Source organism: Bos mutus, chromosome 28 (genome assembly GCF_027580195.1).
Source record: "Bos mutus isolate GX-2022 chromosome 28, NWIPB_WYAK_1.1, whole genome shotgun sequence".
Classification (NCBI taxonomy): domain Eukaryota; kingdom Metazoa; phylum Chordata; class Mammalia; order Artiodactyla; family Bovidae; genus Bos; species Bos mutus.
Window position 1 is genome coordinate 21,388,246 of NC_091644.1, and position 102,761 is coordinate 21,491,006.

A 102,761-nucleotide genomic window follows, 5' to 3' on the forward strand; every position below is an offset into this window, starting at 1 on the left:
CACCTCCTAGAGTAACAGAAATAAAAACAAAAATAAGCAAGAGGGACCTGATTAAACTTAATAGCTTTTGCACAGGAAAGGAAACTATAAGCAAGGTGAAAAGACAACCCTTGGAATGGGAGAAAATAATAGCAAATGAAACAACTGACAAAGGATTAATTTCCAAAATATACAAGTAGCTCATACAACTCAATGCCAGGAAAACAAACAACCCAATCCAAAAGTGGGAAAAAGACCTGAACAGACATTTCTCCAAAGAAGACATACAGATGGCTAAGAAACACATGAAAAGATGCTCAACATCACTCATTGTTCAGTTCAGTTCAATTCAGTTGCTCAGTCGTGTCCGACTCTTTGCGACCCCATGAATTGCAGCATGCCAGGCCTCCCTGTCCAACACCAACTCCCGGAGTTCACCCAAACTCATGTCCATCGAGTCAGTGATTAGAGAAATGAAAATCAAAACCACAATGAGATATCACCTCACACTGGTCAGAATGGCCATCATCCAAAAGTCTACAAACAATAAATGTTGGAAAGGGTGTGGAGAAAAGGGAACACTCTTGCACTGTTGGTGGGAATGTAAATTGATACAGCCACTATGGAAGAGGTTATGGAGATTCCTTAAAAAACTTGGAATAAAACCACCATATGACCCAGCAATCCCATTCCTAGGCATATACTCTGAGGAAACCAGGGTTGAAAAAGACACCTGTATTCCACTGTTCACTGCAGCACTATTTGCAATAGCTAGAACATGGAAGCAATCTAGATGCCCATCAACAGATGAATGGATAAAGAAGTTGTGGTACATATACACTATGGAATATTACTCAGACATAAAGAGGAACACATTTGAGTCAGTTCTGATGAGGTGGATGAACCTAGAACCTATTATACAGAGTGAAGTGAATCAGAAAGAGAAAGATAAATATCGTATTCTAATGCACATATACAGAATCCAGAAAAATGGTTCTGAAGAATTTATTTACAGGGCAGCAATGGAGAAACAGACATAGAGAATAGACTTATGGACATGGGGAGAGGGGAAGAGAGGGTGAGAAGTATGGAAAGAGTAACATGTAAACTTACATTACCATATGTAAAATAGATAGCCAATGGAAATTTGCTATATAGCTCAGGAAACTCAAACAGGGTACTGTGTCAACCTAGAGGGGTGAGATGGGCAGGAGGTTCCAAAGGGAGGGGATATATGTATACCTATGGCTGATTCATGCTGAAGTTTGACAGAAAACAACTAAATTCTGTAAAGAAATTATCCTTCAATAAAAAAATTAAGAAATGCAGTACATATATTTTGCAGTACATAGCTTGACTATAGTACTGAGTGGATATATTCAGCCTAAAATGCAGGGACCAAGACTCAACAGTATGGGTTTACTTCATCTCTTGATTGGTTTGCTACAGGTTTGTTGGGAATAACCAGAAATAATTATTAAAAGAATTAAAAAATGGCTTCAACTGGAGGGGGGAGCAGCTGTCAGAAGGCTGGCAAACCTTGCATATGCACGTGTTTCATGAGGTAATTTATTTTTAAAGGAGATAGAAAGCAATAATTATTCACTTAGTATGAATTTTTACATGTGCAGTTTTAATCTAAATTCAGAGTGAAATGTCAGTAGGAAAACACATTTAAGAAAAAGTTTTATTAAAAAAGTCTATTCTAAATAATAATTTTTTCAAAATAATTTTTCTAAAAAAAGAAACAGTTTGCCTATTAGCCACTGAGAGCTTCAAATGCAATACCTACCAAAACATAATTATTTTTATAATTCACCTATAATAAAATTAATTCCCCAAGTTATGTATACAGGCCTATTGTTTCATAGTTGTTGATGATTTCCATGTTTTTTCCGTTAAGGCATTTAGAAAGAAAATTAAAATTGTTACAAACTGTAATTTCTAAAAATCTGAAGGGAAAACAACTTTTCCTCATTATAATAATTGTTTGTCAAAAATGCATCATTGTTTAGGAGGTGGGGGAGGGAAGGATTGGGAGTTTGGGATTAGCAGATGCAAATTTTTTATATACAGGATGGATAAACAGTAAGGTCCTACTGTATAGCACAGGAAACAATATTCATTTCAGTTCAGTCGCTCCGTGGTGTCTGACTATTTTCGACTCCATGGACTGCAGCATGCCAGGCCTCCCTGTCCATCACTAACTCCCAGAGTTTACTCAAACTCCTGTCCATTGAGTCGGTGATGCAATCCAACTGTCTCATCCTCTGTCGTCTCTTCTCCTCCCGCCTTCAATCTTCCCCAGCATCAGGGTCTTTTCCAATGAGTCCATTCTTCGCATCAGGTGGCCAAAGTATTGGAGTTTCAGCTTCAGTATCAGTACTTCCAATGAATATTCAGGACTGACTTCCTTTAGGATTGACAGGTTGGATCTCCTTGCTGTCCAAGGGACTCTCAAGAGTCTTCTCCAACACCACAGTTCAAAAGCATCAATTCTTCGGCGCTCAGCTTTCTTTACAGTCCAGTTCTCACATCCATACACGACTACTGGAAAAACCATAGCTCTGACTAAACGGACCTTTGTTGGTAAAGTAATGTCTCTGCTTTTTAATATGCTGTCTAGGTTGGTCCTTTTCTTTCAAGGAACAAATGTCTTTTAATTTCATGGCTGCAGTCACCATCTGCAGTGATTTTGGAGCCCCCCAAAATAAAGTCTGTCACTGTTTCCATTGTTTCCCCATTTATTTGCCATGAAGTGATGGGACCAGTTGCCATGATCTTAGTTTTCTGAATCTTGAGTTTTACTCCAACTTTTTTACTCTCCTCTTTTACTTTCATCAAGAGACTCTTTAGTTCTTCCTTGCTTTCTGCCATATGTGTGGTGTCATCTGCATATCTGAGGTTATTGATATTTCTCCCAGCAATCTTGATTCCAGCTTGTGCTTTATCCAGCCCAGCGTTTCTCATGATGTACTCTGCATATAAGTTAAATAAGCAGGGTGACAATATACAGCTTTGACATACTCCTTTCCCGATTTGGAACCAGTCTGTTGTTCCATGTCCAGTTCTAACTGTTGCTTCTTGACCTGCATACAGATTTCTCAGGAGGCAGGTCAGGTAGTCTGGTATTCCTGTCTCTTTCAAAATTTTCTACAGTTTATTGTGATCCACATAGTCAGAGGCTTTGGCATAGTCAATAAAGCAGAAGTAGATGTTTTTCTGGATCTCTCTTGCTTTTTTGATGATCCAACAGATGTTGGCAATTTGATCTCTGGTTCCTCTGCCTTTTCTAAATCCAGCTTGAACATCAGGAAGTTCACGGTTCACCTATTGCTGAAGCCTGGCTTGGAGAATTTTGAGCATTACTTTACTAGCATGTGAGATGAGTGCAATTGTGCGGTAGTTTGAGCATTCTTTGGCATTGCCTTTCTTTGGGATTGGAATGAAAACTGACCTTTTCCAGTCCTGTGGCCACTGCTGAGTTTTCCAAATTTGCTGGCATACTGAGGGCAGCACTTTCACAGCATCATCTTTCAGGATTAGAAATAGCTCAACTGGAATTCCATCATCTCCACTAGTTTTGTTCTTAGTGATGCTTTCTAAGGCCCACTTGACTTCACATTCCAGGATGTCTGGCTCTAGGTCAGTGATCACACCATTGTGATTATCTGGGTCATGAAGATCTTTTTTGTACAGTTCTTCTGTGTATTCTTGCCACCTTGTCTTGATATCTTCTGCTTCTGTTAGGTCCATAGCATTTCTGTGTTTTATTGAGCCCATCTTTGCATGAAATGTTCCCTTGGTATCTCTAATTTTCTTGAAGAGATCTCTAGTCTTTCCCATTCTGTTGTTTTCCTCTATTTCTTTGCATTGGTGGCTGAGGAAGGCTTTCTTATCTCTTCTTGCTATTCTTTGGAACTCTGCATTCAGATGTTTATATCTTTCCTTTTCTCCTTTGCTTTTCGCTTCTCTTCTCTTCTCTTCACAGCTATTTGCAAGGCCTCCCCAGACAGCCATTTTGCTTTTTTGCATTTCTTTTCCATGGGGATGGTCTTGATCCCTGTGTCCTGTACAATGTCACGAACCTCATTCCATAGTTCATCAGGCACTCTATCTATCAGATCTAGGCCCTCAAATCTATTTCTCACTTCCACTGTATAATCATAAGGGATTTGATATTGGCTTACTAATTTTCTAAAAATTATTGCTAACTTAATAGTGATGGGTTTTCCAACATAATTTTGAAAGTTAGCAGATTTCAGAATAATTCCATATAAATTTAGAGTCCTGGGATGATTCATTTTACACTGTTTTGATGAGTCTATATAACTGAGTTAAACTTCTTTATTGAGGACATATATAATTGAATTTTAAGAGGTCATTTTTTTTTTTTTTAATAAAATGTGTCTGGGCATTTTCCTTCATTATTCAGTGTGATTCCATTAACCTCCAGGTTGATCCTTTGGAAGATGAACAAAATTATAATTGACATCCTCTATCTGTATTCACGGAGAAGGCAATGGCAACCCACTCCAGTGTTCTTGCCTGGAGAATCCCAGGGACAGGGGAGACTGATGGGCTGCCATCTCTGGGTTCACACAGAGTCGGACACGACTGAAGGGACTTAGTAGCAACAGTAGCAGCAGCAGCAGCGTCTGTATTCAAGCAGGCTGCAAACCCGATCCTCAGCTCTTGCTTACCAAAGGGAAATTTAAAATGTTTAGCTGAGTGAGAACGAGATTAAATATTGTTGCATTTCATTCTTTGAATGACATTTTTAGCTCTTTATGGGACAATATATTAGGGTTATTGATTAATTGTAAACAAAGCTAGTTGACCATTAAGACTGGGTAGAATTTGTCTTTTGTTGGTGAGCATTATTTGGGATGTAAAACCATGGACTAATTTTTACCATTACTTCAGAAGATTACTATAAAGTACTTAGAAAGATGCGTGTCACATTAAAAAAAATCAGATTGCTAATCATTTCTGATATTATGTTATTTTAGGTACTCAGAAACGCTTTCACTTTGGATCAAAAATAATTCATTCCTTTTCAGAAGCTCTTTTAAAGTGTGTTTAGGTAATTGAGTCCTAGAAACATGTTCTTTTCCACTCAGCAAAGACAGATTGCTAGATAATAGGTAATAGATAGACAGATAATATCATGTGCAAAGAGATAGTTTAATTAAGGTTATTCAGTGATAGAAACATACCATTCCCTTTTCTCAAAGCCAGACCAAGGGATAAATCTGAGGCACAAAAATGTATTTAATGCTATGTGAAATGTTGTGTATTGGAGTAATATATTAATTCAACAAAACAAGTATTTTAACTGGCCCAAATAGCACAATAAGATGTAAGACATGTGAATAAAGAGATAATATAGATGGTTAAGAGAATACACAGGAAACAGACTAGTAAGACTGCAATTTTAGTTCTGCTTGTCTTAGTTATATGACAACAGGCAAGACTCTCAGTATTTCTGCCTGTAAGTTTGCTCACCTGAAAAATGGAAAGAACTGTCTACCTCATCAGGTTTTTCTGGAGAATTAAGTGAGTTTTCAAAAAACAGAATGCCCCAAAACATTGCTTGGCATGTAGAATACACAATATATATGCTTTTATTTCATGTGTGCCATGCTTCTCTGTCTGGGTAGGCAAGACCTCTTAAAGACCTCTTAAATGTCACATAAGACCATTTATGTGACATTTAAAAATTAATAAATGGCAAGTATATATGTATGTCAGTTTTTATTCCAATCCCTAAAAAGGCAATCCCAAAGAATGCTTGAACTATAGCACAATTGTAGTCATCTCACATGCTAGCAGGGTAATGCTCAAAATTCTCCAAGCCAGGCTTCAGCAATACGTGAACCGTGAACTTCCAGTTGTTCAAGCTGGTTTTAGAAAAGGCAGAGGAACCAGAGATCAAATTGCCAACATCTGCTGGATCATGGAAAAAGCTAGAGAGTTCCAGAAAAACATCTATTTCTGCTTTATTGACTATCCCAAAGCCTTTGACTGCGTGGAACACAATAAACTGTGGAAAATTCTGAAAGAGAAGGGAATGCCAGACTACCTGACCTGCCTCTTGAAAAATCTATATACAGGTCAGAAAGCAACAGTTAGAACTGGACATGGAATAACAGACTGGTTCCAAATCCAGAAAGGAGTATGTCAAGGCTGTATATTGTCACCCTGCTTATTTAACTTATATGCAGAGTACATCATGAGAAACGCTGGGCTGGATGAAGCAAAGCTGGAATCAAGATTGCTGGGAGAAATATCAATAACCTCAGATATACAGATGACACCATCCTTATGGCAGGAAGTGAAGAGGAACTAAAAAGCCTCTTGATGAAAGTGAAAGAGGAAAGTGAAAAAGTTGGCTTAAAGCTCAACATTCAAAAAAAAAAAAAAAAAAGAGAGAAAAAAAAACAAATGAAAAAAAAAAAAAACAAACCAAAAAGCTCAACATTCAGAAAACAAAGATCATGGCATCTGGTCCCATCACTTCATGGGAAATAGATGGGGAAACAATGGAAACAGTGGCTGACTTTATTTTTTGGGGCTCCTAAATCACTGCAGATGGTGACTGCAGCCATGAAATTAAAAGATGCTTACTCCTTGGAAGGAAAGTTATGACCAACCTAGACAGCATATTAAAAAACAGAGACATTACTTTGTCAACAAAGGTCTGTCTAGTCAAGACTATGGTTTTTCCAGTGGACATGTATGGATGTGAGAGTTGGACTGTAAAGAAAGCTGAGCACTGAAGAATTGAGGCTTTTGAACAGAAGACTCTTGAGAGTCCCTTGGACTGCAAGGAGATCCAACCAGTCCATCCTAAAGCAGATCAGTCTTGGGTGTTCATTTTAAGGACTGATGTTGAAGCTGAAACTCCAATACTTTGGCCACCTGATGCAAAGAGTTGACTCATTTGAAAAGACCTTGATGCTGGGAAAGATTGAGGGCAGGCGGAGAAGGGGACAACAGAGGATGAGATGGTTGGATGGCATCACTGACTCAGTAGACATGGGTTTGGGTGGACTCTGGGAGTTGGTGATGGACAGGGAGGCCTGGTGTGCTGCAGTCCATGGGATCGCAAAGAGTCAGACATGACTGAGCGACTAAACTGAACTGATATATGTATGTATATATAAATGAATCACTTTGCTATATATATATATATATTTACACACACACAGATATATTATTTTCTAGATTCTTTTTCATTACTCCTCATTATAAAATATTGAGTATAGTTCCATGTGATATACAGTAGGTCCTTGTTGATTATCTATTTTATAGACAGTTGTGTAGATATTTTAATCCCAGGCTAATTTATCCCCTTCCGCCCCACTTTTGTAACAATGTTTGTTTTCTATGTCTGTGATGCTATTTCTGTTGTGTAAAAAGTCCATTTGTATCATTTTCTTCTTGTGGTTTTCATTCTGTTGGCCCTCTGATGGATAAGGTTACGAAGCTTATGGAAGCTTCCTGATGGGAGAGACTGACTGAGGGGGAAACTGGGTCTTGTTCTGATGGGCGGGGCCATGCTCAGTAAATCTTTAATCCAATTTTCTGTTGATGGGTGGGTCTGTGTTCCCTCCCTGTTGTTTGATCTGAGGCCAAACTATGGTGGAGGTAATGAAATAATGGCAATCTCCTTGAAAAGGTTCCATGTATACACTGCTGCACTGAGTGCCCCACCCTGCAGCAAGCCAGGACCCACACCTCTGCCACAGACTCCTGGACACTCAGGGGCAAGTCCAGGTCAGCCTTTTTTGGGGTCACTGCTCCTTTCTCCTGGGTCCCAGTGACACAAAGTTTTGTTTGTGCCCTCCAAGAGTCTGCTTCCCCAGTCTTGTGTAAGTTCTGGCGGTTCTATGGTGGGGTTAATGGTGACCTCCTCCAAGAGGGCTCATGCCATACCCAGGTCTGCTGCACCCAGAGCCCTTGCCCCTGTAGCAGGCCACTGCTGACCCGTACCTCAACAGGAGACACTCAAACATAGTTCTGGCTCAGTCTCTGTGGGGTCGCTGGGTTCTGGTGTGCACAAGGTTTGTTTGGGCCCTCCGAGTGTCTCTGGTGGGTATGGGGTTTGATTCTAAATGTGATTTTGACCCTCCTACCATCTTTCTGGGGCTTCTCCTTTGCCCTTGGACGTGGGGTATCTTTTTTGTGGGATCCAACATTTTCCTGTTGATGGCTGTTCAGCAGTGAGCTGTAATTTTGGCGTTCTCTCAGGAGAAGATGAGCGCATGTCTTTCTACTCTGCCATCTTGCTCCGCCATACCTAGATATATTTGTTTTTATTTACTTGGCTGCACCAGGTCTCAGTTGCAGCATGCAGGATCTAGTTCCCAGATGAGGAATGGAACTAGGCCCCCAGCATTGGGAGTGTGGAGTCTTAGCCAGTGGACCACCAGGAAAGTCCCCACTGTACTTTTAACATACATGATTGTTTATCTGTTTTTACTTTCCTAAAATATGGGGATACCATTTACATTTTTTATATTTGTCTTTTTAAACTTAACCGTATAGTTGTGCATTTCTTCCATCTGCACATGTGAATGTAATTGTTCTTAGGTGTGCAGTATTCTATTAATTGGCTAAGCCAGAATTTATTTAGCCAGTCTGCTGTTGAAGAACATTTGGGCCATTTCTAGTCTTCCTCTATGATGCCACCATGAAATTCTCTTTCTACAGTGATGCATCAGCCAGAGTCTGAATATATAGGATTAATTTTAAGAAGTAGAAGCACTGCCTAACAGAACATGTACCTTGTAGCATTGACAAGTCTTACCTAATTGCTCACTGAAGTGGCCTCCCGATTTCCTCCCAACCCATCTCAGGAGAGACCTCAGCTGCGTCCTGTCTCCTTCCCCCTCTAACCCCCGCCTCCATCCTTGCCTCTCACTGCCAGTCTTTTGCACATTATTATCACTGCTGCTGCCCTAGGAAACCAGATGCAGTGTGAAGTTATTTTCTCAGTTATGCTTCTTAAGAATGAAGGTGAGATAGAATTCATCCTTTTAATGTATACATATGAGTCAAGGGTTTTCTTTTCTACTATTAAAAAATGTGGGGGTTTGATGCTGAAGTGATAACCACAATCTATGTTAGAACACTGCAGTTGTCCCTAAAATTGAACAGGGCCCATCAGTAGTCACTCCTTCTCCTCACCCAGCCTCCAGCTTCAGTTCAGTTCAGTCACTCAGTTGTGTCCAACTCTTTGTGACCCCATGGACTGCAGCATGCCAGGCTTCCCTGTCCATCACTAACTCCCAGAGCTTGCTCAAACTCATGTCCATAGAGTCAGTGATGCCATCCAACCATCTCATCCTCTGTCACCCCCTTCTCCTCCTGCCCCCAATCCCTCCCAGCATCAGGGTTGTTTCCATTGAGTCCGTTCTTTGCATCAGGTGGCCAAAGTATTGGAGCTTCTGCATCAGCATCAGTCCTTCCAATGAATATTCAGGACTGATTTCCTTTAGGATGGACAGGTTGGATCTCCTTGCTGTCCAAAGGACTCTCAAGAGTCTTCTCCAACACCACAATTCCAAAGCCTCTTTCTTCAGTGCTCAGCTTTCTTTATACTCCAACTCTCACATCCATACATGACTACTTGAAAAACCATAGCTTTGACTAGATGGACCTTTGTTGGTAAAGTAATGTCTCTTCTTTTTAATATGCTGTCTAGATTGATCATAACTTTTCTTCCAAGGAGCAAGCGTCTTTTCTTTATTTGTACAGATTTGGCTGCTCTGGATATTCCATATAAATACAATCATTCAATATGTGTTTTTTAGTGAATAGCTTCTTGTATTTAGCATAATGTTTTCAAGATAATATTTTATTGTATGGATGCACACACTTTGTTGATCTCTTCACTAGTTGATGGACATTAGGGTTGTTTCCACATTTGGACAATTGGGAATAATGCTGGTATAAACATTCATGTACAGATTTATGTGTGAACCTATGTTTTTTAGTTCTGTTGCCCATATATGTTGGAGTGGAATTGCTGAACCTTGTGGTAGATCATGTTTCAATTACCTGATGAACGACTGCCAGGCTGTTTCCTACAGCAGCCTTACCATCATTACTTCCCATCGACACAGTATGAGTGTTCCAATTTCTGCATATCTTTGCCTCCACTTGTCTTCTTGTCCCTATGGTCTGAGCCACCCCAGAAGGAATGAAGTGGTTTTGATTTGTGTTTCCCTAATGATTAATGATGTTGAACATTTTTTCAATGAACGTCTTTTCATTGAACATCATTTATTTCCTTGTTGGTCATTTTTATGTCTTTGGAGAAATGTGTATTCAAACTGGTTGCCAGTGTTTTAGTTAGGTATTTGCCTACATACTATTTAGCCATAAGGGTTTACATATTCTAGATACAATTTTCTGAGTAGATACATGCTTTGCACTTTCTCCCATTCTGATTGGGGAGGGGGTGGGGGGAAGTGGCTTCAATTTTCTCAGTATTTACTTATTTTTAATTATATGTTTGGCTGCACTGGGTCTTAGTTGTGCCATGTGGGATCTAGTTCCCTGACCAGGGATCAAACCTTGGCCCCCACTGGAGCACGGAGTCTTAGCCACTGGACCGCCAGGGAAGTCCTGGGGGCTTCGATTTGAATGGAAAAACCAATTTACTTTCGTTTCTTATGCAAGTTTTGCATTAGAGTTGCCTTTCAAACTAACTTGATTTAGTATCCGTTTAAAGATAATCACTTTTTTTCAGTTTATCTACTGACTACAGACAATTAAGAGGTTTATTTTTATCCATAAAAATAGAGTGTAGCCATAACTCTGAAAAGAATGTTGTTGAAGCATTACTTACATGTAGACTTTTCTCATTAGTTGAATGGGAGACTTGCTTGTGATTCAAACTATTTTGTGAGGCAAACTGTTTTTCCTGACAATAAGCTCATCATCACAAGAAGAAATATTGCTTGTCAAAGCAAGCTCTTATTTTGTTAGATTACAAAGAATTGGGGCTGTGCAAAGAAAATTAAAAGAAATTAAAAGATGCTTGCTCCTGGGAAGAAAAGCAATGACCAACCTAGACAGCATGTTAAAAAGCAGAGACATTATTTCACCAACAAAGGTCCATCTAGTCAAAGCTATGGTTTTTCCAGTAGTCATGTATGGATGTGACAGTTGGACTATAAAGAAAGCTGAGCACCAAAGAATTGATGCTTTTGAACTGTGGTGCTGGATAAGACTCTTGAGAGTCCCTTGGACAGCAAGGAGATCCAACCTGTCCATCCTAAAGGAAATCAGTCCTGAATATTCATTGGAAGGACTGATGCTGAAGCTGAAACGCCAATACTTTGGCCACCTGATGTGAAGAACGGACTCACTGGAAAAGATTCCGATGCTGGGAAAGATTAAAGGCGGGAGGAGAAGGGGACAACAGAAGATGAGATGGTTGGATGGCATCAGCGATGGGAAGGACATGAGTGAGTAGTCTCCAGGAGTGGGTGATGGACAGGGAAGCCTGGCATGCTGCAGTCCATGGGGTCGCAAAGAGTCGGACATGCCTGACCGACTGGTCTGAACTGAACTGACTAAACTGAAAAATAAAGTCTCTCACTGTTTCCATTGTTTCCCCATTTGCCATGGCAAATACCATGAAGTGATGGGACCGGATGCCACGATCTTAGTTTTCTGAATGTTGAGTTTTAAGCCAACTTTTTCACTTTCCTCTTTCACTTTCATCAAGAGGCTCTTTGCTGTAAGGGTGGTGTCATCTGCATATCTGAGGTTATTGATGTTTCTCCTGGCAATCTTGATTCCAGCTTGTGCTTTATCCAGCCTGACATTTTGCATGATATACTCTTCATGTAAGTTAAATAAGCAGGGTGACAGTATACAGCCTTGATGTACTCCTTTCCCAATTTGGAACCAGCCTGTTGTTCCATGTCCAGTTCTAACTGTTGCTTCTTGACCTGCATACAGATTTCTCAGGAGTCAGGTCAGGTAGTCTGGTATTCCCATCTCTTGAAGAATTTTCCACAGTTTTTGTGATCCACACAGTCAAAGGCTTTGGCATAGTCAATAAAGCTGAAGTAGATGTTTTTTCTGGAACTCTCTTGCTTTTTCAATGACAGAATATGGGCTTCTTTTTGAAGTGATGCAAATGTGCTAAAATTGACCTTGATGATGTTTGCACCTCTGTGCAACTGCATCAATACTTGTGAGTATAATAAAAAAATCCAACTGTACACTTTGAATGAGTGAATTATATGGAATGTGAACTACATATCAATAAATCTATTTTAAAAATATGAAAAGATATTCAACTTCACTCATACGTAGAGAAATGAAAGTTAAAAACAACAGTAGCAACCATTTTTCATCCATCAGATTTGCAAATATTTTCAAGCCTATAATATTTAGGACTCGGTGAGGGTGTGGAGAAGCTGTGCTCTTGTACTGTGGTGGGAGTAGAAATTGAGGCAACCTTCTTGGAAGGAAATCTGGTAAGATCTTTCATGATTTAATATATATATAGATCTTTTGATTTAGTCATTCCACTCCCAGGAATTTATTCCTCTGTACAGTTATCAAGTATAAAAATGATTACTGAAACATCAATTACAATAATAAAATTAAGAAACAACCAAAAGTAAATTAATAAAGAACTAAGCAAAATAAATTATAGATCCATATAAATTATGAATACCATGAAGCATTAGAAGAATAAAAGTGTAGAACCTTATACATATATATTATGCTTCTGTTTTATACAAAAAAGGGAAGAAAATAAGAATAAAAAATACACATATGTGTGTTTGACATAAAGAAGGATACACAATAAACTAATATAAATGTTTACCTGGTTGACTGGGGACTAAGTACATGGTAGATAGAAGCGCATGTGATATTTTTCATTGACTACCTTTCTACATTGTTCTACTTTTGAGGTTTTTGAATATTTAACTTAAAAGAAATTGAATTAAAAATTAAGACTGTGACTGAAATAAAAGAATAAGGCTTATCTACAACAAGTAAATTACAACTTGTACAAGATATGTTAAGTGACAAAAAAGTCGCAGAATAATATGTACAACACTCTTTTCATTTATTTATTTAATTAACAAATACTTTTGGGTCCCTAACTTATGTTCTAGATCCTAGTGATATGGAAGTACATCAGGCAGCCAAAGTTCCTGTTATCATGGAGGTTACATTTTAGTAGTGCATAGACCCTCACAGATGGCTCAATTCTGAAGAATCCACCTGCCAATGCAGGAGACGGGTGTGACCCCTGGGTCTGGAAGATCCCCTGGAGAAGGAAATGGCAGTCCACTCCAGTATTCTTACCTGGGAAATCCTATGGACTGAGAAGCCTGGTGGGCTACAGTCCATGGGGTCACAAAGAGTCTGACATGCCTGAGTAACTAAACAACAATACAGTAGGCAAACATTTAAATAAACAAGGTTAATTTCAAACAGTGATAGAAGCAGAAAGTAAAACTAATGTTGACAGAGAGTGACATGGGCTGGGGAATAGTTACTTGATGGGTATCACAAAGACTGAGAGTCATTTCCTAGGCAGGTTGATAAGGAGTCTAGGGGTCCCCAAGGAGAGAGGGGTCTGGAATTCTCAAGGAGGAAGAAAGGACAAACTTTTTTTCTTTCTCCACATTCCTTAGGATTATATAACAATAATGTATCCTGCTTAAGGACAGTCTTTGGATTCAACCTTCTGTTATCTTAAAATGTAAATTATGGGAGTAGACCTGGTCTTTACAAGGATGTATCCTGCCTGAAGACAGTGTGGTGGATTCATTTTGATATTTGGCAAAACTAATACAATTTGTAAAGTTTAAAAATAAAATTAAATTAAAAAAAATGTAAATTATGGGAGTAGGTCTGATGAGGTCTTTACAACCTCCAGACATTCTTTGGATTCATTGGAGAGTATATAACTTCATTGCTAACACTAGCAAGTGGGTACTCTTTCTGCCCCCTTCTGATGCCTATGTCAGAAGCTTTCTCTATCTCCTTTATACTTTAATAAAACTTTATTACACAAAAGCTCTGAGCGATCAAGCCTCGTCTCTGGCCCCGGATTGAATTCTTCTCCTCCGGGGGCCAAGAATCCCGGTGTCTTCGCGTGATTCAACAACAACCTTTCAAGACCTCTCTGAGGAAATGACATATGAACTGAGTCCTGAGTGAGGATAACCTGGGAGAAGTAAGCGGTTCAAAATGATAATGTAGTGAGTGCAAAGGTCCTGGAGCAGATTGGCAAGTTTGAAGATCTAGAATATTGTCTGTACAGCAGGCAGAGCATGGTAGGGGGTGAAATCAAAGTGCTAGTCAGGGGACAAATCATGGGTTTAAATAAAAGAATAATACATATGTTTGTATACAAACTGAAAACATCTGGAAAGAGACACAAAATCTTATTAACATTATTAAGTGGCTATTTTGTGGGGATAATGGTTAGTAGGATTCTAATTTTCTATACCACAGCAGGATCTGGATTTTTTTAAGGGGGAGATGGTATTCTAGCTTTTTAATTTACCCCCTTTTACAGAGAACAAAGTAGAAGAGATAATACAGGAGAATCTGGATTTTTAAAAGTATTTTAAAGTGCAAAAAAAGAATATGTTTCAAGGGAAAAAAATGTTAATAGAGTATTGAGTAAGAATCTAGGAAGGTGAAAATTGTACCCAGAAGCTTGATGATTCCTTTGGTTCTAGTCCCTCTAGCGGCAAGCATGGGGCAGTCCTGGTGACTGATACAAAGCACAAACATTCCATTTTCAGCTAACGTATCTTTAACAGAACTCTGAAACACTCAGACGTTTGAATTCTTGAAAGCCTTGCCAAAGGATGAGTGGGAAAGATCCCAAAATCTCTACAGTGATTGTTACAGTCATCTACTGTATATCCTAAAGCAATGGACAAGTAGTCTTTAGAGTTCAAAAGTAAACCATGAGGAAAACGCTCCAGTGCAGCAGTCTTACAATGGGTGTGGCTTAAATATTCAGGCCCTGATCACCATCTCTTCCGAGCCTCTGCTCAGGCCTATCTTGCTTTGTCTGTTCTCCATGTGAACAATCTATATCTTCCACCCATCTTGGTCAGCTCATCCTTCTACAAAGGTTCCCCGACAACTCACCTTGTGTGTGTGTTAATTGCTTAGTCGTGTCTGAATTTGTGACCCCGTGGACTATAGCCTGCCAAGCTTGTCTGTCCGTGGGATTTTCCAGGCAAGAGTAGTAAAGTGGGTTGCCATTTCCTTCTGTGCCCCATCTTTAACTCATCCCTTGGCATTTCCTAACATAAAAATAACTGATGTTTAGGGAGTTGTCACTGGGTACCAGATATCATGTTAATTAATGTTACCCTGTTCAACCCTCAAATCAACCCTGGGAGGTGGTGCTATGAGCGATTCCCTTGTACAGATGGAGAAGGTAGACCTGAGGCATTGGGCCATACGCCTACGTATGGCTGGTAAATGGTAGCTTGGAAATGAATCCCTGTCTGACTCAAGACCACAAACATTTAGCTAGTACTTGAATATACCTGAATATAGTTATTTATTTGGATACCGAACATATAATCAGTGTAGATCATGAGGCATAAACTCAGATATGTATAGGGACCAGGATGTGAAATACGGGGCCTTCTTGCTCTATTTTTTGTTGCTCTACATTTGAAAAATGGGGATCAAAAATATTTCACTTTCCTCTTAACTTTATGATAAAAATATGCGATAACGCCTGGCAACTGATTATTAACTTCAGTATCAGAAAGCAACAGAGAGTATGGAGACTGTGGCAAACTCAGCAGCATGGATCTCACATAAAGGAGGTATTTATTCCCAGCTCAGCTTCAGAAAAATGCTGCCATTGGGAGTGGCAAGTGAGGTGAAAGTCACTCAGTTGTGTCTGACTCTTTGTGACCCCATGGACTACATAGTCCATGGAATTCTCCAGCCTAGAGTGGGTAGCTTTTCCCTTCTCCAGGGAATCTTCTCAACCCAGAGATCAAACCCAGGTCTCCCGCATTGCAGGCAGATTCTTTACCATCTGAGCTATGAGGGAAGCCCAAGAATACTGGAGTGGGTAGCCTATCCCTTCTCCAGCAGATCTTCTGATCCAGGAATTGAACTGGGGTCTCCTGCTTTGCAGGTGGATTCTTAACTAGTTGAGCTACCAGGGACACAAGTGAATCCCAAGTCATCAGATCTTCTGATTTTTTAAGAGAAGATAGGACCCTGGAGTTTTATGCAAAATCTCCCAATTTTAAAATGTTGGCAATGAATTCACAACATTTTAAGAACATGGTTTGGCAGACTGATTTGATCAGTGGGTGACAAGTTCATTCTTGTGTCTTTAATTGCAATGCAAGTTCCTTGTGAGAAACTGCAAAACAGATTTCTTTTCTGTCTCTCACAGTGGTAGGCACCAGCCAAATACTCAAAAGATTTTTGCTGAGCTTTGAAACTGTTCATGAGTATTATTCTATATTTAGATTTCAGTTCCTTTTGGCAAACATACACTGTACTGTGAATTTATCAGAGCCAATGGATTCTTTGAATTTACTAAAGAGGATGATAGGGCCTATGACACGAAGTATTCATTAGAAGTTTCTTGTTTTTATTCCATTTGTACTTGGAATAATCCTGGTATCAGATTGATATCCTTGGTCTAGGTCATACCTTGATGCACATTTTAATCTCTGGTGATAGCCTTAAAAAAAAATACCCATGCCTCAACCCCAGGAAGTCCATTTTAATTGCTCTAAAGAAGGGTCTTGGCACTGTTGTGTATGTAAATGTATATACACATATGTGTATAAATATGTGTGTGTATATATATATATATATTCACCAAGTGATTATTTTTGGCCAGGTCACATGGCTTATGGGATTGAACCCGGGCCCCCTGCAGTGGAAGCCCAGAATCCTAACCACTGGATCACCAGGAACTTCCCCACCAAGTGATTTTAATGTGCAGCCAGACTAGAGAGGGTCACTGGTCTGGTATCTGGGAATCAGAACTCATAAGACCAGATAATCTTGATCTTACTGCCAGAAGTTATCTCATGAGTTATTTGTCCCAGTTTCATGCCCTTAAGTCACTATTTTCCTAAAATTGCCGTTATATCTTATTTGACTACTATACTGCTAATATGGCTTCCCTTGTGGCTCAGACAGTAAAGAATCTGCCTGCAATGCAGGAGACCTTGGTTCCATCCCTGGGTCAGGAAGATCCTCTGGAGAAGGGAATGGTTGCCCACTCCAGTATTCTTACCTGGAGAATTCCATGTACATAGAGACTGGCAGGCTATAAGTCCATGGGGTTGCAAGAGTTGGACACAACTAAGAGACTAACACTTTCACTTTACCAATATATTTGTCTGTAGTTCTATTTGAGAAGAGGAGGAAAAAGCTGAAACCTCAGGGAGATATTTTAGTGCTTGTTTCCCAAACATAATTGAGTGATTGTTCATGGAATTTCTTTCTGTTTAAAAGAAATCTGTGATAATAACAGGAGGTCTAAACTAAAAACCTGGTGATTTCTGCCTCACTAACAAGTGACATGTTAAGCCATTTTTCAATAATTAAAAATGAATTATTTTTTAAAAAGAGAAAGCACACACATAGTGAAATTACGAAAGTTATAGAAGTATAACGTTTACCTTCCATTCCTGTATTTGGATCATCAAGTCTGCTTCCCTGAAGGTAAGTACTCTTATGGGTTTCTTGTGTATCTTTCCAGAGACACTATAGTCTACAGTTATTTTTAATTTTCACATTTTGGCTTCAGATAGGAATCTGTACTTCAGTCATTCTCCTTTTAAACATATCTTTCCATATTTCCTTAAGAGCAAAGGTGCTAAGATTAGAGTGGGAAAGAATGATCCATGCTGAGTGTTAGAATTTAAAAGAATCTCAGAGGTCATCCTGTCCTTTGCTACTCCTGGATTAACAGGGACTTCAGCTGGGGGCGTGTCAGAAATGCAGAATCTCAGACCTCTCCCAGACATCCTGAAGCAGAAGTTGCATCTTCACCAAATCCACGTGATTCATGTGCACTTTTAAGTTTGAGAATCATTGCTCTGGTCTTGAATTCTCCTTCACAAATCGAGGTGGTGTGGCTCAACAAGGAGCCAGTGGAGAGCTGATACTAGAAATCAGGTTTCCTAACAGCCTTGTCAAGTGCATTTTCTGAAATGCTGAAATTCTGGCCAAATAATCTGATGCAGTACTTTTATGCATTATGTTCACTAAGAGCTTTAGAGTCGGACACAGCACAGTTCAATTGCTAGCTTTATTCATGGCATACAGTAGGAGCTCAATAATGGTGATTATTCTTCCTGTTGTTACTGTTATTTTATTTTTAAAATTAATAAGTAACTTTGAAGAGCAGTTTTAGGTTCACAGCCAAATTAAGCAGAGTTCCCTTTTATCCTCTGTCCCTCACTATCGATATCTGCACACATTAACAAGAGGATTACTAGCATTTGTCACTGCACTTTGCACTTGACTGAAGCTTCAAAGCAATGTTTCAACAGCCTTAAACGAATCATTTACAGATTCTATTTTATGTCTGATTTAACAGAAATACTTTTTCTTTTCTTTTTAAAAAAAAACATATCCTGTTCCTGTCTCAGAATGTTCTTTTGCTCTGGCAACCAGGCCTGAAAGAGCGAGGTTAAGGTCTTGGCAGGTTCCGTTTTCTTTCCACTGAATATTATTACACTGGAACGGAGCAGCAGATTCTGAAGAAAAGACATTGAGAGGTAGGAGCTAGATAAAAAATGAGATTACGTTTTTAATCAGAGCGCTCAGCTGATGTCCAAACCCCAGCTTGAGAAGGGAGCAGGGGCCCGTGTTGTGGGAAATCAGAACGAATGATTGCAGGCTCTTTCTGGAACTTGGGCTTTGGCGTCTTGGAAGTTCGGGGTCGGAAAGACCGCAAGGGCAAGGTGCCGATTTCATTCTGCATAGCAGAACTTGGCGCTAGACTGGAAGGAAAACGGAGTAGCTGCTAGGAAAGCTGCTAGTCTGAGAACGACTCAGAGTTGTCCGCGTGGAGCCCACCTAATTTCTATGGGCTCCCTAATTTCTGTTCTCGCTCTGAGCTCCTAGGGCTTGGAAACTTTTCTAGACTTTCCGTTTGAGCTCTTATATAGCTTTTTTTTTTTTCCCTCACTTAAAAGCCTCTGAAATCTGTTTTTTTTTTTTTTTAAATGCACTTCCGGAGGGACATTTACGGGAGGCCGGAAGTAACTGGGCTTTCCTTTGTCACTCCTTTTACACGCCAATTTCCGCGATGTCTTGTGGGAGCTGTAGTCCTGGGACGGCGATTGCCGCCTGGGTTGTAGGAGACTGGGCGGTTTTTCTGGTTCCGAGGCTGGGCCTCTCACGGGCCACATGCGAAGAGCTTTCGCTAAGTTAAAAATCTCTGTGTGATTTCTATATTTGGTATATGTATTTTTTTTAAGTTAATTTTTTTTTCTTTTTAATCAGCTTGTGTAAATTAAATTGTATTTGTTCTTTTAAAAAGCATCCCAAGGGAATTCCCTGAGGGTGCAGTCGGGTGGGGATCCCTGCTTCCACTGTAGGCGGCCTGGGTTCCATTCCTGGTGGGGGAACTAAGATCTCGAAAGCCGGGCCAGCAAGGAGATAGACACAAATTATTAAATAGAATAAAAAGCATACAGAAAACAAAAGTGGTAGGATGACTATATTGACTTCACACTAACAGTTCTGAGAGATGTAAACTGAAATTAAAGGCTTTCTGTACCTGCTCAGCACCCTCCCTTAAAAGGAATCCGTAATTTGATTTTTAAAGAAAAAAATCAGGTGCAAATGTACATATAGTTGACCCTTGAACAAAATGGTCTTTGAAATGCAGGGATCCACTTATACAGGGAATTTTTTTTTTTTTTGGTCAATAAATATATGAATTATGAAAAACTGTGCAAAAGAGGTAATGACATCATACTCTTCTTAAACTTTCTTTTTCATTTGATAATTCATCTTAGAGATCTTTCCATACTGCACAAAAAGAGCTATCTTACTCTTTTTTAAATGCTTGCATGGTATTTCATAACAAAAATACCATAATTTATTCATCCATTGGTCTCTTCTTCACCATCCCATTGAGGGACATTTTGATTATTTCCAACTTTTTTCTGTTGAAAACAATTTTGCAATGACTGCCTGGAACATATTTTGGTGTAAATCCACAGGATAAATTTGTAGAGAAAAATTATCGAGCCAAGGAGATATATGCTTTATAAAAGTTTACAAATATCACCAAATTGCTAAACTGTACCAGTTTACACTGGAATTTCCAGGTGGCTCAGTGGTAAAGAATTCACCTGCCTGTCCGCCATGCAGTGGACACGAGTTCGATCTCTGGGTCAGGAAGATTCCCTGGAGGAGGGCATGGTAAGCCACTACAGTATTCTTGCCTGGGAAATCCCAGGGACAGAGATGCCTGTTGGGCTACAGTTTGTAGGGTTGCAAAGTCAGACACAACTGAGCACGCACACACACACCGATTTATAGTATCCGGCAATGTATGAAGGTGTTTGCTTCCTCCCTTCTATTCTAGCACTGGGTATTATCAACTTTAGAAATTTTGCCTCTCTGAGAAGTAAACAATGTATCTTCTTTGAATGATTAGCAGTTTCATAATTATGAATGAGGCTGCACTTTTCTTGATCCATTTAATGGCTATTTATATTTCTGAAAGTAATCATATCCTTAATCCAGTTTTCTCTTGGGTTGTTAATCTTTTTCTTACTGATTTTTTGGTACTTTTTGTAAAGTAGGGAACTCAGCCTTTTGTCTGTTATGGGAATTGTGAAATTTTTTTCCTTGTACATTATTTACCTACCTTCTGATTTTACATTTGTATTTTTTTTTTTTTGCCACTACACATCTGCATAAATTTTGTTACAGTCATGTTTATTAATTTTATCCTATGGCTTCTGGGTTATTTGGTTATCTGTAACTTACTTTGGTGTACGGAGGAATGGCTCTACCATCATCATTTTTTCAAAATACTAGCCAATGGCCCCAACATGATTTTTATTACCTTTATCATTAGAGAGAAAAACCCAGTGAACATGAAAAATATACCCTACCATAAGATGCTGCAGCAAGTTTAGAGGTTAGTTTTGGGGAAAAGAGTGGAAATAAATAAGTGGTACTCTACTTTTCTCCAAATACATACTTACCTTATATTATTGCTTTTTCAAACAATACCCCAAAAAGGTTGCTATTATGTTTATACTATATTTATATAAAGTATTATTTATTTAATATTTATTAAAGTAATGAAGATTTATAATCATTATACAACCTGAAAAATAAAAAATATGAAAATGATTTTTAAAATTATGAATGATTGAAGTAGAATTCCCCAATTGAGAGAGGGTTATGTATGTTCAAATATAAAGGAAACTTTTCCCCCAAATCATCCTTTAGAAGAAAATGTAGATACCTTATACTTGTAACCTTACAGAGTTTCTCATACAGGGAGAACAGCACTATTCTTAATACAGTTTTTCATAATATAGTATTTTAAATATATAGGTTTAAGTAAATTTAAAAAGCTGAATATTATAGGTCATTGGATCATTTTACATATAGCTAAATAATGAAAATTAAGTATTACATGTAAGCATTTGACTATTTTATATAAATGTAGACACTATATTGGAGAAGGAAATGGCAACCTACTATAGTACTCTTGCCTGGGAAATCCCATGGATGGAGGAGCCTGGGGGGCTACAGTTCATGGGGTCTAAAGAGCCGTCACAACTGAGCAACTAAGCCACCACCACTACCATATATACTACATTCACATGTAATATATACAAATATGACCCCAAAGTCAACCTTTTGGGGGGGGGCAGATTGTCTCACTGGTGAGACTTAGGCTTTTATTCAGGCCTGGATAATGTATTCTTGTCATTTTGCTATTGTCTGATCAAGACTTTAGTGTGGATACAGTGGTGCAATATGTTGAACTTAAAAGAAATTCTGAAGTGTAAACATCATTTAAAAACATGGTGAAAAATACAAGAAGAAATAGCTAAATGTTTTACCATATTTGCCTCTAGGCAGAGGGAGATACGAGGCAAGTCTTCTGTTTTCTGTTAAAACCTTAGAATATTATGTCCTGAGGCATGTGGGCTCAATAGTTGGATTCTCAGGCTCTAGAGCACAGGCTCAATTGTTGTGGTGCATGGGTTTAGTGCTCTGCGGCACGTGGGAACTTCCCAGACCACAGGTCAGACCCGTGTCTCCTGCACTGGCAAGCAGGTAGTTTACCACTGAGCCACCAGGGAAGCCCATTTTTATAATAAGAAAAACATGAGGATGTATGGTTGGGCACTTCCTTTTAAGATTTTCTTTTTCTCTGATTATAAAATCACATTGTATTCATTTTCATCAAGACTTATCAAACTCAACATTTTATGTAAAAATAGGAAAAGGAGTACATCAAGGCTGTATATTGTCACCCTGCTTATTTAACTTATATGCAGAGTACATCATGAGAAATGCTGGGCTGGAAGAAGCACAAGCTGGAATCAAGATTGCTGGGAGAAATATCAATACCTCAGATATGCAGATGACACCACCCTTATGGCAGAAAGTGATGAGGAACTAAAAAGCCTCTTGATGAAGTTAGTGAAAGAGGAGAGTGAAAAAGTTGGCTTAAAACTCAACATTCAGAAAACGAAGATCATGGCATCTGGTCCCACCACTTCATGGGAAATAGATGGGGAAACAGTGGAAAGAGTGTCAGACTTTTATTTTTTGGGGCTCCAAAATCACTGCAGATGGTGATTGCAGCCATGAAATTAAAAGACGCCTACTCCTTGGAAGAAAAGTTATGACCAACCTAGATAGCATACTGAAAAGCAAAGACATTACTTTACCAACAAAGGTCCGTCTAGTCAAGGCTATGGTTTTTCCAGTGGTCGTGTATGAATGTGAGAGTTGGACTGTGAAGAAAGCTGAGCGCCGGAGAATTGATGCTTTTGAACTGTGGTGTTGAAGAAGACTCTTGAGAGTCCCTTGGACTGCAAGGAGATCCAACCAGTCCATTCTGAAGGAGATCAGCCCTGGGATTTCTTTGGAAGGAATGATGCTAAAGCTGAAACTCCAGTACTTTGGCCACCTTATGCGAAGAGTTGACTCATTGGAAAAGACTCTGATGCTGGGAGGGATTGGGGGCAGGAGGAGAAGGGGACGCCAGAGGATGAGATGGCTGGATGGCATCACTGACTCGATGGACGTGAGTCTGGGTGAACTCCGGGAGATGGTGATGGACAGGGAGGCCTGGCGTGCTGCGACTCATGGGGTCGCAAAGAGTCGGACACGACTGAGGGACTGAACTGAACTGAATATAGGTGGCGCTAGTGGTAAAGAAACTCTCTGCCAATGCAGGAGACATAAGAGACCAGGGTTTGATCCCTGGGTCAGGAAGATTCCCTGGAGGAGTGTATGGCAACCCACTCCAATATTCTTGCCTGCGGAATTCCATGGACAAAGGAACCTGGTGGGCTACAGTCCACGGGTCACCAACAGTTGGACACGACTGAAGCAACTAAGAACACATATAAATATACTAATATATATTTAAATATATACAACTAAGTTATTTTACTAATATATATTTAAATATACAGTAAATTATTTGTGACATGCAGTGATATTTAGTTTCAAGTGTACAACATAGTGATTTGACTTTTTTTTTTTTACCATACTGTGTGGTTTGTGGCATCTCAGTTCCCCAATCAGGACTGAACCTGGGCCAAGGCAGGGAAAGCACCGAATTCTAACCGCTAGACCACCCGGGAACTCCCATGATTTAATATTTTTATATAATCACCACAGTAAGTCTGCTGCTGCTGCTGCTGCTAAGTCGTTTCAGTCGTGTCCGACTCTGTGCGACCCCAGAGACGGCAGCCCACCAGGCTCTGCCATCCCTGGGATTCTCCAGGCAAGAACACTGGAGTGGGTTGCCATTTCCTTCTCCACAGTAAGTCTAGTTACCATCTATTGCCATGCAAAGTTGTTACAATCAATATTTTTATTTTTGGGATATGATCTTGTAACCAAGTCATTCAGTACTATTATTAATAAAAATAACAAAACCTCAGAGGCTTAAGACAAGATGGGAAGGAGCTTTTCACTGAATTCTGACAGTGAAAATAAATGTGGAAATATAAAAATGAGGAAAATAACCAGTACAGCCATGTAAAACTGTAACCTCACAACATAAAGGACACCTTCAGCTGGGTACTTATTGAATTATGAGCTCTTTTTAATCCTTACCTTTATCCTAAGGGGTGCTGTGAGTTGAGGGCACTAAGGAGGGAACCATTCAGAGCCAAGGTGGCAAACATGTAGGCCACAGTTTAGTAAATAATATGATAAATAACACAATATGATGCAGATGTATTCTATTTGTGCTGCTGCTACTGCTAAGTCGCTTCAGTCGTGTCCGTCTCTGTGAGACCCCATAGATGGCAGCCCACCAGGCTCCCCCGTTCCTGGGATTCTCCAGGCAAGAACACTGGAGTGGGTTGCCATTTCCTTCTCCAATGCATGAAGGTGAAAAATGAAAGTGAAGTCGCTCAGTCGTGTCCGACTCTTCGTGACCCCATGGGACTGCAGCCTACCAGGCTCCTCCATCCATGGGATTTTCCAGGCAAGAGTACTGGAGTGGGGTGCCATTGCCTTCTCCGGTGTTCTATTTGTAGAACTGCTTAATTTTAGGTGATTAAAGAAAGGAATGAAAACCTTTAGTTGATTTTATTCTGCCACATACATTATGCTTACATGAAATAAAAATATTGATAAAACTCAGCTATAGGATGTAGGGAGAATAAAAGAAATTATCAGAGTTCTTTGGAAAAAAAAAAGCGCAAAACTACAGGTACTGTATAAGTGTATAGACAATAGGCTCTCAGTAAATCCCTACTGACTTACATATATGTCAGCTTTCTTTTCTAAAAGATGTGCAAACAAGAGTGAAAGAATCTAAGAACAAGAGTATTCAGTGCAGTATTTTTTATTAGAGCTGAAGATTTGAAGTGTCTGACACTAAGGAATTGAGATTAAAAAAATACATATATACATACACACACACACACACACACACATATATTTACCAAAATGCATATAATGAATGCAAAAACGAGACATTGTTGGCAGTGGTTATCTTGGTTACCTCCAGGGAATAAAACTGGTGGCTGGAAGACCCAAGGAGGGAGGGACACTTACCTTTCATGCCTACCCTTTTATAGCTTTAAAACTTTGTTGTATGTGCATGTAGTGCCCATTAAGATCTTCCCAAGTGCCTCAGTGGTAAAGAATCTGCCTGCCAAGCAAAAGACGTGGGTTCAATCCCTGGGTCAAAAAGATCCCCTGGAGAAAGGAAATAGCAACCTGCTCCAGTATTCTTGCCTGGGAGGTCCCATGGACAGAGGAGCCTGGTGGGCTACAGTCCATAGCGTCTCAAAAGAGCTGGACACAGTTTAGAGACTAAATATCAAACAGCAGTGCCCATTAAAAATATAAAATTTAATTAAAATTAAATTTAAATTCAAAGTGATGGTTAAGTCATATTTGTCAATGTTTTCCGGTTTTCCTTCCTCCAAATGCACACAGCCACCAGATTAATCTTAAACCTTCATTTTTAACATGTCACATGCTTAAGAAGCTACAGCAGTTCCCTGTTGCCTCCACACTTGTTCCTCTGCCTGATCCTCAAGGCTCTCCATGTTCTGGCCCTCATCTTCAGTACTGGTCTCAAATGTTATTTTCTTCAACACACTCTGCTGTAAAGTTGTTTTCTTCACTTTTCCCTGAATATTTTTCCTACAACAGCTTATGCATTTTGTTCCTTCCTCCTTCTCTCCATTTATTCTGTAAATGCTTCTGTGGATTTCTTTTAAATTTTCCCTCTAAACCGTACAGTTTAACATTTGATTAGGTAATATGCTGGGCTTCCTTGTGGCTCAACTGATAAAGAATCCGCTTGCAATGTGGGAGACCTGGGCTCGATCCGTGGGTTGGGAAGATCCCCTGGAGAAGGGAAAGGCTACCCACTCCAGTATTCTGGTCTGGAGAATTCCATGGGCTGTATAGTCCATGGGGTCGCAAAGAGTCGGACACGACTGAGTGACTTTTACCTCACAGGTAACATGCTAAAGCTTAGTTTGAGTTAATCTTGCATTCTCAGCTAAATTAATTTTCTGATATGTCAGGTGTAATTAGAGCATAGTTCTATTCAAGGAGTAAGGAGCAGGGTTCAGCAATGTCTTCATTGCCCTGTGACTCCTACAAGATCATAGGAAAGGATCACTCAAGACAACAGTTGACCTACAGTGAGCAAGACACACATGAGGGGGGAGTTCTCTGATGGCCGGATTAATTTCCTTCTTTGTCCAACTGCAGCACCGTGTAGGGTGCTTCAAGGGTGAATTGTTCTTGTTGTTTTAGTTTCTGGTTGTGTCTGACTCTTTTACGACCCCATGGACTGTAGCCCACCAGGCTCCTCTGTCCATGGGGTTTCCAGACAAGAATACTAGAGTGAGTTGCCATTTCTTTCTCCAGGGAAACTTCCCGATCCAGGGATCAAACCTGGGTCTCCTGCATTGGCAGGTAGATTCATTACCATTGAGCCACCAGGGAAGCCCTCTTGAAGAGTGAATAAATTGGCTTACAACATGCAGTAGAGCATGCAACAAACCGAACCAACTGAAAAACAAATTCTTGAATAGGGCCCTCTGAATTGTCACCCCTTCTAAATCAGTAAATAATAGCTATGTGATACTTGGCATTTTGCAGTTTTTACTGACTTGTTTTTTGTTGCTTTCTTCTTATTACTAGAATAATATATGTTTATCTTAGAAACTGTAGATGAGGAAAAAGAATAAAAAATCACCTGTGACTCCAAAACCTGGTGTATATGGTTTTGCATGTTTCATAAATATACATACCATATACAGATGGTCCCTAATATACAATAGTTCAATTTAGGATTTTTCAATTTTATGATAGTGCAAAAGAAATATAGTACAATAAAAATGGTACTCTAAATTCTCAGTTTGGATCTTTTCCTGGGCCAGGGACATGTGGTATGATATTCAGGTATTTAATAAATTATATGAAATATTCAACACTTCATTATTAAGTAGGCTTGTGTTAGATGCTGTTTCCCGCTTGTAGGCTAATGTAAGTGTTTTGAGCACATTTAAGCTAGGCTAGGCTAAATTATGATATTCAGTAGGATAGTTAGGTTAAATGCATTTTTGATTTAGGATTAGTTTATGGTGTCAAAACCCCATGCTAAATTGAGGAAGAGCTGTATATTTATAAAACAGGAATCATACCATACTTCTAAAACTTAAAATTTGTATTTTTTCCTTTTTAAATTGAGATATAACTTATGCCCAGTAATTTGCATAAATCTCAATGCTCAGTGAATGTTTACATAATTGCTTGTTACCTTTTTTTCACCTAACAATGTGTGAACATTTCCCAGGTATTAAATATGTTTCTACATTTGAAAAGACCCTGATGCTGGGAAAGATTGAAGGCAGGAGAAGGGGACGACAGAGGATGAGATGTTTGGATGGCATCACCGACTCAATGGACACCGGTTTGGGTGGACTCCGAGAGTTGGTGATGGACAGGGAGGCCTGGTGTGCTGCGGTTGATCGGGTTGCAAAGAGTCGGACACGACTGTGCAACTGAACTCAACTGAACTACATCTTTTAAAATGACTACATGATATACTACTGTATGTGGATCATTATTTAAATGATTGTTGGACAGTTAATTTTTCTACAAAACTTTCATTATTGTTAATTGGTAATGATAACTATCATTATTGCTGTATCTTTATACACATTCTTTTTTTTGGCTCCACCATGCAGTATGTGGGATCTTAGTTTCTGGAGCAGGGATCAAACTCTCTTCCCCTGCATTGGAAGTGCAGTCTTAACCACTGGACTGCCAGGGAAGTCCCACAAGTCACTGTTTTAAATAATCCTGTTTGTGTCTTGTCTGCCTCTCTCCGTTGCACTGTAAGCTCCCTAAGAACTGTTTACCACATCTTTTTCTACAATCATGCTGAGCACAAAATAGGTCCTCAATAAATATTTGTTGAATGAATAGATTATCAAATGAATTATCAAATGATCTCTTAGTCTATTTCTTTCTACTCTCGTGTATGTTAATTGCTTAATCGTGTCTGATTCTTTGTGACTCCATGGACTGTAGCTCTCTAGGCTCCTCTGTCCATGGGATTTTCCAGGCAAGAATACTGGAATGGATTGCTATTTCCTTCTCCAGGGGATCTTCCCGACTCAAGGATTGAACCCCATCTCCTGCATTGCAGGCAGATTCTTTACTGTCTGAGCCACCATGGAAGTCTGTCTACTCTTAAGCTGTTTTAAAAATTATGAAATATTCTTAACACTCAGGAAAGTGCTCACTACTCATATTTAACAAATGCTAAGATTTTACCATAATGCTTCAAATTTTTTTCTATTCCTTAAAAAAAAAAAAGAGGTAAAAATATATCAGAGGTGAAAAAATGGCCAATTTGAGGAGTATGTAAAAATGGATATTGTTTATCAACTTCTAAAAGAAATGGTTCATTTACATCACTTACATAAACTCAAACTACAGATCCCAGCCGGCACTGCAACAGTTCCGCATGTGGGCTATTCTTTTCTCTTGTATAAACAGCCAATGAAAACTAGAGTTTACAAAGGTCTAGGATGACAGCTGGTGTGTTGACTGTGGCCAGCCTTAAATCTAGTTAACTGCCGTTTGGAACGCGCTGCTGTAAACCAGATCTCAAAAGGCGTTTCCTGTTAATTCTCAGTTCATTGTGCCTCTTGTTTCAAAGGGAAGAAAAACTGGTTTAGTCATCTCAATGGATGCGATACTGAATTACAAGTCAGAAGATACTGAAGATTACTACACATTACTGGGATGTGATGAACTGTCTTCGGTAAGCAATGAATAGTGCTGTTCTTTTTCACAACAGTATTTCAAGTTTTATTTAAGGTTTTAAAATTTTGAACTTTAAGTCACATTGCCTAAAAACCTAATCATGTATTATTTTAAAGCTCTTTTGGCTCAGAGAAAGTTAAGGACTTAAAATAGAGTGTTGGGTCTTTACTTGAATAGTGTCCTCTTTCAATTTTCTGGACACTTCTGATTGAATATGTGTATTCTGACACATGGTCATAGACTGTTTTTCAAATATACTAAAAATGTATATTTGAAATTTTATTGTAATTGCTATTGGCAGTGTTTCATAGTATATACATAAGCTATATCTTTATTATGTAATGTACACTGTAATTGAGATGAAATTTAATTTTCTAGTAATGATTTAAAAATGTTTCATTAAAATATGTAGTCTTACATGAACACTTAAATTATTTAAACCAAGAAACATCCTTTTGGGTTAATAATTCAAATTGTGTAACAGGAATTACTTCTTTAAACTGTGGCTTCTGGAACAAAATATGTGACAACTCTGTAATTGTTCATTTGATCTACAATGGAACAATGTTTTAAAGGTCCCTATGGATAATTATAAGGTCATAAAAATTTTTCACATTATGAAAAGTTCATTTATAATTTTACCTCCCAAAGGTAACATTCTTAATGTTTGGTAAATTAGTCTCCAGACTCTTTCCTATGTATGTATTTTTGAAGAACATGTTTACTTTTTACCAATTAATATTATAATAAGGATTTCTCCATGCTACTAAAGGTTCTTCATACGTGGGTTAATGATTGCATAATATTTTATTTTACTATTGTACCAAAACTGATTAGTCTCTTATTGTTAAACATTTCATTTACAGTTTTTTTAGTATTTTAAATATTGTTTAGATGAGTATGAAATATATTTTATTACATTATTAAATATATTCACATTGTTTTATATTTATGTAAGTATTAAAATATTTATTTTATTACTAAAATATAGCTATTAATATTAAATGCTTTAAAGCAAATTAGTTTTCTATTTATCTTTGTTTTATAAGGCTGGAGTTAAGTAATAAAATGTACTTAGTTTTGTTTGGCAAATAGAATGCAGTATTGGACACAAAGATTAAAATCTCTATCTTCATCAACCTGAGGAAGTTAGCTTAGGTACCTTGTAGTTAAACACCCACACACAAAAGAGGTTATAATATTCTCTTAATTGCGTATTTCTTCTTTAGGGTAATATGTTACTTTTGTTTTCTTTAGGGGTGGTTTACTTATATTAATTGAGAAAGCTTATCATGTGTTATTCATACTTTGAATTATACTCTTGCCAAATAATTTTTTGAAGGAACTATTTAAATCAAAGGAACATAATTTAATTTGAAAAGTTTCACAATTCGGATTTTTAAAAAATATTGTTATGCTAGGTTATAAAGTAAAGGTTGTAATATCCCTTAAATAAATCTCTTTAGTCAGGCTTTTGTAGTTATGTTATTGTCTTTTCAGTTTACAAAAAATGATCCCATTGTTTATTTATAATGTTTATAACAATTTCATTTTGTCGTGACCAGTTATAATCATACTTCTCTGTGTATACTGTGGCATATATTAAAAGAAGAATATGTCAAAAAAAAAAAAAAGGTGAATGAGAGCTCTTGACATTCCTTCTTCTGGATATATTTTACTAATTCTGTCGTTGCATAGTATTTGTAGATAACAGTCACTTATCTAAAATGAAATGACCTGTCGCAATTTTATCCATTCCTTTTATACATTATCTTTCTCCTCTTTTTATATGTATCCTTCTCATTTACAAACATCTTAATGCTTTTCGGAGAAGGCAATGGCAACCCACTCCAGTACTCTTGCCTGGAAAATCCCGTGGACGGAGGAGCCTGGTAGGCTGGAGTCCATGGGATCGCTAGGAGTCGGACACGACTGAGCGACTTCACTTTCACTTTTCACTTTCATGCATTGGAGAAGGAAATGGCGACCCACTCCAGTGTTCTTGCCTGGAGAATCCCAGGGATGGGGGCGCCTGGCGGGCTGCCGTCTATGGGGTTGCACAGAGTCGGACACAACTGAAGTGACTTATGAGTAATGGTTTTTTAAACTATTATTGTGACATTTCCTTTACTTGATTTGTGTTGTCTGGATTTTCTTTACTTCAAATATTCCTTGATTTGATACTCTAAAAAATTAACCAGAACTGTTTCTATCCAAAAGCAATTTAGCAGTTATAATTTCAAAGCAACTTGATATTTTGATACTACTTAAAACAATTGAGACACACACATAATTCTTTTGCTTAGTATACAAAGTTCTTACACTTTAAAGCTTGTGTTGGAAATTAATAAATGACACAAGTAAGGCCATGGAAGAATTTCCATGCTGTTGAGTAGAAAACAAATACTCCCTGTTCAGAAACATTTACCAAAATTTAAGGAAAGAATATCTGAAAAGACTTTGGAGAAGAGATGGGGTATGCAGTCAGAATGGCTGCGATCCAAAAGTCTACAAATAATAAATGCTGGAGAAGGTGTGGAGAAAAGAGAACCCTCTTACACTGTTGGTGGGAATGCAAACTAGTACAGCCACTATGGAGAACAGTGTGGAGATTCCTTAAAAAACTGGAAATAGAAATGCCTTATGATCCAGCAATCCCACTGCTAGGCATACACACTGAGGAAACCAGAAGGGAAAGAGACACGTGTACCCCAGTGTTCATCGCAGCACTGTTTATAATACCCAGGACATGGAAGCAACCTAGATGCCCATCAGCAGGTGAATAGATAAGAAAGCTGTGGTACATATACACAATGGAGTATTACTCAGCCATTAAAAAGAATACATTTGAATCAGTTCTAATGAGGTGGATGAAACTGGAGCCTATTATACAGGGTGAAGTAAGCCAGAAGGAAAAACACCAATACAGTATACTAACGCATATATATGGAATTTAGAAAGATGGTAACAATAACCCTGTGAACGAGACAGCAAAAGAGACAGTGATGTATAGAACAGTCTTATGGACTCTGTGGGAGAGGGAGAGGGTGGGAAGATTTGGGAGAATGGCATTGAAACATGTAAAATATCATGTATGAAACAAGATGCCAGTCCAGGTTTGATGGACACTTGGGGCTAGTGCACTGGGACGACCCAGAGGGATGGTATGGGGAGGGAGGAGGGAGGAGGGTTCAGGATGGGGAACACATGTATACCTGTGGTGGATTAATTTTGATATTTGGCAAAACTAATACAATTATGTAAAGTTTAAAAATTAAATAAAATTTAAAAAATAAAAAATTAAAAAAATAAAATAGCTCAAAAATAAAGAGAAAAATGGACTTATAAAAAATAAATAAAACTATTTTTAATTAAAAAAAAAAAGAGATGGGGTGTGAAACGATTCTGCATCAAAATTTAGATGCATGGAGGGAGACACAGAGGGCATTTGAGTGGCCAGGGGAAAGCTGGAGAAGAGCCTTTCAAGTGGGAATCAAATTAGTCCCTATTGCACATGAGTATTTCCTGGCGCAGAGCAAAATACTATGCTATTAGGATATGCAAAAGATAAGCTTTTAAGTTTTAAAATTTGATTTCTAAAATTATATATGTTCAATAAGGACATGAGGAGTATAAAGAGAGCATAGGGAAAAATGCCAACCCAAACGCTTAATGTTTGAGACTATGATATATGCATGCCATTTTATGCATGCATATATATATATAATTTTGTATAAATAAGTACATGTACATATGTATACATATTTATATGTTTATCTTTATATGTGGGTTCCCCATGGCTCAGGTGGTAAGAATTTGCCCGCAATGTGGGAGACCTAGGTTTGATCCCTGGGTTGGGAAGATCCCCTGGAGAAGGGAAAGGCTACCCACTCCAGTATTCTGGCCTGGAGAATTCCATGGACTCTAGTATAGTCCATGGGGTCCTGTGTCTGGAGTCAGACAGCCTGAGTTGAAATCCTGGCTCTACAACTTACTAGCTCTGTGACTGGGAAAATTACTTTCCTATGTTTCGTTTCCCTAATCTGCAAAATGGGAATGATGATAGTACCCACCTCATAGAGTTGCTGTGGGAATTGAAAGACATGCTATATTTAAAGTACTTAGAACAGTACCTGGCACACAATAGGTCTCAATAAATCTTAGCCATTAGTTATAATTATTTTATTTTATTTATTTGGTGTAGCTCACAGAATCCTAGTTCCCCAACCAGCGACTGAACCCAGGCCCATGGCAGTGAAAGCATGGAGTCCTAATTACGGGACTGCCAGAGAATTTCCTCATTGTTTTACATATACACACATATACACATATGTTACATAATTCCTTTTGAGTAAAACATTAAGATTTTATACCTCACACAATGCTGTGTAGCTTAGCTTTTTCTCATAGGATGTTTTATATAAAATTTCTCAGATTATTAAAAATCTACTACAAGAAGATTTTTTTAATGACTGCAAAATATGCCATCCTATAGCCCTATTACAATTAACTTTAACAATATCCTATTACTAGGCACCCAGGTTTTTGTTTAAAATGTATAACTTTTTATTCATTGAACCTTCTTATAACTAAATCCATTCCCTACCTTCAATTATCCTCTTAGCCAAATTCCTATAATTGAAATGGTTGGATTGAAAAGTATGAAAAAAATTAAAGGATTTATATATTTTGTTGTTGTTGTTCAGTCGCTAAGTCATGTCTGACTCTCTGTGACCCCGTGGGGTATAGCACGCTAAGCTCCTCTGTCCTTTACTATCTCCTGGAGTTTGCTCAAACTCATGTCTATTGAGTAAATGATGCTAACTAACCATCTCATCCTTTTCCACCTCCTTCTCCTTTTGCCTTCAATCTTTCCCAGCATCAGGGTTTTTTCCAATGAGTTGACTCTTTGCATCAAGAGGCCAAAGTATTGGAGCTTTAGCATCAGTCTTCCAATGGATATTTAGGGTTGATTTCCTTTAGGATTGACTGGTTTGATCTCCTTGCTGTCCAAGGGACTCTCAAGAATCTTCTCTAGCACCATAATTTGAAAGCATCCATTCTTTGGTGCTCAGCTTGCTTTATGGTCCAACTGTCACATCTGTACATGACTACTGGAAAAATCATAGCTTTGAGTATATGGACCTTTGTCAGCAAAGTGATGTCTCTGCTTTTTAATATCCTGTCTACATTTATCATAGCTTTATATATGTATATCTCAATTGATTTATAGAAAATTTGCTAAAATTTGCTAAAAATGTTAAAAGAACATTTAAATTCTTCACAGGAAAGCACAGGTGAGTTCATTTCCTTGTACCCTCAGTGACACTGGTTATAATAATTCACGGATGTTTTGACTTTTTGATTATGAGTAAAGTTGATATTTATTGTATTTTATTGGCCAGTAGAATAGACAGCTTTCCAGATCATTGGACATTGTGTCAGAAATGCAAAATTCAGTGGACTTTGACATGAAGGGCCTCAGTTGTCCATGAGCTGCACTTGGCACCAGGAACATGGGGTGGTGATGCCAGGAGATAAATAGAATGTGCCCAAGACAAACTAAGCCACTTTATTGGTTAGTTTTCCCAGAACCAGCCCTACACAGAAGATCTGTAATTAATTCTGTGGTAGTAAAATATGAAAAGTAATGATAGACTGATATGCACTTTTCTTAACTTTTAAAAATTGGATAGGAATGAAATAAACAACAACAAACCCCCCAAACTCTCTACTTTTGATATATAGGTATAGTTTTTATCCATTTGTGCTATTAATTTCCCCAAGATAGATACATAAATATGTAATGTGTATAAAAATGTGTCTTGAAGGATTCTATCATCTTAGGGGAAAAGGAGAAAAAGTGTTTTTAAAATTTTATTATGTTATGTTTGGCTGCACTGGATCTTCGTTGCTTTTGGGGGTCTTTTTCCAGTTGCGGTGAGCAGAGTCTACTCTTTGTTGTGGTTCAAGGACTTCTCATTACTGTGGCTGCTCTTGTTGAGAAGCGCAGGCTCTAGGCATGTGGGCTTCAGTATTTGTGGCACACAGGCTCAATAGTTGTGGTTCGCAGGCCCTAGGGCATGGGCTCAGAAGCTGTGGTACACCGGCTTAGTTGGTCTGAGGTATGTGGAATCTTCTCCAATCAGATATCGAATTGGCAGGCAGATTCTTATCCATTGCACCACCAGGAAAGTCCAGGAATAAAGGTTTCTTAAAAAATATTCTGTATTGATGGAAATCTTTTCAAAGAGAGTTTGTGAGTACTTATAAATTACTTGTTAATTAAAAAATGCTATTAGATTCTTTAAAATATTTAATATTTAAAAATTTTAAAATCTCAATTTTCTTTGTTTTATTAGCAGGTTATGGTGACAGGTAAAGGGAGCACCCAGGAAGAGGAAACATAACTCTAGTTCTTACTAGGAAATCTATCTCTTCCTGTTATTCCAAGGGTCTCCCAGAACATACTTAACAAGGAAGAGAACAGAGATATCAATCTGGGCTTTAAACATACTCATATCTAATACTGTCTTTGATTGTAAAAGTGAAGATTTTTTTTTATGAGAGTTGATTAAGGATGACATAGAGCTGATAAAAATATTTCTCCCATGATTCTTACGACAATATTGAACTGAACTGCTTGAGAATTTAATTCTCAAACGAGGTAATTTGCTATCATGAATTTGTGCATAGTAAATGTGGAACTTGTTAATAGGTCCTAAACCTGAAGAACTGGCCCATGTAAAACAGTGGTTAAGATGATGGGATTTGGGGATTTCCCTGGCAGTTCAGTGGTTAGGACTCCTCACTTTCATTTCTGAGGGCCATGGTTTGATCCTTGGTTGAGGAACTAAGATCCCACAAGCTGTGCAGCCAGCCGAAAAACAAAAGGAATTATTGGATTTGAATTCCAATTGCTTAGTTAACAAAAAACTCAGCTTTTTTTCCAGTAACAAGTTAAATGAGATCAAGGAACTTAACCACTGATGCTTAATTAATAGCTATTAAGTTCTACTGTGATCAGGCTTTGTGTTAAGTGCTGGAGTTACATTATTCATGAAATGTAAAGATGAGGAAATCTAAGCACATGGAAATTATATAACTTGCCTACACTGACAGGGCAGAACTGGGATTTAAAACAAAGCAATCAGATAGTCGGACATGACTTAGCGACTAAACAACAACAAAAAGTCAGATACTAAGAGCCACGTAACCACTTTTGCATTCTGCTGTTGACATTACAATTATAATTAATAAAGCCAAGTCTTGATAATTCATGATAATAAGGATTAGATGGGTGAGTGAAACCCAATAAAATCATAGATGGCCCTCAAACCTCATTTAGTTTGGGCGGAAATCTCTGTTTTTTCAATCAAAATGTCTAACCAAACTGTTTACTGGTAACATAATGATCAAGTTTATCCTTTTTTTTTTTCTAAATTGTGAAAATTTTTTTTCTTTCCAACTTTATGGAGATATAATTGACATACAGTACTGTAAGTTTGAGGTGCAGATTACCACAAGTTTACTGAACATCCATCATCGATATAAATAACAAATAAAATAGAAAATTTTTCCTTGTGATGAGAACTCTTAGGATTTACTCTTTTAACACCCTTCATATACTACACATAGTAGTGTTAATTATATGTATCATTTTTTACATCACTAATACTTATTTAACTGGAAATTTGTATCTTTTGACTACCTTTATTTAACCCCTCCATCCCCAATTGTGAAATTCTTTGTGTGTGTGTGAAATTCTTAATAAAAAAGAAAAGGACAAAAAAAGAAGAAAGAACTTTATAATGGGTAATTTATAAACTGGACAATCATCTTGAATAACAGAGGTGGCTAAACATCCTTTGAAGAACTCAGGTGTGTAAACACACCTTTTATATATTGTTAGGATAAACCTATATGACCACTTTTAATGTTTAAATATACTGAACTCATAGGTGTCTTGGGCCATCATCTGAATACAGTAGCAAGTTCAATTGTCATTACATACTACTATGTGAATAGGAATGTTTATTGGATACTTTCTGAATTTTGTGATTGAGAAAATAATTTCTTAGACTAAAAAGTCAAAATACAAATAGGAATCAAAATAAAAAGGTAAGTGTTCATGGTGGCTTTTTTTGGGAAGGACTGACACCCTACTTTTCCCTTTATGTCATTCAAGTTGGATTCTTCATTTTAAACATTAATTTCTGTTTTAGGTTGAACAAATCCTTGCAGAATTTAAGGTCAGGGCCCTGGAATGTCACCCTGACAAGCATCCTGAAAATTCCAAAGCTGGTAAGTATTGAATAATGGTTGCTTTTCGTGAAAAAGTATAGCATATAGACCTAAAAAGCCAGTGAATAGTAGCTTCATTTTCTTTTATCTATTTATGTTCAAAATTATTCTTTCATTTAATGCCAAAGAGTGTTTTTGCACTATTGGATGGAGGCTGAAGAGGAAACCGGGTAGGGTCTTTTTTCTAATAGCAGTCATTTAACATTCATTTATCTTTCTGCTATAATGTGCTGCTTCACGGTTTACAGTTTGTCCAGTTGGGACTTCCCTAATGGTCCAGTGGTTAAGACTCCATGCTTCCAATGCAGAGGGTGTGGGTTTGATCCCTGGTTGGGGAACTAAGATCCCACATGCCAAAATAAATAAATAAAATAACAATAAGAATAAACAAAGTGTGTCCAGTTTTATGCTTCCTTTCACCAATTTTTAAATGTTAACAGTGACTTCCATTTGTAACTAGGTGGTTATCTTAATGAGAACCTTGCTGTGTTTTCTTCTGAATAGGTCTGTATATATTATATAATAATATATTCATACATTTGTTTTTTCTTTATCATATTTTAAATGTCATGACCATAAATTTATACGTAAATGCTTTTGTGTATCTCAGCTTGAATAAATACAGACAAAACAATAATCCTTTCTTAACCTGTCTCCCTCCTGCTTCTTCTCTATCACTGTACTTCCCTTTAGAGCCAGTTTTCCTGAAAAAGAAGGTCATAGTTGGTATCGCTACTTCCCTTTCAGCCAGTTTTCAGTTTATCCCATTTTGACTTCCTCCTCACCTTTCTAGGAAATGGCTCTTGTAATAGTCACCAAGAACTTCTTGGCTGCCAACTCCTTTTAGTCCTTATCTTCCCTGAGCTCGCATCAGAATTTGAAACTGTTGATCATGCTCATCTTCTTGACACTCCTTTTTCTTAGCTACCAGGATATGCCCTTATGCTTTTCCTCCTACTTCTTGGGCTGCTCTTTCTGTCTCTTTTGTGACGTCTTCCCTTCTGTCCTAAGGTTCCCTTCTAAAATCTCTTCTGAGGACTTCCCTCGTGGTCCTGTGGTTAAGACTTGGCTTTCCAATGCATGGGGTATAGATTTGAGGCCTGACTGGGGAACTAAGATCCCATATCCCTTGCAGCCAAAAAAAGCAAAACGTAAAACAGAAACAATATTGTAACACATTTAGTACAGACTTTAAAAATGGAACACATAAAAAATCTTTAAAAAAGTTTTAAACTCTCTTCTGGGCTTACTCCCCACTTTTTCTCTAGAATTTTGTTGAAGTCTGTGGTTTTCAATCATCAGTTATTTGTTGATGGCTTCCCATTTTATCCTTAACTCAGTTCTCATTCCTCAGTTTCAGACTGTGGCTTTGCTGCTTTTTGAAAATATCCTTTTGAGCACATTTCAATGTCACTCTGTCAAAAACTGGCCTCATTATTCATCCTTCTCTCACCTCTTATGTGCATGCTCAGTCGCTCAGTCGTGTCCATGTATGTACCACCCAGCTTAAAACTTCACCAATGCAGTTCAAGTCTTTTGTATATTCCTACCCTGATTTTATTCTCAGAGTAGGTAATACTATCTAAAACTTGATGACTATGGTTACTATAATATATGTGTATACTATTGGTATATGTCTAGTATGTGTATACCTATGATTTTTTTTTTTTTTGCCGTGTCTTGGAACATATGGGATCTTCCCTGGGCAGGGATTGAACCCTCACTCCTCTGTAGTGAAGAGTGGAGTCTTAACCACTGGACCATCAGGGAAGTACTATATGTGATTTTTCTGTAAGGAAAATATGATTAAGACATGTCTGCTGCTGTTTAGTCACTAAGTTGTGTCCAACTCTTTGCAACCCCATGGAGTGTAGCCTGCCAGGCTCCTCTGCCCATGGGATGTCCCAGGCAAGAATACTGGAGTGGATTGCCATTTCCTTCTCCAGGAGATCTTCCTGACCCAGGGATTGAACCTGCATCTCCTGCATTAGCAGGCGGATTCTTTACCCTTGGAGCCACCAAGAAAGCCCATTAAGACTTATCTTTAACTCCACATTTCACAAATGGTAAAACTCAACTCCTTTTCATTAAAAAAAATTTCCCTTATCTTAAAGCTCTTAATTAATTTTCTCTAGAAATCACTGATCCCTTTGATTGTATAAATGGGTTATTTTCCAATGTTTAGAGTCATCTTTTGTTAGATACTTAACTATTACCATTGCACATTTGATTTTTCCCCTTTTTATTAAGACATAACTTACTTAAAGCAAATGTGAAAAAACCATAAGTATAAACTTGATAAATTTTTGTCTACATATAACCAGTTTAACCACTGCCCAGATGAAGACGTAGAACATTTCTACCACTCCAGGAAAAGTCCCTTTTCATGTCCCCTTCAGTGTCAGCACCCTTTCCCATTGTTGGATCTTTATTATCATGGATTAGTTTTGCCTAGTTTAAATTTTATATACGTGGAATCATATGGTATGTACTCTTTTGTGAAGCTTCTTTTGCTTTACCTTATGTCTGTAATATTTACACCTTGATTGTACATGTAACAGTGGTTCATTCTTTGTCATTGCTGGGCCTTGAGGCATAAGCCCCTTCATGTTGTGCCCCTCCCCACATCTCCAGTCTCATTTTCTCTTCACCACCATGCTTACAACCCTATGTTTCAGCCACTCAGCACTACTTTGGCTCCTAGGGACATTCCTGGTGGTCCAGTGGTTAATAATCTGACTTCCAGTCTTATGGACTCTGTGGGAGAGGGAGAGGGTGGGAAGATTTGGGAGAATGACATTGAAACATGTAAAATATCATATATGAAACGAGTCGCCAGTCCAGGTTCGATATACGATACTGGATGCTTGGGGCTGGTGCACTGGGATGACCCAGAGGGATGGTATGGGGAGGGAGGAGGGAGGAGGGTTCAGGATGGGGAACACATGTATACCTGTGGCGGATTCATTTCAATATTTGGCAAAACCAATACAATATTGTAAAGTTAAAAAAAAAAAAATTCCTGAAAAAAAAAAAAAAAAAGAATCTGATTTCCAATGCAGGGGACATGGGCTCAATCCCTGGTCGGGGAACTAAGATCCCACATGCCACAGAACAACTAAGCCCGAGTGCCTCAACTAGAGAGTCTGTGTGCTGCAAACCAAAGAGCCCACATGCTCTGGAGCCTGCGTACCACAAATAAAGGGAAGCCCATGTGTCACAGTGAAGAGCCTGGGTACTGTAACTAAGACTCGACTCAGCCAAAAATAAATATTTTAAAATATCCCAGGATTTAAAGAATTATTTAAAAAAAAAAAAAAAGAACTACCTTGGCTCTTTAATGTATCCTGCTGTCTACTCTCTAAACCTTTATACTTATTGCTTTTTCTGCCTGGAACATTCCTGAGGCCTGCTTACCTCCCTGCCCTGCTTTTGATTGGCTGGGTCGTGCTCCCAAGTCAGGTCTCAGCTTGGCCATCACTTCCTCTGGGATTCATGTGTGCTCCAGCTACCCAGAGCCCCCTATACATATGTCAGGTGGCCGACTGTATATTATATTGTTAGCTTGTTAACTGTTTGCTTATTAGTTATACTGGAGGCTCTGTGAAGCTGGTCTTGCTTATCTCATTCAAAATGGTATGCCTTGCACCCAAAATAGTATGAACAGCACCTGCCATGGAGGACAGCTACTTTGTGCACAAACTTTCTTGAATGAGTGGAAGAATGAATTCATGAACATTTCTGTAGGAGACATATATTAGTTACCCTTCTAGAATTAATATTAAGATAGATATCCTAGCATAAAACTGTAAAAATTTGATAAACACTTAAAAAAATCACCACTACAGATTATTCTTTAACTGGGTTCTCTCCCAGTGAAGCATGGCGTTGAGTTGTTTTTCTGTCACGGCAAATGATTTCCATTAAGGATACATGATGAATCATTGTGCAGTCATTGCCATTCTAGTTGCCATAGTGATGGGAGTTTTCATGTACGGGTGTCTGAAGGTTTCTTGTTCAGAGAAACACTGGACTGTGTAAATACTGTTTAAAATGAAAAGATACACAGACATTAATATCTTCCTTTGTCAGGCTTGCAATAGATAGATGATTCAACCTTTGGATAGAAATTGTTTTCAAACATGTTCAAGCATCTGTTTACTTAATTTGGATGAACATGACTTCCTGAAAATTTAAGTCGTTCTTTACATACTTGCAGAAGGGTTAAGGTTACTGATAAAAATACTTTAAAATGTGAAACAAAAATTCACCCTGATGCTGGTTTTAGCTTGACTGAAATCCAGAATATATTGGACAGATTTTGAAACACATTTCATTAAGGTAAAAAGCTAAGCCTGTAGAGCAACTGCAGGTAGAAGAAATTAAACTTGTGTAATATGCCTTTTTGGCTTGCTAAATGTAGTCTCAACCATTGCCATTGAAATGACTGATTTGGTAGTATGATGGAGTAGTAGATAAGAACACAGGTCTGTCTGTCTGCATTGCTTCTAGCTCCTATTTATGAACTAGTTGATTTTTGGCAACCTCTTTGAGCCTCAGCATTCTCCTAGGCAGAATGGGAGACGGATAGCATATTATCACCTCTTCTGTCTCTTTGTGCTCAGTTGCTCAGTCGTGTCCAACTCTTTGTGACCCCATTGCCTGTAGCCCGCCAGGCTCCTCTGTCCATGGGATTCTTCAGGCAAGAATACTGGAGTGGGTTGCCATGCCCTCCTCCAAGGGATCTTCCTGACCCAGGGATCAAACCTGAGTCTCCTGCATCTCCTGCCTTGACAGGCAGATTCTTTACCATTGCGCCACCTGGGAAGCCCATGTATCTGCTGTGAGGATTAGAGGTATTTGGCATGTGGGAAGAACTCAATGGATGTCGGCAATTATGATTCAGTGTACTTTTCTTTTCTATGAAGCACTGCAAGATAAAAATCTAACAAAGTGGGACATTTTTTTGTAAATAAACATTAGCTATTTCTCTCATTAAAAAAAATCTAAACCTAAGGCTTTTTGAGATCCTCCTTTTGCAGTAGGTGATGCAGGCAGGACTGGTCGTGCTATAGAAATTGAGTCACTGAGATCAAAAGCCGCTGGTTGGTGCTCATGCCAGTCCTGTGTGTGTGTGTGTGTGTGTGTATGTGTGACAGCAGTGGTTTCAAGTCAACCCTTTATTAACTTCCCTTTGACCCTGAAGAGATTTCAGACTAACTTAAGGACCTGTGAAATGGTATTTTTGTTATTGATTTACAGGCTTCAGAGACATCTGAATATTTGAAGAAGGGAAACTCTTTGTCTTTTACTAATTGACATCTTTCAATGTCTCAATGTTTTCCTACTTTAAAAACTCTTTATTGCTTTTTTTTCCCCTTAGAATAAAAATAACATACAGTATTAAATAATGTTGAAAGTGAAAGTCTGCTCTTATCTCTCTTTGCCAGAGAAACACTGTTAACAGTGGATATATTTTCCTCCAGATTGTTTTCAAAGCATGTCCTGACTTCTTCTCATTATTATTTCTCAAGTAATTTTAAGTGGCCTACAGTTAAAATGTGGCTATTATAATAATATAATTTTTATTGTGAAATATGAATTAAGAGGACCTCTGTATTTTCAAAGCAGACCTGGAGTTAAATTGGAATGTTTCTTAAGTATTCCATCATCATTTTCTCGTATAAGCTTATAAAATGAAATCTCTCTTCCCAGAACTGGTACATGTTTATCTTGTATGATTCATTTGATTAGCTGGTATATTAAAGGACAAATATAAATCCAAGCACATTTTTTATTAAATGTGGTGAAGGTGTGGAACAAAGAAAAGGCCACCTAACAGGAAAGGTAAGGTCTCTTTTGCTTTCTGCTTATCATCTGCTGTTGAGGGATTGACATAAGAATAATTTCTTTCATTCCGGAAACTCTGAAAAATGAGGCCAACAATAATGTGCAAAGAGAAGGTGAATTGTAGATAAAAATGTAAATTTTTACAACCTCTGCTCTAGTAGTCACTGGTGTGTGCATCCATGGTAATAATTTAACGAGCTTTTTATTTCTGTTGGAAAAAGTGACATCTCATTTATACACTGGTACATTTACATTGTCGTCAGCAACAGGAAGGATTACTCACTTGAGCTGGCAGCTATTGCAAGATGTTTTTTATGTATTTGTTTTCCTTCGCTTTCAATAGCCCCACCTTTAGGATTTTCCTTTTAATCCATCGATTGCTACTACCTCCAGCGGTGATATCAAATATTTAATGATATATTAAGCACCTGTGCTGCCCAGCTTTGGACAGGGCCCAGGAGGAACCCTGCCATGCTGGGCAGTATCTCTGGTTGCTGAAGGAATAGTTGAAGTAGTGGTTTTGGGGGATGAGAGCTCAGGAACAGTAGCCCTTTACCAACTGGGGAACAGAAGTATTTCAGTAGTTTCACGATTGGGATGGTGGTACTATCAGTACTGACTGTACATTGTCCTAATGTCTTTTGTTTCAGAGGATATTGACTACTTCTCATGAGCTATTTTTAAGCACTGTCAGGATAATTTTAATTATTTTTTCCACTAACACTATTAAAAGGTGCCTAATTCACAAACTGTTTTAAGGGTATGTCACTTTTTTGGTGCTTGGAGCTCAGGTAACAGCATTCCATGAACATCTTTATATTCACATTCAAATTGGAAGCATTCACTCATTCATTCATTGAACAAATACTTTTTGAGCACCTGCTACACTGCTTTAGTACAAGGGATGCAGCAGAAAACAAAAGTCTCTGCCCTCATGGAGTTTGTATGCTCATGGAGGATTATAAACAAATAACTGTACATAATGTCAGGGGGTAGGTGCCAGGGGGCTTCCCAGGTGGCATTAGAGGTAAAGGACCCCCCCTGCCATTGCAGGTTAGACATAAAAGATGCCGGTTCAATCCCTGGGTTGGGAAGATCCCCTGGAGGAGGAAATGGCAACCCACTCCAGTATTCCTGCCTGGAGAATCCCATGGACAAAGGAGCCTGGCAGGCTATAGTCCATAATGTTGCACAAAGTCAGACATGAGTGAAGTGACTTAGCACACACTCAGGTACCATGAAGAAAAGTAAAGCAGAGTGAGGGAGATAAAGGAATGGGGCTGATGGGGTGGGCAGCTATTTTATGTAGAAGGTTGGAGAAAACTCCATCAACAAGACAATACCCAAGCTGACATCTGGAAGAAGTAAGCTGTGTGAGTGCTTAGGGTAAAGTATTCTTGGCAGAAATGACAGCAAGTTCCAAGTCCTGGGGCTGCAGTGTGCTTGGTGTACTCAAGGAACATCAGGGCGGCTACTATGGCTGTAGCGAAGGAGATGGGAAAAGTAGGAGGAAATGAAGTTGGAGAAGGAAGAGAAGGCTAGAGAGCAGGCAGAGCATGCCAGACCTAATAGCCATGATGAGAATTTTCAGTTTAATTCCAACAAAAATGAAAAGTAAAAATGGAAGTGATTTTGAGTAGAAGAGTGATATTATGTGACTTCTTTTACTTTCTTTTTTCTTTAAGATCATTTAAAAAAATATTTAATTTTATTTATTTATTTGGCTGTGCTGGGTGTTAGACGCAGCACACAGGATCTTTAGTTGCAGCATGTGAACTCTTGGTTGTGGCATGTGGGATCTAGTTCCCTGGTCAGGGAATGATCCCAGCCTCCTCCATTGGGAATGTGGAGTTTTAGCCACAGACCACCAGTGAAGTCCTTCTTCCTTTTTTTTTTCTCTCTTTTTTGGCCATGCTGTGTGGCTTGCAGAGTCTTAGTTGAACCCAGGCCCTCAGCTATGAAAGCGTAGAGTCCCAATAATCAGACTACCAGTGAATCCCCTATGTAAATTATTTTTGAAAAGACCACTCTGACTGCTGTGTAGAAGAAAAAGCAAGGCAAAGGCAGGGAGTTGAGCAGCTAATATAATCATCCAGCCAAGAGAGGATGGTGGCTTGGACTAGAGTGACGGCCGTGGAGGTAGGGGCAAGAGGTCAAAGCTTGGGGATAGTTTAAAGATATACTGACTCCACAGATAGAGTCAACAGGACTTGATGAATTAGAAATGAGATGTGAAAGAAAGAGAAGAATCAAGGATGACCCCAAGTGTAGAGGAAACTAGTGAAGTATTTCCTGAGTCCTCAAGCACAATCAATCTTACTTCTGTATTTCTCTTTAGCACACTGTATTGAAATGATTTGTGTATATGTCTGCTTCCTTACTAGACTCTAAGTTTCTCAAGGGCACAACCTGCATCTTAGTGATGAATGTTGACATTTTCATTATCCTCAGAGATGAAGGAGAAAGTGGGGATTAGAGGGTAACATGTACTGTAGGAAAATGGAAGGGGCAGGAGGCAGGCAAGTGTAGCCTGGTGAGCACCAGCTGGGGAGCCTGGCAGGCTTGGGTTTGAATCGTGGCTCCATCACTTGTAGCTTAGGACAAGTCACATTAACCTCCTTTAGCTTTAGACCATGTAAAATGTGAATAATACTAATATTAATAATATCCACTTGATAAGGTTGTTGTGAACAAGAAACTATACTCATCCTGCCCCTCTACGTAGTCACAGAGTAGTCACCAGAGTCCTGGTTTGAGTTCCAAGTCACACAGCAAATTCACACTGGCTATTTATTTTACATATGGGAGTGTGTATGTTTCCACGCTACTCACTCCATTCATCCCACCGTCTCCTTCCCCTGTCCCCTGAGGGTGTCCATAAGTCTGTTCTCTATGTTTGCACCTCCATTGCTGCTCTGCAAATAGGTTCCTCAGTACCATCTTTCTAGATTCCATGCTGCTGCTACTTAGTCGTGTCCGACTCTGTGCGACCCTATGGACTACAGCCTGCCAGGTTCCTCTGTCCATGGGATTCTCTAGGCAAGAGTACTGGAGTGGGTTGCCATGCCCTCCTCCAGGGAATTGTTCCAGACCCAGGGGTTGAACCTGAATCTCCTGCATTGCAGGCAGATTCTTTACTGCTTTCCAGTATCCTTGCCTGGAAAATTCCATGGACAGAGGAGCCTGGCTGGCTACAGTCTAGGGGGTCACAAAGATTCAGAGATGACTGAGTGGCTGAACACACACACACACACACACACACACACAGAAAAGACTGTAACTTATCCAATGTTTGTAAATGTCTATCCCATGAGATAAATTATGTCTGTTGCTCATATCTGCATCATCAGCACCTGGGATAGCACCTGTCACATCACTGGAGCTCAGTAAAGGGAGTGGATAAACTGTGAGCCAGGTACTTTGCATACATTATCTCACTTGTCCTTACAGTACACTTTATAAATGAGGAAAAGAAAGCTTGATGAAGTGAATTGGCCCAAGGTTACATAGCTGGTAAATAACAGACACCTATTTCAGTGAGATCAGTTTGGGCATTTAAAATAACTCCTCCAGGGCATGCTCATTTTTTGATTTGTTTTTCAGTGGAGACTTTTCAGAAACTGCAGAAGGCAAAGGACATTTTGACTAATGAAGCAAGTCGAGCCCGCTATGACCACTGGCGAAGGAGCCAGATGTCAATGTCATTCCAGCAGTGGGAAACTTTGAGTGACTCGGTGAAAATGGTAGGTTTCTCTCTGGGATGAAGGGAATTTATGAAGCTCAGGCTGCCCTGGATTAGACTCACATAGTAGCTTAAAGGGGCTTCCCTGGTGGCTCAGATGGTAAAGAATCCGCCTGCAATGTGGGACACCTGGTTTCGATCCCTGGGTTGGGAAGATCCCCTGGAGGAGGGCATGGCAACCCACTCCAATATTCTTGCCTGGAGAATTCCCATAGACAGAGGAGCCTGGCAGGCTACAGTCCATGGGGTCGCAAAGAGTTGGACATGGCTGAGCAACTAAGCACAGCACACAGCACAGCAGCTTAAAGTATCAACAGACAAGAGGAGAGAGAAGACCAAGAAGCTGGTAGAATCTGGATACAATGCAGTATCCACAAAATCTTGTGAAAGGAAATTCAATACATCAGGGTCAGAAGAATCTCCGACTGTGCTTTTCAGTCTCTGGCTGTTTGTATATGTATATGTAGATATGTATACATGTATATGTATATACATATGCTTCCTGTTAGCATCTACTGTTTGATACATTCTGATAACTGTGCTTCTCAAGTTGCTCATATAACACTGCTGAATTTTGAACCAATGCATATTCATATGCTCCATCTTTTTAGTTCATATGAGCCTGTTCTCTTCTCAAAGCTTAATAAAGTCAATAAAAACAGGACCTGATTAATCAAAGAAATCTGTACATTATTCCTGTTATTAATTTTGGTAAAAGAATTATTGGATAGATGCAGAGAGACTTTTAAAACCATCCTGTTATTTTCTTCCATGCCATTAAAAAACCAAATATAAAATAATCTCTATAATTTTTTATGTTATATATTTATTTTGTTCTTCCATGGACCATTGTAGATTGCAGAGAGAATGTAATTTTAAAGGTTTCTACATTCTTAGGCATAATTTACAGGATTTTTAAAATCTGCTTTATTTTTTTCCCTACAGGGATACTTTTCTATAACATGAAACTTAAAAATGGAGAAGTTACCTTATAAGGAAGTGTTCAGGGACATGTTAGAATAAGTGTATAAAGTGATTCACATCTCTTAAATTCTGGTTCTTCAGGTTTCTTCTTAATAGTTTTTATTTAAACAATACTTGATCAAATTATTTTTTCACTGATATATGACCTGTACCAGTGAGGGAGGATCTTTGAAGTAATGGGGAAGAACAATGCAAAACTCTCAAAGTATATAGTTAAAGCCACTCTACATAACATATAAATGCTTTTCTTCATTTCATTTTAGAATGCAGTATATATTCATATGATTTGTTTACGGTTGGTTAATTATTTATGAAGGACTAACCATAAGACTGTTGAATATACATACAGAATAACTAGAGAGAATCTTTAAAAAAATAGTGACTTAGCTTCACATACTCAAAAATAGGATTTTTCTTCTACATTGTGTATATCCAAAATTCCTTAACTCTGACTAAACATTGTTCTGCCACCTCTATATAACCATATTTCTATTCTCTTGAGTATTACACACTGTAACTGCTACTGAATTAGTGACCCTTGCTATTTTAATGCCTTTCGATTTATAGTTCATTTTTCTTGATGATCCACTGAACTGTATTACTTAATTTTAACTGCTAATATCAAGTTAGTTGTGGATTTTTCAAAAAGTCTTCTCCAAGTCCCTGTTCTAATTTATATTGCAGATGTCTTTCCATTAAATACTAATGTCCTATCTCCAAACACATCATTTCTGCTTAGAATTTAGTTTAATTATGAACTGTTTGAGGGCTTACAATAATAACATTTCAGATCTTCAGTTCAGTTCAGTTCAGTTCAGTCGCTCAGTCGTGTCCGACTCTTCGTGACCCCATGAATCACAGCATGCCAGGCCTCCCTGTCCATCACCAACTCCCAGAGTTCACTCAGACTCACGTCCATCGAGTCAGTGATGCCATCCAGCCATCTCATCCTCTGTCGTCCCCTTCTCCTCCTGCCCCCAATCCCTCCTAGCATCAGAGTCTTTTCCAATGAGTCAACTTACTGGCTGCATTATTGGTCTTGTCAGCAATGTTGAAATACTAGGCTGGGCTAGCGTTTGGTCTGGGATTTATTTTTATTAGTAGTACAAAAATGATGAAATGCATATCTTTCCACTTTAAATCAGCAGTGATATTTTTCCTTGCACAGTCTTCTTTGTTTGGGCTCAACCATGCTGTTTCTGTATTTCTTCCTCAGTGAACTTTGAAATCCCTACACCAAGTTTCATGTGTTTTGTACCTCACTGGATAGACTTTCTTTTTTAAAAAAATTTTTATTTATTTATTTATTTTTGGCTGCACTGGTCTTTGTTGCTGTGTGTGGACTTTCTCTAGTTGTGGAGCACGGGCTTTGGGGCACACGGGCTTCAGTAGTTGAGGCACATGGGCTCAGTGACTGCGGCACACAAGTTTAGTTGCCATGTAGCACCTGCGATCTTTCTGGACCAGAAATTGAACTCGTGTCCTCTGCTTTGGCAGGCGGATTCTTGACCACTGCACCACTAGGGAAGTCCCAGATAGACTTTCTGTAACTTCCTTTCATTCCTTTCTGTTCTAATTCTCATAGTGATTTCTGCATGTGAAAACATCACAGCAGAAGTAAGGTTCTCTATAACATTTTAGTTGTCGTTTTTTGTGTGTGTGTGCATTTTTTTATCCATCCTTTCACACTCAGTACTCTAGAGAAATTAAAACAATTGTCATACCTAGTTTTGTTCACCACCTATTAGATCACTACCATTGTGTAGATAAATATCATCATTAGGGTATTTGGACTAGATATACTACATATGCCATTCTGACAATAAAATGGTTATAATTCAGGACTTGAAATTTTAGGTGACATTTATCTGAAACACATCTGCATGTTTCCTTGCCCTAAGGACAAATCACAATGCACTTTTGCAGCATCACACAGGTTCCTAACATGAGAATCTCCTAGAGCAAATTCCTCACACAGCTTCAGGGATGATACATTTCTATCATTCAACGGTGATGAAACTCTAATTTGTATTTTTTTCCCCCACTGCAAGTCCTTGTCACTTAACCAGCTATTGATTTTACTTTTTCCTTTTTAGAAGCTCCTCCTGATAGTTTAATTTGTAAAACTTTTGATAAATCAATCACCAAGAGGGAGGGGATGTACAGGTATGAATGGCTCTTTCATTTTTCTGTACAGTAGAAACGAACACAACATTGTAAAGCAACTATACAACTAAAAAAGTGTTCGATCAGGTCAATGAGTATGTTGGAAATTTAAGTCTAGATATGTAATATAGGTTTAAAAAAGGGAAATTTAAATCTAGATATGTAATGTTGGTTTAAAAAAGGGAATATGAAGTGGGGACTTCAGTAACTGTGGCCTTCAGATCTTGGAATAACTTGAAAACAGATACCTTTCCGGCTTAAAGAATCTTAGGGAAATCATTGCTATCTTGTTAAATGGTTTTACCCCAAGGAATCCACGGTGTGAATGGTTCTTCCTCCAAAATGGCTTGAGGATGGTTCTGGGGAAAGGGTTACAGAGAAGCCACAGTGAAAATAAAATTCTGAGAAAAACATTCTCATAAGCTGTTAAAAATGTCCCATGCTGTATCAGTTACTACAAATGCTTTCAGAGTATTTACTATAGGTCAGTCATTAATCCTCACCCTGTCATCTAAGGCAGACTGTAGGCGCTTTTATTCTGAGAGAGGAGTACTGAGACAGAGAGTCAAGATATTGTATACAGGCCACCTAGCTGACCTGTGACACATACAGCTTACGTTTTCAGTTCTCTGAGCCCTGAAAGCTTGCATTTCTTACTCTCAGTCTTTCACTAAGTTTCTCAGTATCCTTTGCCCTCCACAGACAAAGCCACTGGCCAGCCTCCTCTATTCCTTGCACATGCAAAAAACCCAAGAAACTAAGCAAATAAAACAATAACAACAGACTCAACCCAACCAAACTAAAACTAGATTATATTTTACACCAGCTGAAGCCATTGCCTCTTTTTAAAATTAACACTTTTATTTTGAAATAAAACCTACAGAAAAATGCTCAACACCTGCATTTATAATTTAGCAAACAGTTGTGAAGTGTATACTTGTAACCTCTCCTCTCCCCAACACACATATTACTGGTACCCAGAAACTCCCTCCTTAATATATTTTGGCAATCATAACTCCATCTAATTTTTATTTTGTTAATTTTTTATTTTTGGCCACACCCTTTGGCATGCCATATCTTAATTCCTCAACCTGGGATCAAATTTGTGTCTCCTGCAATGGAAGTGCGAAGTCTTAACCACTGCACCACTGGGGAAGTCCTTAATTAAATTTTTAAAACCTAGTTGTACATATATATAGACTTGTCAGAGAAAATTTAGAAGACACCAAAATATAAAAAGAAAAAAAAAAAGACTTTATAATGCTGCCATGCCAAGATAACCCCATTAGTATTTTGATGCATTTCCTTCCAGTGTTTTCTGCCCATCATTTGTTAGTGTGAGAGCCAGTTACATTGAATGATGACTTTGCTTTATTGGTTCTTTCTTTGGGGAAGAGGAATTAGGATGATGCTCCTTTGCAGTTGAGGAGAGACAGGTTGAATGTGGAAAGAAGTGAGTTCTCTGGTTGGATCAAGGCAGAAGGCTTGAATATCGTTATGGTTTTAGGGTGTGCACAAGGCTATATTGCCCTCTAGTATGTATATTTTATGTATGTGTATCTACATATATATTTATTTATCTATATTTGAATGTATCTTTGTACCTTTTAATTTAGTTGAGATCATCCATTTGTCATCATGTGTGTGCTCAGTCACTTCAGTCATGTCTGACTCTTTGTGGTCTCATGGATTGTAGCCCACCAGGCTCCTCTGTCCATGAGATTCCCCAGCAAGAGTCCTGGATTGTGTTGTCATGCCCTCTTCCCAGCATCTTCCTGACCCGAGGATTGAACCTGCACCTCCTAAGTCTCCTGCATTGGCAGGCAGGCTCTTTACCACTAGCTTCATCTGGGAAGCCCATTTGTGATCATGTTGGCTGCTATTCATAAACACCATATTATTAGCATTTCTAAATTCTCTTAAAAAATGATGATGAACAGATTTATTTAAGATTCCAAGGAAGCATTTTACCAGTTTGTACTTTCCCTTTCTTCTGATGAGGTGCTTCTCCTGGTTCCTGTCTATGTGGTCAGTGTTAGTGCTCCTGAGACAAGTGGTAAGAAATTATGGTATCACTCTAAGTTCTGTAAGATGCTGATGATCCCTGCTGCTTCCCCGCCCCATCCCCCTCACGTTGCTTGGGTAAGCAAACATGGCCAAGTCCACATGTAATGGGCCACTGCCTCCCCATGTTGCTTTGTTCAAACTGGCAAATAAAGTGGTGCTCTGGGAAGGAGTTGGCAGCTGCAGTATTTTGAGAGAGTTCAGACTTCAGTGCATTGCAGATGAAAAGCCTGAAGTCCCTTGCATCATGGGATGTGTGTGTAGCAGAGGCAGTGGCCCCTTCTGTGAGTTTTGGCACAATTTTTAAATGTCACAACTTCTGAATTTATTCACTAAGCCTTGGACTTCAGAAAATCAATGTTTTTGTTTTGTGCTCTTGCTCTGCTTTTATTCTTTTTTTTTTTTTTAGCACAGGAAAACAATTTCCTCATTATTAGGAAAATAATTTATTCTGTGGTTTTAATTTGCCCCAATACATGGCTTTTGGGTTTTTCTTGGGTTTCTGAGTAACAGAGGTTACTGTTCAGTAGTGCTTTAGGAACAGCATCCCACAGTATCAGATGAGATTTCAAGAAACAGTTATGTTTATTGTTTTGCTTATGCCACAGCTAATTATTCTACTTGAATATTCTTGATACAGCAAACTCTCTCTCTTTCTTACTCTGTATTCATCTATTCTGCCTTTAATTTATCTACTCATCCATCCAGTTTTAAGCATCTTAATAGGAAATACAGAGAGTTCCCTGAAAGTCCCAAGGTTAGGACTGGACACTTTCACTGCCATGGTCCAGCTTCAATCCCTGGCCAAGGAAATAAGATCTCAAAAGTCATGTAGCTCGGCCAAAAAAAAAAAAAGAAGGAAATACATATGTGGGACATATGTGAAAAGGGTCCAAAAGTATGCATGGGTAAAAGTAATGGTTTCTTACCTTTGCTCCATTTGGAAGATCCATTTTTCATTTTTTCTTCACTCCTGACATCACCATCAGTAGCCAGAGCTAGGTTGGAAAAATTACACAGTTAAATTATTTGGCAAAGGACCACTATCAAGTATATTGGACACCATTCTAGGATATCAGGTATCTGGGGAGAGTTTTCAAGTGTTTTGAATCTTGTGTTTGTCTAAAAATATAAAAGTTTTAATATAGACGTCAATGAGGAAATGCCCAACATTTGATTTATGGTCCCTGATTTTTCTGAAACTGTAACTTAAAAAATAATAAAACACTTTTGTTTTTTAAAAAACAAACTAGTACAATAGGATATGTAATAAAAAGTGAGTCCATCTTTATTTCATACCTCAGTGCTACTTCCCTCTCCCAGAAAGCCACCATTGTAGTTTCTTGTGTTTTCTTTCAGAAACCTTCCATAATGTATACAGACACATTCCATAAAAAGTCTCCAGAATAATTCTATTAATGAATGGGAGGAAAGTGCAGTCACTCAGTCGTGTCCGACTCTTTGCGGCCCCATGGACTGTAGCCCTACCAGGCTCCTCCATCCATGGGACTTTCCAGGCAAGAATACTGGAGTGGTTGCCATTTTCTTCCTCCAGGAGATCTTCCCGACCCAGGGATTGAACCTGGGTCTCCTGCATTGTAGGCAGATACTTTACCATCTGAGCTACCAGGGAAGTCCATGTTGCTGCTGCTGCTGCTAAGTCACTTCAGTCGTGTCCGACTCTCTGTGACCCCATGGACGGCAGCCCACCAGGCTCCCCCATCCCTGGAATTCTCCAGGCAAAAACACTGGAGTGGGTTGCCATTTCCTTCTCCAATGCATGAAAGTGAAAAGTGAAAGTGAAGTAACTCAGTCGTGTCCAACTCTTTGCGACCCCATGGACTGCAGCCTACCAGGCTTCTCCATCCATGGGATTTTCCAGGCAAGAGTACTGGAGTGGGGTGCCATCGCCTTCTCTGAGGGAAGTCCACAGTATCATTAGAAAAATCAAATGGAAAGATATTTTAAAAGTTCTAGTTATTTGATGGTAACTGGACTTGAAGTGAATTCTCTTAAAATTAGGACAGATATTTCACAATAAATATTGACTAATTTCCTGCTTTGTGCCATGAGTTTTCTTAAAGAAAACTCCTCCAAAACATGTATGCAGGTCAAGAAGCAACAGTTAGAACCAGACCTGGAACAACAGGATGGTTCAAAATTGGGAAAGGAGTACGTCAAAGCTATATTTGTCACCTGGCTTATTTAACTTATATGCAGAGTACATATTGTGAAATACCTGGCTGGATGGAGCACAAACTGAAATCAAGATTGCAGGGAGAAATATCAATAACCTCAGATATGTAGATGATACTACCCTTATGGCAGAAAGTGAAGAGGAACTCAAGAGCCTCTTGAAGGTGAAAGAGGAGAGTCAAAAAGCTGACTTAAAACTCAACATTCAAAAAACTAAGATCATGGATTCAGTCCCATCACCTTATGACAAATAGATGGTGAAACAATGAAAACAGTGACAGAATTTATTTTCTTGGGCTCCAAAATCACTGCAGATGGTAACTGCAGCCATGAAATTAAAAGATGCTTGCTTCTTGGAAGAAAAGCTATGACAAACCTAGACAGCATATTAAAAAGCAGAGACATTACTTTGCCAACAAATGTCCATAGGGTCAAACCAATGGTTTTTTCCAGTAGTCATGTATGGATGTGAGAGTTAGACTATAAAGAAAGCTGAGCACTGAAGAATTGATGCTTTTGAACTGTGGTGTTGGAGAGGACTCTTGAGAGTCCCATGGACTGCAAGGAGATCAAACCAGTCGATCCTAAAGGAAATCAACCCTGAATATTCATTGGAAGAACTGATACTGAAGATCCAATACTTTGGTCACTGATGTGAAGACCTGACTCATTAGAAAAGATCCTGATGCTGGGAAAGATTGAAGGCAGGAGGAGGAGGGGACGACAGAGGATGAGGTGGTTGGATGGCATCACTGACTTGATGGACATGAGTTCGAGTGAGCTCCAGGAGATGGAGAAGGACAGAGAAACCTGGCGTGCTGCAGTCCATGGGGTCGCAAAAAGTTGGACACGACTGAGTGACTGAACAACAACTGCTTGTGCCATGAGTTTTCTTAAAGAGAAGATGTATAACCCAGAATTCTAATATTTGCCAGCTCTGCATTGATCATGGCTGGAAGGAAGGTCACAACAGTAGTAGGTTTAATCTCTGGCACGGCTCAAGGTACACAGTCCAGTTGTTTGTTTTTTGATAGTAAAATACACATAAAACCTACCATTTAACCATTTTAAAGTGTACAGTTCAGTGGCACTAAGTACATTCCCAATGATGTTCACCCACCATCACTATCTAGTTTGATATCTTTTTCATCACCCCAAAAGGAAACCCCTGTCCTTGTTAGCAATCATTTCCTATTCCCCTCTTACCCAGCCTCTGGTAACCACTAATCTGCTTTCTATCTGTATGAATTTGTCTATTCTGGAATTATATAAAATGTGGCTTTTTATGTTTGACTTCTTTTACTAAGCATAATATTTATAAGGTTTATCCATATTGTAGTATTTTCTTCCTTTCTTATGATCAAATAGTATTTCATTGCATGGATGTGCCACATTTTTGTTTATCCAATGAATTGATGGACATTTGGATTATTTCCATGACTGCTATGAATATTTGTGTCTAAGTTTTTCTTTGAACACCTGTTTTCAATTCTTTATATCTAGGAACTGAATTTCTTGGACATATGGTAATTTTATGGCTAATTTTCTGGGTAAACATCATTATTTTAATTTATCTGATGCTGGTCCCTTTCCTTTATACTAGGATACAAATTTCTTCTCATAGTCTTAGTTTTCCAAATCAGTGAGGATTAATTGATTAATATCTGAATTAGTTGATTACTATCTGGCTAATAGTCAAGTCTAACATTTTGTTAATCGGCACTATAATAGTAGGTTAATTGTTACTACATATTGAACTTTAAATATAGAAACTATATAATATGGATGTTATATTATACATCTGCTTTCAATTAATGTAGTCAATGCACTGGGCTGTCAGAGGAAAAAAGGATCTGATGTTGGAAGAATCTGACCAGACTCCTACTGACAAAATTGAAAATGAGGAACAGGATGAGCAAAAAGAGATAAAGAAAGAGGAGTTTGGTTCAACCACAGAGAAAATGGAGCAGAAAGAATCCAAATCTGTGGAGAAGTCATTCTCCCCACAAAATCCAGATTCTCCAGGTAAGTCATGTCATGTAGTTTATAGAACAGCTGCTGCTACTGCTGCTAAGTTGCTTCAGTCATGTCTGACTCTGTGTGACCCCATAGACAGCAGCCCACGAGGCTCCTCTGTCCCTGGGATTCTCCAGGCAAGAACACTGGAGTGGGTTGCCATTTTCTTCAATGCATGAAAGTGAAAAGTGAAAGTGAAGTCGCTCAGTCGTGTCCGACTCTTAGCGACCCCATGGACTACAGCCCACCAGGCTCCTCCATCCATGGGATTCTCCAGGCAAGAGTACTAGAGTAGGGTGCCATTGCCTTCTCCATTGTAGAACAGAGAAGGTCTGAAATTAAAAGGCCCATTTTATATCGTATGTATTCTCAACCTTTCCAATTACTTAGTAGTACCAACTATAAATGTTGTTTTGGCACCTTGAAAGATACTTAGCATCGACACAGAAACTAGATATATTCCTTAACACATTCCTTGCAAGCGAAAACTTGAGACATTTCTGGGATCATCTTCTGGTTTACTGAAATAACACTAGCTAGCTTGTGTTGGGTATATATGTATATATTTATTTATTTTAAAACTTTTTAAAAATTTTTTGATGTGGGACCATTTTTAAAGTCTTTATTGAATTTGTTACAATATTGCTTCTGTTTTATGTTTTGATTTTGTGGCCTTGAGGCATGTTGGATATTAGCTCCTCAACCAGGAACTGAACCCACACCCCCTACATTGGAAGGCAAAGTCTTAACCACTGGACCACCAGGGAAATCCCTGTGTTGGGTATTTACTGTGTGCAGTTCTTTATGTATATTACTTAAAATCTATCATCTTATTTAATATTAATTTTACATGAGTTAATTTATTTAATCCTCATTACAAGTATTATTCTCATTTTGCAGATGAGAAAACTGAAGCCTTGGGAGGCTGAATAATTTTCTCAAGGTTATCCAGCTTGTATGTGGCAGGGAAGGGGTCTGAGATGAGACAGTTTGACTGCAGAGTCTGCATTCTAAGGCACTGCACTATCCTCAGAAGATACATTATCTGTAGGTAGCTCTGTAGACATCTGACCCACGTATAGGTCCACTGAAGCAGGGTATTACAGAGGTTAAACTCTTGGCTCCTAAGCTAACCCACCTGGGTTCACATTCTGTGCTAAGTTGCTTCAGTTGTTGTCCACCTTTTTGTGATCCGACGGACTGTAGCCCTGTAGGCTCCTCTGTCCAGGGGATTCTCCAGGCAAGAATACAGGAGCGGGTTGCCATTTCCTCCTCCAGGGGATCTTCCCAACCCAGGGATCAAACCCAGGTCTCCTGCGTTGCAGGCAGATTCTATACTGTCTGAGCCATGAGAGAAGCCCCTAAAAATCCAGATGCACATGAAAGAGCTCAAGCAGCAAGGACCAAGTTGGGTGCCAGGTGGTGGTCCAAAGGCCCAGAGCCATGCATGCATCCAGAGGCCCAAAGTCCTTGGCTAGAGACACCGAAGGAGACCATGTCAGCTCACATTCTAGCTCTACCATTTATTATTTATATTACTTGGAATCAAGATTGCTGGGAGAACTATCGATAACCTCAGATATGCAGATGACACCACCCTATGGCAGAAAGTGAAGAACTAAAGAGCCTCTTGATGAAAGTGAAAGAGGAGAGTGAAAAAGTTGGCTTAAACTCAACATTCAGAAAACCAAGATCATGGCATCTGGTCCCATCACTTCATGGCAAATAGATGAGGAAACAGTGGAAACAGTGTCAGACTTTATTTTTCTGGGCTCCAAAATCACTGCAGATGGTGATTGCAGCCATGAAATTAAAAGATGCTTACTCCTTGGAAGTAAAGTTATAACCAACCTAAACAGCATATTAAAAAGTAGAGACACCACTTTGTCAACAAAGATCTGTCTAGTCAAGGCTATGGTTTTTCCAGTGGTCCTGTATGGATGTGAGAGTTGGACTGTGAAGAAGGCTGAGCACCGAAGAATTGATGCTTTTGAACTGTGGTGTTGGAGAAGACTCTTGAGAGTCCCTTGGACTGCAAGGAGATCTAACCAGTCCATCCTAAAGGAGATCAGTCCTGGGTGTTCATTGGAAGGACTGATATTGAAGCTGAAACTCCAACACTTTGGCCACCTGATGCGAAGAGCTGATTCATTGGAAAAGACCCTGATGCTGGGAAGGATTAAGGGCAGGAGGAGAGGGGGATGACAGAGGAAGAGATGGTTGGATGGCATCACTGACTCAATGGACATGGGTTTGGGTGAACTCCGGGAGTTGGTGATGGACAGGGAGGCCTAGCGTGCTGCGGTTCATGGGGTCTCAAAGAGTCGGACATGACTGAGTGACTGAAGTGAAGGGAAGTGAAAGTTATTTAACTCCTTCACACTTTAGTTTCCTCATCTACAAAACAGAGATCTAAGTGGTACCTTCTTATAGAGTTACCAAGAGGATTAAATGAGGTGATCCATGCAAAATGCTTATGACAGTGATTTGCCTATACCAAGCCCTGGGCAATTGTTAGCTATGGTTATCATTTCTTTGTCTATCTGGCCATCCCACTGTGTTTATCTTGTATAGGTGTGTTATGTATCCACACTCTAACTACCTTCAACACCCCAGTAGAATTTAGCCTTTAAGTACAATATTGCTTCTGTTTTATGCTTTGGATTTTTGGCCATGTGGGATCTTAGCTCCCCCACCAAGGATCGAACCCACACCCCTGCATCGGAAGGCAAAGTCTTAGTCACTGGACTGCCAGGGAAGTCCCTAGCCTTTAAGTAGAAGTTTCCTGAATGTCCTCAAACACTTCTTATAAAAAAGAAGGTAATTAGATAGGTTATGGTAAACTATAGTCTTTCTAGAAATAGTCACTTCTAAACTCTCTTTGGTGAGAATTTTTACATGCTAATTTCTTGTTGGGAATAAAGATTCTTGGTGCTTCATTCAGGTGCCTCTGCTGGTTTTCCAAGAGATCCTTTAGTAGAGCCTGCAGTTGATTGCATCAGCCTCATAACTGGCAACGGTTATAATATAACAAACGGATCAAAGCAGAAGGCCAGATGTCCCAAGAAGTGTTTCAGGGAAACATACACATATAAACACCCCCCCTGCCCCCAATAGTTTGCATATACAGGCAAACACGTGACTGCTTCCCCATTTATCCTTGGAATATTCAGATTTGTGCTTCCTGAACCTCTAGGCCCTCCCTGTGACTTTTTATTTCAGATTCAGGCCTATTCTGAGTTCACCAGACTTGAGGGGGTTGATCATGTCAGAGCCTCACACTAAGGCCACACTTAAATCCCTTTCATAAGATTCTATAAAATTTTCTTTTTTAAAAAAGTTATTTAGATATTTAAAAGCCTCAAAGTAATATGAGCTTACCATTGAAAATTCAAAGAATCAGGACATCCCTGGTGGTCCAGTGGTTAAGACTCCCCACTTCCAGGGGGCAGGGGGCTCAGGTCTGATCCCTGGTCTGGGAATTAAGGTCCCACATCTCGAGCAGTGCAGCCAAAAAATAAAAAATTTTTAAAAATTCAAAGAATCATACATAGACAATAACTTAGTGTCTACCCTAGTGTCTCATCCTTCTCTGCTTCTACTTCTTGAAAAAACAGTGCAAATGCCCAGGTGTGTCTCCTTCTACACTGGTTCTCTATGTTAACAAAGGCATGCATAAGCATATGTTCGTTTGTGAGGGTTATACTGTGCACATTCCTCTCTGTTATACAGTAACTAAGAGTACAGACTCTGTAACCAGAGCCTGGCTTTTTCCACTGCTGAGTTGTGTGACCTTGGGCAAGCAAATTAACCTCTCTGTATTTATATCTTCTTATCTCTCTATAATGGTTAAAACATTAGTGTCTACCTTATAAGGTCTTTTTGAGAAGTAAATAATATAAGTAAACTATTTGGACCTGGTACATGGCCAGTGCTTCTTTAGTGTTAGCTTTTATTACTATGGGGTTTCTCCTTAGACCCTTATATTTAGGATGAACTCACTGGTTTTAACAATTGATAAATATTCCATAGTGTAGATATATTGTAATTGACTCTAAACAAGTTGTGATGCCAGTTTTGATACCCTCACATCATGAAGTATATTATACTATGGTTGAGGAAGGAAGTGAAGGGGGTGAGAGGGGGAGAGGATCACTGTTCTGAAAGCTACTACTGAAGAATAAGAATTAGGAAATTTTGCTGAAGGCTGCATATACCAGTATTTTCTTAATGTTATTTAAGAGATTATTGGCTGTTCTGAGTAGTGCCTTAAAGTTGGGTTTTCATATGCCAAAGTACAGTTGCATGCTTATTTATAATTTCATTTGACGGCAATGAAAATTTTTATAATGTCAGCATTTAAGAAATATTATTCATGTCAGCTTTACCAAGTCCCAAGTGACTTCCCACATAACTTTTCAGCATTTTTGTTGATTTCCTTAAGCAGTGCTTGGTATTTACTTTGAAGTTTGCCTTATGATGCCTCTTCTGTCATAAACATCCATCAAATAGCCCCCATCATTTCCGACTCTTCACTGCAACCAGGAAAAAAAGAAGCACAGCATCTGAAAACCCACATGCGAGACAATCTAATGTTTACTTTATTTTCATTTAAATATGCAATAAATGTGCCTTCTGATAAATACAGTTCTAGAATCAAATAGTATTGCATAACATCCTGGAGTTAAAAAAAAAATCAAACATAGCAGATGCTGTTGATGTGCCAACATATCCTCTGGGCATCTGCCTTCCCAGGCATTGCCAACCATACGGCTCCCACCAGAGGGCTTTCGCTGGCAGTGAATCTGGTTTGGCAGCAAGTGAGCGGGCAGTTAAGTGCCAGGGAGTAAACACCCTGTGGATGTAGCCATCAGATAATGAATGTGAGTGGGAGGATAAGTTCTCCAATACCTTCACCCCTCAAGTGGAACAACTCTGGAGTTTTTTTTTAATATTGTCTCCCAGGGCTCCCCAGGGGATCAAACCCTAGTTGTCCAGAGTAGTAACTTCCTGAAAATGTACCTTTTATAGACGTGGCTCCTTTCCCTACTTCCCTACCAGAGTCTCTTGGGATCACCTCCCAGATTAGCCACTTGCATTCAAATTCTTGTCTGGGGTCTATTTCTAGGGTAACCCAAATGTGAAAACATCTTTTTTAAACTCTAAAAATAACACATATTGAATGTAGAAACATGAGGAAAATACAGTCAAGCAAATAACTTGCAGTCTTACCACTTAGGGAAATATTTATTACTGCTATTTTGGTATATTTTTAAGATATGTTAGTATACCTAACTGAGGAGGCAATGGCACCCCACTCCAGTACTCTTGCCTGGAAAATCTCATGGATGGAGGAGCCTGGTGGGCTGCAGTCCATGGGGTCGCTAAGAGTCGGGCATGACTGAGTGACTTCACTTTCACTTTTCACTTTCATGCATTGGAGAAGGAAATGGCAACCCACTCCAGTGTTCTTGCCTGGAGAATCCCAGGGACAGAGGAGCCTGATGGGCTGCCGTCTGTGGGGTCGCACAGAGTCGGACATGACTGAATCGACTTAGCAGCAGCAGCAGCAGCAGCAGCAGCAGCAGCAGTATACCTAAAATGAAAAGACTATCACTGTACATATTTTTTGTGTGTCTTCCAATTACAGGTTGTCAGAAACAATTTTCTTTTTGCCTTTTCCCCCAAATGGAAATTCTTCAGATTTTTTTATCTGATAATTCTGAAGAAAGTGCAGATCCTATTTTCCTGGGATAATCACTGTCAACTATTCTGTGTATATTTTTCCTGCTAGATATTTAGATAATATTTTAAATATCAGTGAAGTATGTATTATTTATTATTCTGTATTTTATGTATTATTCTGTAACCTGTTTTATTGGAAATATTTTAAACATAAAAAATAATATAAAGCATACTTGTTCATTGTAGAAAAATAAGAAAATACAGATGAACAGAAAAAGAGTATAAAGAATGAAAATCATATGTATTGCAACTCTTCAGGAATAGCTACTATCAACATTTAGGGGTAATTCCTTGTAGACTTAAAAAAGCTTTTATATAAATACCCATGTAAATAATGAATTTATGAATGAGATCATGCTGTCTAAATTATTTCCTGCTGCTGCTGCTGCTAAGTCAATTCAGTCCTGTCCGACTCTGTGCGACCCCATAGACGGCAGCTCACCAGGCTCCCCCATCCCTGGGATTCTCCAGGCAAGAACACTGGAGTGGGTTGCCATTTCCTTCTCCAATGCATGAAAGTGAAAAGTGAAAGTGAAGTTGCTCAGTCATGCCCGACTCTTAGCGACCCCATGGACTGCAGCCTACCAGGCTCCTCCGTCCATGGGATTTTCCAGGCAAGAGTACTGGAGTGGGGTGCCATTGGCTTCTCCAAAATTATTTCCTAACTACTAGTTACTTAGCAATATATTATGAACATTTTTCTATAATGATAAATATTAAAAAATTGTTAATGACTGTATCAAAGCCTTTTAATCAATTTTCTGTTACTAAAGATTTAGATTGTTTCTTTGAAACATTTATAAATGGTATCACAATAAAATCCTTATAGTTAAACTCTTGGGCACATCATGATTATTTCATTAAGATAAATTTCTACAAGTCGAATTATGGTTTAAAGGTTTATACATTTTAATGAGTCTGATAAATATTGCCAAATTACCTGCTAGAAGAATTTTGCCAATTTACCCTTCCTATAGTAGAGAATGAACATAACTTTTTCTAGTTTTCAACACAGTTGTTTATTAAAATAAAAAAATCTTACTGTTGTAGAATAAATTATTTGTATTTCCAGGGATTCTTTCCATTGACCTTTTACTTTTGGCAGCTGTTTGAAAGTAGTTTCCAATTTCTTTGCAGATGAATTGTCAAAATTCCTACCACTGGAAGCATCTATAAATATCCTTTTATTCTTAAGCATTTAAACATGTGAACTCCTCTCATCCATATAAACCAATTCCTGTTCATAAGGATTCAAAAGTCTGCTTATCCATTTATGTAAGATATTAAAAACTGATACCAAAGACTTCACCCTACATTCATTTATTGTTAGGAAATCTTTACTATGATAAGCTTGACTTTTCCTACCTTTGATTTTAAAATATCCCCTTCTCTCTTCTACAGGTTTTGCAGATGTGAACTGTTGGCACCTTCGTTTCCGCTGGTCTGGGGATGCTCCTTCAGAACTCCTGAGGAAATTCAGAAACTATGAAATATGAAATATCTGTGTTCCATAGAGGAGAGAGAGAGAGAGAAAGAGAGATCATTTCTTGTGCTGCCAACTTGCAGTCTTTCTTCAGATCTTAAAAATGTCATATTTGTGAATTGCTGAGTACCAAATCATTCTTCCATCCTTGAACCCATTGTCTCAATGTGTTTTTTAAATGAGAAAATTTTCAGACTAGTTTCTTTCAATATTGAAGTAAATTAAGGCCCTTAGATCCAGAGTAGATTGTATTATGTGTATTTTCCTGTTAATGTTATTTATAGAGATCTATTAAAAATCAATCCCTGTTGTTAAATATTTCATTGATATACCATGATCTTTATTAGTGCTGGATATACAAGAAATGTTTTGTGACTCTGAACTTAAAATGAAATGTGAAATTACTTGTGTAAATTGAATGAAATAAATAATCTTTCCAAAGTTCATAATGAATTTTTTACTTTAAAAATTTATTTATTTGGCTGGATCAGGCCTTATCCCTTGGAGAAGGGAATGGCAACTCACTCCAGTATTCTTGGTTGGAGAATTCCATGAGCAGAGGAACCTGGCAGGCTACAGTCCATGGGGTTGCAGAGTTGGACATGATTGAAGTGACTGATCATGCACACACATTGGGCCTTAGTTGCATCATGAGAGATCTTTGTTGCAGCATTCAGATTCTCTAGTTGCAGCAGACGGGCTCTCTAGTTGTGGTGCTTGGGCTTAGTGCTCTGAGGCATGTGAGATCTTAGTTCCCTGACCAGGAATGAACTCGCCTCCCCTGCATTGTAAAGTGAAAGTGAAAGTGAAGTCGCTCAGTCGTGTCCGACTCTTTGTGACCCCATGGACTGTAGCCTATCAGGATCCTCTGTCCATGGGATTTTCCAGGCAAGAGTGCTGGAGTGGATTGCCATTTCCTTCTCCAGGGGATCTTCCCAACCCAGGAATCAGAACCCGGGTCTCCCGCATTGCGGGCAGACGCTTTACCGTCTGAGCTATCAGGGATAAGGCTGATTGTTAATCACTGAACCACCAGGCAAGTCCCCATAATGAATTTATAATTCAGTATTTCTACTTCAAGTTTAATAATTATAAATTTAAAACATTATTCATTTGAGAAAATGTTTTTACAAGATTTCTTTTATTATATAGCAGGTGATACATTTATAAACTATATTCTAACTATGAAAATGGACCTATGAGGTAATATGTCCTTTTTAGGTTGGAATTACTAGGTTTATCATGAGTGTAGTTGATGGTTACTTTTTATTGTGGAAAAAAGTGAATGAAAAATTAAGAAGAAAAATGATTTTAGAGCAGGAGTTCTTTGTTCAAAACAGAATTTTCACTGTTCTATAGCAAAGTGAAAAAAAAAATTTAGGAAGATTTTTTTTAAAGCAAAATAATTTAGAAATTATGTCCTTCCTACCTTTGTGATTTAAAATGTGCTTTCCTTTTATGAAATAATGTCATAGTAGATTGTATTGGTTTGTTGGGATGCCATAACAAAATATGACAGACTGGGTGGCTTAAACAATAATTCTCAGGGTTCTGGAGGTTAGAAGTCCAAGGTCAAGGTGTATGCATATTTGGTTTCTTTTGAGGCTTCTCCCTTGCCTAGCAGATGGCTGCTTTATCCTCACAAAGGCCTTTCTTCTTATGAGCATTAGTCATATTCGATTAGGACCCCATATTCGAAAGGAGGCCTAAAAGCATCCTTTAACTTCATCCCTTTAAAGAGCTCATCTCCAAATAAGGTTACACTCTGAGCTACTGGGAGTTGGGACTTCAATAAATGAATTTTAAGGGAACATAATTCAGTACCTAACATAGATGAAAACTTTTTTTTTTAAACAAATACAAACCTGTATTGGTTCCCTTAATATTATTTGAAGTTTTGTTGTTTTGTCAAATCCAAAAATCAGGGCCATCCATTTAAATAATTATTTCTATCAACATTTTACCACTTCAGTAAAATGTATTTTGGCATTGTTAACATATCTACAAAGTTTATTTCAAAAACAGAAAGTAAATTCAAAAGAGGATGCATGTTAAATTAATAAAATGAGTTTTTGGAGTATAGTTGCCTGTCATAATGCCTGCCTGGCCCAAATAGGCACTCGAATAAATACCAGATTGAATAACTGAATTTTTGAATCTAAAGAATCAGGGTTTTAATTTTTTCCTCTTTTTCTCGCCTAGACTGTCTGATTTACAGCACTGATAGCTTTTAATGACTTGTGGAAGGGAAAAACATTCTCACTCACCCGGTCTGCTCTGCTTTTGTCACAGACATATTTCCCAACTGTTGATAAGACTGAGCATTAGCTCTTGTTTACTTTCCTCTCCCATGATGTTTGAAGCCTCTAAATAAGAAATAGCCTCTAAAGAAAGAGTGCCACTTGAATAGGGATTTCGGATAGGTCAGCCTTGTGCTAAGCACTTTATTTACTTGATTCCATCTAACTTAGTAGGAGATCTTTCACATTAAAACAGTTAAGAATTCTCCTGAACTCAAGACTTAAAAAGGGAGGTGACTATACTTTGATAATACAATCAAAAGAAAGAGTGTTTCTCTTTGAATAAAAAGTAAGAAGAAAACTGGACAACTTTCCTCAGTAATTTGTTTGAATTCCCCAGTGTGTCCAGCACAATCACAATTGTATGTATGTGTAACAGCACATTTTCAAAGCCACTTATTACTGGATTATGGCTTGAATTCATGGCATAGCAAAATGATTATGAAAAGATAATTTTACATAAAAGTGATTAAGCTCTTAAGTCATCTCTAAATGGTAAAGATAATTAGTTTCTCTTATATTTGATATTGAATGAGTGAATGAATGAGGCACATATTTCTTGAGAAAATTATTATGTTATGTACTAGCAATTGGGGCTTCCCTGATAGCTCGGTTGGTAAAGAATCCACCGGCAATGCAGGAGACCTTGGTTTGATCCCTGGGTTGGGAAGATCTGCTGGAGAAGGGATAGGCTACTCATTCCAGTATTCTGGCCTGGAGAGGAGTCACAAAGAGTCAGATACAACTGAGCAACTTTCACTTTGTGTAGGATATAAAAATATTTAAGGTGGTGCTAGTGATAAAGAACCCGCCTGCCAACAGGAGATGTAAGAGACATGGGTTTGATCCTTGGGTTGGGAAAATCCCCTGGAAAAGGAAATGGCAATGGACTCCAGTATTCTTGCCTAGAGAATCCCATAGACAGAGGAACCTAGAAGGCTATCGTCCATGAGTTTGCAGAGTCAGACATGACTGAAACAACTTAGCACACTGAGCACAGTTGATAATTTAGTGAAGTAAGACAGATACTGGACTATCTCGTAGTTTAAAAGGGGCATGCTGTATTAGTTTAGGTATGTCATGTGACTAGTACATGCCTGGCACATAGTAAGCACCAAGTGTACTATTACTATTCTTACATATTAAACCTTTTGATAATCAGTTAACAGAATTGTGGCCTCTTTCTCTCCTCGTTACCTTTCCTCCAATTCTCCATCTCAGAAGCACTGTTTCTTGTATATCCTTCCAGATATCCTGTGCATTACACACGTACATGTGTTTCTGTTCTTTTCTTTACTCAAATGGGAACACTATCCTGTGGCATGCTGCTGCTGCTGCTGCTAAGTCGGTTCAGTCGTGTCCCACTCTGTGCGACCCCATAGACGGCAGCCCACTAGGCTTCCCTGTTCCTGGGATTCTCCAGGCAAGAACACTGGAGTGGGTTGCCATTTCCTTCTCCAATGCATGAAAGTGAAAAGTGAAAAAAAGTGAAGTCGCTCAGTCGTGTCCAACTCCTAGTGACCCCATGGACTGCAGCCTACCAGGCTCCTCCGTCCATGGGATTTTCCAGGCAAGAGTACTGGAGTGGGGTGCCATTGCCTTCTCCATCCTGTGTCATACCTTTCATTTATTCAGTTTCTATGTCTTGGAGATTTTTCCATGTTTAGTATGTAAATTCTACCCTTTTTTTTTTTTCTTAATCTGCTACATGGTTTTCATTTTGTGAACCATAATTTAATTTGCTCTACTTGAGCCTTTCCAGGTTATTTCAGTTTTCCCTTGAAACACAAAGAGCAATATAGTGAATAGCTTTACATACAGTTTCTTGTATGTGAAATATACTGTAAGATAAATACTTCTTATTGGAATGGATCAAAGACTGTATATGTACATTTAGAATTAGATTGGGTTTCCCTGGTGGCTCAGATGGTAAAAAATCCACCAGCAATGTGGGAGACCCTGGTCTGGGAAGGTCCCCTGGAGAACAGAAGGAACAGCTACCCACTCCAGTATTCTGGCCTGGAGAATTCCATGGACAGAGAAGCCTGGTAGGCTACAGTCTATGGGGTTGCAAAGACATGATTTAGTGATTTTCACACACACATAATTAGATTACCATATAGTTCAGCAAACAACAGATGCAATTTGGTAAGTTGCAGATCTTAGGGCCATTGAACTGTAAAACCCAGAAAATAGTTCATGTTCATTGGGATTCTTGTGTTTAGTCTTTTCCACTCTAGGATAGACTTTGTTGAGTACCTCAGTTTGAAGCTTATAGAACAATTTACCAGCTGTCTCTGACCCCCTACCGTACCAGGGATTGCCCAAGATATAAAGCAAAAATAAAATCAGAGTGTACTTTTCTTCTAGTATCTTCCACAGAGACAGGATGAGCTCAGGATATTCTTTTCAGTGTTATGGCTTCTGGGTGTCCTGAAATGTTGAAATACAATTCTAAAACATTTTTGCTCTTTTAAGTAAAGGGCAACTCAACAGAGCAAATCTCGAAAACTTGGGCAGAATTCACAATTTCCTATGATCCCCAATAGTTCCTAGTCGCCCATGGACATATACCAGCCTGTCAAAAACAAGCCCTTTGATGAGCAAATTAGAAACCCGAAAAAAAAACTTTGCAGATATTTCTCCTAAAGAGAGAGCCAGATCAGGGGAAGATAAGGTTGCTTTCCCGCTTATGAATTTTCATATCCTTTCCGTGTCCAGATCTGATTGTGGTTACAAGATCAATCATAGCAGCAAGTGTGGATGACTAATGCAGCTATTGAGAGGGGTCTTTAATTTCCTGAAGGCAAACACCATTACCTACCACCTCCATATCACAGACGAGGAGATGCCAGGGCTACTGGGGACTCAGTGATGGAAGAAATTATAAAACTGATGCAATTACTGAGAAAATGATGAAATGTCTCACAAGAAAGGCTTCAATTCCCTTCAATTTGAGGTTTTGTGATACGAATCAGTGTGGCTGTGTGTTTAGTATTATTCTCAGCTCCCTCTGTCGTCTTACCCTCATGGTGGAGAACATTTTGTATCAGGCAGGTCTTTCTCACCCTTTCTCCTCCCACCTCGGCTCTCATGTCTTCCAATGTTTCTGCTTTGATGACTTTTGTATTAATTAGCAGCCAAGAGTAAATGTTTTCACAGTGGAATCTAGGTTAGGTTGAAGGAGAATTAGATCTTTCTCTGGTTCTAACCTATCGTGAGATTTAGGGCAAATGACTTGAATTCTCTGATCCAGTTTTTTCTCCCTGAGGCTGGAATTAAGAATCTCCCCTTTATAGAACATAAACTCTTGGCTCAGGACCAGGTTCAGAGTTGGCCTGTCCAGGGCTCTGGTGGGGGCCAGGAGAGTGTGGAAACATATGGAATGTGTAGTCCAGAAGAGGAAGTCAAAGATTAGTGAGGACAGGAAAGGCAGAGGAGAATGTTCCTTCTCCGTCATTTTTTCTAATAACTCTTTCTTTCTGACTGTTCATTTAAGTAAAAGGGCAGAGATAGAAAAGGAGAGATTACAATTAAGTATGTATTAATATATCTATCTATATGCACAGCCTCAAACACCTCAATTATTTTTTTACATTCGAGTTCAGTGCCATTCTTGATAGCATCCCATCTCTGAAGACAATGGTGACTTGTTTTCAGAGTATATTAAAGTATTTAAATACTTTCCAGCCACTAGACTATCAGGGGAGGTTCTAATAACAACAATAATAATAACTCTTATCTTTACCAGTTTCCAAGGCATTTTCTCATGTATCGTGTTTAAATCTCACAATGAATTCCATTTTCTGGAGGAATTTGTAACTTTTTTTATATCCTAAAAACTACAATAGAATGGAAAACAGATTTTTAAATTTAATTATTATTTTTTGTGTGTGTGTGAAATCATTTTTGTCAGTCTTGCAATCTGCCTTGGGAATATGCACCCCTCGATGTCTGGGTCTCAAACCCAGAGGCTCTGACTTAACTGGCCTCTATGTCTATCCCAAGGGCGCTGGGTTTTCACAGCTCCAGGTAATACTAAAGTGCCAAGTGTTGAGGGCCACATAGCTTAAATAGGTTACAGATGAAATGATTAACATCTTGATGGCTCTACCTGCATACAGGAGATTAGAGTCCTCCCTTCCGTGTCACTGGTCATTTTTTGGGGTTCCCCTGGCCCCAGAAGCACTTCATTTGGGCTCCCAACAGGTCTTTGAGAGGCAGTCACCGTCGAAGGCAATTGCCTTCGCCAGGGTTCTCTCTGGTTTTCACCTCCAGCCGAGGAGGCTGCTTGGAGCGCCCCCTGCTGCCGCTGCCGCGCGTTGAGTACCTGCTGGCGGGAAGACGGGCCTCCTGGGGGCCTGTTCCGGAGGCTTGTTCTCTCTAGGCTCCTTTTAAACAATTCCTCAGCTGCTGAGACTTGCCCTCGCCTGACTGGGAGCACAGAACTGGCTCTCCCAAGACCGTCCTTCTCCTCTTTCACCTTGGCCTCACCCCCAATGCCTTTCCTCTGCCAGCGGGAGAGGAGTGGGTGAGGGACCGGCAGGGGGAGCCGTGGGTTCAGAGGTCTATGGCTCTTGCTTCAACAGTGTTTGGACAGAACAGATCAAGGGACACCCCTTCAAGCCTCGACCCCCTCCAACCTATTTTCCAGTCGCAAGCTTTGGAATCAGTTATTTGGCTATCCTCAGCCGCCAGGACATGCTAACACCATTTTTTGTTTGTTTTTTAGCTTAACTCTTTATTACCGATCAACCGTGAGCTCCCAGATACCTCAGAATTATCCCACTGAGATGGCGTTGTCTTCAGCCGCCTGGTCAACAGGGATCTGCGGGCCTCCTACACCTCTCTCTCTCTGGGCTTGTATTTCTACCATGAAGGATACGGCTCTGAGAACTTGGAACACTATTTTATGGAAATTGGCTCAGGAGAAGCACGAGCGTCAACCTCTCTTGAAAATGCAAAACCAGCGGCAGTAGCCACTTGCTGGAGTTGGGTAAAACCCAGGACTGTGTGGAAGCCGCCATTCTGATTGTCTGTCCGCGCAGACTCCCACCTCTGTGACTTCCTGGCGACCGGCTTCCTAGACAAGAAGGTGAAACTCATCAAGAAAATGGGCAGCTACCTGACCAACCTTCACAGGCTGGCTGGTTCCCAGGCGGGGCAGGGCGAGTATCTCTTCCAAAGGCTCACCTGCAGCATGACTAGTAGCCTCCGAAGCCCAGCAGCCTTTGAGGAGCCCCTCTGGTGACAGCGCTTCTGCCTGAAGCCCCTCTCTGCAGCCACTAAGTAGCTTTTTAAGCACTCTGGAGCTCTCTCCCAAGCCTTGGACCATATGGAAACTGTAAAGCTTTTTGCAGAAAAAACAGAAGGAAAGGAAAGAAAAAAAGCCTGCATGAAGGTTATTTATCAGATCATACTTAAAGGGAAGTGATTAGTTGTGTGGCCTCAGGCAAGTCCTTTACTTCTCTGAACCCATTTCCTTTCTTAAAATGAGATGGGTAGGAAAGCAGGAAAATTGGGAATCCAAAGTAGACTGTTCTGCTTTTGATGCTTATCTTCTAGTTTAAATTCAAGGAATTATGAAGTCTTTACATCAAGGCAGGGACAGTACACGGGGCAACATCCATGGTGGCATCATCCATGGTGAGAAAGGTGTGGTTAAGAAGGTCATTCTGGAGAGAGCAGTTACCTTCACAGTAAGCTTAGGTAAGTTCATTACCCTCCCTGTGCCTCAGTTTCCTCATCAGTAAAATGGGATAATAAATATCAAACACAGATATTAACTATTAATAGTAATGACTGGGGAAGAAAATCAGAAAGTGACTAAAAAGATATTTTGCCAACACCATCCCATTCCTTTGGTAGTCCAGCATCACCCAGTTGCTTGTTACCAATGCAAACTATTGGACCTCACCCCAAACCTACTCAGTCAGAAACTATGAGCGGCAGGGCCTAGGAATATGTTTTGGAATCTTTCTGGAATCTCCAGGTGCATGCTAAAGTTTGAGGAGCACCGTTCTAAAATCTTCCTTCCCAAAGTGTGGACCAAACCCCAGAATCATTAGCATCATTTATGAACTTATTAGATAGATAGTCAGAATCTTGGGCTTCACTCTGGAGCTGCTAAATTATCATCTGTGTTTTAACAAGATCTCCAGGTTTGTTTGTTTGTTTTTTTGGCCACACCAAGCAACTTGTGGGATCTTCGTTCCCTGACCAGAAATTGAACCTATGCCCTCAGCAGTGGGAGCTCAGAGTCCTAACCACTGGACCGCCAGAGGTTTCTTGCTCCCAGATGCCCCCTCCCTCCCCTGGGTATTTCTATGCAAGTTAAATCTCAAGCAGCTCTGCCCTAGAACCGCATCTCTAATACAGTAGTCACTGGCCATTAAAATGAAATTAATTAAAATGAAATAACATTAGAAATGCAATTCTTCAGTCACACTAGCCATATTTCAAGTGTACAAGAGCCACATGTGGCCAGTGGTTACAGTATTACAGTATTGGACACTGCAGATTATAGAACATTTCCATCATCTCAGAATGTTCTATTGGACAGTGATGCTCTAGAATAATTATTGTTATGTAATTATTATTATTTTTTGTAGCCACAGAGCATCTAGATGAAGCAGATTACCTGGGACAAGGGTGACAGACTCTAAAAGTCAAGCAAGTGACATAAATGAATGAAGCAGGCCAATTATAAGAGAATCAACAGCACAAGTGCAATGGTAAGTGGCCAGTGATACTCCAGGTCCGTGGCAGGACTCCAGTTGGGAGTGCTGGGGACTGTGGTAACTTGAGAAAAGCATATTCAGATTCAGCCAATGTTGCCGTGGAAGAGGCTAAGCCTAGGCTAGGATAATTGTTTCATTTTTGTTTAAAAATCTAGACATCTGGATTTTATGTGATTCATAAATTTTGATTACTAGCCACGCATGGCTCTTATGCACTTGAAATATAGCTAGTGTGACTGATGAACTGCATTTCAATGAAATATTATTTCATTTTAATTAACTTTAAGTCAAAATTAAAAAAATGTTTTGCTTCCCTGGTGGTTTAGTGGCTTCCGTGGTGGTCCTCTGGCTAAGACTCTGCACTTCCTATGCTGAAGGCCTGGGTTCAATCCCTAGTCAGAGAACTAGATCCCATATGCTGCAGCTAAAAGGTCCCACATGCCACAACAAAGATCGAAGGTCCTGTGTGTACCTCGACTAAGACCTGGTGCAGCCAAATAAATAAATAAAAATTAATATTAAAAAAGATGAATTCAGTTCTGAGGATCCAAGTATAGTATGGTGATTATAGTTAATAATACTGTATTATATACTTGAAAGTATATGAGAGTAGATCCTACATTGGATCTACTCTCTAATGTAGAATTGGAGAGTAGAACTGGCAGTTGTGTGAGTTGGTGGAGGTATCAGTTCAGTTCAGTTCAGTTCAGTCGCTCAGTCGTGTCCAACTCTTTGCGACCCCATGAATCGCAGCATGCCAGGCCTCCCTGTCCATCACCAACTCCCGGAGTTCACCCAGACTCACGTCCATAGAGTCAGTGATGCCATCCAGCCATCTCATCCTCTGTTGTCCCCTTCTCCTCCTGCCCCCAATCCCTCCCAGCATCAGAGTCTTTTCCAATGAGTCAACTCTTCCAATGAGATAACTGGAGTTTCAGCTTGAGCATCATTCCTTCCAAAGAAATCCCAGGGCTGATCTCCTTCAGAATGGACTGGTTGGACCTCCTTGCAGTCCAAGGGACTCTCAAGAGTCTTCTCCAACACCACAGTTCAAAAGCATCAATTCTTCGGCGCTCAGCCTTCTTCACAGTCCAACTCTCACATCCATACATGACCACAGGAAAAACCATAGCCTTGACTAGATGAACCTTTGTTGGCAAAGTAATGTCTCTGCTTTTGAATATGCTATCTAGGTTGGTCATAACTTTCCTTCCAAGCAGTAAGCGTTTTTTAATTTCATGGCTGCAGTCACCATCTGCAGTGATTTTGGAGCCCCCCAAAATAAAGTCTGACACTGTTTCCACTGTTTCCCCATCTATTTCCCATGAAGTGATGGGACCGGATGCCATGATCTTCGTTTTCTGAATGTTGAGCTTTAAAGCCAACTTTTTCACTCCTCCCCACTTTCACTTTCATCAAGAGGCTTTTGAGTTCCTCTTTACTTTCTGCCATAAGCTAATGCAAAATGATGGTAATCATTTTGCAGTGTATAAATGTATCCAGTCAACTCTTTGTACACTTTAAACTTTCACAGTGTTATACCTCAGTTATATTCAGTAAAGCTTGGAAAAAAAAGGAAAAGGGGAATTTGGATGGAGACACTTAGGGGAAATGCCATGTGACTGGCAGAGGCAGAGACCAGAGTGGTACAACTGCAAACCAAGAAACACCAAGGATTGACGGCTATCCCCAGACTAGACAGAGGCAAGGAAGGATTCTCATCTGATGACTCATCAGAGGGAGCATGATCCTAATAACACCTTGATTTCTGGCCTCCAGGACCACGGGACAATAAATGTTTTTGTTGGCTCAAGTTATCTACTCTCTGGTTCTTTGTTTTGGCATCTCTAGGAAGCGAATGCATTCCATACTAAAAAGTCAAAAGAGTAAATCTTTAACTTAAACTCTTCTTTTTTGTCTTTGCTTCTTTTTTCTACCACAACATAATCTAAACATCTTCAGTATATGTTCATCTTGGGAACGATCTTCTGAATAAGGAGAATGACAGAGAACTGTCATTCTAAACAAGAGGGAGAGGTTGAGGTGGAGGGAAGGAAGGTGGGATTAGAAATCTAGACAAATGCATACGCTGCCTTACCAATCAACACAGCCTTATGAGACATCATTGAATTTCCTGAACAAGCCAAGCTTCTGGGCCATTGTTAGTTCCTTCTTGGGAATCACGGACGTGGCTTTTGGTCTTGGAGCTGCCATTTACTAACTCAGAAACATTGGGCAAACCATTATATACAGATGATTTAGTGAGTTGGCCAAAGAATTTGTTTGGGTTTTCATAAAATGTGATGGAAAAATATGAATGAACTTTTTGGTCAACTGAATATTTTTCTCCTCAGTAAAGTGAGGGAGTTGGGTTATACCAGGAAGCTTCCCTTGCTTGCCCTGCACTGAACAGCATCTGAACCAATCTGCACCTGCTGTAGCGCGTATCAGTCACTTGCTTGTTCTTGGTTATTGCGTATGGCTGCCATAAGACTGGGAGCTCCTTGAAGCAGGGACTGTCTTGTTCACCACCAGATCTTGTTGAGCCCCTGACGTCACACACAGCGGATCAACAAAAAGTAGTCTGTTACAATAACACTGTATTTATGATAATCCTGTACAAATCTATGGTAAAAATTTTCTTTCAGAGAGCTAGAAGAAAAGAAACCTGTGTGCATGTAACTGTTTAACTCTTTACTGTGAGAGCTGCCAGGGACTGCTCTTCCATTTTCTATTTGGCAGTCGGTCTCTGAGAGTCCCCCTCCCCGCGGTGGCTTCCTCACTGAGCTCTGACACTATTTGTGCGTTTGGTACAGTGCCCAAAGCTGTGCTGAGGACAAGTGAAGTGCTTGCTCAGGGTAGATTTTTGTATATATGTGTGCTTGATGTTTTGTGCTTTTCAATGATGAGAGTAAAGCCTTACAAGTAGTTTCAGAGAGGAAACAAGAAAGTGACACAGTACTGGAGGTGTTTAACAAGGGTTTGGAAACAAGGATTTTTCCTTTGCTCAAGGGAAGACATCAGAACTGTAGATATGCATGTATAGTTGAAGCCCTAAAGAAAAACGAGCCAGGGAGAGCACTTCAAACACAGGAGGTTGGTTTCTGCAATGAGTATCAAATGAAATCTTTCCTTAGAAGTGATTTCATTTCAGGATAAAGAGGAATTTCACGATGCACAGTTACTGTGTGAAAAATGTATAATGTGGTCTTCAGCAATTTTTGCAGAGTGATAGACACATCAAGGTGTTGGCATTTTGGTGAACTAGTTTTACAAAAAGCAAGGCTATTTCTTCATAAGGTGATTTCTAAAATCTTTTCTATTCTAAATTTCTCTGCTTATCTGAGTAGGTTTTTTTCTACTTTCAGAATTATTCAAAGTAGATTTTATCCAAGCTAAAATTTTACAGAAGACGTGAGAAGAAAATGTAAAGGCTTCTTCCAGGGGACCAATGTATTCACATCCTCCCCTAAAACAAAACTTCTTAAAATCTATGAGCTTGCATCGCCATTCCTTAGATGGCCACAAGATGGCAGCCTTGGGCCAGGAGCAGGAGACAGGTCCCCGCGCCCCCCGCCCCGCCCCAAATGTATTTGCTAGTTGCTGTGCTGTTGGAAAAGACACCAGATTTGGCTGTTTCTTTGCTTCTGCACCTCTACAGTGTGGTTAGCTGGTATCTTTGTCCACCACTGACATTTCATGAATATAACCTAGAAGAAATCTTAAACAATCCTGCAATTTTGAAAGTTGCTCTGGGTGTACTTTGACAACCTTCTCCACCCAATTCTGGCCTTATTTGCAGTTTCCTCCACATTGACACTTTTGGAGAACGGGCCCAGAGGGAGCTCTTAATGGACTATGCTCCCCAATCTCCCCACTGCTAGCCTCTTTTCTGCATCTATATTGAATATTTTCAATATAAATTTACTTCCTATCTCAAGGATTTATGCCAGTGTTTTTTGGTCATTAGACTCCTCTCCTTCTCAATCATTAAAAAAAGTGTAGATTCCTGGGGTCACCTCAAATCTATTGAATCTGAATTTCCAACAATGAAGTGCAAGGGTCGTGATTTTAGTAATCTGTCATAGGTGATTCTTCTAATTTTTGAGAATCTCTGATATAATAAGAACCCCTTCACTGCCCTGGATTCTGGTGGGTCAATGAAGATTCTTCTTCAAATAACCTGTGAAATAAGGAAAGAGAGAAGAAGATGATTGATGATGATGATAATAATATGGTCTATGCCATAATAGACCCATATATATCTCAGAATCAGTCTGTCAAGGCCAGTATCTCCTGGGATGGATGCTGGATTATCATATTGCCAATAAAGAACAGAAAGTAACATGATTGGCTACTGCAGTCATTCAGACTGAATTTAGTTTTGCAAAAATTCGTTTAAGTGGTGAAACAAGGGGCAAGAAGGGTACTAGGGGAGAGGTGGATATATCTTGTAATCCAATAGAGTTAAATAATAAACTTCCCAGAAAAGTAGATGTTAAGACCATAAACCCTTGACTTGAAATTCATTAGCCTCTTTCCTTTGAAATTACTGTCTTATCACCATGATGCTCAATTGTTTTCGGTGAGATTCCTCCAAGAGTCAATTTCAGCAGCAGTTTTAGGGACTGGCCACTGATTCAGTATAAAGTCAGAAACTGAGCAGCAAGTACAACTAGTAAACAAAGATACAGTAAAATATAGAAACAGTAATAGTAATTAAAAAAAAGCAAATTAATAAAAATGAGGAGCATGCCACCTGTTAAATTAGCAAAAAAAAAAGTTGCAAGTGATAACATTTAATGTAGATAAGTATTTTATGATCACAGCTTTCTTATGCATTACTGGTAGCACTAGGCATTGGCACAACTCTTTAGCAATGTAATTTAGGAATATGTATTTGGAGCCACAAAAATGTTCATATCCTTAGCTTCAATATTCTCATTCCTGGAGCTGTAGATCCTAAAGAAATAAAATATGGAAAAAACTTCTATCTCAGGGATGTACATTACATTATTTAACATTGCTGTTTAGCAAAAATTAAAAAAGGAAGCAGCCATAGTGTATCATTGCTTCATTAAATTTGATGCAGCTACTGTTTAGTACTTCCTGTTACTTTAGTACTGTTTAGTACTGTTTAGGACTTCCCTGGTGGCTCAGATGGTAAAGCATCTGTCTACAATGAGGGAGACCCGGGTTCAATCCCTGGGTTGGGAAAATCCCCTGGAGAAGGAAATGGCAATCCACTCCAGTACTATTGCCTGGAAAATCCCATGGACAGAGGAGCCTGGTAGGCTACAGTCCATGGGGTCGCAAAGAGTCAGACACGACTGAGTGACTTCACTTTCACTTTTCACTGTTTAGTTTATTACAGAGGCATTAAAAATCATGATTATGAAGACAAAGGAGAGCAAAAACCTTATGAAATAATTGTAATGAAAAATATAAAATATACTATTGTTACAAAAGAAGCAACAGGCCTCTAATGAAGTCATGAGTGCTAAGCCCACATCACCAAACTGAAACTTAGAACCTAGTCTAGTTGCAGTTTCAGTCTCTTCCAGGAATGTAGTTTTAACTGCTCAGTTTGGAATTTTCTGGTCAGCACCGTGAGGCTATCTGCCACAGGAGGCTTTTCCATCCTCCAAAGGAAGATGACGTAACCCAGTCTTTCCTTATCTCTTCCCCCTTTTGCCTATAAAAACTTTCCATCTTACATAGCTTCTCAGAGCTCCTTTCTCTTTGCTAGATGGATTGCTGCCCAATTCATGAATTGTTCAATAAAGTCAATTAGGTCTTTAAAATTTACTTGGTCGAATTTTGTTTCTTAATACTATATTAAATTGCTGTAGTCTCTCCCATTAGGAAGCTTCCATAAGCCTTTTATCCTTATCCATCAGAGGGCAGACACAATGAAAACCGCAATCCCAGAAAACTAATCAAACCGATCACATGGACCACAGCCTTGTCTAACTATGAGCCATCTGTGTCGGGCCACCCATGACGGCTGGGTCATGGTGGAGAGTTCTGACAAAATATGGTCCACTGGAGAAGGGAGTGGCAAACCACTTCAATATTCTTGCCTTGAGAATCCTGTAAACACTATAAAAAGGCAAAAAGGTATTACACTGAAAGATGAACTCCCCAGGTTGGCAGGTGCCCAATATCTTACTAGAGAAGAGTGGAGAAATAACTCCAGAAAGAATGAAGAGATGGAGCCAAAGTAAAAACAACACTCAGTTGTGGATGTGACTGGTGATGGAAGTAAAGTCCGATGCTGTAGAGAGCAATATTGCATAGGAACTTGGAATGTTAGATCCATGAATCAAGGTAAATTAAGAGTGGTCAAACAGGAGACGGCAAGAGTGAACATCGACATTTTAGGAATCAGTGAACTAAAATGGACTGGAATGGGCGAATTTAATTCAGATGACCTTTATATCTACTACTGTAGGCAAGAATCCCTTAGAAGAAATGGAGTAGCCCTCATAGTCAACAAAAGAGTCTGAATTGCAGTACTTGGATGCAATCTCAAAAACAACAGAATGATCTCTGTTCGTTTCCAAGGCAAACCATTCAGTATCACAGTCATCCAAGTCTATGCCCCAACTGTAATGCTGAAGAAGCTGAAGTTGAATGGTTCTATGAAGACCTATAAGACCTTCTAGAACTAACAACCAAGAAAGATGTCCTTTTAATCATAGGGGACTGGAATGCAAAAGTAGGAAGTCAAGAGATACCTGGAGGAACAGGCAAGTTTGACCTTGGAGTACAAAATGAAGGAGGGCAAAGGCTAACAGTTTTGTCAAAAGAACGCACTGGTCATAGCAAATACCATCTTCCAACAACACAAAAGACAACTCTATATGTGGACATCACGATATGGTCAGTACTGAAATCAGATTGAGTATATTCTTTGCTGTCAAAGATGGAGATGCTGACCATATGGTCAGCAGAAACAAGACTAGGAGCTGACTGTGGCTCAAATCATAAACTCCTTTTTGCCAAATTCAGACTTAAATTGAAGGAAGTAGGGAAAACCACTAGACCATTTAGGTATGACCTAAATCAAATCCCTTACGATTATACAGTGGAAGTGACAAATAGATTCAAAGGATTAGATCTGATAGAGTGCCTGAAGAACTATGGAGGGAGGTTTGTGACAATGTACAGGAGGCAGTGATCAAGACCATCCCCAAGAAAAGAAATGCAAAAAGGCAAAATGGTTGTCTGAGGAGATCTTACAAATAGCGGAGAAAAGAAGAGGAGCTAAAGCCAAAGGAGCAAAGGAAAGATATACTTATCCAAATGCAGAGTTCCAAAGAATAGCAAGGAGAGATAAGAAAGCCTTCCTAAGCGATCAATTTAAATAAATAGAGGAAAGCAATGGAATGGGAAAGACTAGAGATCTCTTCAAGAAAATTAGAGATACCAAGGGAACACTTCATGAAAAGACGGGCACAATAAAGGACAGAAACGGTATAGACCTAACAGAAGATATTAAGAAGAGGTGGCAAATATACACAGACGAACTATACAAAAATGATTTTCATGACCCAGATAACCATGATGGTATGATCACTTACCTAGAGCCAGACATCCTAGAATGCAAAGTCAAGTGGGCCTTAGGAAGCATCTCTATGAACAAAGCTAGTGGAGGTGATGGAATCCCAGTTGAACTATTTCAAATCCTAAAAGATGATACTGTGAAAGTGTTGCACTCAAGTGTCAGCAAATTTGGGAACTCAGCGGTGGCCACAGGACTGGAAAAGGTCAGTTTTCATTCCAATCCCAAAGAAAGGCAATACCACAGAATGTTTAAATTACTGCACAATTGTACTCATCTCACATGCTAGCAAAGTAATGTTCAAAATTCTTCAAGCCAGGCTTCAATAGTATGTGAACCAAGAACTTCCAGATGTTCAAGCTGGATTTAGAAAAGGCAGAGGAACCAGAGATCAAATTGCCAGCATCCATTGGATCATCAAAAAAGCAAGAGTTTCAGAAAAACATCTACTTCTACTTTACTGACTACGCCAAAGCCTTTGACTGTGTAGATCACAACGAGCTGTGGAGAATTCTTAAAAGAGACCACCTGACCTGACTTCTGAGAAATCTGTATGCAGGTCAGGAAGCAACAGTTAGAACCTGACATGGAACAATGGATTTATTCCAAATTGGGAGAGGAATACCTCAAGGCTGTATATTGTCACCCTGCTTATTTAAGTTATATGCAGAGTACATCACGTGAAATGCTGGGCTGAATGAAGCACAAGATGAAATCAAGATTTCCAGGAGAAATATCAATAACCTCAGATACGCAGATGACACCACCCTTATGGCAGAAAATGGAGAAGAACTAAAGAGCATCTTGATGAAGGTGAAAGAGGAGAGTGAAAAAAGCTGGCTTAAAATTCAACATTCAATAAAACAAAGATCATGGCATCTGATCCCATCACTTCATGGTAAATAGATGGGGAAACAATGGCAACAGTGAGAGACTTTATTTTCTTGGGCTCCAAAATCACTAAAGATGGTGACTGCAGCCATGAAATTAAAAGACACTTGCTCCTTAGAAGAAAAGCTATGATCAACCTAGACAGCATATTAAAAAGCAGAGATATTACATTGCCAACAAAGATCTGTCTAGTCAAAGCTATGTTTTTTTCCAGTAATCATGTATGGATGTGAGAGTTGGGTTATAAAGAAGATGGATTGCTGAAGAATTGTTGCTTTTGAACTGTGGTGTTGGAGAAGACTCTTGAGAGTCCCTTGGATGGCAAGAAGTTCAACTAGTCAATCCTAAAGGAAATCAGTCCTGAATATTCACTGGAAGGACTGATGCTGAAGCTGAAGCTGAAGCTCAATATTTTGGCCACCTGATGCAAAGAACTGGCTCATTGGAAAAGACCCTGATGCTGGGAAAGATTGAAGGCAGGAGGAGAAGGGGATGACAGAGGATGAGATGTTTGGATGGCATCACCAACTCAATGGACATGAGTTTGAGCAAGCTCCTGGAGTTGTGGTAGACAGGGAAGCCTGGCATGTTGCAGTCCATGGGGTCTCAAAGAGTCAGACACGACTGAGCGACTGAACTTAACTGAATACTGTATTATTTCCTGTGTATCTCTATATGTTTGAAATAGTCCATGATTTAATTTAAAAATTTATTTTAATTTAGTTATTATTTTTGACTGCACTGGGTCTTTGTTGCTGCACACGAGCTTTCTCTAGTTGCCTAGAGTAGAGGCTACCCTCTAGCTGCAGTGTGCGGACTTCTCACTGCGGTGGCTCCTCATGTTGTGGAGAACAGGGCGTTCAGGCTTTAGTAGTTGTGGCACATTGAACCTGTGTCCTCCACTAGCAAGTAGATTCTTGCCACTGGACCATTCTTAGTCTTAGTCTTAGTGAAGTCGCTCAGTCGTGTCTGACTCTTTGCGACCCCATGGACTGTAGCCTACCAGGCTTCTCTGTCCATGGGATTTTCCAGGCAATAGTCCTGGAGTGGATTGCCATTTCCTTCTCCAGGGGATCTTCCCAACCCAGGGATCGAACCTGGGTCTCCTGCATTGTAGACAGACACTTTACCATCTGAGCCACCAGGGAAGTCTAGGGAAGTCCAATGATTTAATTTTAAATACAGTTCTGTATTAAACTATATACAAATAGAACAGGAAGGAAATAGACTATTGTGATAAAGTTGGTGTGTTAGGTGCTTGGTGAGGAATAATTATTTTTATTTTCTCTGTTTTCCAAGTTTTATGTAAAGCAGAGTCTTGCTATCTCCTTTTGCCCCTTTGGACCCACTCTCTGCCCCGTTTCTAGCTACAGAGACTGACTGGAGGTGTTTGGACCATGGGGAGGCCCACTCAGGGTGTGGAGGAGGGGAGAAGAGTGAGGAGGTTCAGCTCTCTGCCTTCAGGATTGCTGTGGACTCCTCAAGGACAGTCCTTTCCTCAGAACTCCTGTCTGAGTTTTGGTGGCCACTCCCTCTCCTCATAAAAGGCGCAATGAGAAAACTGTAAGTTTCAGTTTTATCTGGGGACTCAGTAATAACTACAACCCGGGAGACAGCCTTTCAGAGAGCTCTTAGGAACTGCTCTGAGGATGTAAGGGGAGAGGTGAGTATATATGTGATTTTAACTAAGGAGTAGGTGTGGCCCAGCACACATCTCAGTAGACATTTGCTGCTGGTCACAGGGAGCAGGTATCTCAGCTAATTATTTTTAAGCTTTTCTAAGTGTGGGAAGATGCATGAATCCGGGTTCATATTACTATCTCAGGGCCTGTTTCCCTGAAGCATAGAATGCCTCATCTTGTTCTTAGTCCTGAATTCCTTTTAGGGTGTACTGTTGATCAGTGACAGTAATCCTTGCAGAACTAGATGGCAAGGGACATTCCTTGTTTCACCACTTCCTGTCCCTTGTGAGTTTTCTGTACCCTCTCCATAACCTTCAAAAATAGCCTTTTCTTACTAAGCCCATATAGAATTGCCCTAAGTTGAGTATGCTTTCAGTTTCTTACTGCTACTCTATTAATCATGCCCTTTCATTTTCTATATTTTTGGTGCTTTGACATCTGGGGCCTTACTAACCCTGGAGAGACTGTCCCTCCCAGGGCAACGAGTTCCTGGAGACATTGAACATCTCAGCTGCAAGCATACCTTTTATATGCAAGTGAACCAATCCTGAGTGTACCTCCACCAACTGTGGGCCACTATTACTCTATCTTGATCACTCCAGGGCCAGATACCAGACAACTAGGAATAAACCTTAAGTACCCAACAGCCTGCTGAAATCATTCAAACTAGCCAATCCTAAACCTATTTGCCCTGTCTTCCCAGCTCCTCACAGAAACCAAAATAGAGCCTCTCGCCCACCTTTCCCCCTTGCTTCCTCTACTTCTGGACAGACCCATGGCTTGGCGTGACCCCTCCCTTTGGTAACTGTTGCCAACTAAAAATTGTCACTTGCCATCTGCCTCTGCAGGCTTCCCTGGTAGCTCAGTGGTAAAGAAGCTGCCTGCCAATGTATAAAATGCAGGACACGTGGGTTTGATCCCTGGGTCGGGAAAATCCCCTGGTGGAGGAAATGGCAACCCGCTCCAGTATTCTTGCCTCGAGAATTCCATGGACAGAGGAGCATGGTGGGCTACCGTCCATGGGGTCACAAAGAGTTGGACACGACTTAATGACTTAACAACAACAACAACATCTGCCGCTGTAAGGATTAGGTTGGGCTACTTCGGTCCCTGACCTGAAAGAAGTTCAGGGTGGAGATCAGGAATGAGGCACTCTGTGCTCTGGGATAAAATGGCAGAACAGGTTTTGGATAGTTAAATATTTTCAGGAGATTTTATGAGTCCAATTTTTTGAATCTTCTCATATTTAGAAAGAGACATATTTAACAGAGACATCCCCTCCTCATGACTAACAGCAACCTTCTGTTTATATGTGTGTTTGTCTGTACTTATCTCCCTTCACTAAAGTCAGATAGAGTACTGACCTTCCCCCAACCACTTTGCAGCAGTTCCTGAGAACTCTCTCCTGGGCTATTGCCCCCAGTAAAAACTTAGCTCACAATTCTCACCCTGTTCATTTTTTTTCAGTCAATATTGTGAATAAGAAATTATCTTTTCAATGATAATCTCTGTTGTCCTTACCATACCTGAATAATAAAACCTACTTTTTAGAACAGATATAAACATTTTGATACTTTTATTTTTTTTTCAAATATAATGCCCACCAGAACTTGTGACATTGCAGAAGAGTTATAATTGGAAATGAGATAGCTGTGTGGTGGGCTTAAGCAGAAAGATGTGTCAAGGGACTTCCCTGGTGGCCCAGTGGCTAAGACTCTGCCCCCAGTGCTAGGGGTCCAGGTTCAATCCCTCCTCAGGGAACTAGATTCCATGTGTCTCAACTAAAGATCCTGCATGCTGCAAAGATTGAAGAGCCCATGTGCTGCAAATAAAACCTTGTGAAACCAAATAAATAAACAAATACATATTTTTAATAAGGGACTATTACCTTAAAAAAATGTGTTTAAAAAAAGAGGCCCCAGATGAAGTCATTTGTCCCCCACATAGCAAGATTTAGTTGCAGTTTCAACACCTACTAGAAAAGTGACAGTTTAAACAGTCAATCTGAAATTTCCTCATCAGCCCTATTGAGGAATCCTGTGTGACAAAGACCCCTACTATTCCCTTTCACACAAAGACATCAGCCTGGCCTAAAAGAATTCTTTCTTTTGCTAATACCTTCTTGCCCCACCCTCATTCTGCCTCAGAGCTTCTCTATTTACTGATTGGGTTGCTGCGTGATTCAAGAATTATTGAAGAAAGCCAATAAGATCTTCACGTTTACTCAATTGAATTTTGGTTTTTGACCAATGAAAATCTCTCTTATTCCCTCAATAGCCCAACATTCCCCTCAGTGGGAATGCTGTTGTAATAGATAATAAAAAAGAGCAGCTAAGATATTGAAATATGGGGACTTCCCTGATGGTCCAGTGATTAAGACTCGTGCTTCCAAAGAAGGGGCCACAGGTTGGCTCCCTGGTTGGGGAACTAGGATCCCACGTGATGTGTGGTGTGGCCAAAAAATTAAAAAATTGAAAATATGAAGATACAGCCTAGTTGTCAGCAGTCTGGGTGTTTCACAGAGACAATCAAGAAAAATGTTTAGGGGTTTCTATTTTAATGAAGTTTAAAAAGTGTTGGGGATAAAAACAAAGAATAATTTACTCAAAGTTAGTGCTGGTGGTGCTGGTATGTTAATACAGGTTAGAAACGAGTGGCCAGGAAGCATCAATCTGCCTGAGCTCTGGTCATTTTTCAAGCCTGGATGAATGTAAGGTAAAATCAAATTGTTACAAGTAGATTTGACCTATATATTAGCTAATTTTCATGGCAGAAATAGGAACAGGAAAAGCAATAGATAAGAGTGTCTCTGTGCCTCTTTGCCTGCATTTAAGAAATAAATTTGTTTCTGCAATGGATGCACCCTCAAGTCAGTCTTGCAAAGGAGTCGGGACTGTGGCATGATATTAATATAGGTACTGAAAAAATTCATCAAGTCATACATCTCACCCCTGAAAATAGAAGCAGGAACTGAGAGTGGGTCTTGTGGACCTCCCATCACTCCCTTGCCTTACAAATAATCATTGTCATTCTTCAGGGAAAGTTTCAGACCTGCATTATTTGTAATATCAGCCTTTGCTGTCTTTTTTATGAGCCAGAGGCAGTGAACACTATACCCAGAGGCCATTGGCTGAGGTCACACAAATGATTCCTGGAGCATCTTCAATTGTTAATAAAAATTCCAGGAAGCCCAGTAGCTACTGGGTAGAATGTGGAGCTAAGCAGCAGGGAGGGGAAACAGGAGGAAGAGAAGGGAAATGGAAATTAACTCACTTGACATGTCAAAAGGTAAATGAGTACTTTTACTTCTGATCCTCCCTTTCCCCTGGAAATAAAATAGATTACCAGAGTAGAGGCTTCCCTTTTCTTTCTAGGTTATTTGTGTAGACTATACCTTGTAATTTTATTTATTTTTCAGCTTTATTGAGGTTTGACTATGCTTTTAGAACCGTTTGATTTCTTGTAGCGAATTCTTGTTAGGTGCTCAAAGGGCTGACCCCTTTCTCCCAATTGTACATGAAAATGGGTAACAGAGATTAAGCTTCTTGCTTTAGAAAATGTCATATATATATGTATACACACACACAAGATTTTCTTTTAAGCACTTTTTTTTTTTTGTAAAATCAAAAGATTGGAGAACTTGACTGATCGTCAACAACGATTTGGTTAAATAAATTTGGGTCCGTTCATTCTGAGGCATTGATTCAAGCTCTACCTGCAGATGGTATTTGAGTTAGCAGAGGCCATTTTTAATGAGAAAGCTCTTTATATAGAAAGATGTTCACAATGTTCTTTTCAATAGCAAAAGAAGGTTCAGAACAATTTGTATAGGATGCTAACATTATTTTAAAAATATGTGTATTCTTGTGTGTGCATAAAGGAGGTGCTGAAAGAAAAAATGAGAAACTGATAACTGGTGGTCCAGGAAGGCGATGTTGGTGGCAGGATGCCAGGGAAGGTTGGGAACCACTATGATTTTGATCTATAAGAATATATTGCCTATTTGATAAGCAAGTCAACATAATTTAAGTACAAAAAATCTTCACTTTGTCTTGCTATATAAAAGGATTCCTGGTGTTTCCATTCTTGGCTGTCCCTGATATATAATACCTGATATTCTTGTTGGCTTTTCTGGAGTATTTCTTGAACATGGGACAGATAAGGAAGAACATGAATTGAATTTTGCTTACATGACATTTTAAAAACTTACTTCTGTGTATATCCTCAAATCTGTGTGTATGGGGTAGTGTGTGTGTATGTATGTGTATGTGCATGTTGCTGGGTGTGTATATTTCAAATCAGCCATTAAGGAGAGTCAAGAGTGCCAGTGTGTGAGAAATTGCTAAGTCTGTTCTGTGGGAGATGTTGTTAAGTCAGATGAACTCTTCCAGCATCATGTTGGAGAGTACTTTGAAAGAAGGTCATAAAGATGTCAGGGCCAAATTTTGAGGGGCCTTTGCTAGGACTCCTAAGCTAGGGAGTTTGCCTTTATTCTGCCCGCCAAGGGGATCCACTGGGGAGATTGGTGGTTCAGATCATTGTCTAAGAAGAGGCAATGATGGTGGCCAGAGAGGCTTACCAAGTCCAGAGGATGCAGGAAAGAGGGTCCTCCAAATCAGATTTTTCCTTCCCAGAGATAGGTCATCTCACATCCAGGGGTCAAGACACATATCATGCAGTTGATACATACATTTAAAAAGTTGGGGCAGGGACTTCTCTGGTGGTGCCGTGGCTAAGACTCTGCATTCCCAATGCAGGAGGCCTGGGTTCAACCCCAGTCAGGGAACTAGATCTCACATGCTGCAGCTAAGAGTTTGCGTGCTGCAACTAAGACCCACTGCGGTCAAATAAATTAAAAAAAAAAACAAACAATAGGAGTGGACTGGAGTTGGAAGGAGGAAAGTAACGCAGGCTGGGAAGTTATATTTTTGAAACCAATAATGAACTGTTAATGGCATCAGGGAAAAAGCCCACATAAGAGAATCTCAAAGGAGCTGCTAGCCTGTTAGAGAAGGCCTCACCCAGTCTCAATACATCCTCACCAGAGCCTGGGCAGCTTTACCTATCAACTCCCTGGGAACTTGTTCCCTAATTTATCCAGCTGAGAGAGACAACAGAACAAAGAAAATTTCACCCCAGCAACATAAATCGAAAGACCTCTTTTATTCCTATCCAGTGGCTCCTCCTAGACACTGTTATGAGGGACCAGCTCTGGGAAAAGGGGAAGGACATAACAGCATGTGATCCCACCCTCAGTTCCTCACTGGTAAACTAGCTGTGACCTGTTTCCCAGAGTTAAATGAAACAATGTATGTAAAGCACTTATCACAGTGCCAGGCCTATGGTTCTAGTTCAGAAAATGGCTCTGATCATGCCACAGTGTAGAAATAATAATTATTGCCTCTTAGTAGATAAGGAAACTAAGGCTGAGAAAGGTTAAGTAAGGAGCCCAAAGTTACACAGCAAGAAAGGAAAGAAGCCTGGATTTGAAGCCTGGTTGCTCTGACTTCAAAGTCCCTCTTCTTCCTGCTTGTTCAGGGCACTTTGCAAATAAACTTGCAAACATGAATTCAAACCTCACCTTAAGAAGCTCAAAGGCTGAATGGCTTTGTTTACAGCAGCAGACCCAATACCTTCTTATTTCAGAGCAGAGGCCTACATGGCAAAATACAGAAAGAGAAGAAAATAAGCAGGTATTTCCACGGTCTGCACCCCATCAGTCTCCTGCTGAGTGGAGCTGACAAGCATGATATACAGGAAAGAACACCAGATGTATTGAGATGTATTCACATTGATGTATTGAGATGGAATGATCTTAGAAAACATTTACTCCAAATTTTGTCTCATGTATGTATTACTGATGTCTTTTCTTGCTGTTGTTTAGTTGCTAAGTCATGTCTGACTCTTGCGACCCCATGGACTATAGCCTGCCAAGTTCCTCTGTCCATGGGATTTCCCAGGCAAGAATACTGGAGTGGGTTGCCATTTCCTTCTCCAGGAGATCTTCTGAACCCAGGGATCGAAACTGGGAATCCTGCATTGGCAGGTGGATTCTTTACTACTGAGCCAGATATGTTTATATTGATGGAAATTGTAAGATTTCATATGTATGTATTAATATAAGTGTGAAACCATAAGTGAAATGTTAACAGCCTCTTAACAATGTCCCAATTAATTGTATTTTAACAATTATAACTTGGAAAGACTTTTTTTTTATATTATACTGGGGAGAGTCCTCTAGAGCAGGGATTGTGAACTCCAGCCTGTGGGCCAATCCAGCCTGATGAAAGGTTGCTGCTGCAAGCCGTGTGTTACGCCGGGATTGGTGTCCTCCAGGGGAGAGGATTTCGATCCGGGGTCAGAGATGAGGCTTGACTACTTGGAACTTTTTGTGTAGCAAAGTTTTATTGAAGTATAATAGAGATAGGGAAAGCTTCTGACATAGGCATCAGAAGGGGACAGAAAGAGTGCCCCCTTGCTAGTTTTTAGCAAGGTGTTTTATGTCTGTTAGAAAGCCATTAGGGCTTCCCTGGTAGCTCAGTTGGTAAAGAATCTACCTGCAGTTCAGGAGACCCAGGTTTGATCCCTGGGTTGGGAAGATCCCCTGGAGAAGGAAATGACAAACCACTCCAGTATCCTTGCCTGGAAAGTCCCATGGACAGAGGAGCCTGGTGGGCTACAGTCCATGGGGTCCCAAAGAGTTGGGCACTCTTTAATTTTGTGTAGGGAAGGGAAAATATCTGCCACTTGCAGTTTATTTCTTCTTGCTGCTTGGGGACCTCTGGCCTTGCTACCTGTTACCCTCTCACTGCTGCCTGCTTGTGTAAATAAAGTTTTGTTGGAACTCATTTGTTTATGTCTTCTTTCGTGTTACAAAGACAGAGCTGAGTAGTTGCAACAGAAACCGCATGACCTGTAAAGCTGAAAATATCTACTAGCTCATCTTTTACAGTAAAACTTTGCTGATCTCTGTACTACAAATGTGTACCAAAAGGAACTATGGCATTTCTGTGCTCCAGCGTCCCAATATATATGATGTCAGAACATTAACAGTCTTTCTCCAATTATGCATGTGTCTTAACATCTGGAAGATAAATACCTTTTATATGGACACTGTATATACTTATCTCTTAGAATGAAATATGGTGTCAGGTGAAATATGTAAAAAATTGCCTTTCTAGAAAAATACTTTGAATTTGTCTCAAATGACTATGTTTGGGAGGGAAACATATCCCCCCGAAGTGTTTGGGAAATAATGTGATACGAAAGAACAAAGGGTTCTGAGATCTCTGGAGTGGGACCTGGTATTGATGAGCTGACCAGGCCAGGACTGTGCCCTGCCTCAGCACCTCAGTGAGGAGCAGAGCAATTCCTGACTCTTTTCCATCCCTGACCTCAAGCATCAAAGAGCATCAAAAGCATGAAGCCCATGGACCATGTTCTCTGTCCCTGGTGTCTTCTGATCGGCCTAGAGATACCAATGGATGCCTGGCCTTGTTCACTCATGCCTCCCCTGGCAGCGCAGTACCAGACAAAGCGGCTAAGGTAAACCTAAGTCCCTCCCATCCACTCTTTAGGCCTTGGAATCCAACCCATGAAAGAGTGTCCCCAGGTCTAGGACTAAGCTAAGGTAAACCTAAGTCCCTCCCATCCACTCTTTAGGCCTTGGAATCCAACCCATGAGTGTCCCCCAGGCCTAGAACTGATGAGTAGAAGTGAGGGGAAATGGGAAGGAAAAAGAAATAACCAGTTTCCTGTGGCATCCAGTCTACCAGCCTGAGTGAGCTTGTCTGATTAACTTCATGTATGTTGGGAGGGTAGCTAGTGATTAAAACAAGAGCTGAAAACTCTTTCTCCATCATTGCTTCAGATAGAACAAATCAAATTTTTCTGTCTAAAAATTCCAATGTCAGAGGTTCTGTCTCTCTAGCTCCTGCAGAGACTATGACTTAGGCATCATTGTTAGTTGTTTCTGCTCTTGCATTTAGAAAAGGCATAAGACCAGATGTTCTTGAGGATGTGGGCACATTGGGGAGTGATGCCTTCAGAGGTGGGCATGGGGGGTTTGTCAGGGCCAGAAGGAACTTGGAATATAAGTTTTACACATGTTCTAGGCCATCCCTATCTCTGAATCGCTTTTCCCCAGCCACACTACACACCCCAGTGTAGGTTTCCATTAATGAAACCACTGGGGATGAAACTCCTTTACAATAAACATGATGTGTTAAAACAAAATAACAGCTTCATAAATCATACTAAAGAGTGCTACAATGCATCAGGTGGTTCAGCTGCAACATTCCTGCTGATCTATGCAGTTAGGACACAAATCTATTCAGGCATAATTTTTTAAAAAGTTTGTATTTATTTATATTTATTTTTGGCTGCGCTGGGTCTTCAGTGTGGTGTGCGGGCTTCTCATTGGAGGGGCTTCTCTTATAGAAGAGCAGAAGCTCTAGAGCTTGAGGGCTTCAGTAGCTGTGGCTCCTGGGCCCTAGAGCACAGGCTCAGTAGTTGTGGCACATGGGTTTAGTTGCTCCGCGGCATGTGGGATCTTTCTGAACTAGGGATCAAAGCTGTGTCCTGTGCATTGGCAGGCAGATTCTTTACCACTGAGCCACCAGGGAAATCCCTCAGGTACAGTTTTGATTCATCCCTGAAAGTTGAAGGAAAGCAGAGTATACCCACCCTCATTAGAGACTCTATCTCCCACTGTTTCAGGTATTCTGAGATCTTTAAAAAAATTTTTATTTGGTTGCATCAGTTCTTAGTTGTAGCATAGGGGGATCTCTGTTGCCTCATGCAGGATCCTTCTGCTGTGGACTTAGTTGCTTTGAGGCATGTGGGAACTTAGTTCCTTGCCCAGGATCAAACCCTTGTCTCCCATATGGCAAGGTGGATTCCCAACCACTGGGCCACCAGAGAAGTCCCATTTGAGACCTTGTGCTTGCTAATCTTCTCAACCACAAAACTCATTCAGAAAAATTATTTATTGAGGGCCCACTAAGGACCAGATATGGAGAAGGAAATGGCAACCCACTCCAGTATTCTTGCCTGGAGAATCCCATGGACAGAGGAACTTGGTGGGCTACAGTCCACGGGGTCGCAAAGAGTCAGACACGACAGAGCAACTTCACTTTCACTTTCACAAGGACCAGCTAAGGAGTTTCAGTGGTTAAACACACATATATATCCCACACTATATGTTCACATGCAGGGAGAAATTAAGCAAATATTCATACTAATGTATCACATAGTACAGTAAATGTTGTGAAGAAAAAGAATAAAATGGTATGAAATCACATAAGAAGGCAACCTAATTTGATGGGGAGGGTTACATTGGAGCATACATAAAATTCCTAAGGTGGGAAAGAGTGTAATCTCTTCAAGAAACTAAAGGAAAGGACAGTATATCTTGCCAGAGAATGAGTGGGAGAAGCCCAGTTGGTATGCTGGCAGGATCATGGGGAACTAAGGGGTCATTGTAGGGAGTTTAGTCTTTATTGTAAGAGCACTTGGGAATCTCAAGAAAGGTTTTCAGAGGAGAGTTATTAGACCAAATGTGCATTAAATTTTTTTTTTGGCTGTGCCATGTGGCTTGCTGGGTCTTAGTTCCCCCACCAGGGATTGAACCTGGGCCCAGAGCAGTGAAAGCAGACTCATAACCATCAGGTAATTCCCAGTATGTGAAATTTTTGAATTTTATTTTATGGACAGTAGATTAAAGGGGAGGAAGAGTAGATGGGGGAGACAGGAGGCTGAGAAGTAATCAGCCTGAGAGGTGATGTTGATTTAGATTGGGTGATGGTGGTAGATTTGGAACCAAGTGGATTCTGAGCATATTTAGGGATAACCTCAGTGGGCACTTGGGGTGGATAGATGAGGTGGGGAATAGGAAGTATCAGGATAATTCCAAGTGGGTATGTCCTGCTCAGAGGGTCGAGATGCTGCAAACTGGAAGTACAGATGGAGAAGGACCTGGATTTGGAAGGCGAGGATGGTTAAGAGTTCAGTATTTCCTTACAGATCAACTGATTACAATTTACAAAAAATTCTCTTCAGTTTATCTACATTGAAAAACTTTTTGAACTCTGGGAAGTTGAAGGATTTATTTATTCATTTTTTAAAGGATTTATTTTGTATTAATAGAAGTGGATAGAGAAATATCTGAGGTAGGGTAAGGAGACTTTGGAATCATATTTATAACTTCCTCTGCCTTCTAAGAGGGGCTCTTTGATTGTTGGGCACACTGATGCCAATGCACAGGGATGAGACTTAATTACTCTGTATTATGAAAGAGTGAAAGAGCTGGGATCTTGAGGGAAAATCCTCAAGGTCATTCACCGTATGAAGTTGGGTTGGAACTTGTAGGCTTCCGGGATGCATGGGAGAGTGAGGTGCTGGGGGACTGGGATGAAGAGAAAGGTGGAAGGAGAAGAAGTTGAGGTTGTGTCCTCCGAGGAGTGTGCTACAGAACCACTTCCACATCTCCTCTAAAATCTTCTGTGGATTTTCCTTTGCTCCCCACAGAGAGATGACATTCAGGTTACATGGAGGCCAGGGTGAAAGTGAACCACTCGTAGGGAGATGGGCATGGAGGTTGCCCAGAGAGATGGAGGTCTGTATGCACTTGCCTCCTGGTTCAGTTGGTTCTTTCAGGGCTACAAGACAGGGGAACAGAAGAAAAATAAAAAGATGGCAAGGAAAAAATAAGGAAAGGGAAGGAAATGGAAAGGTAAGGAAGGGAGGAGGATATTATATATTAAATTAACTCACGTTCATGCTAAGACAGAGGTTGCGTGTGTAAGTCGCTTCAGTTGTGTGTGACTCTTTGTGACCCTATGCACTGTAGCACACCAGGCTCCTCTGTCCATAGGATTTTCCAGGCAAGAATACTGGAGTGGGTTGCCATGCCCTCCTCCAGGGGATCTTCCCAACTCAGGAACCTGCAATGGGAGGCGGATTCTTTACCACTGTACCACCTGGGAAGCCTGAGGCAAAGGTAAGTGGTCTTCAAAAGGAAGATAACAAGTTTGCTTCCCCCTTGCCATTTTTTCCAGGGTATTCCAGGGGTGGACTGTGGACTTGTGTGTTGATGCATATATTTATTCATTCCTTTATTAAAGATTTATAGAGTACCTTTTCTGTGCTAGTCTCAAAGATGAGACATGATCCCTTTTTACATTCGCAGGAAATTTACTGTTTAGTGGGAAGAGAGGCAAACGGGCAGAAATAGTTCAATGTGAGATTTGCTATAATAAGTAGCAAGAATAAAAATGGGGCCTCTGGGGTCAAACCTGGAAATTGCAGGAATGCTTTACCCATAAGGTGACACTTGAAGAAAGAACATGAGTTTTCCCAGCAGGTAATGGTGAGGTGAAGAGGGAAGCTATATCTGGTGTTTGGAAGAAGAGAAGTTGACTGGGCCTGATTTAAGCAGAATACTTACTGGAAGGAAATCAAATAGTTCATAGAATCGCCAGGAGGGCTGCAAAGCCACTTTTGGAAAATGGGACAGGAGTAAGTTAGGCTAGGCAAAGTCCAAGATCACTGTGGAATGACAACACTACTGTTGCTGCTGTTGAAGGACTGACTGTAAACTTCATTTATAACCTTGGTGCTGCTACCCTTAGCAATCTCTGCAGCTGCCACTATGGCCTCTGCTTACCAACAGGGTGGATCCTTACCCTCCCTGCTTCTTTGCATTAATAGTTCTTTTTTAAAAAATATAAATTTATTTATTTTAATTGGAGGCTAATTACTTTACAATATTGTATTGCTTTTGCCATACATCAACATGAATCTGCCACAGGTGTACACGTGCATTAATAGTTCTGATTGAAAGTTGGGGGCAGTGAGCACATCTGATTGGTTGGGCCTAGGTCACATGCTGCCTCCCTACCTGCAAGAGGTACTTGGAAGCAAATATGTGGCTGTTTCAGCTTCTGTGATAGAGGGAGGGGGGAGTGAGGATAAATTGTAGTCTTCCATCTAGATTAAAAAAGAGAGCAAGTCCACTAACTAGGAAGGCAATTGTGTGTGAACAAGTGAAAAAGTTCAAAGACAAGAGCCATCAATCAGGGCTGGGAAGCTTTCTAATAACTTAAAAGGAGATGGAAGAGAAGGACGGGAAGGCTGGGGAGGCAGATAGGGGACTTATTTTGAAGGTCTTATGCCTAGAAATTTTGACTTTCCTGTTAGAAGTGTGTGGCAGACACAGTTGATTGTCCACTCCATATCCATCCATTTTTCTTCCTTATCAGTGAAATTCTAATTTTGAATTTGGTAGCAATACACTCAGCTTAAAACACTTATTTCATTAGAATTCCTTGTAGCTGGTGGGAGTTGGACAGGACTGAGCGACTGAACTGAACTGAACTGAGTGGTGGTCATGTTACACAGTTCAAGGGAATGAGATATAAACAGGGTTTTTGCCTCTTTGCTGAATACAGATGTGAGGTCTGGAGGTCTGGCAGTCATCTTAGGACAATGAGACAACATGCTTGGAATGTGGCCTGTGTGTTAAGAATGGCAGAGCAGAGGGACTTCCCTGGCAGTCCACTAGTTAAGACTGGTCCTTCCAAGGCAGGGGGCATGGTTCCCCTGGTTGGAGAGCTAAGATCCCACATGTGCCATGTGGACAAAAAATAAAATAAAAATGGCAGAAAAGAAAGCTGCAAAGAGCACTGTTTCATTGTTCCATTGGAGAGTTAACTGTTCCCAGATTTCTTGAGACAAACCACTTATGTGTTTAAGCCACTAGAGTTGGTCTTTTTATTATTAAAAAAAAAAAAAATACTGGATAAACACACACATTTTAGAAAAATAAGTTAAACAAAAAAACCTATCTGTTAGGAAAATTAAAATTAACCCCCCCCCCAAATTCCACCATCCTGAGATAATTACTGCTAACATTTTGGTTCTTTCTTTCCAGCCCCCATTCATTCTTTTTTTCTGCCATTCTTTCCATATAAATGATTATATAAATGAATTGTTTAACAAAAAATGTGATAATCGTATATATTGTCTTTCCACCTGTCCAACTTTATGCATTTGGAAATATATTGGAAAAGTCTTCCCATGTCTGTAATATCGTATTAGGTTTGCCATCAGTTTTAATGAGATGATAGCTTGTTCAGGCTATGATAGCCTGAAAATTCTCACCAATATTTATCTTCATTTTATCTTTATTCTGCGAACGAGGAACAAGATTCTGAAAGATTAGCTTGCTGTTTAGGATAAAGAAAGACTATTTCCATTAGTGTGAACAGCGGCATGTTCACAGCACTGACACTTGCTGGCTTTTCTTTGACACGTTTAATTTCTCTGTAGTCAGACCATTTAGCCGGCAGATACCGGAAATTCAGCTGAAGAATGCGGATTATCAATTGAGGGTATTTATTAGAAATCGGTGAAAAAAAGAGTGAAGCCAACCGCTTCCGCAGCGAGCAGGGTTCGAACCTGCGCGGGGAGACCCCATTGGATTTCAAGTCCAACGCCTTAACCACTCGGCCATCGCTGCCACGGAGAGAAAGGGAAGGCGGAGACACTTTAGTGTTAAAACTGAGCACATGCGCACCACACACGCTAGTGGGCGGGGCCTATAATCTTCCGGAGGTCTGCTGTGGGAGGCGGCCGGGGCTTACTGCTCAAGTTGCAGGAGCTACCTCGTTAATGCGAGGAATAATAAAATCTCCCTTAAGTAGTTTAAGTAAACGCCTTTAAGGAAGTATCTTAGAAATCCTTCCCTTCCATGCGCTTGGAAAATCGAAAATCGCCACCCTACTTAGCTTCTGGTCTCAGACCGGCTGTTTGCCCTCCCGCTTCCTCATTAGGTCACAGAGAGAGATCTGAAACAAATAACTCTCTCCTTCAGTGTTGCGGGCCCGCGTCCTGGAAAAGTTCTGCATCTTGGACTGCTTTGACCGCGGTGATTGTGTTGAGCGCTCCTCTTTTTGCGGAAAGACAGAGAGGAGTGCGGAAAGACAGGAGCCCTACGCAGCTGCCCCGGGTCTCGCCTCTCCCAGGTTCTTGCCCAGGCAGTCATCTTTCATTCTCTCCCCATTGACCCTTTCGTTGCTGAGCCCTTCTGGAAGAAAATGTGTCCGATTGTGGCCTCAGTTTTCTCAATTGACGGGGTGACTTGGAGATGCTTTGAGAACAAAGTTCTGCGAATTAGGTCTGCATTTTACCTTTAAATGCCATTAATTCCACCCGCCCCCTCCGCCCCACAAACTTGTTAAGTGTAGCTTCTGCACTGGGTACTTTAATTGCGTTATTTCATTAAGGTTCTCAGAATCCGGTAGGTCTGTACCCTGGTTCTTACTTCAGAGAACTGAGGCGGGAATGTGGCCCAAGGGTTGGCGCTGGCAATCCCAAGGTGCATGCAAGCACCTCCTACTCGCACACTGTGGCGTCCTACTACCAGAAAGTTCGGTCTGTTGAAGGAAGATCTTCAGAAAACCATAGGAGGCCTTTTATTACTTTAAATTTCTGAACCTGTTCAGGGAAACATTACCATCTTTCTCATGGTAATTTCTCACAGAAATTTTCACAGATGCAGAAATTTTCCTGGGCGTGGGCCGGGATATCATAGTAAGGCTGGAGAACGAATCCTTGCTCTTTGAAAGACCAGATGTTAAGTGACCTCACTTGAAAGTTGTGTAAATTTTCTTGAGATTTTTTTTTTCAGTACCTTTCTCATCTAAACTTTGAAAAAATTAATTTTTATTAGAGTATAGTTGCTTTAAAATGTTGTGTTAGTTTCTGCTGCATAGGAAAGTGAATCAGCCCTACATATACATATATCCACTCTTTGGCTTTCCTTCCCATTTGGGTCACTGCAGAGCCCTGAGTGGAGTTCCCTAGTGTGTATCTATAGTGTGGGTGTATACACACACACACACACACACACACACACACACACATACATATATGCGCTACTTTCTCAATTTGTCCCACTGTCTTCTTCCCCACCCTCTCATGCCCACATGTTTCTTCTCAACCTCTGTGTCTCTATTCCCGTCCTGCAAATAGGTTCATTAGTACCCCACTCCAGTACTTTTGCCTGGAGGATCCCACGGACGGAGGAGCCTGGTGGGCTGCAGTCCATGGGGTCGCTAGAGTCGGACACGACTGAGCGACTTCACTTTCACTTTCATGCATTGGAGAAGGAAATGGCAACCCACTCCAGCGTTCTTGCCTGGAGAATCCCAGGGATGGGGAAGCCTGGTGGGCTGCCGTCTATGGGGTCGCACAGAGTCGGACACAACTGAAGCGACTTAGCAGCAGCAGTACCATTTTTCTAGATTCCATACATATGGATCTTCCCGATGCAGGGATCAATTGGAAAGTGGGTTCTTTACCTCTAGTGCCACCTGGGAAGCCCAGTGCATTAATATACAATATTTGTTTTTCTGACTTACTTCACTCTGTATGACAATCTCTAGGTCCAGCCACGTCTCCACAAAGGATCCAATTTCACTCATTTTTATGACTGAGTAATCAATAACCTCAGATATGCAGATAACACCACCCTTATGGCAGAAAGTGAAGAGGAACTAAAAAGCCTCTTGATGAAAGTGAAAGTGGGGAGTGAAAAAGTTGGCTTAAAGCTCAACATTCAGAAAATGAAGATCATGGCATCGGGTCCCATCACTTCATGGGAAATAGATGGGGAAACAGCAGAAACAGTGTCAGACTTAATTTTTTGGGGCTCCAAAATCACTGCAGGTGGTGACTGCAGCCATGAAATTAAAAGACGCTTATTCCTTGGAAGGAAAGTTATGACCAACCTAGATAGCATATTCAAAAGCAGAGACATTACTTTGCCAACAAAGGTCCATCTAGTCAAGGCTATGGTTTGTCCTGTGGTCATGTATGGATGTGAGAGTTGGACTGTGAAGAGGGCTGAGCACCGAAGAATTGATGCTTTTGAACTGTGGTGTTGGAGAAGACTCTTGAGAGTCCCTTGGACTGCAAGGAGATCCAACCAGTCCATTCTGAAGGAGATCAGCCCTGGGATTTCTTTGGAAGGAATGATGCTGAAGCTGAAACTCCAGTACTTTGGCCACCTCATGCGAAGAGTTGACTCATTGGAAAAGAGTCTGATGCTGGGAGGGATTGTGGTCAGGAGTAGAAGGGGACGACAGAGGATGAGATGGCTGGATGGCATCACTGACTCGATGGACATGAGTCTGGGTGAACTCTGGGAGTTGGTGATGGACAGGGAGGCCTGGTGTGCTTCGATTCACGGGTCGCAAAGAGTCGGACACGACTGAGCGACTGAACTGCACTGAACTGAATTAATATCCCACTGTATATAGGTACCACATCTTTATCCATTCCTCTGCTGATGAACATTTAGGTTGCTTCCATAATCTGGCTATTGTAACTAGTGCTTCAATGAACCTTTGGGTGCATGTGTCATTTTGAATTATGATTTTCTCTGGGTATGTGCCAAGTAGAGGGATTGCTGGGTCATATGGTAGTTTTAGTTTTAGTTTTTTAAGGTACTTCCATATAGTGGTTATATCAGTTTACATTCCCACCAACAATGCAAGAAGGTTCCCTTTTCTCCACAACCTTTCCAGCATTGTCTGTAGATTTTTAAAATGATGGCCATTCTGACAGGTGTGAAGTGGCATCTCCTAGTAGTTTTGATTTGCATTTCTCTAATAATTAGTGATGTTGAACATCTTTTCCCGTGTTTGTTGGCCATCTCCCTTAGCTAAGCACTACACTCAATATGCCAGCAAATTTGGAAAATTCAGCAGTGGCCACAGGACTGGAAAAGGTCAGTTTTTATTTCAATCCCAAAGCAGGGCAATGCCAAAAAGTGTTCAAACTACTGCACAATTGCACTCATTTCACAAGCTAGAAAGGAAATACTCAAAATCCTTCAAGCTAGGCTTCAACGGTCCGTGAACTGAGAACTTCTAGATAGACAAGCTGGACTTAGAAAAGGCAGAGGAACCAGTGATGATCAACCAGTGATCAACTGCCAACATCTGTTGGATCTAGAAAAAGCAAGGGAATTCCAGAAAATCATCTACTTCTGCTTCATTGATTATGCTAAAGCCTTTGATTATGTGGATTACAACAAATTGTGGAAAATTCTTAAAGATATGGGAATACGAGACCACCTTACCTGCTTCCTGAGAAACCTGTAGACAGGTCAAGAAGCAACAGAGCTGAACATGGAACAACAGACTGGTTTCAAATTGGGAAAGGAGTACATCAAGGCTGTATATTGTCACCCTGCTTATTTAAGTTATATGCAGAGTACATCATGTGAAATGCCAGGCTGTATGAATCACAAGCTGGAATCAAGACTGCTGGGAGAAACATCAGTGACCTGTGATACCACCATTATGGCAGAAAGCAAAGAGGAACTGAAGAGCCTCTTGATGAAAGAGGAGAGTCAAAAAGGTGAAAGAGGAGAGTCAAAAAGTTGACTTAAAGCTCAACATTCAAAAAACTAATATCATGGCATCCAGTGCCATCACCTAATGGCAAATAGATGGGGAAACAATGGAAACAGTGACAGACTTTTTCTTGAGCTCCAAAATCTCTGCGGATGGTGACTGTAGCCATGAAGTCCAATGATGCTTGCTCCTTGGAAGAAAAGCTATTACAAACCTAGACAGTATATTAAAAAGCAAGACATAACTTTGCTGACAAAGGTCTGTCTAGTCAAAGCTATGATTTTTCCAGTAGTCATGTACAGATGTGAAAGTGGGACCATTAAGAAGGCTGAGCACCAAAGAATTGATGCTTTCAAACTGTGGTGCTGGAGAAGACTCTTGAGAGTCCCTTGGACTGCAAGGGGATCCAACCAGTCCATCCTAAAGGAAATCAGTTCTGAATATTCATTGGAAGGACTGATGCTGAAGTTGAAACTCCAATACTTTGACAGTGAAGAGCTGACTTATTGGAAAAGACCCTGATGCTGGGAAGGATTGAAGGCAGGAGGTGAAGGGGATGACAGTGGAAGAGATGATTGGATGGCATCACTGATTCAATGCATATGAGTCTGAGCAAACTCTGGCAGATGGTGAAGGACAGGAAAGCCTGGCATGCTGCAGTCCATGAGGTTGTAGAGTTAGACACGACAGAGTGACTGAACAACAGCTTAACTAAAATAAGGTACTAAGTGTCTCAGTTCAGTTCAGTTCAATCGCTCAGTCATTTCTGACTCTGCGACCCCATGAATCACAGCACGCCAGGCCTCCCTGTCCATCACCAACTCCCGGAGTTCACTCAAATTCCTATCCATTGAGTCAGTGATGCCATCCAGCCATCTCATCCTCTGTCGTCCCCTTCTCCTCCTGCCCCCAATCCCTTCTAGCATCAGAGTCTTTTCCAATGAGTCAACTCTTCGCATGAAGTGGCCAAAGTACTGGAATTTCAGCTTCAGCATCAATCCCTCCAGTGAACACCCAGGACTGATCTCCTTTAGTCTAAATCTATTTAATTGTGGATGAGGAACAAAATACTTGAGAATTGTAAGAATAAGTTTTATCTAATTTGAGATTTTGCTTTTAAAAATTTTATCTTTTTGTTTGATTTTAATTTGGCAGAGCTACGTGGGTGGTCTCAGTTTCTTTATGAATACTGTATGAGAGCAAAGTTATTACTGACATTTCCAGGCATAACTTTTATCATGTATATTAACATTTACTTTTGTATCATGTATGCACATGTACTTTTATTATGTATATTAACATTTATATTAACGTTTGCTTTTCTAGTAGACACTATCCAAGAAGAAATAAAGCTTTGTCTTTTTATCTCTTATATTCTATGTATGCTGAGATAACCTATAATTTTATCTTACTATTTATTGGTTATTTCTTGAAGTCTTTTTAAAATTCCTTTCTTCTGTGTCGTTGAATGATAATATTTATGGAAAATTCTTACTCTTCCCTAACTTCCTCTTCCCCTTTTAAGAATTTTCTTCACTGGCTTAAACACTTGACAGTAATAGGAGTTGATTATGGTTAAAATAGTTCAATCAGAAATTCTACTGAGTGTTTTTGTGTGTTTGTGTAGGGGAAAGGAATGCTGCAAAGGAAAAGAATATTACAAAATTAACATGCATTTGGTAAGAACAATTGTGATTAATTTTTCTTTGCATCATTTAAAAAATGCAATACCTAGATTTAACATTATTTTGATAATTTTTCCCCTGAATTTTAATTTTCAGCTTCTTTGAGTTACTGTAGGCTTTTAAAAAGCTTAAATTGCCTTTTAAAATGATTTATCATATTGCTAAAATGAGCCAGGAGGTCAAATTTATTATAGGTGTTATTTTTAAAAAGTGTGAAATTCCAAATTAGTTCTTTTCCAGCATTAGCTCTTTAGCGATGCCATTTAATGCAGTGAGTGGCAAGTAACAGAAAAAAAATAAAATACATATGTTTCAACCCAATTATAATATAAGCATGTTATCATTCATGACAATAACATCATAAAAATTTGATTTTCAACTATGGACATTTTAGTTTATAAAGGTCCCCTGTGATTCTGGTTGCCTCCTACTCCATACCACCCCCAGATTTTGTTCCTTTATGTGGTAGTTTTTATTAAGCTAATTTGCATGTGGAAGGCAAATATTTGTGGCTTTCACTCAAAACCTTTCTTGATGCCACTTTCAGAAGCAGAATACTGAGAGGGATGGGGCATATGTTTGGGAGCAGTGTGACATTTCTTTGTCCTTTTATAACAAATCAAAACTTAATTTAAATTATTTTGATGATTTCCACCCCCCCAATTTTAATAAATCAGAATTTAAATGTTGGAATAACATTAGAGCTAGTCCAATCCTTTTATTTTCAGATAAGAACTGTGGCCATGAGTGGTTGCCCAAGGTCACACATCTAATTAGTGGCAGACCCCAGACTATAATTTGTTATATTAGCCTACTTTGTTTACTAGATTTTGTTGCCCTCATGTTTTCTTTGTTAGTCTCTGTCTCAGTGACATGTAGCTCTAGAAGTGTG

At 39.8% G+C, this 102,761-nt stretch overlaps 1 protein-coding gene and 2 non-coding genes across 3 annotated transcripts; 1 reads left to right on the forward strand and 2 right to left on the reverse strand.

Annotated features, from left to right (window-relative positions):
* Positions 1–18,641: 18,641 nt before the first annotated feature.
* Positions 18,642–64,024, forward strand: DNAJC12 (DnaJ heat shock protein family (Hsp40) member C12). Its single transcript, XM_005907333.3, has 6 exons — positions 18,642–18,770; positions 28,925–29,029; positions 37,257–37,335; positions 46,789–46,928; positions 56,158–56,362; positions 63,500–64,024. Exons 2-6 carry the CDS (start codon positions 28,952–28,954, stop codon positions 63,592–63,594), a joined length of 597 nt encoding a protein of 198 aa, XP_005907395.1. The 5' UTR covers positions 18,642–18,770; positions 28,925–28,951; the 3' UTR covers positions 63,595–64,024.
* An 18,131-nt stretch (positions 64,025–82,155) lies between these two features.
* TRNAC-ACA (transfer RNA cysteine (anticodon ACA)) lies at positions 82,156–82,227 on the reverse strand. Its single transcript has one exon. It is a non-coding gene; the product is annotated as a tRNA-Cys (tRNA).
* A 13,971-nt stretch (positions 82,228–96,198) lies between these two features.
* Positions 96,199–96,280, reverse strand: TRNAS-UGA (transfer RNA serine (anticodon UGA)). The gene has a single exon. It is a non-coding gene; the product is annotated as a tRNA-Ser (tRNA).
* Positions 96,281–102,761: the final 6,481 nt, after the last annotated feature.

What these genes read in the sequence shown, in the direction of transcription:
- DNAJC12 (XM_005907333.3), top strand. Translation starts at nt 28,952, where the DNA reads ATGGATGCGATACTGAATTACAAGTCAGAAGATACTGAAGATTACTAC. An exon ending in GATGTGATGAACTGTCTTCG is followed by an intron (nt 29,030 to 37,256) that starts GTAAGCAATGAA and finishes TTTCTGTTTTAG; the next exon opens with GTTGAACAAATCCTTGCAGA. An exon ending in TGAGTGACTCGGTGAAAATG is followed by an intron (nt 46,929 to 56,157) that starts GTAGGTTTCTCT and finishes CAATTAATGTAG; the next exon opens with TCAATGCACTGGGCTGTCAG.